Source organism: Medicago sativa, chromosome 3, assembly GCF_051527215.1.
Source record: "Medicago sativa cultivar Bolivia chromosome 3, Bolivia_mono, whole genome shotgun sequence".
Lineage (NCBI taxonomy): Eukaryota > Viridiplantae > Streptophyta > Magnoliopsida > Fabales > Fabaceae > Medicago > Medicago sativa.
The window spans coordinates 10,017,352-10,161,530 of NC_140751.1; the positions used below are offsets into that span (position 1 = coordinate 10,017,352).

Consider the following 144,179-nt stretch of genomic DNA (forward strand, 5'->3'; position numbering starts at 1 on the left):
TTTGTTTCAAGTCACCAAGTTCACCAACGGACGCTTGAGTTTACCTTTTATCTTGTTTCAAGTTACAAGCCCACCAACGGACCGTTTAAGTTTACCTTTCATCATGTCTCAAAGTGTTTAGTTCCAACCAAGGAACAGTTTGAAATCACATTTTATTTTCTCAAAAGTGTCATCCCCCAGTGTGTCTGGTCGAGAGGTGTCATTAGAAAGTTTTGTCCCCGTTAAACTATCGTTTCGAACCAATACGATATCGGACAATCTCTTTCCCCAATGAAACTACATTCCCCAGACGGGGTCGGATCGCTCTCTTCAATAAACTTGGGTATCCCGTTGTGGTTTCTTGTCTCAGTCAAATCATCTTTGTCGTCCTACATTCATAATTACATCACGAGCATTCATAACATCTTAGGTCAAAATTGATGCACTTTTGTATTTAAGTCTCTTCGACCCGTCAAATCAAAGATTCCATCTTCAAATCTCCGGACGAAGAAAACTTAAATAGGGGCATCTGTCATACCCCAATTTTTGACCTAAAGATCCTACATTCATACACCGACACGTGTCTTTTGACCCTAATCAGTCTCTGACTTTTCAGCGGAAATTTCGGCAGAGAGGTATTTTAAAATACCTCATATTTGGTACCGAGTCGGGCCCTCTTCTCTCAATTTATTTATTATTACTTTTATTTTTTATATTTTTTTTGTAGTTAATTAATTTTAAATTTTAGGTTAATTACTCTTTTATTATTATTATTATTATTATTATTATTATTATTATTATTATTATTATTATTATTATTATTATTATTATTATTATTATTATTATTATTATTATTATTATTATTATTATTATTTACTTTGTCCAAAAATATCTGAATGGTCCATAACAGCTCATCCCAACAGTGTCCTGTCCCCTTGTACCAAGCCAAGACAGATTTCTGTCGCTCCTTCAACACACTGGATGTCTCAAACCCTCTCTATAAAGAGGACGCTTCCACACACAAGAAAGGAGGAGATTTTTCCAGAAAAGAACAACACAAACAGAAGTAAAAAACCTGCATCATACAAAAAAAAATTCCAGCAAGAGAATAACAAAGCAACTTCGATCCAAACAACACTAACAACCGAAATTCACAATACAAGAATCAATCATAAACCCATCACAAGCTCAAACATACATAACACATAACATCAAAGTCGTACATCAAAACCCCATTCAAACCAACAAATCGGCCTCAACCAATCAACATCTTCGAATTCGAATCAGACATCAGCCATAGACCAAGTCGAAACCACCCACAATCCAAACCCGAAACCGAACTCAAATAGAAGGAAAAGGTAGTTTTTTTTTTTATTCGTATTTCATAGATCTAGGGCTTTAGGGTTTTGTTTTGAAATTTTTAAGGTCAAAAACGTATAGAGGAGATGGAGTAGAAGAGAAAGCACGAAAAAAATTAAGAAAAGGAGTTACTTTTACCTCTGGCGCGGCGACGCCGCCACTCCGGCCGGCCAACCCCCGCGCTGGATAATTCAAGGTGGCCGGAATCCTCATCGGCAATGAAGAACAGAGGGAGGGGAGAAGAGAGAGTTTATCTCTCTAGAAATGAGTTAGAGAAAGAAAGGTAAGAAAGAGGGAAATGAAAAAAACCAGCACTACACATATATATAATCAGGCCGAACCGGTTCAGCCTTTGAACCGGCCTGAACCGGTCTGCCTCAAGCCCAGCGCCCTTTTCCTGTTTTACAAGCCCAACAACTTCTGTTTCACTCCCTGCACCCCTCATATTACTTCATACACCCCCTGCATCTAATTTTATTTCTTTTTCATGCATTTTAATTTTCTCTTGCATTTTATATTTTCGTTCTCATGCATTTTTATTTTATTTTTGCATTACATCCTATTGTCTACTATTATCATATGCATATTTAAATTTTGTCATTAAATACACATCTCAATCCAAAGTACTCTGGTCCTAAATTAACTGGTAATATTATATTATTCTCCAGAACAATTTGGTCCTTGTCAATTAAATTAATCCAGAGTGCTCTGGTCCTAAATCAACTGTTAATATTATATTTCTGCTTATATAATCGTTCTCCAGAGTATTCTGGTCCGTGTTAAAATAACTTCATATTTCAGCTTAACATTATTTTTCTCATTCTGCTTATATAATTTTCATATCATTATTCAAAATAACAAAAACATTCAAATAGTCAAAAATCACAAAAAATATTTTCATAACAAACCTTGATTTCTCAATCAAGTGATCGTTCATTTCACTTTCTTTCTTAATCAAATTTCAAATCAATTTTAATTTTACTTTAAGTCTATTTTCTTTCAATATCAAAAATACAAACAAATCCCAATTTGCCACTTGGCTTTTCATTTTAAAACCTTTTTTCAAAACTAATAAAAAACACAAAACAAATCAAACGTCAATTTCTACCCCGAACTACGAGGTTTTGATCCTTCACGGGTACGTAGGCAAAGGACGTGCGTCCTTCTAAATCAATAAAAATGTAGATAAATAGGTCTCCTTTTTTTTTCTTTTAATCATTATTCTTAAGTTCTTTCTTTTAAATAAAAATCAAGTTTATAGCACACTATTTAAATAAGACCAAGAGGTTCCCGTAGAGTACTACGGACATAAAGGGTGCTAACACCTTCCCTTTATGTAACTAACCACCCGAACCCTAAATCTTTTCAAAATGTGGGGTGTTTGAACTTTTTTCCCCTTTTCTTAAAAAAATTAAAATGTTCAGTCGTTAAATCAAAAGTGGGTCAAACGCCAATCAAATGGCCTTCGACCGTCCGAAAAATGACGCGACAGAAATGACGACTTCACTGGGGACTAAAAGTAAGAGGGTTGAGCCTAACTTCGCATTATTTAAATTTTGTGCTATAAACTTGCTAAAAAAAACATGTTTTAAATAAAAGATGGAAATTACATGCATATATGTTCTACCTTCTTCATTCTTCTTTCTTTTAACGTGAGTGGTGAGAAAATAAGTCTTATACCCGGGCTTGAGTGAAACATAAGATTAGGACGGGGTAAAATCATAGTGACATACCAAGAGCATTCTTGGACCATGTTTACAAGTGATAACCCTACTCGGTGGAGGCCTCACGGAAGGTAGTAGTCTTGTTAACGTGAGCATTCGTGTTAACGTTATTACTTTCAATGTGAGTGTTCGTCGAAGTCGTGGACCTTAGTAACCCTTAACCCATCTTGGCCTTTTTAGGATGTAGTGCGGTGGCTGAACCAAGAGCATTCTTGACTTTAGTTGTCACGCGATACTACACTCAAACTAGACTCCCTTATGGATGATATTGGAATAGGAGCATTCCTATACACCGATGTATTCATAAGGGTAGTTATAATTTGGGAACTTGGTAGAACCCTTGTTACAAGTGCAAATTAAACCATAGTCCTTACCAAATGGCGTTGTTACCCTTGACTCCAACATTATGGACCTAACCTCACCATGTTTTCACTGTTCTTTTTGCATAATCATGCATACATGCATTCATTCATAAAAAAATTTCTCATCAAAACATCGAAGGACTTAGATAAGTTTTTGTAAACATCAGAGATATTCCACCTTGAAAAGAGGAACACCAAGAAATACAAACTTTAAAAATCTTAATTAAGCTTTTGGCTTTTGTTAAGAACTTCTTCCTTGGTTTCGTTCTTACCTTTTGAAAATAGAACCGATTGCAATATCTTTACAAATTTTCAAAAGAAATAATGTTCATCTGCGATGTTTACAATTCACCTTGACTAATCCTTCGCTAACAAAAAAAAAATTGTACATTTTTTGCATAAGCATTTCATACATCATGTGCATTCATAGTTTCTAGTCCGTGTCTCATATTGTGTCTCTATCTACAAACGGTCAATCCATCAGTTAAGTGGTCCGATGTCTTTATCCAAGTTCGGCTCGCATATGCAAACACTCGTACAAACACAAAAGATGGATCAACTTCAGCAAGAGGTCCATAAGCTTCGGGTGGTACATGGAATGTTTAGATGCAATTGGGTTTTTGCTGATGTTTATTTCTACTACTCATTTGTTCAAATAATATGTTTTGTTTGTTGCTTTATGTTTTTCAAAAAAAAAAATCCTCTCGTCCCACCCAAGACGAAAGTGAACTTGTTTAGGGCCTTTTTGCTTTATGTATTTTCATCATTAATTAAAAAGTCGTTTTGATCCCGACTTTGTTTTTATTTTTATGCTTTTTTCTGGAAAAAATGGTAGCACAAAAAACCAAAAAAATCTCTTTTTCTTTAATCAGTTCAACATACCTGCATAATCATATTGTTTAAATCAATAATCAAATCATGCATTAATGAACCCATTGAATACAATAACCATGTACTCTCTTCCAACTTTGAGTTCTCTGTGTCCGAAGATGAAGAAGAGGAAAATGAAGAGACTCCCGATGAGATCTCTCGCATACCGGGACATCTTAGCCATCAAGGTTGCAAGCAAATATCAAGAAAGATTTGTCCAGAAGATGACTTTCATTTACAAAGATTGGCACGAAATGCTACCGTCTGCACTTCATGAGTATTATACTGTAGTACACCCTTCAACAGGGGCAACCCCCCCTCCATCCCTCAGTATACAACATGAAGGTGGTGCTTCCCGTGGAGGTCGAAGTCCCTACGATAGGAGTTCTGCCAAAGTCCAAACTTGATTGAACTTAAAATGCATGACGACCTTGTACAACTATATCAAAAGAGGTTGAAACAAACTTCCAACAAGAAGGTTCGTCCTTGTGAATTTCAAGAAGGAGACTTTGTACCAAAAAATGTATTATCTTCCCAACCAGACTCCAGGGGCAAGTGGACGCCTAACTATGAAGGCCCATGTGCGATGACTCTTGGTGATGAACACACACGTCCTATGAACGCCGATGCAGGCAAGAAATACTTTGTCAAAAAAAATAAAAGCTTGATAAGTCGCAAACCTGAAAAGGCGATTTAGGCAAAAATGAGCGTCTCGGTGGACTGAAAACCCAAAAGGGCGGTCCAGGCAAAATTAGAGACATGAACAAAAATGATCATCCTGATATATTGAAAAGCCGCAAGGGCGATATATGCAAAATTTAAGGATCATAACAAAGTAACTGCATTAGTCAGCACAGAAAGACCTCCGATTCGAAGCATCTGCAGATCAAAGACTCAGAACAGGGGCATTCAAAGTTGTTAGGGAGTATAACAGTTATTGTAATCAATGTACCCTTTCCATTATATTTACCATTTTCCAAAAAATTTCAAAGATCCATGGAGCCACGCCATTGGCAGGCCACCACTCAATTCATCAAATTTGAACATGTGCCCATTTATTTGGAACTCTCACTTATTCTATTTGCAAAATTTCTTCTATTTTTGATAGCAATACTTGAAGCAATTTTTTTTTTCAAAATACAAAACTTTTTTTACATCTTTTGAAAAGTATAAACAACAAACACACTCTCTGTGAACTCGTGAGTAGGTGAAGCGTGCATCAGCATCCGCCTCGAGAACAGTTACACTGCGGAAGAAAAACACGGCTAAGCACTATGAAGAGGACCTCTTCTTTGAGCATGATGCAGTCACAATCCAAAAATACAAAAAAAAAAAATTCAAAGCTCGCTAAGTTTGAAAACCTGAAAAGGCGACTTAGGCAATAGAGAGCGTCCCGTTGGACTGAAAACCCGAAAGGATGGTCCAGACAAAAAATTTGGGGAACAAAAAAAGGAATATACTCCCGATGGACTACGAACCCAAAAGGGCAGTCCAGGCAAAAGTTAGGGATTTTTCAAAGAAAAGCATGACTGCTGAAGCATACCAATAAAGGAACACTCTGCGCTTGGTCTACAAATGGCGACTTCTTCCAGACTTTTCGTCAACAATGGGCTTTATCCCCATGGGCATCAGCTGCTACCTTGTGCCAGGTTTCACCCCGTCAACGGCTCGATTTATTCACAATAATATCATCTCCAAGGAAGTTTGCCGAGTGTTTGTACTGTGACGTCAACCCACTTTCCATCTTACCTATCTTGTCTCGTTTCATCGAGTTCACATGTCACAATCCAGTCATACACTCGTACATTCATACACTCATACATTCATACACTCATACATTCATACATCCATACATTCATACATTAAATACTTTCATGTATTCATACATTCATGCATACGCAACATATACACAATGTCATTCATACATGGTCGCATTGGTCACCCAGAACTTTGGTTTTGTCCTTTCAGTCAAGTCCTCGTTTATTACGATGCCAAACAACAAGTTTTATGAACAAACGGTTGACAATTACCTTTCTATATTCAAAAGTGTCATCCTAGTGTGTCTGGTCCAGGGATGTCACTAACCAATCAATTTCAAGTGGCTAGTTCCGACAAAAGGGCGATTTGAGTCAAATCAATCAATTTCAAATTCAAAGGTGTCATCCCCAGTATATCTGTTCCAAAGATGTCACTAATCAATCGTTTCAAGCTACCAGTCCACCAACGGACGCTTGAGTTTACCTTTTTACTTTGTTTCAAGTCACCAAGTTCACCAACGGACGCTTGAGTTTACCTTTTCATCTTGTTTCAAGTCACCAAGTTCACCAACGGACGCTTGAGTTTACCTTTTTACTTTGTTTCAAGTCACCAATTCACCAACGGACGCTTGAGTTTACATTTTTATCTTGTTTCAAGTCACAAAGTTCACCAACGGACGCTTGAGTTTACCTTTGTATTTTGTTTCCAAGTTCACCAACGGACGCTTGAGTTTACCTTTTATCTTGTTTCAAGTTACAAGCCCACCAACGGACCGTTTAAGTTTACCTTTCATCATGTCTCAAAGTGTTTAGTTCCAACCAAGGAACAGTTTGAAATCACATTTTATTTTCTCAAAAGTGTCATCCCCCAGTGTGTCTGGTCGAGAGGTGTCATTAGAAAGTTTTATCCCCGTTAAACTATCGTTTCGAACCAATACGATATCGGACAATCTCTTTCCCCAGTGAAACTACATTCCCCAGGCGGGGTCGGATCCCTCTCTTCAATAAACTTGGGTATCTCGTTGTGGTTTCTTGTCTCAGTTAAATCATCTTTGTCGTCCTACATTCATAATTACATCACGAGCATTCATAACATCTTAGGTCAAAATTGGTGCACTTTTGTATTTAAGTCTCTTCGACCCGTCAAATCAAAGATTCCATCTTCAAATCTCTGGACGAAGAAAACTTAAATAGGGGCATCTGTCATACCCCAATTTTTGACCTAAGGATCCTACATTCATACACCGACACGTGTCTTTTGACCCTAATCAGTCTCTGACTTTTCAGCGGAAATTTCGTCAGAGAGGTATTTTAAAATACCTCATATTTGGTACCGAGTCGGGCCCTCTTCTCTCAATTTTTATTTATTATTACTTTTAGTTTTTATATTTTTTTTGTAGTTAATTAATTTTAAATTTTAGGTTAATTACTCTTTTATTATTATTATTATTATTATTATTATTATTATTATTATTATTATTATTATTATTATTATTATTATTATTATTATTATTATTATTATTATTATTATTATTATTATTATTATTATTATTATTACTACTACTACTACTACTACTATTATTATTTCCTTTGTCCAAAAATATCTGAATGGTCCAAAACAGCTCATCCCAACAGTGTCCTGTCCCCTTGTACCAAGCCAAGACAGATTTCTGTCGCTCCTTCAACACACTGGATGTCTCAAACCCTCTCTATAAAGAGGACGCTTCCACACACAAGAAAGGAGGAGATTTTTCTAGAAAAGAACAACACAAACAGAAGTAAAAAACCTGCATCATACAAAAAAAATTTCCAGCAAGAGAATAACAAAGCAACTTCGATCCAAACAACACTAACAACCGAAATTCACAATACAAGAATCAATCATAAACCCATCACAAGCTCAAACATACATAACACATAACATCAAAGCCGTACATCAAAACCCCATTCAAACCAACAAATCGGCTTCAACCAATCAACATCTCCGAATCCAAATCAGACATCAGCCATAGACCAAGTCGAAACCACCCACAATCCAAACCCGAAACCGAACTCAAATAGAAGGGAAAGGTAGTTTTTTTTATTCGTATTTCATAGATCTAGGGCTTTAGGGTTTTGTTTTGAATTTTTTAAGGTCAAAAACGTATAGAGGAGATGGAGTAGAAGAGAAAGCACGGAAAAAAATTAAGAAAAGGAGTTACTTTTACCTCTGGCGCGGCGGCGCCGCCACTCTGGCCGGCCAACCACCACGCCGGATAATTCAAGGTGGCCGGAATCCTCATCGGCAATGAAGAACAGAGGGAGGGGAGAAGAGAGAGTTTATCTCTCTAGAAATGAGTTAGAGAGAGAAAGGTAAGAAAGAGGGAAATGAAAAAAACCAGCACTACACATATATATAATCAGGCCGAACCGGTTCAGCCTTTGAACCGGCCTGAACCGGTCTGCCTCAAGCCCAGCGCCCTTTTCCTGTTTTACAAGCCCAACAACTTCTGTTTCACTCCCTGCACCCCCCATATCACTTCATACACCCCTGCATCTAATTTTATTTCTTTTTCATGCATTTTAATTTTCTCTTGCATTTTATATTTTCGTTCTCATGCATTTTTATTTTATTTTTGCATTACATCCTATTGTCTACTATTATCATATGCATATTTAAATTTTGTCATTAAATACACATCTCAATCCAGAGTACTCTGGTCCTAAATTAACTGTTAATATTATATTATTCTCCAGAACAATCTGATCCTTGTCAATTAAATTAATCCAGAGTGCTCTGGTCCTAAATCAACTGTTAATATTATATTTCTGCTTATATAATCGTTCTCCAGAGTATTCTGGTCCGTGTTAAAATAACTTCATATTTCAGCTTAACATTATTTTTCTCATTCTGCTTATATAATTTTCATATCATTATTCAAAATAACAAAAACATTCAAATAGTCAAAAATCACAAAAAAATATTTTCATAACAAACCTTGATTTCTCAATCAAGTGATCGTTCATTTCACTTTCTTTCTTAATCAAATTTCAAATCAATTTTAATTTTACTTTAAGTCTATTTTCTTTCAATATCAAAAATACAAACAAATCCCAATTTGCCACTTGGCTTTGCATTTTAAAACCTTTTTTCAAAACTAATAAAAAACACTCAAACGTCAATTTCTACCCCGAACTACGAGGTTTTGATCCTTCACGGGTACGTAGGCAAAGGACGTGCGTCCTTCCAAATCAATAAAAATGTAGATAAATAGGTCTCCTTTTTTTTTTTTTAATCATTATTCTTAAGTTCTTTCTTTTAAATAAAAAGCAAGTTTATAGCACACTATTTAAATAAGACCAAGAGGTTCCCGTAGAGTACTACTGACATAAAGGGTGCTAACACCTTCCCTTTATGTAACTAACCCCCCGAACCCTAAATCTTTTCAAAATGTGGGGTGTTTGAACTTTTTTCCCCTTTTCTTAAAAAAATTAAAATGTTCAGTCGTGAAATCAAAAGTGGGTCAAACGCCATTCAAATGGCCTTCGACCGTCCCAAAAATGACGCGACAACTATATATAAAAAAAATAGCATGGTTTAACTCTTTTTGGCTGACTTTTTCTCTCTCCGAAATTACCCTCAACTTTCAATACAAATAACACATATAACAAATAGATAAGAGGAAATTTAAATATTAAAGTAAAAGTGTAACAATCACGATATGAGTATATATATCTTCGATTTTTTTCCTTTATCATTTAAAAAGTGTAACAAATTAGATGAGTATATATATACTTACTTTTTCATTATCTCAATTATACTCTTAACAATTTTTTTTATAATGAAGATTGTTGTGGGTGTCATTAAAGAAAATAAGAATTTCGATTATTTTTTCAATATATTGTATGTGTCTTTGAACTAGATAATCATAGTTAGTTTGATGTGTTATAACTTGAAAGCAACAAATATTTATATATTTTCTCTCAATTTTTTTTTATATTTTTAGTTTTAATCAAAATAAAAATTTCATAAAAAAACACTATTTCATATAAAGGTGACATTGACAATCATTGTTTGGAAGATTTTATTATACTAGTTGTTTTGACTGTGTATACTTGCATGTGTTTTTTTTTTCTCTTCATAATAGTGTAAATTAGTTTTTTACTAACATCCATTAAAATATAATGTCCACCTTAAATATTGTTTAAAAAATAGTTATTCTCAAATTCTTTATGTAACACCCATACTAGACGTATCTAGAAAGTCTAGCACGTGCGTTGAATTTAGTACTGGATACATTAAAATATACAACAATAAAATTTTCAAATGAATGTTTATACAACAAATTGCGTTCGTACATACAATAACATAAACATCTTATCCATACATAGAAAATCACATCCTTGATATCCTTGGCATCTTGTAGCGATACGAGCGCGCACTTGTTGAAACATCCGTCCGCTTCAAGCTTGCATACCAACTTGCTTATCTGAAACAAATAAGGATTGGGATGAGACATAATGTCTCAGTGAGTTCCCCTAAATCCTAGGCTATAGGCAACCACAAAGGGAAACCTACGGTCGCCTCGTGTCTACATTACAACCTGCCGGTTGATTATACGTGTGTGGGGACTTGCATACTTAGACGGTAGTGCATACTAGAGCCGTCATAATCATAACTTAACTTGTTATAGGCTTCACTTCCTATACGTGTCATGGCGGTCGAGGGGGAAACCAAAACCGCATTGCCAAGAATACACTCTATGTATCGAGGCCTAAACATATCATAATCATGGCACGATGCTAAACCGGACGATTAGGGGAAACCTAAGATCGTCATCGGTATCATGTTCTTTACTTACTCGAATCCATGCCTTGTACTTGTCATGTAGCATCTAATGCTCTTATTCTTAAACATAAACTTGCATGGATTCACTCTTGCATAACCATGAACATAACATAATCATAATCATATCATACATAAACGTATCTAAGTTCATTCAATTATGTTAGCGTTGAACAAACAATTATTATCTTGATTCATTTTACGGATAGTCCCAGGTGGAGTAACCCCGAGATCAATCCCATACATGACCGATGTACGTACATCGGACTCCCTCGGTGTCGTGCGGGTCCCTGGCAGCTTAAACCGTTCCCCTTAGGTCGAGAACCTCCCGTATCCCCCTGGCGTGGATAACAAGAGACACGAGCACCTACGTCTTGTTACTCAGTGACATGCGGGTCCCTTACGGCTTAAATCGTTCTCATAATGAGAACCCCTTGTATCCCCCTAATGTGGATATCAAGAGACATGTCACCTACACTTATTAGTCATGGTCTTGTCGTGCATAAGTTAAACATATACATACTTACTTGCTTATTACCTCGGACCCTTGAGTCGATCCGATTAGCGGTAAACTTATACTTGTTCATGTACATACTTAATCGTGGTGGAGTGATTAACTAATCAAACCACATCTTATCATGCTTGCTAAACACTCTTAACATATGCGAAGAGTTTATACTTCGCGTCTTAGCATTCTAGGAGTCTTGCTAACTTGCTAGTTCTCAACGACTATGTCGAGGCTCTAGTCTTCCTCTTGCTTAATAGATAGTTTGCTACCCGTTTCATGACGTGATTTCTCTCGTATGCCATGCCTTACTAACATGCTTAATACTTGCCTCATATCATAAAAATCATGCTTACATTGATAATCATTTAGGACCTTGGTTTGAGGGGTTTACATTCGTTAAAAGACACCACAGAGAAAACTGCGTCGCGAATCCCCACGCCTGCCTGAAGCGAGCAAAACAATGGGATTTCTCCCTGTCTTACTCGCCTAGGCGAGTAGATTTGCTGGGGAGGCGAGTGGTAGCTCGCCGTGGCGAGTTGGGGGCGAGCAGGACCCCCCTTTCGGAGTTCTAGCTCGCCGTGGCGAGTAATAACTCGCTGTGGCGAGTTAGGACAGTCCAGAACACTCAAAAATGGTATTTTTGACCCAAAAACCTCAAACCAAGTGTCTCTAAGTATTTTGGAACATAATTGATCATATGAAACTTGTAAAACATGCATATGACAAGTATTAACATGTATAGCATGCATGGCATAAAAAGAGGCAACTAGTCTAACACTTAAACCCTAGAATTTCTTATTTTTCATCATATACATACATAGCATAATCATAATCCCAAAGGGTGGGAGTTCTATCTATGGAACTCACCTAAAACAAGTTCTTGAAGCATCACTTTGTGCCAAGCCCAAACATGCCAAAACCCTAGCTTTGTCCCTCTTGCTTCCTTGACTTAGACCAATCCATCTTATTGCTCTTTCTTGCAACCCTAGCACCATAATTTCTTGATCTTTGAAGAAAACCTTGCTTGAATCCTCTTCCATCTTACCAAGAACCAAACCCTAGCTCTTGATTCCAACTTCTAATTCTTTCCCTCTTAAATTCTTAACCAAGAAGAAACCTTGCCAATCTCAAAACCAAGTTCCAACCCGCACCCTCAAATAACATCTTCAAACCCTAACTTCATGAATCCTTTCTTAAGAGGAGAAGGAGAGATCAACAAAGAACAAACCTCCCTTGACTTGAAAGATCATGAAGGATAATAACTTAGATTAAGCTTGCCATGGGAGGAAGAAATTTTAGAAAGATTTGATGGAGAAAAGAGAGGTTGGGCGTGAGAAAGAAGAGAGAAGGGAGAGCAAAAACCAAATCCAAAACCTAGAGAGAGAAAGGAAAGAAGAGAATGAGATATTTTGGGGGTAAATCCAAATAAATAACATTTCCACGTGAAATTACCATTTTACCCTTGCCTTGAACGTGTTAAAAACAACTCTGATACTTCTCCCGTAAAAAGCTGACATGTCATAAAATATTTCCATTAACTTACTTTTCCATAATTTAATTCCTCTAACACGGTCAACGGGTAATATACCGATACTGTCAGGCAGGATATTACACTTTAAAATTTACTACCATAACAATTTTTTCACTATTTTTAAGTAACAAGAATTTGAAAATTCTAACAAATAACCATACATGAATTTATCATTAAAATACTAATAATTTATTAATTGATAAACCATTCAAATATCAAATTAAAAATAGAAAAAAAGTGTATTTTAGAAGGATAAAAGAGATATGAATATCGGGGAAGAAGAAAACTAATATAAACAATGATAATAGTCAGATTCCCTCAAAAAAAAAATGATAATAGTCAGATCATTATAAATGCTTGACTTTAATTATCATTATATTTAAAGTCACACATATGGTTAATTGTGATTTGCTTAAAGTGTTACATTTTTTGGTATTTTGTTTCATGTCTGTACGTGGGTTCGACGTCTAGGGTGTTGCAGAGGGTTTCCAATTTTTTATGCCATTTTCTTAAAAACTTAAAATAATGAGAAATGCATGTATAGTTATTTTTATAAAATATTTAGATTATCATGACATTAAAGTAACAATCGATTGTGATAGCATTTAATTTTATTACAATTTACATTATTTATTAAGAGTTAATATTTAAAATCACTTTTAAAAAATGAGGGAAAGATTAAAAATCAAACAAATTAAGGATTAAATTTTATAGGCAAAAAAAAAAAAAAAAGAAGGGCTAAGATCATTATCATGTTTAACTGTATTGTCTAGTTAAATGATTTGTTAGATTCGACTCAAAAAAATATTGTATTGTTTTATAAATTGTTCTAAAACTGATATTTTAGCTCCTTTGTGACCTTATCATCATTTGTAAGTCATGTATAAGCTAATATGATTTGTATAGTAGAGAAAGTCTAAAAGAACTAAAATATGAATTTTATCTACATGTATTAGCCAAAATATAATATAGACCAATTAATAATTTTAGCTCCTCTATTACAGTTTCAACAAGACCAATTATCTATCTAGAACCAATTAATATTGTGTTAGAATTCGAATTGGTTTCTCATATAGAAGGAAAAATATGAATTTTAGCTATATGAAACTAATTAGTTTCATATAAACATAATATCCTAATTTCACAGTTAAGAAGTTGGTAATAAGCCAAACAATGGTTGTTAGGCACCTGTCAAAATGTATGTTTGGTATCATAGCAAGTCTTCCATAATAAGTTAAACCACAATGAGTTCGAGAAAAAAAAGGTAGAATAAATAGGAACAAAATAGACCTAATATATTTTGATGATAACAAACTTTTGTTCAAAAGGTAAACTTATGATACTGTTGTGATACTAATTATTTATATATTATGTTTGAGTATATGCTAGAAAAATAAGATTAGTATTATCAAATAAGTAACATTATTATAAAATAGTTGAAAATTAGTTAGATAAAATTCATATCTTTCCCATCGTTATCAAAATTGTTGGTGCACCTCCCAAGCCCATCATGATACGTTTGTGGTATGTTATCTCCATCTTTTGGTGCACATCGACTTATTATCATTCTATATATTAATCAATTCAAGTACTTCACCATGTCAAACTTTTTTGTAATCTTCTCAATTTTTGAAATTTTCTGAAAAATATCAAAACCAAGAGTACTCAAAAATATATATTAATGAAACACTTATCATATCACAAACATATGGAATTTCTATAAGTATTGATATTTCACTACTTCATTGCTTACATACTATATCTTTTTATTAATAAGTGTTTTGTTGTTATCATAACATGTAAACATCTTTGAGAGTTACATATATAAAGTTTTAGTAAATTAATGTATATATGACATTATTTGAAAGATTATTACAATTGTTATTCCTTTGAAATTGTTAATGTCAGTAATTATTTGTTAGATTTGTTTTTCTCTTTCGTTTGAATTTGAACCCATACCTCAAACTCTTTAACCTTTAGCTCAAATATAACTTGATTAAAAAATTATTCATGAAGAAAAACATAAATTGCAACATCTTAATTTACCAAAAGAAAAAATTATTTTTGGAATTTATCATAGTGAGATCAATTTATTGATAACTTACACATCGATACATATTAATTAAGATTGTACGATTTTGCATCTACGATCATTAGGGTTCATAACAATATATACGCAAGAGATTTTTTTTTTTTAAGAATTAGGGTAATATATATAATTTAGAAAATATATTTGATTGTATTGTTCTTTAAAATTTATAATAATGTAAGTTGCAAGAAAATTCTCTTTTTCACTACAGTTTTCAAGAAGAAAAATCCACTTACATCTTTGTCATACCCCAATTTTTGACCTAAGGTCCCGCATTCATACACCGTTTGATCCTAATTAGTCTTTGACTTTTTAGTGAAAATTCGACAGAAGCTCATATTTGGTTCCGAGTCGGGCCCTCTTCTCTCTTTCTTTTTTTAGTGTTATTGTTTTTTTATTATTTATTATTTACTCTTCAATTTCCATCTTTTATATAATTTTATAGTTTTAATTTTAATTCTAATTTTTTTTTGTTTTTTATCTTTTAATTAGTCAGTTTTCTTTTAATTTTAATCACTTCCATTTTATTATTTTTATTTTTTTAATTGTTCAAGTCTAAAAAATAACAAAGTGTCAATAGGTCAGAAAATAATTGTCCTGGGTCCTTCTTTGTTTTCTCTGCGCCACAATCAACTCCAAGGTTGCAAGAAGTCTGCTCTTTCTTTCCATAAACGCAGAAACGCGTTTCTTTTGTCATTAACCACCATCAAGCCAATTCATGGCCCTTTAATCTATTTCCTTTTAAGAATTTGCATCAGTCTTTAAAAGAAAAGGAGGAAATCAGAACTGAAACACACACCAGCGGTGCCAAAACCCACACATCTGAAACCAATTCATCACAACCTGCAACATAATTTCACAGCCATTTTTCTAAACCTGCAAAACTACACAGCCAATTTTTGAGCAAATCCAGCATAGCCAATCGGTCACCAACAATCAAACCCATCAAAACCGTCCGCAAAACCACAATAATCACAAAGCTTCAAAATCCATCAACCTCAATCCAAACCGTTTCTATCCAGCCGAATCATCAACACCAATCAACAACACCATAATCCAAAACAAACCATAACCCTCACCATAAATCCATACCAAAATCGAATCTGCCACTAACACCCACTAAAAAGGTATACCCATTTTTGGTTTCTTTGGTAGATCTAGAATTAGTATAGTTTTTTTATTTTTTATTTTTTATTTTATTTTTTATTGTTCAAAAAAAACGAAAAAGAAATCGAGAAAGAAAAGGAAAGAGAGGGTAGGAGAGAGAATGAAGATGTGGAAATGACGACAAGGTTATTTATATTACCTAATGATTGTGTGTATGTCGGTGCATGGCCCTAGCATGCACCCACGCCCCTTACCCCGCTGATTTCTAATCCAACGGCCTTCATTGCTCCATCATGTAATTGAATCTAGGCTGTCTGATTTCAATCAGACGGCCCTGATCTGATCTGCAAAAGCCCAGCGCTTCTACATCTGCTTCAGGCCCATTTCTTTTTTTTATTTCTACACCCCAATATCACTGCTTGCCCCCCTGCATTTTATTTCTTTAGTTCCTTCATGCATTTTATTTTCTTTAGCATTTTACTTATTTTCTCATGCATTTTTATTAGTTTAAATTTATTTCTGCATTTTTATTATTTATATATGCATATTTATTTTTCGTAATTCATTTTATTACATAGAAATAGAATGTAATTAGGTCAATTGTACAAATATAAATGAGAAAAGTGTGTGTGTGTATGTGTGTGTGTCTTTTTATTTCTTTTACTGCTTTATATATCAAAAAATGCAAAAAAAAAAAAAGATTAGGTTAGGAGATTTTGTGGTGATCCAACGTCACTACAAAATTCTCACGCTTTTATTTTTATTGCTACGTTAGTTTATTTTATGTTCTATTCAATATTCCAAAACAACAAAAACATTCAAATAACAAAAATCATAAAAATATTTTCATAATAAACCTTGATTTTCAATCAAGTGATTGTTCTTTTTATTTTCTTTCTTAATCAAACTTCAAATAAATCTTAATTCTACTTTAAGTCTATTTTCTTTCCATATAAAAAATACAAACCAATTCTCATTTGCCACTTGGCTTTTTACTTTAAAACCTTTTCAAAACTAATAAAAAAACACAAAACAAATCAAACGTCAATTTCTACTCCGAACTACGTGATTTTGATCCTTCACGGGTACCTAGGCAAAGGACACTCGTCCTCTCAAATCAATAAAATGTAGATAATTAGGTCTTCCTTTTTTAATCATTTCAAAATTCCATTTTTTTAAAAAAAAGCAAGCAAGTTTATAGCACAAAAAGTTAAATAAAATCAAGAGGTTCTCGTAGAGTACTACAAATATTTAGGGTGCTAATACCTTCCCTAAATATTGTTGTTTGTGAAATCTCACCCCTTCTGCTTGAAAATGTTGCTCTTCGTATGGGTAACTTGCAGGTAATCAAGATTAGTTGTAACACCCCGTTTTCCCAACGTAAAAATTTCTTAAATAAAATCAAAGTTTTTCATCATAAAACGGAATGTCACATTTCTTAAAAAACGTAAATGGAATAATAATTTATCCTTCAAAAATAGAACAACATAATCTTTAAAACTTTGCAGCGGAATAGTTTGACAACTTAAATAATCTTTGGCACAAGGGCCTCAATATAAAATTTCATAAAACTTAGTTCAACATCAATTCTTAAACTTCAAAAAGCAATACGTAAAGGAACAGAAAATAGTATCAAAATTCCCATCCCGTTACGTATCAGAGCACCTAAGGACACAGTGAGAGATAGACACCCACGACCGCAGCTAATCTTGGTTACCTGCAAGTTACCCATACGAAGAGCAACATTTTCAAGCAGAAGGGATGAGATTTCTCAAACAATAATATTAAGCTCATAAATCATAAATTACATTTAACAACATAAACATCTTATAATTTAACAACTGTAATTAAATACATAAACATCATCATTTATCTTAGCAAAATATCATCATATAGCATTCACAGTCATCGTCACATATCATCATACTAAAAGACATCACAAAGTAATTCGTTAAAACATCACAACTTAACAACTTGACTTGACAATGCATCTAAACTCGACTATGCAACTCTTAACGTCTCAAACCATCTTTGATCATCATGAAAATGCAAATGCATGTGGTACCAATCTAGGGCATAAGCCCTCGTCGCTATTGAGCAAAAGCTCCTAGGGCATGAGCCCTCGTCTCTGGTTGAGCAAAAGCTCCATCGTCGTGGTTGAGCAAAAGCTCCATCGTCGTGGTTGAGCAAAAGCTCCAGGGCATGAGCCCTCATCTTTAAATGAGTATGCATGGACTCAACATCTTACGTCTTAGAAACTTCATGAACATCTATGACATCTTAACATTTGACAACATAACATCTTAACAACTTGATGACTTCATAACGACTCGACGACTTAACAAACTCTTTGACTTAGACCGACATTTACATCTTAAATAAGATCAACAACAACATATGCAACACTTATAAAGTCACATCATATCAGCATCATAACTTAACAGTATCAAATGATAAACATCAACATCTTAAACATCGCATCAACATAAGCATCATAAATCACACATCTTAAAATAGCACATCTTTATATAGCACATCTTTAAATCACACATCTTCAAATAACACATCTTTATATAACTCATCATCAAATAATTCATCTTTACACATCATCAAATAAATCCCCTCTGAAAATCTCTAAAAAAAGATGTATAAAAAAGTAGAGTATTCCCAAAACTAATCAAATAAATTGATATCAAATGTAAGTAAAATCATTCAAACCCCTTTGAATTGTAACAAGCATCGGCTTTAGCTTCCTAATTATCCAGTAGAAAATCGAATTCATGCACAACTTTATACTCATGAATTTATAACCAATATTGATGAATAGTTTCTTTGAAATTGAATCATTGCATATTTGAATTTCTACTTTTTGAATTGGTTTATTTCATATATCATGAAGAAAATGCTACAGAATACACATACAAACATGATACACTTGAAAGATCCTTCCGTAAATCTAAATATATGTAATATATGCCAATTAAGTAGAATCATGCAAATAGGGTAACAGTGTAACCATAATCTATGTAATCATTACCATAAATCTAAATATTATAGCTCTAATGTCTAATTCAGCCACATGTACACACTTATGAGATCAATGTACGTAATTATTGCTTTACGTCTTATACGCTCCAGCTAGATAGCAGTACTAGAATACATGTAATTGATGAATACAAGTACAACATATTAACCTAAAAAGTTTTGTAGATAATACATATGAATTTATGAAACGACCATATTTTAGTATGTACATTGTCGTACTATTGTATAAAAGAGTCACAGATTCACTCGTACGTAAATAGAACAAAATCAATTTAACCATACGACCAAACACGTTTTAATCATACGAATATAATTATGAATCAAAACTCTAATCATCACCTAATCATCAATTCTCGCTCAAACCCTAATTCTCAAAACTCATCCTAAACACGTTAGATGCAACCTAATGATCTACAAACTTAATATTAGTGAAAGATAGTCTCACCCTTACCTTAGATAGTTTTTCTGAAATCAAAAGCAGCGTTTTTCATTCCTAGGGTTCTCTCTCTCTGAGTTCTCCTCTTTCTCATCTTTCTCCAAAAAGCGGTTTAACGTAAAAACTCTTTCTAACCTAAGCTTCCTTATTTATAATACTACTCACTCTTCCTAAATCTATTTAGGCCCAATAACTTATTCTTCTTTCTATTCTAACCTCTAATTCTACTTACACTAATAATTCTCATATTCTAATAAATAATAGAATAATGTCACTTAATAAAATACTAGCACCCCACATATTTAAAATGAATCACATAAATAGATTCTAACTTAATAAAAATAATTAAATAAAAGGAGGGCGTTACATTAGTTGCGGTTGTGAGTGGACTCTCTCACCAATGTGTCTTAGGTGCTCTGATACATAACGGGATGGGAATTTTGTTGTTGCTTTCTGTTCCTTACGTATTATTTTTGAAGTTTTCAAGAATTATTGTTGAACTAAGATTCTATGAGATTTTATGTTGAGGCCATTGTGACAAAGATTATTTAAGATGTTGAATTATTCCGCTGCAAAGTTTTAAATATTACGTTTTTGGATTTTGAAGGATTAATATTTATTTATTCCGTTAATGATTTGATGAAAAGAAATGTGACATTCCGTTTGTGTTGAGAAACTCTGATTTATTTTACGAAATTTTTATGTTGGAAAACAGGGTGTTACAAATTACATGTTTTGACGAAGAAAGTATACGTCGAACTCTTTTGAGAGTGTATGATCAGACATTGTATGACTGAGGCCAGAGATGGTATATTTTAGTCACAATGATTGGTACGTAATCTCTAAATTTCGAGGACGAAATTTCTTTTAAGGGAGGTAGAGTGTAATATCCCACTCATCAGCTAATGGAATATTACCAGTCGAACGTGCCAGAGGATTAATGTTATGGAAAGTAAGTATGACGGAAAATGTTTATTACCTGATGTCAGCTAAATGCGAGTTAAGTATCAGTGTCGGATAAAACACGTTTAAGATGAAGGGCATTTATGTATTTTCACGCAAAAGGGGTATATAAGTGATTTTTGGGCCAAATCTTCATAATTTTGTGTCGTTTCTCTCTCTAGGTTTTGGAGAAAAGAATTCTCTCCTCCTTCTCTCTAAACTCCACGCCCTCCTTCTCTTCCTCAATCCTTCGCAAAACTCTTTCCAAATCAAAAGATATGTTGTACAAGTTTCCCTCAAGATTTTATGGTACTTGGAAGCTTGGATTGGGTTGATATCACTACTCCTCCTCCTCACCAAGAGAAGTTCATGAAATTAGGGTTTGGTCTTTGGTTAAGTTGGAGCTTGAACATGTACATGTTATGGTTTCTTCATGATCAAGAAGCAACTTTGAACTTGGGTTAAGTTTGATTTTCCACTTTCTTCCTCATGTCATAAGATTGAAGAGTTAAGGTTTGAATGATGCTAAGAGAAGATTATGCTTGGAAGCTTGGGAATCAAGTGAACATCTTGGAAGCTTCATGGTCAAGAATCAAAGAGAAAGATGATTTGAAGTTCGATTGATGAGCTAAAGCTAAGGATCATGGGTGAATCAAGAGCTAGGGTTTGGTTTGCTTGAGCTTGGAACTTGGAGCAATCACAAGAATCATGTTAGGTGAGTTCTATAGATAGCTTTCCTACCCTTTGGGACTATGTGTTTAATCTTGTAAGGAAATATGAATTTTTCTAGGGTTCTAAGTATTGAGATTAGTTCCCCTTTTCATGTCATGCTTTCTAAACATGTGAATACTTGCTATATGAATGTTTTTCAAGTATTCTATGATCCATAGAGTTAAGATATGCTTTGGGTCACTTGGTTTTGAGGTTTTTGGGCTAGAAATGTCATTTTTACAAGTTCTGATCTGTCATAACTCGCCGGGGCGAGCAAGTACTCGCCATGGAGAGTTAAAACCCACAGAAAGCATGTTTTACTCGCCTCCAACTCGCCTAGGCGAGCAAACAGCACCAAAACGTGTTGTTGGCTCGTTTCAGGCAGTTTTGGCACTTTTCGGGTCGGTTTTCTTTGTGCTGTTTTTTATGAAAGTAAACCCCTCAAACCAAGGTCCTATTTGATAATCTTTTAAAAGGTTTTCTTGAGAATGAAGCAAGTATTTAACATAATTAGTAATGCATGGCATACGAGAGAATGATATGATATAAGTCGGGTAGCTAACTAATCTTTAAGGAATGGAATGAATGTAGAGCCTCGACATAGTTCGTCGAGAACTAGAATGCAAAGCATGAGTCCTAAGTATGCCAAGACGCGAAGTGTTTAGTGTATTCTCTTTGCACATGAGTAAGATTGACCATGCAAGCATGTTAAGCCGTGAATAGATAAGCTAAACCCTTCACTACGAATAAGTATGACTATGTAGGTAGTTTACCACTAAACGGGTAGATCACTGACCCGTGGTAAACGAGTAAGCATGTATAGGTTTAACTCTTCATGTATATATGATTAAGACTATGATGTATGTGTAGTTTAGCACACATAGGATCGTTTGTTCTGATGATGTTGATGATTTAAAATCTTGGATTATAATTTTTTTAAGATTTTAAATTGATTCTTCTCGATGTTAATTTCGGTCGACTAGTTTAGTTTTTTTTAAAAAGATTACTGAAAAATGTGTGAACAACTCATCATTTTTGGACCAAAATATATAGATTGGGGTTAATACTGCAACAAATGCAAAAACTGTGAGATCTAAAAACAAATTGAACTTGAGAGTTTCAAAGAAAGACTTGGAAGAAACACAACAAAATATCTATGAAGTTTCGTGTGGAGGAGAATGATGTTCATTTTTCTATCAACTGATTGAGCATTCTATAATACGCGTTTTTCCACCCACCACACAAAAGCATGGCACCTTCCCACCACTTGCAAGGAAATACAATGGTAATTTAGGAGGAATCTCAATTCAATAAAGAGTTTTTTTTTTTTTTTGGTTTAGTAGTCTAGTGGCAGTTGCTCACATAATTAAATGTGGAGAAGTGGGGTGTCCGGGGTTCGAACCCCGGCCCCTGCATAAATTATGCAATGTTCCTGGCAACTGAGTTAAGCTCACGGCGACAATTATGCATAAAGAGTTTAATTACCATAATTTGTTAGTGTACAATTATTTTACACATTCATTCAATAACGTGTTGCCACATCAATTAACAATACGACAATATGTGTTTCATTACTTATTAATTGGTACGACAATAATATAAGACACTAAAAAATATATCATATTTTGGTCTTATTTGCAAAAGTCTTTTGACTGTGGTACATATCACAAATTTATAATCAGAAACAATGAAATTTATTTAAATATATACTGATTTATATGTAAAAAAACTTAATATATAATAGTACTTATTTTGTATATCTTTTGTATATAGTGATATTCAATTTTATTTAAAATGAAATTTTTATCATTACAATTTTATAATAACAAATTCTCGTGTTTGACACGAGCTCACATTAATTCTTGGTATATCATTTTTAATCTAGTTATTCCCATATAATTATCATCACATATTTGTCAAGTATGATGGTTAGTTAAGTATGACAAATAAGAATAGGTGAACACAACGGTATCGCTCAGTATGTACTCATCGTTTAACTATGCATTTTTTTTGTTTGTTTGAAGGACTCATTTAATTATGCAATGTCATGTCACACTTTCTGCAAGAGGTTTGCATTGAAACTAAAATGAATCTTTCAATTATATTTTTAGTTTGCAGTGAAACACTCAGTAAACTTACATGATAAAGATGAGCATTTGAAACATTAAATGGATATATCTTAGCACACTATGCTACCCAGTAATCTGGCAAATGAGTAGCATAAGTTTAAGCATTATAAATAGATTAATCATGCTTTGTCAAAATTGCCATATAAACCTTCAATTATATTTTTATTTTGCAGTGAAACACTCATGATGAGGAGAGAATAAACATTCCTAGCAGAGTACGTAGAATTTAACATCTGTTAACTTTGCTTGATTTCCAACCTTCAATTATATGTAAAATGAACATGGAACTAAATAAAGTTTGATTGATTTCATATTCATTACACATCCAAATATAAATCTTGTGCACTAAACTTCTTATATAAGTATCTTAATTGAGGACTCTTCTATTTTTTTTCCCATACATCAAAACTTCTCAATTAAGTATAACCTAAGAATTCTGAGAGCATTTTCCATTGTATACGACATGAGTATGTCGTATAGAAATTCTGCAATTGAATGTGCATTATCAATCCCCTGGCTTCCTTCAGTTCTTGTCTCAATGGTTTTGAGTACTATGCCATTCAACTGCATTTTTAAAAATAAAATATAATTCATGATTCAAAAGAGCATTATAAAACAGATTTTAATACAATTTAATTGAAAGAAGCCCTAATAAGTTACAACCTTCTGATACACAGTTGGATTTAGAATGTGAGATGAAATCTCCAAATCATGAGTTGCTTGCACAAGTGCATCATCTAAGTTCTATTGTCAAGAAATATCAAGATTGGATTAGAAACAATTACAGGCAAGAAAATTAAAGTTCTGTTATATACTAATCCCTCCGGTCTCAAAAATAAGCAAAAGTAAATCAAATGAAGTTAATGTATTTAGACCAAATACTTCAACTTTAGCTTACCAATTTTTGCTTATATTTGAGACCGTAGTAGTATCTGTCAAGACCGTTTGTTTACACTTTAACTTGCTAAATATATAAGCTTCTGTTTCCTGTTGAAAAATAATATGGTACTGATTTTAATAAAATTTTCTAAACAAGCTTTTACAAAATACAGCACTGTTAAACGTATAAAATTGCTAAACATGTTTTTTGGTTGCTCTAAAATATTCAATGTCCTACCTCTGTACATAAAGTTCTCAAGTCCTGAAAAAGTATCATTCTCTTCAATAGACATCCTCGTTCAGAAATTCTTCCACGAATTGTGTCCCTTTTTGAAGGTTCATATACTGATATAAGCAAGCTTCAAAACTATATCAGATATGAACCATGAAAAACATGAATGTCGAATGAAATATATTGTAAAGGAACTCAACAATGTAAACTGTTTATATAAATAGATAGAATGGGTAAAAACTTGATACTGAAAATGAAAGGGATTTGTTATGTGATTTATGTTAATGCAAAACAGAAATTAGAGATGCAAAACAAATGATTTTTGGGAAAAAATTCATGCCGTGTTTTCCCTTGAATATGAAATTGTATATTAAAAAGAATTCATAAATGAAAGTTGGACAACGTTTGACAGAATATAAAAATATAGGTGTGGTGCACTTGCCTACAATGACATCTCATTTCTGCTGCTGAAAATTGTCAATCCTCACTGAAGGGATACGACGAAGTTTATGCCAACGTTCTCCTCCCTCCATTTGATACTTCTTCTTAATCAATGGACAAAGGGAAATGTCCAAAGTAGAAAGGGAGTTGGGTAGACCCTCCTCTGGCAATCGCTCAAGACAAGGGCAGTTGTAAATATCTAGAAATTTGAGAGATTTAAGATGGAGAAAACCCTTGTTGTTCATTTTTCTTAGCTTAGAAGAGTTAGACAACCAAAGACTGTCAAGATTTGGTGGCAGCAGACTCTCCTCTGGGAAGGACTCCACATTTTCAAAGTCATCGCTAACTCTAAACTCTATCAGAGAATTGAGTTGGAACAAACCCCAATCCTCTCTTGAAGCAATTAGTTTTGGACAGTTGAATATTTCAAGCCTCCTCAAGTTGGAAGGCAAACCGCCCCTATGAAACGATTCCAGCTCTGGACAATTGAACAACCTGAGAGAATGAAGATTGATGAACAAGTTTAGTGCAAAGGGGAAGGAGGAGGAGAGCCAGCCTTCTATATAAAGTTTGCGGAGAGAATCATAGCAGCGCAAATCCAAAGAGGGCAATTCTTTAAAGCCACTAACATCCAACTCCAATTCATCAAGAAAGGTGTTGTTGAATAAATTTTGATTCATGGAGAACTCAATGTACCGATTTCCACGAAGGACAAACCTTTTCAAGCTAAGTGGCAATTCATTTACCAAAATTTTATCACATCCTACTAGCTCTAAGTCTCTGATATTATCAACCTTGGGAATTGATGCTTCCAACCATTCACAATTACTAATCTCCAATTTTTGTAAAGAAGGAAGGAGTTGAGGCAAAGCCGTTTTCAATTTGGGACAACTCTTTATGGAAAGCTCTTTAAGCAAAGGAAACCCTTCGAGACAAAACCATTCCTCTCAATTGTTCATACATGCAAATTCCAAAACTTCAAGGGACCTGAACGAAACATTTGTTGAACTATTTCCATAAAACTCTTCGCTGATGATCTTTATTCCGTTACAGTCTGAAATAGAAAGCTCCTTGAGAGAGGGTAGCTGCCCAAGTGGTGGCAAATGGGAACATGATCCACACCAATACAGTTTAAGAGATATTAAGTTGGGTAAATTACAAGCCCTTAGCCAATTTGGAAAGCTAGTGTCTCTGTAGCATTCAATGGTTAGCCTCTTCAGGATGCTATTTGGTTGAAGAGCCTCAAAAACATCCAATTCTCTTCCATTGTTTATGAATTTGAAACTCCATTTCATATACAATTCTTCTACATATTTCTTATCTTTCAAATTTGCTTCTGCAGCATCCGCAGGATTAATGACATTTTCCAACCCAGATATACAAAGTTTCCCTCGAAGATGAATCAATTTTCCCAAATCCTTAATATCCGACCCACTCTTCTTTCCCACGACAAAATCAGTCAGCGTTAGAAGATGGTTTAGCCTCTCTATCTGTTTTGGCATCATCTTCATGTCAGTTCCTTCCAGATAGAGATGACGTAAATTGGCAAGTATGAAAAAATCTAAAGGGAGCTCAGTCAATGGACAACTTCGCAATATCAATGTCTGTAAATTATATAGATTACAAATGGATTCAGGCAACCTTTTTATCCCTGTGTAAGACAAGTCTAGATAGAGCAAAAGCTTCAAATTGCTTATCTCATGAGCTAGCTCGGAGAGGTCACATCCATTGAATGATATCATCCGTAAATATTTTAGTCTTGAATACAGATCACGTTGTACAATATTGGATTTAGAAATTGGCCCTAAAATCATATGACCAAAAGTCTCATACCTCATCATATATTGCCAAAATTTTTGTTGTACCATCAGACCACGTAAACACTCAATCTTACAAATATTCTCTAAATTTTTTCTAGTATCTTTTGAATCAAGAGAGCACCAAATGTGACGTGTTCTTTGAGGGATATCTTGCACTATATCACCCTCAATTAGAAAACAAAATTCTCCTGACACTGATTTTGCTAAATCATTGACAAGACCGTGCATTACCATACCACTAGAATGTGAATTCACAGATTGTTGGAAAAATGAAATGGACTCAAGGTCATCGAAGAATTCATAACCCAACTCTTCTTCACTTATGTCTCTTCTTGAACACTTCAGTAACCTTCTGCCATCCAAAGCTTGACAATCTCTTCTTTTTCAAACACATAACCCTTGGGAAACATGGAACAATATGCAAAACAACACTTCAGATTGAAAGGAAGATTGTGATAACTCAATCTCAATAACGGGTTAATTTCATCATCACCCTTCGATACATGCCACATATCAGTCTCCAATATGTTAAAGTCAAACCATTCACCTTGTGAAAATTTTCTTTGAAAGAGATTCCCTAATGTTTTCACGGCTAAAGGTAACTCTCCACACTTTTATACAACCTTCTTTCCAATTGATTTAAGATTTGGATATTCAAAATCATTCCTTCCTCAAAAAGCATGATTAACAAATAACTCTAGCAATCACTCTCTGTCAATTGCTTTAAATGAAGTTGATGGTCGGATTTCACGATTAATGCAACATGCTTGTCACGTATTGTCACAAATCTTAATTCCTAAAGATCTATGGTTTGAAACAAAATTTGATTTCTAATGTTGATGAAATACTTATCTGTAAAATTATGATTGAATTGAGAAACAATAAGATGAAAATATATCTAAGTATAACTATATTACCAATTATGCGAGAAAGCTATTACATTCCATTTCCCGCACCTTTTTATATGTTTTTTGACAAGATTACACTAGAACGGAACGCAATGCAAATACACTCACTCAAAGCTAAGCCAGAGCATCTCAAAACGGAGAGCTCCAGGCTGAAAGTTAACATTTTGTCTTGCTGCTCCTAGTTTCCTCGATCCATGATCATTAGGCATATTCCATCATAACGCCCCATTACATTGCCCGTTTAAAGGTTTTCCAACAAAACCGGGAAGCCAAAACTCAGCTGCAAATTTAAACTTTGAACTGTCTTCTTAACATGTTAATCTTGTAGTTTCAGCATCAGTATGGTACCAAAGTAACCAAATTGAGAAAGACTTCTCATGGGAAAAAATTATATACAACCTCGAATATTCAGGGCACTGCAAAATAAGAAGTATGTTAGAAAGGATATGGATCGTTGGTTCATCATAGATATAATCTTACAGAACAATACAAAAGTGTATACATAAAGTAATCTTTGCACAATTACCTGAACAGTCTTAATTTGGTTTTAAGGTATTCAGCAGAGGTTGAATATTTGGCAACCTACAATATAGAATGAATTCTAAGTACACAAACCAAATTATGATAAGTAGGGACTACCCTTTTTATTGACCAAAGAACAAAGTGATCATTTTGAAAATATATTTAAAGTCTTTATTGCAGAGTAGGTCATTAGAAATAGAATGGTTCTCACTTTCACCATATCAGTGGTTGATGAAGCTCAGATGGGATTTGAGCTCCCAGAATGCCAAAGAGAGCTCAAGTCCAATAAGTCTTCTTCTTCTTCTCCTGCCAACTGATAGACTCTGCTCAGATTTCTTCTCTTGATAGCCAGGATCTGCAAAGAGAGTCAAACATTTTCCTGGTGTCTATAAATCTCTCAATTCCTCAAAAACATCTTTGTGAAGACCTATCATGGCATGAGAAGCTGAATGGTTAGGAAGCTCAAACCAGCAGGGGCCATCTTTCAATCTGCAAAAAGCAATGCACATGGGTCACAGAACTTTCACAGAGTGGCTCGAGAGAGATATGACCGATGCATATATCTGATAAATGGTACGCGAAAACAACAACCAAAACTAGTGGTAAATACACTGAACAGGAATCAAGTCTAAATGGATGTAATTGAATAGAGAGAATTAAGTGTGGCCGAAGAATGTTGTGAGCACTTACCATTGGTATAAAGCAGTGAGCATGTCTGATACAAATTACGCCTTTCAATGTGCAAGATCATCTCCCAGGCTTCCTTCATAACTTGATATAAAGCTATCTCAATGGTTTTGATAATTATACCATCCTGCTGCATTTTTCAAAGTAAAATGTATTTCATGATTCAAATGAGCACATATTAAAAAGCTTTTAAAGCAACTTTATTTGAAAGAAACCTTTATAAGTCGCAACCTTCTAATGCTCAACAACAGGATTTAGAATGTGAAATGAAATCACCAAATGCTCTTTCAATAAATTTGTGTGAAGACATTTTTGTTACAAGCATATCACTTGTAAACTTGGTAAGCGTGTCGTTTTCTGTTTCCTGTAAAAAAAAAAAATTTGTTAGTATTTTCTGGTTGATTTAAAAATTTATACAAATTTTTAGTATTTTCTGTTGCTAGTTTAATGTCTCCTACCTTTGTGCATAAATCTCTCAATTCCTCAAAAACATTATTGTTTTCATAAGACATCATCACATTCTTTTCTCAAGGCCCGTGATTTCTGCACTGACACACAATAAAAAACAGATAATTTACGTTAAAGAGACCAAAAAAGGGTCCTACAATGTGATTCAGATTGTCACTATTCTTCAAAAAAGTACAAAATAAAGATTCAGATATTCACCAATAGTCAAGTATCCATATGTAGGACCCATAACTTAGTGCTTGTTTGGGATTGAGTTTGGAAGCAAAAAAGCAAGTTTGGGGGATTTCCAAAGCAAAAATTGCCGTGATTTTTAAAAGCTAGCAATTGGAGCTTTTGAGTTAAAGTGGATTGCTACCGTACTTTTATGAAAACGTGGGTAGAAAAACTTGGTACCAAACAGGCTCTTAGTCTTCCTAGCACTATGTGGCGATGGGATTAACATATATAAATTCGTTAATCTCCACATAAGGGATGCGACTAGTTGTAAATACAGATAAAGGACTAAGAAACAAGCAAGGCATGACATCATTTGTAGCAAAACTAAGAAAATTTATCATAAAGAGAAAGCAACAAGCATCATAATTCACAAAACAATGATATTCATCAAATGCAATTAGCGAGAACAGAGAAAACAGAAATTTACATTACATGTGATAAAAACCCGTACGAAAACCAATTTGATTTGTGAACTTCCACAATGATAAAAAAAATAAAAGTCGGCGACATACCAAATAACCTCGGAAAGAGGTTCCTCAAAAACCAATGTACCTTGTTTGTAATGCTTGAACACAGACCGTTTAAATACATAACATAATAGACACCAGTTTAATATGCTCCATGAAAATTTGTTGCAGACAACTTTGTAAAACAGTTAGTGAAAAATGTTTCATTATAATGCTTGAATACAAAATGTAATTCACATGCAGTAATTGAAAAGGAATTGGGCAAAGACATAGATAGAATCCAAACCACCTTAGGGGCAAAGGAACAAAGTTTCATCATTCAACTTTTAACAGAAAATTACATATCAATCATGTTGTAGTAAATACCAGCTTTGGCGAAAGAAATCAAAAACACGTCATTATATCCAAATACCTCTGATTAGGGAAGACTTTCTTTAAACTGTAACCTGAAGCAAATCTTGTTGAAGCCATGAAATGTGGAAATGTGGCTATAGCAGCATGCTGTGAAGACCATTTTTGTATTAAAGTTTAAACTTATTAAACATAGAGTGTTCTGTAAAAAAAAAAAAATGGCAGTTAGTATCTTTTGGTTGCTTGAAAAAATTCATACTAATTGTTAGTATTTTCTGGCTTCAGAACTGAAATTAGAGAATCTATATTAGGCATATGACATGAATATATCATATCTAAATGAGAAAATTGTCAACGAAGTGGTTAATGAGCTCCCCATAAGGACTAATGGTTCGGAAAAATGAGAACAACTGTTTGAAGAAAAATCACAATTTTGAATATGGTAGTGGAGAATGTGATTAACCAGAATAGGGGAAACACATTCGTACAAAGTCCGTCAATTACTAGTTTCAATCACAACAATAAAAAAATTAAAAATAACCGGTTAAAAGAAAAATAGAATATGGTAATTTACTTGAAGAGGAAGAAGATGTGCTGGAAACTCCATTGATGTAAAAGCTATACATATATATATATATATCTGAGTAGAAATTGAATCACCACACTCCAATTTAGCCTGGGAATAAAAAGTTGAAGTCAGAAAATAAGAATATAAAATTAAGAAAATAAATTCTAGATGCAATTGTTTGGTTAAGAATATATGTTTGTACCTTCGGAACCAAAAAGGTTTGACCAAACGTGGGACCCATAACTTGGTTTTGCTAGCACTAATGTGGTGGTGGGATTAGCATCTCAATACTGCCAAATTCCGTCAATTATCACATTCGGGATGTGACTAATTGTATGCCAACGCTCTCCTCCCCCCTTTTCATACTTCTCCTTTATTATTGGACAATCTTTAATCGACAACCAAGAAAGAGAGTTGGGTAGAGCCTCCTTCTCTGGCAAGCTCTCAAGACTAGGGCAGTTGGAAATAGATAGATAACTGAGAGATTTGAGGTGGAGAAAACCCTTGTTGTTCATTATTCTTAGCTTTGAACAATTAAACAAAGGAAGAAACTCAAGAGTTGGTGGCAACAGATTCTCCTCTGGGAAGGACTCCACGTTTTCAAACTCATAATCACCAACAGTGAAATGTTTCAAGGAATTGAGTTGGAAAAAACCCCACTCCTCTCTCGAACCAATCAGTTTTGGACAATTCTCTATATAAAGGAAACTCAAGTTGGAAGGCAAACCACCCATTGGAAATGATTCCAGCTCTGGACAATCGTACAGATGAAGAGATTGAAGTTTGGTGAACAAGTGTAGTGAAAAAGGCAAGGAGGACGAGCCCCATCCTGTTATTGAAAGTTGATGAAGAGAATTATAGCAACGTAAATCCAAAGAAGGACATTTTACAGAGCCACTCCAATCCAACTCCAACGCTTCAAGAAAGGGAAAATTGATTAAACTTTGGTCCACGGAGAACTCGGTGTACCGATTTCGCAGAAGGAGTAACTTTTTCAGGCTAGTCGGCAATTCATTTACCAAAATTCTACCACATCTCTGTATATCTAACTCTATAATATTATCACTCTTGGGAATTGATGCCTCCAACTTGTTGCAATTATAAATATTCAGTTTTTGTAAAGAAGGAACATGTTGAGGCAGAGCTCTTTTCAAATTGGGACAGTTTATTATATAAAGCTCTTTAAGCAAAGGAAACCCTTCAAGACACAACCACTCCTCCCAATTGTTCATCTTCTCAAATTCCAAAACATTAAGGGACAAGAAAGGAACATTTGTTAAATTGTTACCATAAATCTCTTCACCAATGATCTTTATTCCATCACAGTCTGAAATAGAAAGCTTCTGGAGAAAGGGGAGCGTCCCAAGTGGTGGCAACAAAGAACATAATCCACAACCCTTTAGTTTAAGAGATACTAAGTTGGGTAAATGACAACCCCTTAGCCAATTTGGAAAGCTATTACCTTTGTATTGTGAGATGGTAAGCCTCTTCAAGTTGCTATTTGATTGAAGAGCCTCCAAGACAGACACATTGCATTCAATTGTTGAGCCATCCATTTCTTTTCTTGTACCATTAAACATCAAATGTAATTCTTCTAAATGCTTCTTATCTTTTAAATTGGCTGTCGCAGCATCTGCAGGATCAATCACATTACCCAACCCTTTAATAAGAATTGTTCCATGAAGATGGTTTAGTTTTGCCAACTCTTTAAGATCAGATCCATTATGCTCTTCCACAATAAAATATGACAGGGTTTGAAGATTGTTTTGTTTTCCCATATGCTTTGGCATCTTCTTTATTCTAGTGCCTCTATAATCACTTGGGAGTTCAAGATGACGTAAATTGATGAGTTTGGAAAAATTTGATGGGAGCTCTGTCAATTCATCACAGCCTTCCAGCAAGAGCGTTTGCAAATTATACAACATACAAATGCTATCAGGTAAGCTTCTAATCTCAGTGTATGAAAGGTCTAGATAACGCAAAAGTTTTAAATTGCTTATCTCATCCACTAGCTCTGAGAGACCACACCATCTAAATGATAACAACCTCAAACATTTTAGTCTTGAAAACAGATCATGTTGCACACTGTTGCTTATCGACAGACTCTTATAGTCTTTTAGTATCAGACTTCGTAGTCCCTTCAGCTCACATATTGGCTCTAGTAATTTATCAACAAAATTTGATTGAAGAGAGAACCGAATATGACGCGTCCTTTCAAGGCTACCTTCCACCATAGCACCCTTTATTTGCTTACAAAATTCTCCTGACACTGATTTGGATAAATCATTGACAAGATCATGCATGAAATAGGTGTTCCGATGTGATATTTGGAAAAACGAAATTGACTCAAGATCACTGAAAATTTCATTACCTAACTCTTCTTCTCTTTTGTCTCTTCCGCAACACTTCAACAAACCTTCTGCCATCCAAAGCCTGATCAATCCATCTTTTTTAAATTCATAACCCTTGGGAAAAATGGAACAATAGGCAAAACAACGCTTCCGATTGGAAGGGAGATTGTGGTAACTCAATCTCAGCACTGGGTTAATTTTGTTGTCCCCATCTAATAATTGCCACATATCAGTCTCCAATATCTCAGACCATTCATGTTGAGAAAATTTTCTTCGCAATAGTTGCCCCAATGTTTTTACAGCTAAAGGCAACCCTCCACACTTGTCCACTATTTTCCTGCCAATTGCTTCAAGGGTTGGATATTGACACACACTTTTTCCTTGAAAAGCATGTATCACAAATAAACTCCAACAATGGCTTGTTTTCAATTGCTGTAAATCAAATAACTCGGTGGATTTTAAAACATGATATGCTACCTCCTTTTCACGTGTTGTCACGATAATCTTACTTCCAGAAGATCCATGGTTAAAGGGAAGAAGTAACAGTTCCCAACATTCTGCATCCCCATTCCAGATATCATCTAAAACAAGCAAGTATTTCTTCCCCATTAGCATGTGTTGGAGTTGATGTTGGAGTAGATTCAAGTCTTCACCATCTGCCGAAGAATTAAATGACTTAAGAATTGCTTTGGTGAGTCCAACAACATCAAAAGATTCTGAAACATAGACCCATGCTTTAAGTTCAAAATGCTCCTCTATCTTGTTGTCGTTGTACACAAGCTTAGCAAGGGTGGTTTTCCCCATCCCTCCTAAACCGACTATGCTGATTATTGGAACCCGGTTGCCACTGTCATTGCCTGCAAGTAAAAACTTGATTAACTTGTCCTTATCATCATCTCTACCATATATGCTTGACTCATCCATGAGAGCTGTAGATGACAATCTTTTTGAAGGTTTCCAACTGACTAAGCCTTCATTACTAGCACAAGGACCTTCTCCCAATCCCAACTCTTTCTTTGGCTTTGCAAGAAGTTCTAGTTTATCTAGTTGTTCATTAAGTCTAGATTCAAATGGATTTGTAGTTAAAGCTGAAACCAAGCCCAATAAATTGGTGGTAAGTGGTTCAGATTCAGCTTTCAGCTTATTTATCATTTCATCCGTAGAAATCTCATCTAACAGTTGGTCTGCTTCATAAAGAACATGTTTAAGTTCATCAAGCCAGTTCTTCACATATATGCTTTGGTACTGCTTTATCTCCGCTTCATCCAGTACTAAGTTGATAGAATTGAGTGCAATATTAAGTTCTTTCACAAGGTCGTCAACATTATTACAACCGAAGTAGTCTCTGATATCAACCGAAGCCAACTTCTCAATAATCACTTGAAAGGAAGACTGAAGAAATGCCCCAGCTACCAATTCTGCCATGATATGTTGAGCTTGACGCACAAGTCCTAAAGCCTCTGCAAGATAAATGAGTTCTTTCTGTCAAGTAAAACTGAATGAAACAAGAATTATATATATGCATAATAATATATATCTCTCGTTTTGATTTCTCATACAATGAAACAAGAACCACTCATACAATGCTTCTGATTATGAAACAATGGTTATTTTTCGTTTTTAAAAAAAGGCTTAAAATGCATTTTTAGTCCCTTTATTCTAAAAAAAATGAAGTTTTGGTCGAGGAAGTGAAAATGACTATATTTTTTCAAATTTCTTTTTTTGAGAATAGGAACACCAAAAGTACATTCAAGCCAAAAAAAAATAGAGATTGGAATGTGAATTGTAACATGAATCGGCTTTGGCGCCTTAAAGTACCAGCAAAACTCCAACACTTTTTATGGCTTTGTTTTCATAATGCTCTCCCTATTAATGCCCGTCGGCATCATTGCAACATGGTAGCTTCTCCAAACTGCACCCATTGCTCTTCACCCATAGAGGATATTCTTCATTGTCTACGTGATTGCCCGCACTCTAGAGAGCTTTGGCTCCGCTTGAATATGGGGCGCTATAATAATTTTTTCTCTGAATTTGATGTCAAGGTTTGGCTTCATGAGATGACAAAGGGTACTTCTGCTATTTTGTTTATTACAGGAGTATGGTATGCTTGGTGTTGGAGAAACAATACCATTTTTGAGGATCAACATTGGCGTATTCAAGATGTGGTGCGAAAGACCTTTTTGTTACATGATGAATGCATTTCTTACTATCCCAATCTTGGTTTGGACCCACACTCACACTGAAACTCAATATTGATGGTAGCTTTTTAGAAGATTTTGGTTGTTTAGGAGCTGGTGGTATTGTTCGCAACCACGATGGAAATTGGATAGCTGGTTTCTCTCACTATGAAGCTGGAGGTGATGCGTTATTAGCTGAGTTACGTGCTATCCAGATAGATCTTGATTTTTGTACTATAAAAGGCTATTTCAACATTATTTGTGAGAGTGATTGTTTGGAAGCCGTTGACCTAATTACTGCTGGTCGTGATCATACCTTACACACTTATGCTACTGACATCCTTCATATTAGAGATGGTTTACAAGGAAATGGAAATACAACATTAATGCATGTTCTTAGGGAACAAAATATGTGTGCAGATTTTATGGCTAAGGAAGGATCACATGCAAGGTGCTCTGTTCGCTGGAACTGTCCTCCGCCTGGCATAGAATCTCTCATTCTGAGGGATAAGCTTGGAACCTAATTTTGTCTCTTTCTTTTTTTCTTTTTCTTTTTTCCTTGTTACTTTGTAACACTACCAAAAAAAAGCTAAAAAAAAAACCAACGAGGAAGCGAAAATGATTTTATTATTGGTAGTTAATTGCCATTTTGCAAGTTTTGATATGAAATTTATATTTTGTCGGTTACAAATAGGGGAGAACTTTTGTTTTAATTGTATTAATAAGTATGTATGTTTTCATTTAGTTACCTCAACAATGAATATTTAGTTACTCCAAATAAAAATTAGTAAAAATATGAAAGTCAAAAGATTGTCACGTGGTTCATTAATTTATTTCGTCATAATTTGATACTACCCATCTCTATAACAACATAAAAGAATTTTATTTTTTTTTAAAAATAAAACAAAGAATTTTGTTAGCAACGAGTTTCTTACAAATGACTTAATACAAAATCAGTAATAAACAAATTTGACTGCTTGAAGTTTAGTTGAACTCAACCTTTTTAAAAAAGTATTGTCATTTTTTATTCTCTTGGTATTATTTTAATTTATATTTATATAAGTAAAATAATCCTTAAATTTTAAAATAGAAGACTTTTATTTTTGAAGAAAAAAATGTAATAGACTTTTAAAAGGTTAGGCTACATGCCTTTCAGACTTCAGACCACTATCTACATCATATCATAATTAAAGAGAACTTCAAAACTGACTAAGTAACTATTTTAGATTGGATTGAAATTTTTTTTTTAATAAAGATTGGATTGAAATTTTAATACGTAAAGATAACTTATATTTAATTAAATTGATAAGAAAAAAACGAATTCAAAAAACAATTGATGTATTAAACCAAAATATATATTATATGATATATATAATAAAACACAATAATAAAAACAGATAGTTAGGTGGTCAATTTTTGAAGGATGCTTTTCTGCAAATGATTTTTAATTAAGGAACGAATGAGTTTTTTTGGACAAAAAGGAACAAATGAGTTTTTTTTTTGAAGGAAAAAAGGAACAAATGAGTTGAAAGTTAAAATTTTACCGACACTTTTTTTTTTTTACTAAAACATTTTACCGACACTTATTATTTAAATTATAGAAATTATAGAATTTAAGTTTTCAGCTAGATTTTTAAGTAACTCATCTGCAGATACACGTGATACAGGTAATGTTCATAAGATAGTATATTTTTTTTGTTATGATACACATAATATTAATAAGATAGTATAATTGAAAAATAATAATTAATTAACATAACATAAAAAATTGAAAGTAACACAGTTTGAGATTACCTGAAAGTATGAGAACAAATAAACTATGATCTTTGTCCAAAAAAAAACACCAAACTGAGATCTGTGAAGTGAAGAGTGTGTATAAAAATTAGAGAAAGCTTTAGAAGCAATATAAAATATGTCAAATATAAAATATATATGTTGAAAGGAGAAATTACTTGAAAGTGTGTGTGGAACAAACAAAGTGAAGAACTTGATAAATCTCCCAAAGAAAGACTTAGAGGAAGCACAGAGAGATATCAACGATGAAGTTGCGGCGCCGTCTCCGGTACGCGAGCTGAATGGGTCTCGGACGGTACATGATGTTTGGAGAATCAATGGCAGCCATAGGATTATTGCCCTGAATGAGTGGTTATGATTGAAATTCAAAGTTACCTGTTAAATTTTATTGTGGGCCCTGTTTATTATCTTATATACAATTGGTTACTAATAAAAACTAGAATTTCAAATAACAATACAATGAAGGGTGTTTTTGGAAATGTAACAAAAACATTTACAATCCTTCTCAACGTGAACCATGGTGAGTCGACTCAAATTAACAGCCAAAATCATCTCTTTCCTTTCTCATAGATATTGAATCTCTACCCCTTCATGTTACTTTGTCCAAACTTTCAAAATTAACCTCACCATCACCCTCTAAATCCAAACTATTCTCCTTCAATCTCGTTCTTTTCCACCCATGTTCCATTTGAGATTGTTTCAAATCTAAGTTTTTTCATTTCTGCGATTCTTTATATCGGTGTTTTTTTTTTTTATCTGTTCTTTCCCTCCTCTAAATCGAAAAAATAAAGATGTAAATGTGTTTTTATTTTAAAGAACCCTAAAAAATAAAATATGTGATTGGATTGTGGATTTGTAAAATAAGCTTGTGCTTTCTTCATGCCTTTCAATTCTGATCAAAACTACGAAAAAAATCGTTGAATTTCATTGAGTAACAAGTGAGGTCCGGTCCGGTCGGGTCGGAACGCGGGGCAAAAAAACCCGTTTTACAATATACGGGCGAAGAAGATGAAATTAGAAAGAAAAAAAAAAGTGACCGCAGCATGGATCGATTGAACAAGCAAGTGACGACCACATACACAACAAGTCATAACATAACCAACTACACCAAGCATTCAATTGTTTAAATCTTGAATTTTCATTCTATATAATGAATGTTAACTATTTTGAATTGTGAGCAAATAATAAATGATTTGATTCATTTAATTTTACGTTTCTAAGTAAAGCAAGTCTTACATAGACACAAAGCTAAATAAAATTTATATGAACACACATACATCAAGGATAAAATTAAAAAAAAAATGATGTTAAATAATCCGACAAACTATCTCTACGTAAACCTAGTCAACTAGGAACTTAACTTGTACGACGACTGAAACGAGGCTAGGTCACAAACGATAAGAAAAAAAATCTATCTATCAAACCGTTGAATATGCCCATAATAGACTAAGAAGGATATAGGCACAGAAATTTCTCAATTCGAAATCTCGGAAATAAGTTGATCTGACGAACTATCTGAAGGTGAGAAAAACACAAGAAGGGGGTTGAATTGTGTTTTTGGAAAGTTCTTCGTTTCTCCTAAAACTGAACACACTGATCAGAAGCTAAGTGAAACAACTTCTGAAGTGATAATCAGAATCTACACGCAGCGGAATAAAACAGAGAGAGAAGAAGAACGACACAAAGCAATTATACTGGTTCCTTCCACAATCCGGAAGTAGTCCAGTCCCCCTTGCACTTCCAAGGAGATTTCACTAAGAGTAATATCTGATTACAATTGCTCAAGCACACCTGCAAGAGACTTCCTTTGCTCAAGCACACTTTGCAAGAGTCTTCCTATGCTCAAGAACACAATCAAGAGACTTCCCTGCTCAAGCACAACTGCAAGAGACTTCTAACTAAACAAAATTACACAGAAAATTGTTTAAGGTTGAACACTTGATATACAATCAGAGGTGCTCACAATACAAATTAGATACAGACTCAATAACTTAAGAATTTCTAAAATGCAACTTTGAAACACAGAAATTCTAAGTGAATGCAGAACAATTTCAGTAGAGGTTTGGCACTTGTAATAATGTTGTGAGTCTTTCGTTCAGCATTACCAAAACTCTAAGTCTCCACTCCTTTATATAGAGGTGTGAAAGAGACGTTATGAAATTGCCAGCACATCAAAGAGTCGTTGTTGAAGCTTGATCTTTCACCAATGATCTTTTGCCTGATTTGGTTTTTGTCTTATGAAGAACCAATTTGAAATCCATTCCTTATCCAAAGGAACATCCATGCAGGCGAAGCCGTATTCTGGAGCTGTTTTCTTGTCTTGTAGCGTAGACGCAAAACAGAGTAGTGGAGAAGGTGGTTGTACAGTTCGTACAATAGTACAATGTCAACGATTTCGTCCAAATTGCAAGCACATGCCTTCAAACACCTTTGAAATGACCGTTGCAAAATTCCACTAATCTTTTGTTGTGTTTTCGAATCCAATAGACAGCTTTTTGCAGTGATGATTCTTCAATCCTTGAATCCTTGAAAATTCATTTGATCTTCAGCATCTGGTGAAATGACTTCTGATGAGGCAGCTTCTGATAATGCAGCTTCTGATGATGCAGCTTCTGATGATACAGCTTCTGATCACGCAGCTTCTGATGATGTGGCTTCTGGACCACTTGTCTTCAGGAGCACTGTTCTTCAGGAGCACTATTCTTCAAGAGCACTTTACTAACTTCAGGAGCGACTTTGCTTCAGGAGCGCTTTTTCTCTTCAGGAGCGAGTTGCCTTCAGAAGCACTAAGCTTCAATTTTGTTGATTCTTTTTGCTCTTTATTTGCTCATTCAGATCCAATAAATGATGTAACTTTTTAATTATGGTCCTGTACACTTGAACAAATATTAGCTAGTCCAATTTACAATTTTTAATACCTTGTTATCATCAAAACTCTTTAAGGTTCATTGTTAAACACATTTTGTTCCAACAATCTCCCCCTTTTTGATGATGACAAACAATATTATTTAAAATTGATCAATTGTTGTTAATCTAATTAACAAGTTGACTTTGGGGTTCTGAGTTTTGTAAGCTCAGAATCTGAGGTTTGTAAGCTCAAACTCCCCCTGAGTCTGATAGTCTTTAAGGTGAGGTTTGTAAGCTCCCCCTAAGTTCTATCCAAGTTAATTAAATTCATTTTGCACACAATAATATCATGACTTAAAAAAAAATTGAAGGAATTGACTTATAGATAAGAAGAATGGTTCAATTAATTTTAATTGAAATTTGATACTCCCCTTTTTGATACACCATTTTAAGGTAAAACAAAAGGATAGAAATTTTCAAATAATATTAATGGGGCTCAGAGCCTTTAAATACTATCACATATACTCCCCCTTTTGTCATTAGCAAAAAGAAATTAACAAAAAGAAGAGATGAGAAAAACATAAGATAAAAGGTTCAGAGCATAATAAATATCTATATAACTTAAAGCATATTGACCATCTTCAAAAATAGCATAAACAGAGCATAGCAAACAATATTATCAGAGCAAATACTTAGGGTGCTGTTTTGTATTTAAATTAGTTAGGGGGCTGTAACCGCAAGTTTTGGAAAGATAGGGGGCCAAAAGTGCAATTAAGCCTTTCAAATAACAATACAATGAAGGGTGTTTTTGGAAATGTTGCAAAAACATTTACAATCCTTCTCAACGTGAACCATGGTGAGTTGACTCAAATTAACAGCCAAAATCATCTCTTTCCTTTCTCATAGATATTGAATCTCTACCCCTTCATGTTAATTTGTCCAAACTTTCAAAATTAACCTCACCATCACCCTCTAAATCCACACTATTCTCCTTCAATCTCGTTCTTTTCCACCCATGTTCCATTTGAGATTGTTTCAAATCTAAGTTTTTTCATTTCTGCGATTCTTTATATCAATGTTTTTTTTTATCTGTTCTTTCCCTCCTCTGAATCGAAAAAATAAAGATGTAAATGTGTTTTTATTTTAAAGAACCCTAAAAAATAAAATATGTGATTGGATTGTGGATTTGTAAAATAAGCTTGTGATTTCTTCATGCCTTTCAATTCCGATCAAAACTACGAAAAAATCGTTGAATTTCATTGAGTAACAAGTGAGGTCCGGTCGGGTCGGAACGCGGGGCAAAAAAACCCGTTTTACAATATACGGGCGAAGAAGATGAAATTAGAAAAAAAAAAAAAAAAAGTGACCACAGCATGGATCGAGATCGAACAAGCAAGTGACGACCACATACACAACAAGTCATAACATAACCAACTACACCAAGCATTCAATTGTTTAAATCTTGAATTTTCATTCTATATAATGAATGTTAACTATTTTGAATTGTGAGCAAATAATAAATGATTTGATTCATTTAATTTTACGTTTCTAAGTAAAGCAAGTCTTACATAGACACAAAGCTAAATAAAATTTATATGAACACACATACATCAAGGATAAAATTAAAAAAAATGATGTTGAATAATCCGACAAACTATCTCTACGTAAACCTAGTCAACTAGGAACTTCACTTGTACGACGACTGAAACCAGGCTAAGTCACAAACGATAAGAAAAAAAATCTATCAAACCGTTGAATATGCCCATAATAGACTAAGAAGGATATAGGCACTGAAATTTCTCAATTCGAAATCTCAGAAATAAGTTGATCTGACGAACTATCCACTCAGAAACCTAGTTAACTTATGAACTACACTTATCCGGCGACTGAAACATGACTAGAATTTGAACGACAACAAATACAATGTATCAGACCGTTGAATATGACCTTAATAGACTAAGAAGGATATAGGAACTGAATTTTTCATATCGGGTTCCCGGAGATAAGTCGATGTGACAAACTATCCCCTTAGAAACCTAGTCAACTTATGAACTACACTTGTGTGGCGACTGAAACGTGTCTAGAATTTGAACGGCAACAAATACAATCTATCAGACTGTTGAATATGATCTTAATAGACTAAGAAGGAGAAAGAAACTTGAATTTCTCATATTGGATTCCCGGAGGTAAGTCGATCTGATGAACCATCCCCTTTGAAACCTAACTTATGAACTACACTTCTCTGGCGATTGAAACGTGTATAGAATTTGAACGGAAATAAATACAATCTATCAGACCGTTGAATATGACCTTAATATACTAACAAAGAGAAAGAAACTGGAATTTATCAGATCGAATTCCCGTAGGCAAGTCGATCTGACGAACAATCCCCTCAAAAACATATTCAACTTATGAACTTGTCCGGCTAATTCTCTGCTCTGTCACTCATCAATATCCTATGTCTCTCTTCATCTTCATTTAAATTATCACTGTTTGAGTAGATATAACCTGCCAAACCTGCCATGATTTGACTTTTTCTTCACTCATCAATAGTATTTTTTTAATACCGCCAAATGGTCTATAAAATTTTTGATATATATTTTTTTTAAATTTACACATTAAGTAGCATTAATTAAATTAAATTTAAAACATTTCACCAATATGATTTTAACAAGAGTCAAAAATTATTTAATAAATCTTTATCACTACACTTGAGAAGAACATGTAATATACCAACACGTTATTTTTTTTTTTGTTTTTTTATTACTTTTCATAACGATCGAGACTCGTCGTATTCTACCAGAAATTAGTAGGGTATCATTGAAAAAAAGTAATTAATAGTACATTAAAAAGTGATAATGACATTCATTTTAAAATAAATTATTTTTGATAAAGTGACATTCATCTTAAAACGGAGGGAGTAATATAGACGAGATTTATAATATTTTTAATAATTTCATCCTAAGATAAAAAATATATTTGATAAAATAAAATAAAAATTACACTAATGTTGGATGCATTCAATATTTGTCATGGAAAAGTGTTATAGCACAAACATAATTAAATTATGTTGTCCCATTAGAAACCTAGTCAACATGAAAGGACGTTACGCCGGAGATCAAAACGGACCCAACCGATTAACAGTATCAAATATAATCAACCAGACCGTTGAATATGACCTTATAGGAATAAGAACGAAGCATGAACTGAAATTTCTAAAAACGGAATCTTCGGTGTAAGTCGATCTGACAAACTATCCTATTAGAAACCTAGTCAACTTGGAAGGATGTTATTCTGAACTCGGAAGGACGTTATTCCGACGATCAAAATGAACCTAACCGACTAACAGTAACAAATATAATCAATAACACCGTTGAATATGACCTTGCTGGAATAAGAACGAAGCAGAAACTGAAATTTCGAAAATCGGAATCTTCGGTGTAATTTTCTTATGAGAACTTCGATTCCAATGACAACTATTATTACAAGAACTTCTATTCTTATGAGAACTTCGATTCCTTCTGACATGTATTCTTATAAGAACCTCTATTCTCACCAGAACTTCGGTTCTGATGACAACTATTCAAGTTTTAGTCCCTATAAAAATTTTCATCAATTTTTTGTCACTTGAAAATTTTCTACCGCCACTTATGGTCATTGTTTTTGGATCAAATCATGTGTATACTTCACATGTTTGAATGAATTTTTATAGAAATGTCTAAAAAATTCTAACAATATTCTCTAATAAAAAATTAAATTTTTTAACAAGATATGAATTAAATAGGTGGTAAAAACTTAAAAATTCGTATCTAGTTAATCACTTGTTAAATATAAATAAACTTTTGCAAGAGAGATTTCTGTCACGTACTAAACACGAGCACAAAAGCTTAGCTCAGTTGGTAAAGACAATGAAAAATATATGCAAAGGTCCGAGGTTCGAATCTCGGACACCACTAAAAAAAAAACACGACCACAAAAAAATAATACAAAATTTCGAAGAAAACACATGATTTCACATGATTCAATCGCAACCTATATGTTAAATACAAAATTTCGAAGAAAACACATGATTTCACATGATTCAATCGCAACCTATATGTTAATTTATGTTATTTCTTTTGTACTTGTTTTGCTTAGAGTTGCTTCTTGGATTATTGTTAATTAATGATCAATTGATTTTGCAATTTAGATTTGCTTTTATTTCCATTATATTATTTGTTTGTTAGTGGTTTGTGATTTCTTATCGTGCATTGCATTTTATATAGTTCGAAATAATGCAATGCATCAATGTTTCATCACTTGTTTTTCTATGATTCTAATTAAGATTTAGATGTTTTGTGCAGCTGCTATAATTATTTTTGCTTCAAATCTTGCAAATGAAATTTTATAAGGCATATGGTACTTTGTTAAGGTTAGGATACCATTGACAGATATCATGATAGTCACAATGGGCATATAAGGAATTCCAAAGTTATAGGAATTATGTTAAAACTAAATTGATATTTTGATACTCTTTATCAGATAGAGAATTTTATTTACTCAATTGGAAAACATTCTTTATTTTGGTGTGTGGCCTTTTCATTAAGATGTACCACACGTCTCTTGATAATCATAAATTTAAAAGGCTTTTTATTTTTCATGACAGAGGATGGGAAAACAGAGAATGTGATTTAAAGTTCCACAAACTCATTTGATATGTTCATTGATTAGAAGCACAACTTCTGGTTTTATTTGGCAAACAGAAAACGCCCGCTTGCAAAGTATTGTATTTAATGTCGATACTAAATAAGTCCTCTGATCTGATTTCAGATTCATGAACTATTTTTGCAATTGAAATTCTATTTTCTTTTTCTAGTTATGATTAGATTATATGAACTAATCTGGAACATATATATTTATATGAATTATTTGGCATATATATTTAAGTAGATAGTAATGTAGTTCAAACAGGAGGAACCATTTGGCCGTACACTTTGCCTTTAGTAATGTGTTGCTAATTTTGAATTCTTTAAGCCTTATCATAGATCTGTTTTGTGCATTGGTGCTCACCATCCATCCTTTTCTGCGACTAGGTCCTATTAGTCGTAGCCTGATCCAGCCATTTTACTTTAACTTGACTTCGCACAGCCAGATGATTAAATTTCTCACCTTCACTGATTGTCGAAATCGGCATGCAACATGGTATGTGCTTTCCAAATTGGCCTTGTGCAACGGCTAGAGACATCTTCTAAATCAAAAGATTAATTTTCTGCTGCTCAAGTACTCATTAGGACACTCAACTCCCTGCAGTCCTATCACAACATTTTTATCCTCCACAGCGAATTAACGAAAGATGTTCCTATCAATTCCGGTTTACTCTCTGCTACGACAATATCGAATCAGTTGCTGTAAAAAACTGCCACGCAGATGACCCCTACAAAATGTTTACCACTTCCATTCCACATCATTGCAAAAACTTGAGATTGTGCATACTATTATCAAGTTAGACATGTTATAATTGCATAACGTGTTAATGACAAGTTATAATTGCTTATTAAGAACGAAAATTAAGTTAGAAGCAAACTTAAATGAACTCATGATAAAGATAATAAGTTACAATTTACATGAAGATAAAAGAAGAACTTGCATACTATTATCAACTCCACAAGAGTTTGTTACTAGTATTTTTCAACACAGTGCTATAGTTGATTGCAACTAAATTTTTTGAGCGGCACAATTAATTGGTTGTTCTCTATAGAAATGTGTTGGGAAACTCCACGCTTTATTGTTTCTTTTGATTTGGCAAAGGAGTCTTTTCAAAAGATTTCACCTCCTAGTATTGGAGGGGTAGATGTGTGTGACTTATCGCAATCTTTGGGTGTTTTGAGGGATTGCTTATGTGTGACTTTTGGTGATGATATTTGGATTATGAAAGAATATGGAAATAAAGAGTCCTGGACTAAGCTATTCACTGTCCCATACATGCCAAGGTAATATATCTTTTTGAGGATGATCAATTACTACTAAAGTTTAAAGGGGATTTTGACTTGACTTTGATTCTTTAAGACTCCTCGAGTGGTACTTTGAAGCCTACCAGTTTTCCAGAAGTCCCAGAAGTCTGCGTTGAGAGTTTAATATAACCTTGTTCTTTATATTTTGAGATGTAGATGTGGTGATATGTCACTTGAGCTATGTTAGTTTTTTATTATGTTATTATTTTAAACTTGTTTTAGTTACGGGTTACATGTTGAATTCTTGTTAATTAATGGTCAATTCATTATTTGATAGAGTTTTATATATCTAAATATTTGGAAAACATTCTAGATTATGTTCTGTGACCTTTTCTGTTTAAAATGCATTTTCCTTATCTAAGGTAGCTATATATGTGACTGAAGGGTTTACTAGTCAGCATACTATGCACTACTCAGATTTCATTTAACTCATTTTGAATAATTTACTTTTAAATGTCTGCTACAAGCTTATTATTGCATTTCAAAGAAATTTTAGATATGCTACATGTCTTTATAAACATGTCTCTGTAGTTGGAGCTACTTCCTATTAATACACAAACAGATATGATCCATTCACAACTCGCCTTTGCCTAGTCCGGAACATATTTCATTATGGAGGTTGAAAAACTTAACAACGGAACTCCTTCTCCCTTTTCATCTAAGAATCGATGCCCTTAAGATTACATGAGAGAAAGTCTAAAGTTTAGTCAAAAATGGAATTCTAAAGGTATCTAAGTTCTGCCAAATTTAAAAAACTTAATGACACTGATCTTGAGAAAACATATTCCTCTACCTCCTCTTTGTTCCTTTTCAATAATTTCCTCTACACCACAATCACTTACCTCAACAACTTGTTGTAGCAAAAGATCGTTTTCCACAAAAAAATGGAATGACTTCGAAGATTGTTCCAACACAAACATATCAGAATCTATGTGGAAGAGACTAAATTTTATTTGGACTATATCTGGCAAAACAAAAATAGCTTAGTTCTCCCAAAGCTTAATTGCATGGATAACATGTACTATGTAACATGTATTATTTTCAACTGAAATTTATTATTTTCAACTCTACATTTCCCATTTTTCTCCTCCTTCCATACTACATTATCAAAAGATTCTCTAAAAAGTCATTTTCCCATTATATAATTCTCTCCTTCAACCCAAAGCACACTCCCATTTTCCTTCTACCAACCTCCTTACATCTAAGACTTTCGCGTCATTGTTGATTGTCAAGGGAAAATAACCTTAATTCGTAACCATTGGTTACGAATTTTGTAGTCAAATATGTCAATAGATGTAACTATATTTGTTGGAGTGAAGGAGACATTAAAAAATGTTGGTGTTGTGACCACAACAGCGTTTGTAGACCCATCTTTAAGACCTTGATTTGAACAAAAACTAAGAAAACAATACTACAGAAAGTTTTGAAACAAATTATGAAACTTTATAACTACAAAAAATACAATATCCTCATTCTAATTATTTGACACGTTATCATAATTATTTGACACATCATTCTAATTATTTCGAAAGTATAAAAAAAATATTAAAAGTATTGAAACAATTTATGTTAAAATTAATTTAGGCATTAAATGTTTCTTCAGAAAAAGAATTACAGATTAATTATAAAATTAAATAAAATATTTAATGGACATTATGAAAGTAATATACATAGTTTGTTGAGATATTTTTGTCAAATTTAAAAATATTTAAGTTTTAAAAAAATAGCATCAAATTCAAATTGCATTGCGGATTTCATTTTTTAGAATGTAAAATAAATTATTGAGAATAAATGTAAAAGTGACATCATTTTTTAGGTATGGGAGAGACGGTGTTCTAATACGAGCATCAAATTCCACATCTTATTTCTAAAATAAGAGCATCAAATTCAAATTGCATTGCGGATTTCCAATTCGGATTGGACAAGGTTAGTTTTGGATTTTTAGGTATGGGAGAGATGGTGTGGTCTGAATGAGAGATGGATAAGTTAAATATCTTGGGGGGTTTGACAATGCCTTTAGACTATGGGTGGTGATGGTTCGATTGGTGAGTTAGGCCCCAAATTTCAACATGGTATCAGAGCCTGTCCAAGATCTACCGTTGGAATTCTTTATTGCCACGCTTCATGTCCATTGGGTCTGAGCGTGAGGGTGTGTGTTGGAAACCTGCCCCGAGCACTCCTCACCTTACAAGCTGGTTTTATAGGGAAGAATGTTTAACAGATAAGTTGTCATGTGAAGTCCATGATGCCAAGCTGGGAAAGCGAAACGCAAAACAAGAACCATTAATTAACATGATTCGCACTATGCTAGCTCGTTCTTTTGTTCCCCTGTCATTTTGGCATCATGCACTTCACATGACAACTATTCTGTTAAGCATTCTTCCTTGTAAAACACTTCAAAATAAATCACCAACACAACTCTGATACCATGTAAGATAATAGAATTGTTTGTCTTTCTCATTCATGTGAATAGAATATATACAACTATTGTGTAACGTTTAGTCAATTAACTAATTATGATACAACATAATTACAGGAAACTAGTTATAGTCAATTATGACAGAATATTCCTATCAGGTAACACCTAATTAGTAACTACAATTAAAAGGATAGGGGGAGTTTGTAAGATTTATCTAAACGGAGAATATGCCGATATTGCTAGACTGACATCATCATTCATATTTGAACTCGAGACCTTAGAATCGTGTGTGAGTTTAGGTGGTGCTTGTCATTTCGTTTATGTAAAGAAAAGAAAAATGAATGAAGGAATTAATTATTTTTTATTTCAAAAAGGTTACACGAGATAACTTAAAACAAACATATTCTACTTGATAAAAAGAATAATCTTGATCCTTCAAAAAAAAAAAAATCTTGATACTAACCTACTTTGGGCCTTAAAAAAAAAAAGAATTATTTTTCTTTCTTTTTTTTTTTGACAAAAAATATATTTTTCTTTTTCAAGATAAGCAAACAACACTTCGGAAATATTGTTACTAAACGCTAACCCTCTATATATTGCAATTGTTAGGGTTCCAACTCTGCATAAACCCACAATCGGAGATGGCATCTACCACGGAGGAAATAACTTCCATCAACAACCAGCTCTCGGTTGTACCACCTTCACTTCAGAAGTTGCCGCTTCCCGCTCTTCCTTTCGATGTCATTCCAGAAGTTCTGTGCAGGCTACCTGTGAAACTCTTGCTTCAACTCCGATGTGTCTGCAAGTCGTGGAATTCTCTAATATCTGATCCTAAATTTGCTAAAAAACAGTTTCATGTGTCGACCACTCGGAACCTCCACTTCTTACTCTACACCCATCGCTCGGGCAAGTACATTCTCACATCTTACCCAATCGACTCTATTTTCACAGACATAACATCTAACTTCATACAGTTTGAGTATTCTCCTAACAGTTTCGATGGAGATTATCCTTGGTTCAATCATTATAACTTCATTGGCTCTTGCGACGGCATCCTATGTATTGCAGATGATTATAAAGGCTTGGTTATACTGTGGAACCCTTCTATTAGAAAATTCAAGGAGTTGTCACTTTTTCAAAAGCCAAATGTGATTACTCATGTTCACATGTCGTTTGGCTTCGGTTATGATTCTTCAAAGGATAATTACAAGGTTGTGGTTGTTATTGACTACGTTATGCCAGACCCTACTATTAGCGAGAATAATTGGGTCAACAAAATTGAAGTAAAGGTTCATACTTTGGGTACTGGTATTTGGAGAAGCATTCAGGAGTATTCTTTTGGCGGTGTTCCCGTTCCTGTCATGGAGCGATCCGGGAAATTTGTCAGTGGCACGATTAATTGGTTGTTCACCAAAGAATCATTCTGGAAATGTCCATGCTTTATAGTTTCTTTTGATTTGGCGAATGAGTCGTATCAAAAGATTTTACCCCCTAATTTTGGAGGGGTAGATGTGTGTGACTTATCAGCTTTGGGTGTTTTGAGGGATTGCTTGTGCGTGACTTCTGGTGATGATGTATGGATTATGAAGGAATATGGAAACCAAGAGTCTTGGACTAAATTGTTTACTGTTCCTTACGAGCGGGAACTTACTACTTCTCATGTACGTGCCAAGGCAGTATATATTTTTGAGGATGATCAAGTGTTGTTGAAGTTCATAGGGGATGACTTGCCTTTAATTCTTTACGATCCCAAGAGAGATACTTTGAAGTCTACTAATTTCCAAAATGTTCCGGAAGTATGCGTTGAAAGTTTAATATCACCTTATTCTCTATGTTAGAACGTCGATGTGGTGCTATGTCACTTGAGCATGAGATTCAAATGCAAACTTTATGTTAATTTCTGTTTAAGTTATTTTATTTTATTTTTATCAAAGTTTATGTTATGCATTGTGTACTTGTTTTGATGACGGGTTATTTACTGGTTAGTGTTAATTAATGGTCCATTGATTTCGCATCTTAAGAAATTGCTGTTATTTTCATTTATATTATTTGCTTGTTAGAGATTTTTGTTCTCTCATTATGCATTACATTTCATGTAGATCACAATCATACATTGTGTTATATGACAGAATTTTATTTACCCAAATGGAATACCTTCTAAATTATGTTGTGTTGATTTCTTTTTTGTTTCAAATGCATTTTCCTTTGGATGTGCCAGACAAATTTCACTTGTTTGATGATATTAACATTGGATGCAACCTTAAATATACATATGAGATGTGTGTTGATTGATAGGATCAATGTAACTGAAAGGTTTCTTCTTTTAATTTTTCCACATACAAGTACATATATTAATTTAAATCTGCGTTCCTGTCATATTTTCCTTTGGATGTGCCAGACAAATTTCACTTGTTTGATGATATTAACATTGGATGCAACCTTAAATATACATATGAGATGTGTGTTGATTGATAGGATCAATGTAACTGAAAGGTTTCTTCTTTTAATTTTTCCACATACAAGTACATATATTAATTTAAATCTGCGTTCCTGTCATTTGAAGTAAGAATAAAAAGGCCTTTAACATTGGGAAAGAATGTTGCATGCTGCTATTTGTCACTAAAAATGGAATAGCATGTAGAATTTCCCAAGACCATTTTTTAATTCACAGTATGATTCTTGATAATGATAAAAATTGCAGTCAAATAATTAATATTTACATATGATTCATATATGTAATCTGTTAAAACAACAATATGGCATAACTCTTCTTGTACCTATTAACCAATCTGCACTCAGCACCAATTTCCAAGCCTTTACCGCCAATTAACCAAACATGTTCCCATCAACTCCGTTTTTTCTCTGCTACGACTAAATCATATCTAATCAGTTTCTGTCAAATCCTACCACACAGATGACCCCTACGTAATACTTACCGCATCGATTCCACATCCATATAAAACTTCTTACCGCTTCGATTCCACATCCATATAAAACTTAAGTTTGTGCAAAAATCATTGCAGTCTTACATATTTGGTCAGATCACATTAGCATGTTCATGAATTACAGTATGATTCCCAAACACGCAATGGAATTATCATCGACTGATACGTTTAGGTTTCACTGAATTCATGGACAGAGGGCCTCCTATGAAAATAATGATATAAGAAGGAAATTGTGTGATTTATAGATGATTTCAATTGTTCCCTTACATCAGTTATATAGTAAATGCAGTAAACAACAAAGGATAATATCTAACAAGAATATTCCTTTCTAATAAGGTTAATCATAAGATAATGATAAGTCTACAGCTGTTAAACGCTTCGTTAGTGTCACTAAAGAGGTATGTGGTTTGATCTTTGTTGTGTCTTAAGATTGAAGTAAATGTAAATAACTTTGTAACCGCTATTTGAGTCTAAAGCTCTTCCTGCTTTCAACTTGGGCGCGTCACTAAATTTCTATTATAAACAAATAAATAAAAATAGGTCAACTTATAACAAAATTATGAAATAGTACCTATGGATTTAAATCTATAAAATAACCTGATATACACAAACACATGATAGCTTCAAACAAAGACACACTCAGCTTCGGAAATTTTGTTACTGAAATTGCATAGAGCGGCATGAAATATTATATTCATTAGGGTTTAGGCTAAAGCCACAATCGGAGATGGAGCAAACATCACCTCAACTTCCTACGCTTCCTTTCGACTTCAGGCCAGAAATTTTGTGTAGGCTACCGGTTAAGCTCCTCCTCCAACTCCGATGTGTGTGCAAGTCATGGAATCATCTAATCTCTCCCAATTTCGTCAAGAAGCACCTACATCTGTCAACCACGCGTCGCCTGCACTTCTTGCTACACCTACGACTAACACATGTATATACTCAAATCTTATCCCCTCAATTCCGTTTTAATTAACCAACATAACCGCTGACTTTACACAGTTCGTGGAAACACTGCTGCTCACTTATTTGGCTACTGCAATTGCAACGGCATCCTGTGTATTACAGATTGTTCCATAGGCTTAGTTACATTGTGGAACCCTTACATTAGAAAATTCAAGGAATTGCCCCTTTATAAAAAGAAGACTGCGTTTTCTCATTATAGGATGACAATTGGCTTCGGTTATGATTCTTTTATGGATAAATACAAGGTGGTTGTTGATTAATGGTCAATTCATTATTTGATAGAGAGTTTTATCTAAATATTTGGAAAACATTCTATATTATGTTCTGTGACCTTTTCTGTTTAAAATGCATTTTCCTTATCTAAGGTAAGCTATATATGTGACTGAAGGGTTTACTAGTCAGCATACTCAGATTTCATATTACTCATTTTGAATTTGTCAGACATTCTGTTTTATCTATTTTTGAATAATTTATTTTTTAATGTTTGCTACAAGCCTATTATTGCATTTCAAAGAAATTTTAGATATGATACATACATGTCTTCTTAAACATAACTCTGTCGTTGGAACTACTTCCTATTAATACACAACCAGATGTGATCCATTCACAACTAAATCTTTTATATCTTGATCCGTGTTGACATCAATGATAGCACGAGTAGATTGTCGACGGAGAAGTATGGTCTGACAGGTTGGTTGGGGTATGTGCAAACACTGCAACACTCAAGTTAATGAATGATTGAGGAGAGTGCTAGGTAATGGAATAACATGTCCCTTTCCTGGAGAGGCAGATTTATATTTATAGGCGTAATGTGTAGAGTTTTCTAGCGGAAATTATACAAGTGTTAATGGATCCGTGAATTAGGCCATCACTTGAGGTAGTCCGGATTGCGCCTTTGCCTAGTCCGGAACATATTTCATAACGACAGAACTCTTTCTCCCTTTGCCTCAGTCCTTTCTATGATACTAATAGTCTTTCTCAGAAACCTGTAATATGTAAGAATTAAAAACCAACAATTCAATAAAGAGCTTATAGCATCTGAATAAGCTATTTTGATAGCTATAGATAAAATAAAGTCAAATCATTTTCTTATAAGCTATAAGTTGTTTTCATATACTATCCTAGAGAGCTTATGCAAATAAGCTGAAATGAATCAGTATATAAGCTCAAATAAATCAACTGAAACAAACTCTAAAACAAACATTCCTCTATTGATAAGCTTTCTTATAGTAGTATTTAGGTTATCTTCACAATATCATTGATCTCCATTCTGATTCAAATATATTCTTCTAAGAATCGACGCCCTTAAGATTCCATGAGAGAAAGTCTTAAGTTTAGTCAACAATGGAATTCTAAAGTATCTATGTTCTGCCAAATTTAAAGAACATAAGGACACTAATCTTGAGAAAACATATTCCTCTACACCACAATCATTTACCTCGACGACTTGTTACAAAAGATCGTTTGCCACAAAATAATGGAAGGACTTGGAAGATTGTTCCAACACGAACATATCAGAATCTAGCAAAACAAAAATGGCTTACTATGTACGTAACGTATTATTTTCTTCAACTAAAATTTATTATTTTCAACTCTATATTTTCCATTTTTCTCCTCCTTCCATACTACTTTATCATCTGTATCTTCTCTAAAATTCACCGTATCCAATTCTATCAAAAGATTCTAGAATAAGTCATTTTCCCATTTTCCTTCAACCAACCTCCATACATCTAAGACTTTCGCATCATTGTTGAAAATAACCTTAATTTGTAACCAATGGTTACGAATTTTGTAGTCAAATATGTCCATAGATGTAACTATAGTTGTTGCACTGAAAGAGACATTAAAAAATGGTGGTGTTGCGACCACAATAGCGTTTGTAAACCCATCAAGACCTTGAATTGAACAAAAACTAAGAAAACAATAATTTTTCCTAGGTTTAGTTAGCAATAACAGTCATCATCTTATTTTACACAGCCATGTCCGAAATATACGAAACAGTTACATTATTATTATTATACACGTTTTTTACTACACCATATCTTATGACCAATTTTACTTGTTCGTCTCTATTTTTCGTCGTTATTTCAGCTATTACTTGTTCGTCGTTATAGGAACTAAGTTTAACACTGATCTCCTTCCGTCAGAAAACCTGTGAGGTTGAATTCTCTCCTCCAACTTTATATCTTTTTAGTCAAATATGAAGGTAAAAAAAATGTAAACAACTATATATCTTTTTTTTCTATTTAAAACATAAAACAAACATACTCTAATGCAGAGCCTCTTCTAATCTGTTTATTTTTACCTTTTTAATAATAAGATATTAACTCTTTAAAAAAAATAAAATAAGATGTTAATCTTATTCCGGCTTCTATCTATTATCTAATTATGAAACTTACGAAAAATAGAGAATAAATTAATGTTGTATATTTGAAAAACTAAAGTTTGTTTTTCTAAACAAAGAAACAAAGTTTGTTTCTTGTTATCTTCAAATTTAAACAAAATTTTGTTAGTTATAATAATGGTTTTATGAAGAGTTAATTCCATAAATAAGATGAGTAGTAATTTTTAAAAATTTCAAGTTAAAAGTAAAAGAACATATATGAGAGAAAAAAACAAAAGACTTCATAAATGTTCAAAAGGAAGAAAGAGTGGAAGACTCACTGAAAACTGGCTTAAAACAATTAGAGAGATATGCACAATATTTAGAATTTTTTCTTGGTTATCTTGAACTTTTAAGAATAATTGAACTTTTAAAACTACAATTAAATAAGAATAAAATTTTCTTGCAAATGCAACAATTAAAAAGGATTGAGGTAGTATCTCTAATAGTTCCATAAACAATACTCCAGTTGACTCACTTTTCGTGTTTTTGAGCTTTGCACAAGTTTTAAGAAAATAACTAATTGTGTTGATTTCATTAGTAAAATATTTATTAAAATACTCTTATTAATAGTTAGTAGAGTAGTTAGGTGGGTTGAAATACAATAAATAAAAGTATGTTATTGAAGAAAAAACTGAAGTGTTGATACTCTAGAAGGACAAATAATATGAGATATAAATATTGCAAAGTTACCTTAAGGGAAGATTTTGTTATATGTTTTATATATATATATCAAAATATAGACTTACCATTTAAAGTTTGTTTCTCCAAAAACCAACTCGCAAACACACCACAAAAACACATGTTAGAATTTACCTTTGAGTATAAGATTGTGTTTGATCTCGCAAAAGTTATGTATTAGATAGAACAAGATTTAACAACATAAGGTAGAACAATTTTTTTTTATCATATACGATGTTTGATGGACAAAAGATTATTTTAGTATTTTTGAAAAATATAAAAATATTATAAGATGATACCTTTTGTTGTGAATTCAATGAAAATCACACCAATAAAATACTTATGTGTGGAGCAAAATAATCAAGCAACCAAAACAAAGTGTATGGCAGTTATAAACACAAGCCAAAAGTAGAAAACAGCGAGAGAAAGAAAGAAAGATCCTTATGCTAGCCCTAGAGAGAGTGAGAGACAAGATACTTGGTTGTCGCTACGACAACTTGCTACTTCTGTTAACAAACCATATGGCTTATGATGGGTGATTTTAATGAAATTGCTTATCCTGATGAGAAGAAAGGAGGTGCACCAGCAGATCTCAGAAAATGCCACAATTTCAATAGTTGGATCAATGAGTGTAATCTTCTCGAAGTCACTACCGCAGGGACGCGTTTTACTTGGAGAGGTCCTAAGTGGAATGGGATGGATAGAGTTTTCAAAAAACTTGATCGTGTCCTCTGTAATGTTGATTGGAGAATTAAGTATCATGAAGGTTTTGCTAAGGTTCTTCCAAGGGTTCAATCAGATCATCATCCCATTATTATTCTAACAGAGGGGGAAGCTACTAATAACAAAAATCGTCCTTTCCGTTTTGAGGCTGCATGGACTTCACATGTTGAGTTTAATGATTTTTTGAGTTCCAAGTGGGAGAAAGAGATAGATATTGTTCAAAGCCTCAACAATCTTACAACTCATCTCAAAAAATGGAACAAAGAAACCTTTGGCGACATCTTTAAAAGAAAGAAAGAGATTTTGAGTAGACTTAATGGTATTCAAAATAGCTCCAACTATGGTTATAGCACTTTTCTTGAGAATTTGGAAAAAGAGTTGCAAAATCAACTTGCTGTCACCCTTTATCAGGAAGAGTGTCTTTGGTTTCAAAAATCTAGGAGTCAATGGATTAGTGATGGAGATCGCAATACTAAGTATTATCATTCCAAAACCATTGTCCGGAGAAGACATAATAAAATCATTTCTCTTCGAAAGGAGGTAAGAACTTGGGTCGAGGAGCCAGAAAGTCTCAGAGAGTTGGTCCGTAATTTCTATATCAACCTTTTTAAAGAGGATAAAGATGTTCGTGATCCGGTTGTTTCTTGGACTACTTACCCAACGAACATGGAAGCTCATCACAATGCTTTAAGTGCTATTGTCCGGTCTGTTGAATGTAAGAAAGCTCTTTTTGACATGGGGCCTCTGAAATCTCCTGGAGAAGATGGTTACCCTGCTTTATTTTTTCAACAGTGTTGGGACACTGTGGGTGACTCTCTTTTTCAGTATGTTAAACAGGTTTGGGTTAATCCTTCTCTAATTTATTCGATTAATAATACTTTGCTTGTGTTAATTCCAAAAGTTGACAAACCTGAATATGTTTCTCAATTTCGTCCTATAGCTTTGTGTAATGTTGTTTATAAAATTATTACTAAAGTTATTGTGAATAGAATTAAGCCTATGTTAGATAAGATTATCTCTCCCTATCAGTCCAGCTTTATTCCAGGGCGTACCATACACCATAACATTATAGTGGCTCAAGAAATGGTGCATTCTATGGCTAGGATGAAAGGTAATAAGATGTTTATGTCCATTAAAATTGATCTTGAAAAGGCTTATGATCGTCTTAATTGGAATTTTGTGAAAAACTGTCTCAACGAATGTAAGTTTCCCTCTGATTTAATTAATATTATTCAACATTTCATTTCTTCTCCCTCTTTCAAAATTTTATGGAATGGCGAGAAAACAGATATGTTTACTCCTTCGAGAGGTATTAGGCAAGGAGATCCTTTGTCTCCTTATCTTTTTGTCATTTGTATGGAGCGGTTATCTCATATTATTGCAGATCAGGTTGATGCCCAATATTGGAAACCCATGCGTGCAGGTAGGTCTGGCCCTCAAATATCTCATCTTCTTTTTGCTGATGATCTTCTTTTGTTTGCAGAGGCTTCTATTGAGCAAGCACATTGTATTATGCATTGTCTTGACCTTTTCTGCCAAGCTTCAGGGCAAAAGATCAATAGCCAGAAAACTGAGATCTACTTCTCTAAAAATGTCGATCAACAACTCAAGGAGGACATTTTACAACATACAGGTTATAAACATGTCAATAATATGGGTAGATATTTGGGGGCAAACATCAGTTCAGGTAGAGCTACTAGGGGAAAGTTTCAAAACGTCATTGACAAAATTCAAAACAGACTAAGTGGTTGGAAGCAACAATGCTTGAGTTTTGCCGGTAGACTTACTTTATCTAAATCAGTTTTGAGCTCTATACCATATTATCATATGCAGTATGCTAAGCTCCCTAAAATCCTTTGTAACGAGATGGAAAAAATTCAAAGGAGCTTTTTATGGGGAGACACTGACCAATCTCGCAAACCCCATCTTGTGGGATGGGACATTTGTTGTCTTCCTAAGAATGAGGGTGGCCTAGGCATTAAGAGACCCCATCATATCAATGACGCTTTTCTTATGAAGATGCTTTGGAATCTAATCACCAAGCCTGATGACCTATGGTGTAAAGTTCTATATAGTAAGTATGGAAGGAATAAAGATCTTAGGGTAGCCGTAGATTCTAAATCTTATGATTCTCCTTTGTGGAAAGCTTTAACAGGTATTTGGGAACAATTTCAGCAAAATATTGTGTGGCAGCTGGGCGATGGTAACAATATTAATTTTTGGATGGATAAATGGACTCCTAGTGGAACTTCTCTTATGTCCATCACTAATCAAACTTTTATTGACACAACTCTCCATGTGAAGGACGTGGTAACCCCCTCAGGAGAGTGGGATTTTAATTTCCTTAATTCTAACTTACCGTCTACCTTTGCTTTACAGGTTCTTGCTATCCCTGCACCTAAAGACACTGATGGACTTGACAATATTGGTTGGGGAGGAACCAACACTAAGGATTTCACAATTCAAAGTGCCTATGATTCTCAAAATTCTAGAGCTCAACCCATTCAGGGAGATTGGAAGGCCTTGTGGAGTTGGAAAGGACCACATAGAATTCAAACTTTTATGTGGATGGCGGCTCATGAGCGGTTGCTCACTAATTACCGTAGGAGTAAATGGGGTGTTGGAGCTTCTCCCATATGCTCTGGATGTGACAAAGATGTTGAAACCACTATTCATGTGTTAAGGGATTGCCCATTATCAACCCAAATATGGATAAGGTTAGTCCCTTCGAATCAAATATCTAATTTTTTTTCTTCTTTTGATTGCAGGGACTGGATCTTCAAGAATATCAATCATCAATTGCATGATATTCAGCATAAAAAATGGAGCACAATTTTTATGGTGGCTTGCTGGCAGATATGGATATGGAGGAACAAAGCTATTTTTGAGGATGATTTTCAACGTCCAACTGACCACACTTACATGATTCTCAAGATGGTTGAAAATATAGACAAATACACGCAACATCCTCTTAATGTTTGCCAATGTGACACTATTTTCGTTGGTTGGAAAAGACCTCAGGAGGGGTGGGTTAAACTTAATTGTGATGGAGCATACAAAGATTCGTCAGGTCTTGCTGGTTGTGGTGGACTCTTTCGAAGCTCAGATGGCAGATGGATTAAAGGCTACTCACAAAAAATTGGAACCTGTGATGCTCTCTGTGCTGAAATGTGGGGAATGTACTTGGGAATGCAGCTTGCTTGGAGACAAGGTTTCCACAATCTTCAAGTGGAAAGTGACTCAAAAACTTTGGTTGACATGATCACAAGGAAAGTTAAAATTAATGGGAACCCACCCACCTTGATTCGCCGCATACAAGACCTTTTAAAGTTGAACTGGCAGGTGCATTTCAATCATACCTGGCGGGAGGGAAATAAAAGTGCTGATTGGATGGCTAATTTTAGCTTCTCTTTGGACTCTTTTAACATTCATGTTATGGAGACTCCTCCTAGTGGGATCTTAAGTCTCATTTGTGATGACATTTCTGGGGCTTGCATGCCTAGGAATATTCGTGTAACTCTTTAGTGTTTTTTCGTTTTTGGGCGTAACCCTCTTTTTCTACCAAAAAAAAAGAAAGAAAGGGAGAACACACGAAATTTGTTTACCCAGTTCGGTCCAAAACTGACCTAGTCTGGGGGAGAAAGCAGCACTCCGTTCCACTATAATGATGGGTAACTTTACAAAAGAGCTATCAATGGGTTAAAGAATAAGTCTCCCGCCTAATTCTACCCAAAGTCTCAATCTCTTCCAGTGACCAAGAGACTGAATCCTAATAATGTTTCCCAAAATGAATCAACCCCAACCCTAGTGTTTGGTGCCAAGAGCAAACTCTACACAAACGTTAGTTTTCTTGTTGACTTCTAAACCATTGTTTCAGTCCCCTTTATCTCAAGGTTTACTTTGATACAAGGTCTATATTTATAGAGAAATATAACTCATAAATTTGGAACGAATATCACACTGAAGATACGTTTTTTCTTTTTCCTTCAGTGAAAAAATATTTGCATCAAAAATATAATATTCCCTTTCAAAATATATTTGCATCAAATCGTCCTTCATACGGTACACAAATATATATATTGTCCATAAATATATTTTCAACACAAAATATATTTGAAACAAATCTTTTATATTTTTAGCAACAATATTCTTCATCTATCAAATTTTGAGTCATACTACAACACATTTAAACAAAAGATATTCTACTTAATAAAAAACATTATTAAGTGAGCTAAGCTCACGAAGGCATACTACAACACCTTTAAACAAAAGATATTCTACTTAATAAAAAACATTAGGTTGTATAGTTAGCGAAAAACTTTTTACCTTAAAAAAAATATAAAAAAAATAACTATTTAACCTCTTAAAAATTGTTTACGGAAATCGAACAGAGTCACAAAACGTTTTGGAACGTCTCTATATATTGCATTCATTAGGTTTAAGGTTTTATGGGTTCTTCAGGTGGAGAGAGTCACGATCACAACAGCTCCGTGGATATGACATCCATCAACAATCAGCTCTCGGTTGTACCACCTTCCCCCAATCACCGCCGTTATAACGATTCACTTCCAACTCTTCCTTACGACGTCATTCCAGAAATCCTATGTAGGCTACCGGTAAAGTTCATCCTTCGATTCCGATGTGTTTGCAAGTCATGGAATTTTCTAATATCCGATCCAAAATTCGTCAAGAAACAACTCCGTGCGTCCATAGCTCGGAACCTCTACTTCCTAAACTACAGCCGTTGGTCACAAAAGTACATTCTCACATCTTACCCACTCGAATCTATTTTCAAAAACATAACCTCTAACTTCATACAATCTGAGTATAACCTTCCTAATGAAGTTCGGAGTTATGGAAAACTTTATGGCATCATTGGCTCTTGCAACGGCATTGTGTGTATTGCAGACAATCACAACGACTTAGTTATATTGTGGAACCCTTCCACAAAAAAAATCAAGCAGTTGCCCCTTTATGAAAAGCTGAGTGGTCATACTCTCAAGGCGTTTGGCTTCGGCTATGATTCCTTAAATGATAATTACAAGGTGGTTGTTGTTCATGATAAGGATTACAGTTTTATTAACAAAAATCAAGTAAAGGTTCATACTTTGGGTACTGGTATTTGGAGAAGTATTCATGAGTATCCTTTTGGCGGTGTTCCTGTTCCAGTTATGAAGGGGGAATTTGTGAGTGGCACAATTAATTGGTTGTTCTCTAAAGAATCATCGGAATGTCCACGCTTTATTGTTTCTTTTGATTTGGCGAAGGAGTCATATCAAAAGATTTCACCTCCTGATTTGGGAGGGGTGGATGTGTGTAACTTGTCGGCTTTGAGTGTTTTGAGGGATTGCTTGTGTGTGACGACTTATGGTAATGATGTTTGGATTATGAAGGAATATGGAAATAAAGAGTCTTGGACTAAATTGTTCACTATTCCTTACATGAGAGATCCTTCTAAACCCGAGGTCTTTGCGAAGGCATTGTATGCTTTTGAGGATGATCAAGTGTTGCTGAAGTTTATGAATGATTTTGACTTGAATTTGGTTCTTTACAATCCCAGGAGAGGTACCTTGAAGGCTATTAACTTCAAATATACTCCAGAAGTCTGTGGTGAAAGTTTAATATCACCATGTTCTCTTTGCTAGGATGTAGATGTGGTGTTATGTCACTTAAACATAAGATTCAATCGCAACCTATATGTTAATTTCTGTTTATATTATTTATTTTGTACTCGTTTTGGTTGCATGTAATGTTACTCCATGGATTATTAATTAATGGACGAATGATTTTGCAGCTTCAGAAATTTCTGTCATTTTCATTTATATTATTTGTTTATTAGAGGTTTTTGTTCTCTCATCATACATTACATTTAATATAATGTGCTATATGGTTCTCTCATCTCACAATTATGCATTGTGCTATATGGTTCTTCGTTTGATTTTCTATAATTCAAATTATGATTTAGATGTTTTTAAAAGGCAGTCTAATTTTTATTTTTTGCAATGTATGCTCAAGGATGCATAAATTTTATAATGTTTGCGACAAATCTTGCACAAAAGATTATGAATTAAGATATCACGATTGTTATAACGGACAATATAAAGAATGACGAAGTTATAGGAATGTCGAGCCAAATGAATTACATATACTGAACTGGTTTTCTATCAACTAAGATAGTGTAGTGTCTCAAGAGTTAACTATTGCATTTTAATCATTATTAACTTGCTAGATTTGCTTATTTTTCTGTTTTTGTTTTGTTGAATAACAAGCTAGCTTATTGCATTTCAAAGACATAAGATATACTACATGATTTGTTAACCGTAAATCTGTAGTGGAACTTATTATAACACCCAAACAACTTGCTAATTAGGTCTAACTAATTGAAAAGAGTAGTTGTAAGCTTAATTTTGCAAAAGTGGCATGAAGATAGAATATTTATCATCAAACAAAGATTACAACCATGTGTATCAAACTTCTTGTTGATGCTGTGCTCTGGTGCTTTTGGATTCCCTGGAAGGTGTTGGCGGTTTTTCTGCCATCGCTGTTATGTGTTTTTTGTCATCTTGTTTTCAGGTTTCGTTTCCACTTAGCAGCGTTCAAGTGCTGAACCCACAGACCTAAGCCTTATCCTGACACAACAATTAACTACTCCCCAATACTAAGTAATTGACTAAAAGTAGCAGACCAGTTCTAACTTACACTGTGACAATGTGTAATTACAACCTGTAGCTTTAGCTTTCAACCAATTCCAAGCCATCATTTTGACATTATGTAAGTGCTATGGAAAATAATAGTAATTTGGAGCTATGATCCGAAATTACTTTGATTGAAGCTTGTTCGAGCATGTATCCACTTATAGCAATTCATATGATTTATGGACAGAGCTTGAACCATTGATTCAAAAGAAGACGCCCAGAAATAATGCACACCTTCTTAGACGACTGGTGAAGTTGGAGTACTCATACGGTCAAAACATATCGAACATCTAAATACTTTCAAAGGTAGTTTAAATCAATTGACAAAAATAGAAATGAAGATTGATGACCAGATGCAAACCCTTCTGCGCTAGAAGGAAAGCTTAGCATGGATTCATTAACTCATTGTTTGTTAAATGAAGATCAATACAAAGGCAAAGACACTTGAAAAATCAATTTGAAGGCAACATCATTGATAACAGAGAAAGGAGCAAAACGGGGATTATTAAACCATGGAGTAAAACCGAGATCGAACCTGCAAGAGGAGCAGAATACAAGCTGGCTATAAAATGTCCCTGACTTACGGTCCGCATGTCGCAATTTCTAAATGATGATAAACAACTAAGATGAGATTAACTAAACATGCAATTAAGTACATTATGAAACATCTAATATAATACATTACCAACGGGAACTAATATAATTATATATTTCCGCCATCACCAACAGGCCAAATGCAGTACTCGTCAGTATGAGAACTAATAGCTTTCTCATGATAGAGTACAATATCCGAGAGTGATTTAACCTGCAAGATTGCATATGGAGGAGTTTGCAATCTGACAGAAATAATTTACTTTACTTACATATTGCAGGTTGCAATTTCGCATGGTATAATGAAAGAAGAGGAGTCCATCACACTGAAAAAAAGATTAGACAGAGTGATTTGTAATCCATCTTGGCTCAATGAATGAGCATTTGTGTCCTCAACACTTACCAAACTCAAACACAAAATAACAGGTACCTTCTAACTTTAAGTTTTTGAAAATGTGGTCTTACAAAAATGACTGCTCCAATTTATAAAATAAGGTTGGAGCTCCCAATTTTTTTGTTCACCTATGTTTGTATAAAGTCAGAAACTTAAATTACTCAAATGTGAACGAAAAATTTGCAATAAAAATGGTTTTGGAAATATACACAATGAAGGTGCTTTTTCTCCTGCAAAGCTTGATACCTTACAACAAGAAATAAATGCAAATGGTTCCAATGATACTCTGATGCAACAAGAGAAGCTAGAAAAGATAGATTTAGAGAAGGATCTGAACATGGAAGAAGACTTTTGGCAAGAAAAAGCAAGGGTTAAATGGCACTATCATGGGGATAGAAACACCGCTTTCTTTCACAAAACTGCTCAAATCAAACAAACTTATAGGAAGATTACTTCTCTGAAGATTGAAGATACAACTATCACTGATCCTAACCAAATTGCAAATCATGCAGTTTCTCATTTTACATCTCTTTTCACTTGTAGTAATGAAGTACGAGATAATGTTGGTTACTCACTTTAATGCCATCCATAAATGAAATTAGAAATATTGTTTTCTCAATGAACAAAGAGGTGCTCCTGGGCCAGATGGTTTTGGAACATTTTTCTTTCCAACATACTGGAAGATAATCAAAGAAGGTGTTTCTGAAATTGTTCTTGAATTTTTTTTCATCAAAATGGATCCTGCCAAATTTGAATGCAAACAATGTAGTGTTGATTCCAAAAACTCCAAATGCAGATACAATAAACCAATTCAGACCAATAACTATTGCTAACTTCAAATTCAAGATTATTTCTAAAATACTTTTTGATTTTAACAATTTCCTGAAATTCTTTAATTACAAACCTCTTTAATACCGACTGAACAACACTACTCAGGGACTTCCTACTCAAAGCATCTACAACAATATTTTTCTTTCCAAGGTGATATAAGTCTGTGCAATCCAAAAATTTCAAGAGTGCCCCATCCACTAAATCACTACGTTGAAAGATATACTTAAGACTCTCTTGGTCAGTATTACAACTCTCAACGGTCTTGCCACATAGATGATGCCTCCTAATCTAAATTCACAACTTCCATATTCAAATCACGTGTTGGATAGTTTTGAACATGTCTCTCTTTACTCTTCGAACAGACAAGAATATCATCAATGAATTGTATTCAAAATGATCCACGAATGGTTTAAAACCTGATTCATCAAATTCATAAAAGTTGGTGGAACATCAGTAAGCCCATAAGGTATAACCAGAATTTCACAATACTCGTAGCATGTGCGAAAAGTTGTCTTTGGTGTATGTTCCCTCTTAAATCTTCTTTTAGTGATCCCCATACCTCAAATAAATCGTAGAAAAACACTAAGTTCCTTGAAGTTGATCAAACAACTCATCAATGCAGGGTAAATGATATTTACTCTTTACTGCCATCTTATTCAGTTGTCTATAAACCACACATAATCACATGGGTCCATCTTTCTTTCTTAGAAATAATATCAGTACTCCCCAGGAAAAAGAATTTGGGAGAATAAGGCTCTTGTTGAGAAAATCTTGTAATTGTTCCCTTAACACATAAAGTTTTGCTAGGCCATTTGATAAAGAGGTATGGATGTTGCTGAGTGTTAGGAAACAAGTCTATAGAGAATTCAATCTCTATCAGGTTGCAATCCAACAAATTGTTCAGGACAAACATTAGGAAACCCACACATTTTTTTAACTCTTTATAATTCTTCTTTACTCGCTTGTATATCCATAATGAAACCAATTTTCCTTTACAACATATTTTCAATAACTTATTATTACATCTGAGGTTAAATTATATGGTACCCGACCACATTTTTTCAAAAGGAGTAAAACAATTACCCTGAGTCTCAACTATCACTACCTTGTTATAACAGTCTAAGTTATTGGTGTTATTGCATGATGACTAGGTGATGGTTGTGTTGTAGCAGCGAAGAACAATCCCTCCTAATATGACATACTTGACCGCGTTGAAAGCATATTTTACCATCTTTGAGACAAAATATTTCCAGAGTCGAATCAACCAACGTAGAATCAAAATTACTGTAAGGAAAAATGGATTATCTATATGCCCCTTGATTTATTTTACAACTTTGCATTGTGCTAAAAAGTTTGCCTACTAGAATCATCCATTTGTGATATTGATATTTGTTGTTCCTAATGACCAAATATAACTGCACCACAATGTTAAGAATAATCACTTTAATCATTCAACTCGTTTTTTACGAGAATCTGGTTTACTACCTATCTCAAGCATATGTTGCCTAATCTGAAGTGTCAACCTTGAAACCTATACAATTAGATCCAACCACAAATTGAATTAAGTATTCCCTTAATTTTCTAATCAACCACTTGAAATGCATATCTTCAATGATAGGTTGAGGATCTTGCCTTGAATCTCTATAAAACAGGTTTAGTACTATGAAATTCATATATCCTCAGTCTGTTCTAATCTTTCACACACGCGAGGTAATCTATCCTCAACACTTTCTCAAAGTAAACAATCAAGAGATCACAGTTCATTCTAACAGAGGTGATCCCCTTATTTTCCACATATAAATGTATCAAACTAGTCATATACTACACCTTCCAACTTAAATTAAGTCAACTACCATATCCTTATATTTAAGCATTCTAATGCCCTTCATAACCTTTTGACATCGTATTACAGTGGATCCTCGCATACTAGACTTAGAAAAGGTAAGGGTTTAACTTCATGCACTACTAGAAATTCTTGCTTTACCTGCGGATTTTCCTATGGAAAATAATCCGCAGGACTTCCTGAGGAATTTCCTGTGGTACTTATTGCTCTGGACATGTTTCCTGCGGTTCCCAACACCGCATGAAAATCCGCAGATAGATTTGCTGCGGTTTTTCCTGCGAAAGTGTTTTTCTTTTCCTTTTTCATTTTCTGTCATGAATCCTTAGGAAATTCCGCTGGTATTCTTACATATGTAGATAGATTTGTCGCCTGTTGCTCACCCTAACTAACTTTTCTTGACCGTCAAGCTTTATTTGTCTTAGAGTATCCTAAAGCTAATGGACAATATTCGTGTTCCTTTAGGAATCTCGACACTAACTACTTCTACAACCAAGTCACGTTAGTGCTAACAGAATAAATCTATCGAGTCAAACTGAGTAGTTCATGAACTTTAAACAAATCAAACTCGAGACAAAAAATTTCATATCGAATTTGAATCAAGATTTAAGCAGTATCAAATTCTATTGAGTCGACTCGTGCTCAGAAGAGTTCCACTCATCGACTCATATCCATTCATACTTCCATATTACTTTGATATAAATTTAATATGAGTGAACATATCATATACTATTACAGTTGATAATATTCTTAGGGTGAATGCATTATTATAATATGTCTCGTGAGCTTAGCTCAGTTGGTAGGACAATGCATTATTATATGCAGAGGCCGGGGTTCGAACCCCGTACACCCCACTTGTTCACCTTATAAGGTGAATTCTAGCCACTAGGCTATCTGACCAAAAAATAAAAAAATATTCTTAAGAACCTTAAAAATAGGAATTATAATAGGTGTTACACATGAATTTATTCTTATCCTCATGAGAACTTTATTCCCACTCTTTTCTTTGCATTTTTTTTCTATTCCCAAGAACATTTTCTACCCGAGAATAAAATTTAGTATACTTGCAACAAATATACACATGTATATTTCTATCATTTTATTCACGAATCTACAAAGATAACTTGAAACAAACGCATATGACAGTTTTTTCTTTTTTCGTATCTATTTTCTGTCCTTATTTCAACTTTTTCTTGTACATGCAATCAACATGATTATAAAAAAAATTAAACACACTACAATTAAAATGGGTTAATTAAGTTAATGGTCTCTATAAATATTCAAAATTTGTTTTTAGTTCCTACAAAATAAAATCACACTTTTTAGTTTTTATTACATTTTCCTTTAGCATTTTAGGGACAAAAAATGTTCATGGAAAATTTTAACAGGGACTAAAAATGTTGATGATGGAAAATTTTACAGGGACTAAAAATGCTGACAGAAAATTTTACAGTGACTAAAAAATGTATCTTATTTTATACGAACTAAAATGAAATTTTGAATATTTACAAAGATCATTGTTTAATTAGCACAAATGATAGGGGAAGTTCGTAGGATTTATCTCAACTAAAATAACACGCCTGTTATAAAAGTAAGGAAATAAGAAGAAAAAAAAGAGAATGAGAGGATGATAGAGAAGAGAGAGAAATATTATACTATTATCTTGTAGTGTATAATTAGGTTACATATGAACTCTAATTATAGGGAAATACAACGACATGAGGAACAAACATCAATGACTTGGGGAACAAGCACAGTATGACCCAATAAACTAATAGTATAATCCAATAACCCAATTGCTATATGGACATCCACTTATAATATTCATAACGATGACGATATTGCTAGACTGACATTGTCATTCATATTTTAACACATACCATAAAGTTGTTTGTGAGTTTAGGTGGTGCTTGTCACTTCGTCTAAGAAAACAAAAATGAAAGTGGGAATTAATAAAATAATAATCTTTGATACTAACCCACTTTATAACTTTAAAACAAACACTTCGGTTCCAACTCTGATTCGGAAATATTTTTTGTTTTCTTTCTTCTTTTGTTTTGGTAGATTGTTTTCTTTCTAGATAAGCAAACAAATACTTCGGAAATATTGTTACGAAACGCTACTACTTAGGAAAGTTTCTATGTATTGCATTCGTTAGGTTTCCAACTCGCTTAAACCTACAATCGGAGATGGCATTTACCAGAGAGGAAATAACCAACCAAATCTCAGTTGTACTATCTTCACTTCAGGTGCTGCCGCTTCCCGTTCTTCCTTTCGATGTCATTCCAGAAATTCTGTGTAGGCTACCGGTGAAACTCTTGCTTCAACTCCGATGTGTCTGCAAGTCGTGGAAATCTTTAATATCTGATCCTAAATTCGCTAAAAAGCAGTTTCGAGTGTCGACCACTCGGAACCTCCACTTCTTACTCTACACCCACAACTCGGGCAAGTACATTCTCACATCTTACCCAATCGACTCTATTTTCACAAACATAACCTCTAACTTCACACAATTTGAGTATTCTCCTAACAATTTCAATGGAGATTATCCTCGGTTAAATTATTATAACTTCATTGACTCTTGCGACGGCATCCTTTGTATTGCAGATGGTTATAAAGGCTTGGTTATACTGTGGAACCCTTCTATTCGAAAATTCAAGGAGTTAACACTTTTTCAAAAGCCAAACGTGTGTACTCATATTCACATGTCGTTTGGCTTCGGTTATGATTCTTCAAAGGATAATTACAAGGTGGTTGTTGTCCTTGACTACATTATGCCCGATAGTTTTCTTCTTGGTCAGAATAATTGGGTCTACAAAACTGAAGTAAAGGTTCATACTTTGGGTACTGGTATTTGGAGAAGCATTCAGGAGGTTCCTTTTGGCGGTTTTCCTGTTCCTCTCATGTGGAGATCTGGGAAATTTGTGAGTGGCACGATTAATTGGCTGTTCACTAAAGAATTGTTCCAGGTAAGTTCATGGTTTATTGTTTCTTTTGATTTGGCGAATGAGTCGTATCAAAAGATTTTACCCCCTAATTTTGGAGGGGTAGATGTGTGTGACTTGTCAGCTTTGGGTGTTTTGAGGGATTGCTTGTGTGCGACGACTTCCAGTGATGAAATTTGGATTATGAAGGAATATGGAAACCAAGAGTCTTGGACTAAATTGTTTACTATTCCTTACAAGCGGGAACTTACTAAATCTTATGTACGTGCCAAGGCGGTATATATTTTTGAGGATAATCAAGTGTTGTTGAAGTTCATAGGGGATGACTTGCCTTTAATTCTTTATGATCCCAGAAGTCGTACTTTGAAGTCTACTAATTTCCTAAATGTTCCAGAAGTCTGTGTTGAAAGTTTAATATCACCTTGTTCTCTATGCTAGGACGTCGATGTGGTGCTATGTCACTTGAGCATGAGATTCAAATGCAAATTTATGTTGGTTTCTGTTTAGTGTTAATTCATGGTCCATTGATTCCGCATCTTAAAAAATTGCTGTTATTTTCATTTATATTATTTGCTTGTTAGAGATTTTTGTTCTCTCATTCTGCATTACATTTCAGATAGATCACAATCATACATTGTGTTATATGACAGAATTTTTTTTATCCAAATGGAATACCTTCTAAATTATGTTGTGTTGATTTTATTTTTTGTTTCAAATGCATTTTCCCTTGTAAGTGCCAGACAAATTTTCATTTGTTTGATGACATTAACGTTGGATGCAATTTTAAATATACATGTGAGATTTGTGTTGGTTGATAGGATTAATCAATTCATAAAAGAGAAGAAAAGAGAAGAAATAATAAGGATCAATGTAACTGAAAGGTTTCTTCTTTTAATTTTTCCACAAACAAGTACATATATTATACAAATAATTTAAATCTGCGTTCCTGTCATTTGAAATAAGAATAAAAAGATGTCTTTAACTTTGGGAAAGAATGTTGCATGCTTCTATTTGTCACTAAAATTGGAAGCACTATCCTTAACATTTAGAATTTCCCAAGACCATTTTTTAAATCACAGTATGTAAACAATTAATATTTACATAAGATTCATATATTTAATCTGTTAAAACAACAATATGGCATAACTCTTCTTGTACCTATTAACCAATCTGCACACAGCACCAATTTGCATGCCTCTACCGCCAATTAACCAATCTGTAGGTTGCAATTTCAACTGGTCTAATGAAAGATGACTAGTCCATCACTGTGAAAAAGATTTGACCCATCTTGGATCAATGAATGTGCATTTGTGTCCTGCTCAACACTTAAAAAACTCAAATCTGTGACCACTTCCCGGTTATTTTTTACTTCCAGACACAATATCAGGTACGCTTCTACCTTTAAGTTTTTGAAAATGTGGTCATACAACAATGAATGCTCCAATTTTATAAAATAAGTTTGGAGCTCCCAAATATTTTGTTCACCTATGTTTGGCATAAAGTCAGAAACTTAAATTACTCAAATGTGAACTAAAAATTTGGAATAATAATTTTTTTTGGATATATATACAATGAAGTTGTTTTTTTTTCTCGATACCATACAGCAAGAAATAAATGCATATGGCTCCAATGATACTCCGATGCAACAAGAGAAGCTGGCAAAGATAGATTTAGAGAAGGATCTAAACATGGAAGAAGATTTGTGGCAAGAAAAAGCAAGGGTTAAATGGCACTATGATGGGGATAGAAACAATGCTTTCTTTCACAAAACTGCTCAAATCAAACAAGCTTATAAGAAGATTGCTTCTCTGAAGAATGAAGATACAACTATCACTCATCCTAACCAAGTTGAAAATCATTTAGTTTCTCATTTTACATCTCCTTTCATTAGTAGTAATGAAGTACAAGACAATGGTGGTTACTGACAACATCAACAATTTGCTCTAACTTTAAGGCCATCAAGAAATGAAATTAAAAATGTTGTTTTCTCAACGAACAAAGAGGTGCTCCTGGGCCAGATGGTTTTGGAACATTTTTCTTTCAAACATACTGGAAGATAATCAAAGAAGGTGTTTCAGAAATTGTTCTTGAATTTTTTTTTTTCAAGATGGATATTGCCAAATTTGAATGCAAACAATGTAGTGTTGCTTTCAAAAACTTCAAATGCATCTACAACAATATTTTTCTTTACAAGGTGCTATAAGTCTGCAATCCAAAAATTTCAAGACAGCCCCATCCACTTCTTTGCCTTAAATTTAAATCACTATGTTGGAAGATATACTTAAAACTCTCTTGGTCAGTTTAACTCTCAAGGGTCTTTGTAACACCCTTGAACCCCACCATTAATATTTAATATAAATACAACAATTAATTCATATTATGCCTCTAAATCATAATAGCAGAATTCATAGCTTCCCATATTCAAATCACGTGTAGGATAGTTTGGAACATGTCTCTCTTTACTCTTGGAATAGCCAAGAATATCATCAATGAATAGTATGAAAATGATCTAAGAATGGTTTAAAACCCGATTCATCGAATTCATAAAAGTTGTTGGAGCATCAGTAAGCCCAGAAGGTATAACCAGAATTTCACAATACTCGTAACATGTGCGAAAAGTTGTCTTTGGTGTATGTTCCCTCTTAAATCTTCATTTAGTGATACCCATACCTCAAATAAACCGTAGAAAAACACTAAGTTCCTAGAAGTTGATCAAACAACACATCAATGCAGGGTAAATGATATTTACTCTTTACTGCCATCTTATTCAATTGTCTATAAACCACACATAATTGCATGGGTCCATCTTTCTTTCTTAGCAATAATATTAGTGCTCCCTAGGGAAAAGAATTTGGGTAAATAAGGCTCTTGCTGAGAAAATCTTGCAGCTGCTCCCTTGACACATAAAGTTTTGCTAGGCCATTTGATAGAGGTATGGATGTTGGCTGAGTGTTAAGAAACAAGACTATAGAGAATTCGATCTCCCTATCAGGTTGCAATCTAAGAAATTCTTCAGGACAAACATTAGGAAACCCACAAGTTTTTGTAACTCTATAATTCTTCCTTACTCACTTGTATATCCATAATCAAACCAATTTTCCTTGACAAAATATTTTCAATAACTTATTATTACATCTGAGGTTAAATAATATGGTACCCGACCACATTTTTTCAAAAGGAGTAAAACGATTACCTTGAGTCTCAACTATCACTACCTTGTTATAACAGTCTAAGGTGACATGCTGGAAGGACAATCAATTCACACTCAAAATCATATCAAAATATATACCAAGTTATTGCATGATGACTAGGTGATGGCTGTGTTGGAGCAGCCAAGAACAATCCCTCCTAATATGACATACTTGACCGCGTTGAAAGCATATTTTACCATCGTTGAAACAAAATACTTCCAGAGCCGTATTAACCAATGTAGAATCAAAATTACTCTAAGGAAAAAAGGATTAAAAAGTTTGTCTACTAGAATCATCCCTTTGTGATATTGATATTTGTTGTTCCAAATGACCAAATATAACTGCATCACAACGTTAAGAATAATCACTATAATCATTCAACTCGTTTCTTGAGAGAATCCGTGGCTCAGAAACCAAGAGAGAATCCACTCTCTAATTCTCAAATGAGAAAACTCAAGTTTTTATATATTTCAAATTTTTGTGAATACATGAAGGAAATGGCCTTATTTATAGCAATCCTAGAGGCCATGGTAGTTGAAATAGTAATGGAAACATAATCTAGTAAATGTCAAACATGGTGGCTTGTTGGCCTTATTGTCAATAGTAGGGTGGTGGAGTTGGAAAACTAGCATGATAGGATGGTGGCTACAAAGTCCATGCCATACTGTCCCGGGTTGAACATAACTCGCCCTCGAGTTTAAAAGTTTCTTCTTCATCCTTACGGCAACAATTATAACATTTTCCCAAGGTGGCTTAGGAACCAGACGAAGTAGACATGACTTTGTTTTATCCTTGAATGGTTCCTTTGTGAGTGAAAGTCCAAGTAGCTTGAATACTTCTTCTCCATCATCGAATTCATTGACCGGTAGAGGTGCCAACTTGATTTCAATCACATCTTTCACAAAAAAGCAAGTATTGACATAACCATCGTATAATGCGCGACGATCATATTGACAAGGCCTCCCAAGATTAATGTGGCAAGTATCCATTGGAATAACATCATACCATACATTTTCTTTATAATTGTTGTCGTTGATGTCATTAGAAGCCATGTCTGTGAAATGGGTGTTGAAGATATCATGGCCTAGCAATAGTTCTTCTTTGGCGGTTGTTGTTTGCAAGCTTTTTCTAACCTCCAAAGATTCATCATATTCAACAGGAAGATATTCTTCGTCATATACTAGTTCTTCATGCTCCTCTTTTTCCAATGCATCATGAATGTCATCGGGACCATATTCATCATATATTGGATCTCCTTTTCCCTTTTCTTCAAACACTTCACATAAGTCGTATATTGGTTCTCCCATCGAATCTTCTTCAAACAATTCATGAATGTCTTCCTTTTCTTCTTCAAACATCTTGTTTATTTCTCCATTAACGATGGTGATTACTTTACGATTGACATAATCTAAGGCTATGTGTCCATACCCTTGACACATGAAACATTTAGGTATCTCAGTATTTCTCTCTATGAATGTATTATGTTGGGGTTTGAATGAGGAAATAGGTTTATGGGTTTGTGGTTTTTGAGAATCGATATGATTTTTGGTGGTGGAAAGAGGTCGGTTGGAAGATTTTTTAGGCAATTGTTTTTTATTAAAATTGGCTTGATAATAATGAGAAGGTAAATACTTACGAGTTAGTTTCCGACGCATTTTGTCTCACGTCTTGATCTTACTTTTTCCTTCACACTTACGTCTCCTTTTAAGATTTTCCCACCAAATTGAAGCATGCTTCTTTAATTTGACAGCAATGATCTTGACTTTCTTTTCTTCAAGTATCTCTTTATACTCAAACACTCGTTCAACAGTTTGGAGCCAATCAACGAACTCATCTAGATGTAGCTTTCCTTCAAAATCAGGAATATCTACCTTGATGTCGTTGTCTCTGAATGATTGTCTTTGTGGACGACGACTTCTTAATGATGATGATTCGCTACTTGATTCATCAACGCCTGATTACATGTGTTGGGCTTCCAATTGTGCTTGTTGTGCATTTACAGTTTCTTGTAACTGTTGGATTTGTCTTCTCATTTCTTCCATTTGAATATCTCTAAGGGTTTGATCGTTTTTTCTTGGAGGCATTTTTTTTTTTTGAAGGGCAAAATGAGTAAAAGTACTAAAAGATAGAATAATTCTTTTCTGATGTGGAAGATCAGATTAAACTGCAACCACAGAGCATAATAGGAATTGTCTATTATAATAGCACTATAAAAAGGATTTCTTGGAAAATCACAATTTTCAACAGGGGTAAAATTGTAATTTCAGAAAGAACAGGGGCACTTTTGCAATTTCAAAAAATGCAGGGGCAATTTTGCAATTTTTGAAAGTTGAAGGGTAATTTTGTAATTTTTGAATATTTTGGGGCTGTTTTGTAATTACGAAAAGTATTGGGCAAGTATGTAATTTCAGGAAATTTGGTGACTGGTTGATGACGTGGAACTTGGGTGACACGTGGCGCGGATGTGGTGCTGACTTGTCGATGACTGGACAGGTCAGGGGTGATGTGTTAGGATGACACGTGGCAGAATGTTATTGGTTGGAAGTGACACCTGGCAGAATGTTTCGTTCGTTCCACACAACCCAGGTACAAAGGAGCCATATTAGTTGCAAAAACAAACGGTTAGCTTTACCACCACTTGTCATATGTGTAAACTGCACCAAATGATCGGAAATATTATGAGAATTCACCCCATGAATCCAATCCATTCGCGTACCTTCTGCCATAACGAAGCAAAAGTTGAACAAGATAAAAACATATGTTGATAACTTAGGGGATATTTATCTATTTAATGATAACTTAAGGGAGGTTGGTGTCTATTTTAAAACTAGAGGGGATGTTTGTGTCATTTAAAGAAAACATAGGGGAGATGAGTGTAATTTTGTCTTCTTTTTTTTTTATTCTAACTACTTAAAAAAAAATTATATTAATGAAACGGTGCATTTCAATAGTGTTTCTATCATTTCTCCATAAAAAAAAGTATGGGAAAAGTTAACTAGTGCCCCCAAGGCACAAGTTAAGGAGACTAATATAAAAAATTTGCATTGAGAAATTTTGAAAGTGAAATGTTTCACTTTATAAAAGTCAAAAAGTTGTTGTTTATAAAAAAATTATTTTTAACTTTCTTAACCAGTGTCCCGGGGACACGGGTTAACATGACTCATTTTATACTTCTGACTAAAAATAGTACAGATCTATAACTATTTATAACTAAAAAAAATTCATAGGGGAAGTTATATAAAACATATATATAAAATCATAGGGGAAGTCATAGGGAGCATCTATCTCAATTAACAATGATGTGCCGATATTGTTATATAAACACACTTTTTCTTACAACAATACTCAGACAACTGCACTACTCAACGTATAAATATTGTGAGCAGTACTTTTTTTTGTCGTTTAAAAAAAAATTAAATATAGAGGATAATTTTTATAACACTGGTTACAAAACTTTTTAAGGCTCGATACTTCCCTCGTAATGATTACGTCGATGCGAAAATAGGCCATAATCCTAGTTTTGTATGGCGAAGCATTTTTAGTGCGAGGAGAATTGTCCGCTCAGGAGCTGGATAGAAAATTGGAAATGGTATGGACATTCCAATTTTTGAGGCGCCATGGTTAAGGAATGGGGGATGCATTTCACGGGTTGGACAATCGAGTGATGTCCTTCAGCAATCAAAGTTAATTCTTTGATTGATCATAATAATAGTACTTGGAACTATCCTTTGAGTAGCTATTACTTTGATCAAAATGTAGTGCAAGACATTATTAGAACTCCTATTTTTAGGCAGGTGGAGGAAGACCAAATTAATTTGGAGATTAGAGAAGAATGGGCAGTATTCGGTCAAAAGTGTGTATCGTTTGTGTATGGAAAATATAGCAGACAATTCACACTTGTACCGGGTAAGAAATTGGGGTAATATTTGGAATCTTAAAGTCCCATCGAAAGTGAAGAATTTAATATGGAGGATTTGTTGGGGCTATCTACCGACGCGAGCAAGATTGTTGGACAAAGGGGTGAACTGTACTTCGTTCTGTGATGTGTGTGACGAAAGCTATGAAGACACAACTCATCTGTTTTTCGACTGCCCGAGAGCGAGAAATGTGTGGCAGCATAGTTTGTTATTGAGTAAAGTGGTTTCAGTAATGCAAAATAGTAATACCGCGGCTGAAATTATTTTTACTTTGTTACAAGAGCTGCCACAAGGCCAAGCGGAACAGTTTGCAACTTTATTGTGGCGTGTTTGGAAAAGTCGTAATTTGCGAGTTTGGGAGAATGTTACAGATACTTGGCAGGTTATAGTTGAGCGCGCAAAGCAATTACTGCAAAATTGAAACATTGCAAATGAGCGGGACGACTGGAGGTTCAGCTGTGACTGGAGGTTCACCTGTGACACATGCTGCTACTGTCATGACAGAATTTGCAGCAACAGCAGCGCTGCCAGTACAGCACAAATGGATAAAACCGCGCCAAGGAAGGCTAAAATGCGCGTCATTTTCGGAATCGATGAATTGCGTTGGATATGGGCTGTGCATTAGAGATGAGGAAGGGAATTTTATCAAAGCTAAAACGTTGTGGTCGAATCCCGTTTTCTATTCGGATGTAGGAGAAGCGATGGGACTTTACCATGCTCTTCAATGGGTACGAGAATTACATCTTTCGAACGTAGATTTTGAGATGGACGCCAAGAAAGTTGTGGATTATTTCAATAAGGGCAAGAATGACATATCTGAGTTTGGAACTATTATGGACGAATGTAGGAAAAATTGAAATGATTATTGTGAAAACTCTAAGGTGGAGTTTAGGATCGGAAGCGAATGTGGTCGCTCATACTCTTGCTCGAGAGCCCACTTCCTTAGCTAGTCCCCATGTCTTTGATGATGTACTTTTTTGTATTTCGACTTTGATTTTTAATGAAAAGCTATCAACTATTTTCTCTCAAAAAAAACTCCATTAACTACAAGAATATAAGTCGTTAACAAATTTATTAACTTGAATTTCATTAATCTCTTTGACTATTTTATTAACCACAAAAATACAAGTTAATAACCAATTACTTTACATAGTTTAAAGAAAAAAACAATATTACATATACTTATTTATATGTAAAATAAGTGGTTAATGTTTTGCATTTTGATGATGAGTGTATTTGTCACATATTGTTGTCAAAAGAATATGTTCAAATAGCATTTTTTTTTCTCCATTTATTTATAAGTTCTAAACAAAGACACTCGTGATATTAACCTTCTTTGGGCCTCTAAAACTTTGCACACAGTATTTTGATACGTATCAATATATTGCATTTTTTAATATTACCCCTAAACCTTTTTGTTTCTTAACAAAACAAAAAAACCCTAAGCCTAAAGCTTTTCTTTTTATATTTCAGAAAGAAAAAAAGGTTTAGGGTTAGAGCCTTAATCAAATATGGCTTCTTCGGGTAGAAAGAGGCGTGATCAAAACAGCTTTGTTCACGCCGCTTCCAACTCTTCCTTCCGATGTCATTCCAGAAATCCTATGTAGGCTGCCGGTCAAGTTCCTCCTTCGGTTCCGATGGGTTAGCAAGTCGTGGAAGTCTCTAATATCTGATCCCAAATTCATTAAGAAGCAACTCTGTGTCTCCACCACTCGGAACGTCCACTTCCTAGACTATACTCATGAGTCAGGCAGGTACATCCTCACATCATACCCACTCGACTCTATTTTCACAAACATAACCTCGAACTTCACACGATGTACACGATCTGAGTATTATTCGAACCATTTTGATGGAGATTGCTTTTATGGCAGTTTTTATTGCTTCATTGGCTCTTGCAATGGCATTGTGTGTTTTGCAGACGATCATAAAGGCTTAGTTATATTGTGGAACCCTTCCACAAGAAAATTCAAGGAGTTACCCCTTTTTGAAAAGCCATGCTTGTTTTATCAGACTCATCTCATGACTTTTGGCTTTGGCTATGATTCTTCAAAGAATAATTACAAGGTGGCTGTTGTTCTTTACTACGAAGGTGCTCTTGGTGGTGAGGAAGCTCAAGTAAAGGTTCATACTTTGGGTACTAATATTTGGAGAACCATCCAGAAGTATCCTTTTAGCGGTGTTTATGTTCCCGTTATGAAGGGGGAATTTGTGAGTGGCAAAATTAATTGGTTGTTCTCTAAAGAATCAGAATGGGCATATCCACGCTTTATTGTTTCTTTTGATTTGGCAAAGGAGTCTTTTCAAAAGATTTCACCTCCTAATTTGGGAGGGACGGATGTGTGTGACTTGTCAGCTTTGGGTGTTTTGAGGGATTGCTTGTGTGTGACGACTTCCGGTGGTGATATTTGGATTATGAAGGAATATGGAAATAAAGAGTCATGGACTAAATTGTTCAATATTCCTTACATGAGAGATCCTTCTAATTCTCGTGTCTTTGCCAAGTCAGTAAATATCTTTGAGGATGACCAAATGCTGTTGAAGTTTCTAGGGGATGAACAATCGTATGACTCTACATTGGTTCTTTACGATCCCAGGAGCGGTACTTTGAAGGATACTAATTTTAATAAAATTCCAGAAGTCTGTGTTGAAAGTTTGATGTCACCTTGTTCTCTATGCTAGGATGTAGATGTGGTGCTATGTCACTTAAGCATGAGATTCAAGTGCAAACTTTATATTATTTTTTGTTTATGTTATTTATTTGTACTTGTTTTGGTTACATGTTCTTGGATTATTAACTAATGGTCTGACTCTACTTTGGATTATTTATTTTCATTTATATTACTTGTTTGTTAGAGGTTTTTGTTCTCTAATCATACATTACATTTGATATAGTTCACTGTATGCATTGTGCTATATGGTTCTTCGTTTGATTTTCTGTGATTCTAATTATGATTTTGATGTTTTTCAATTTTTTATTTTTTGGAATGTATGATCAAGGATGCACAAATTTTATAATGTTTGCTACAAATCTTGCACAATACATTATGTGTTGAGATTTCGCGATGGTCACAATAGGTATATAATGAATGACGAAGTTATAATTACTTATAACTGAACTTGTTTTCATTTTTCCTACTCATCAATTATGCTAAAATGTTTCTATCAGTTAAGCTAAAACGTTGCTAAATTATCTTCCTATTCTGTTTTTGTTTTGTTGAATAATATACTTTATGTTTGCTAGAAGCCTATTGCACTTGAAAGACATGATATACACTAAATGTTCACTGTAGTGTGAACTTATTATGATACACAATCAACTTACTAATTAGATCCAACAAATTGAAGAAGAGTAGTTGTGATATTTATGCGGAAAGTCGCATGAAGATAGAACGAACATTGGTATAAATGTACATTTCTTGGTTACAGTTTAAGAGGGTACATCGAACAAAGATTACAACCATGCGTATTAAACTTATTAATATGACAACATATAATTATGCAAATACTGATTTGGGATAAAATACACAAACAGAACTGATGTCGACCTTGGTGATGGCAAGACTAAGGTGTTGATGACGAAGTACCATCTCTGACAGATTGGTTGGGGGTACCTGCAAGCACTCATGTCTGAGGTAATGAACACAATGTGTAGAGTTTTCTTATGGGATTACTACAAGTTTGAATGGACCCGAGAATTGGTTCTTTGTTTGGTTCTGATAGGCCTCGGCTCAGTCCGAAACATATTTCTTTATGGAGGCTGGAAAAACCTGCTCAACATCAAAGTTCACTCTCCCATTCCACATCAAACAACGAATCTAAAATAAAGATTCCTTTTATTTTTACATCACAATAGTTTTAGCCAGCCAATAACCAATTGATCTTTCTAAAAGTCATGTCACACTATCAGACAACAAGTGCAGGGAAAGAATCAGTGACTTCGGCTGATGGCGTTTCTATGAAACCAATAGTCTTTCTTGGAAACCTGTTGTAATATGTAAGAATTGAGAACCACAAATACAGGAATGAGAATAAATATGTTGCACTGTCGATGGAAAAAACCTACACTGTCAGTCAACCATAAACCATCATTTGTATGATTTTTTAGTTAAATATGATGAAAGTCAAATTCTTCAAATGATCGAACGATTATGATTGATTGACGATGTAAAAATATTTACACTGTCCGTTGTTGCATAGGAATGTTACAATTAAAAAAACTTATGTTCGGATTAAATTACATACCTCTATTGAAAAGATTTCTTATAGTGGTATTAAGGTCACCTTCCAAGTAACATTGATCTCCATTCTCATTCAAACAAATTCTTCTGAGAATCGATGCCCTTAAGATTCCATGTGAAAAAGTCTCCATTGCAGGACACTCAACCACATATAATTTATTCAACAATGGAAATCTGAAGTTGTGATTTCCACTACAAAAGCATCTAAGTTCTTGCAAGTTCAAAAATTTTAAGGTTACTAATCTTGAGAAAACAAGTCCAAGTTCTTCCTCTACCTCTCCTTGATCCTTCGCGATAATTTCTTCTACGCCACAATCACTTATCTCAAGGACTTGTAGTTGCAAAAGATCTTTAGCCACAGAAAATGGAAATACATGTTTTAGGCTTTCGCATTTTGTAGCTTTTACCATAGACAGGTTTTGAAACTTGATTTTTCCTTGAGGATCCTTATTCCACAGATACTTTAGATTTGGTAAATGTCCTAAAGATAAATTTCTCAGTGGAATTTCAAGCTCTTCTTCACTTATGGCATCTACTTCATATATAACTTCTACTGCAAGACAGTGCCATAAATTCAATGATTCTATGTTTTGTAATTTGTTTAGCACATGACTTGGGAAAACACTCAAAAGCTGGTCACATGACATGATTTCCAATTTTTTCAATTTGCAAAAGGAAGTTTCATTGAGCTGGTTTGGCCATATTGACTTCAAGTTGTCCATGTGAGAAATCACTAATGTCTCTAAGTTGGGGAATATTGGAACCTATATCATAAAGTTGATTAGAATAAACATACTTCAGAGTAAGAATTCACAGTTGAACAATAAGCAGTTACAAACAACATAATTAAGCCCTTTTAGCATAAGTGTTTATTGTGTAAGTGCTTATGTATAAGCTATTTTTGTAACTAAATATAAAATAAAGTCAAACTTTTTTCATAAGCTATCCTAAAGAGCTTATGGAAATAAGCTGAAAATATAGCTTATAGACATGTTTTAAGTTTTTTTCGTAAGCTCTCACGAACACTTTCATAAGTGTTTATGCCAATAGACAAGCTCAAATAAATCAAATATGTCGATCCAACTGACCCTCAGTCTAACAACTAACAAAGAAAAACTAGAAAAATTATAAACAAAGGAAATCATGAAGCAATTTGAAACGCTTACCGTTTCAACAGGATGAGATTTTCTTATATGGAGATGGTGATGCGTAGTTTCCTCACGGACAAATATCTTATCTACCAATTTGCATGAACTAATTAAAAGATGTTGAAGTTTAACCAATTTTTCAGCCACTGCGAATGAGAAAAGATGTTTCAAACTTTCACAACCATCTACAGTCAAATTGGTCAAATTTTGAAAGCAAGAATCTGCTGAAAGTTTGTCATCCCATATCTTCTGTACATTGATTGAGTAAAGCTTCAATGTCTCCAAACTTGGAAATTCAACCTGTCAACGGTTACGAAAGTTTCATCATCACTAACAGAATAAACTGTCACTACATTTTTGAATTGTTGAATTAGAGGGAACAAAGGCAGACGGTGAAACCGTGTGTTTTAACTAGATGATTAACGCAGTTAAAATATGTGGTTAATTATGTTCATTGGATAGTTCATGACTATAACAAGGTTTCGTAACATAAAAACATCCATTTGATCTTTACAAGAACAATATGTCATGCTTGTACCTTATCATTCAGAAGTTGACTGGAGAAATCATTGTTGTTTTCACTATCCTTATTGCATGACTCTGGAGAGAGACTAACAAGGGAAGGTAAAGATTCAAGCGTAAGTGAACGCATTTTCGGGAGCGAGATCTTGTCAGTTTCTCCTTCATTCTCTTGTATTTTCTCGGCTATGATATAGTTCATATATCTACATTCAGAAATCTCAATTTCAACAAGTTCTGTTAAGTGTTGAACCATTGAATGCAAGAAAACAGACTCCATCAGATCACAGTTTTTCACTTTAATAACTTGTAGTTTTGCAAAAGCCTGTGCTGGAAGTGGATCACTGCATATTCTCTCCAATTTCATCATATTTTGAATGATCAAAGATTCCAAGTTGGGAAAAGAATGATCATGAACAGACCATATGGTTGATCCAATAATGCTTTCCATTTCATCACAAGTTTTTATATTGAGATGCTTCAATTGTGAAAATCCTTCATCATTCAATTCATACAGTACTTCCTTTACACCTGTTGAAGTTATGAGATTTTAGAAAATAATAAGAAATATTATTTTAGTGAAATATGCTTGATACTAACTTGACACAAAAGCCTAAATACAAAATACTTAGACTCAGTACTAAATCAAGAGCAAATAATAATATGTAGTATAAAATTCAATCCTAAGAGAGACTCTGAAATAATATACAAGATATTTTAAATGTTATAGCACTTACCCTTCAGTTCTGCTAAATACAAATCTTCAGCGCGAGTCATCAACATTTTGATGCCATAATCCATTAGAATTCTTGAATCCATTCTCAAATTGAGCTTAAGAACTCTTGAACTTTTGTTGTTCACAGATTCCTCCTCAGAAAATTTCCATCCATCTCCAATCAAAATCTTGTAACTTTCTAGTCTTCCAAAGGAAAGCATGTCTCTTGGAAAGATTGTTGCATCATTTATGTGCATGTTCAAAGTTGATAGTTGATGCAAATTTTTCAACTCGCTTAGAATTGAAGTATTGTTTTGGCTTTCAATTTCTTTAACCTTAACCTCCCATTGAATGTTAGAGTCCCACATATAGAGTTCTTCTAAGCTTGTCAGGCTTGATAACAGATTCCGAGGTACTATTTCTAGTGTCGAGCAATCGGACAAATCTAGTAACCTAAGATTAGTCAAGTGCTCTATTTCAGGAGGTATCACTCTAAGCTCGGATTTCTCGATATTAAGAATCTCTAAACTTGTGATTTCTCCGACAATAGAAATGTCTTCCAGAATGCATTGATAAAGACTGAGTGCTTGGAGGTTTGTCAAAAGAGCAAGAGAAGAAGGAAGTGATGGAGTACAATTCACACCTCCTAAACTTAGTACCTTTAGTTCTTTCGTTTGGTCAAAGAAATTATCATGAATTTTCAAATGGTTACCTTGAGAGTTGAGTTTGAGTATCTTCAGGTTGGGACATTCTAACCTCTCAGGAAGTTCACTGATCAAACACCAATCCAAAAAAATATGATGACAATTTTCCAAAAACTCTTTTCTTGGCCATTCTTTCAATGTAGCGTTTCTCTCCACCGTAAAGAATGGCTTGAGTTTCGATGCAATGGAGGCAGCCACATTGCGAACGACATCAAGCGCCACAACCGGATCTCTTTCGTCTTCGAGCAACAAACAAGCATCTCTCAAGTTGTCTATCAATTTGTGAAGTCTGTTTCTTCCGTCTGCCAACGTATCGACGTGTTTATGCAAACCTAAACACCAACCATACACCAAGAAATCTTTTTTGTTGTAACCATTTCCCATTGAACCTAAAAGAAGGAAGAATGTTTTGAGTTCTTGACTTTCTAAACTTTCATAACTTAGTTCAATAGCTGAATGCACCTTAGAGTAAAAACATCCATCAAAGTCAAAATTTGTTAACTGCTCAAGTGCATCCTTCCAAGCATATAAATCCTTGTTCTTCAATGCTTCCACCAAATTAACAATCAAAAGTGGCAAACCAGCGCAGTTTTTGGCTACTTTCATTGCTACCGGCTGAATACTAAGATCTTTAACAGCATTCTCTCCCCTCTTCTCAAACAAATTCCAACTCTCATCCTCGGACAAAACTTCAAGTCTATAAACCTTCTTTACACCAAAGTTAGTAGTCAACACATTAAGATCTCTGGAAGTTACAATTACCTTGCAACCTTCCTGATCGTCACCAAAAGGAACACCAACTTCAGTTAAGCTAAGCTTTCCCCAAATATCATCGAGTATCACAAGAATCTTGATCTCCTGCCTAATCCTTTGGCGTAACCGACTCGCTCGTCCCACCTCAGTCAGCTCATCGAACTTTAGCCCTAACCCATCAGCTATTTCGGATCGAATCGTTCTCACATCAGGAGAATTTGTCACTGTAGCCATCACTACCACATCGAATAAACCATCTTTCTCGGCTTTCCATGCTAGTTCCTTCACCAATGCAGTTTTACCCACACCAGCCATTCCATACAAACCAATCATGTGAACACTGGAATCCTCTTTTAAGACGTGAAGAATTTCATTCAACACTGTTGTTCTGGATTCCAATTCCACATAACCTCTAGCACTAGGACTGAAGTTGCATTTCAATGCACAACGGTAAGATATCCGATCAAATTTTTCCTGTTTGATTTCACAAAGAAGATCCACCAAGGTTTTTGCGCTCTGACTCTTCGTGTACTTTGAGTACACATCCATGCACCCAACCCTTCCTTCGTCTTCACCTCGGAGGAATGCTTGTGCCTTTTCAATGGCTGCTTGCACTCTAAAAAACCAGTCACGCACCGTGTCTTCAATCTCTTCCCCGTTTCTTTTGGCAGCTTCAACAGTGTGCCTCATTTCTTTCTCCTCCCTCTGCAGCTTCTGAATCTCAGTCTCGAGTTCAATGAGGTAACTGTTGTACATCAATACATATGTAAATTGTCGAATGAAAGGTAAAGCCACGTTTGACGCTACGCTAGCTAGAAGATCCATCCTTGTCAGGCTTCTTGATTGATCTGCAAAAAATTAAACCAAAGCTTTGAACCACAGGTGATTCTTGATATTGAGAAAAATTGCAGTCAAATATGTATAATTGTGGTCACAGTTATGTCAAAAATGTCAACAGTGCGGCCACAATCGCGTTTGTGAACCGTCTTCTAAAACTTTGAATTGAACACAACTAAGAAAACAATATTTTCTATTCCTGAAACAATAGAACAAAAATAAGAGAGTTACAGTATTATAAGTGTGTTTCAATTTTCAATACACTACTACTACTACTAGAAAAAATTGAAATAGCGACGGAATTTTTAAGACCAGAAAAGGCAAAAACCGTCTCTAATTTTGCGGCTAATTGTTAGAGACGCTAAATCTAGTGACCAATTATGTTTTTTCCGTATCTAACTTCCCGTCGTTATTTCAACTTTTTCTACTTTCCAATCAATAAAAGGAGTGTTGACTTTCCAAATAATAGTTACAAACTTACAACTCTACACTTCATACTCTCTGAGTTTTGAATAATGTGGAACTACAATGTTTGCATGTTATCATTATGAAAAAAATGATACCAACCAGATTTATGCAATAATTAAGTTTAATTAAGCAAGAACTAAGTTGGAATATTCATATTAAACCAAGAATTTTAACATAAGGTTTGATTTGAGATGCATATGAAAATTATACATACCAATATGCAGTAAGAGTAGATGATTCTTGATTTAGGCACCAACAATATAAGCATGCATCAGCTAATGCCAAGAATTCAGTTGACTTAGAATATTGATTAGAAATAGAATAGAACACATTGAATAAGCTATGTACTGTGTTATTTATCTTATCTTATAATCCCCATACTCTTGTTTTTAACCTATAGTTCTAGTAGATATTTTTGTTTACCATTTGAAAATGACAATGATTAGTAGTCCTTTATTCAATTGTTCTCCATATAAAATTCCACACGTGAAACTCGCTTGTACCATTTCATGATCTCTTTTTCCTTGACAGCTTGTTTCACCAGTTATATAATACTAATGCCACATGGTTGCACGTTTGGGATGATACTCATAAAAAGACTTTTGTGTTACAATTATTGAAGTAATAAATATACAATTTCTTATACAAAAATTGCTATCTCCATTCTTTTTTAACCGTCATATTTTAGCTTTTTACACATATCAAGATAATTAATAAATTGTCACTTTTTTTTAAGGATAAATTTTGTATTTTTAATATCATTATTGATCATTTTACAATCTTTTCCTCAATCATTTACTATCTTATTTCATACTACCTCCGTCCCGGTATAATTGACCTACTTTGGTTTTTCACACAGATTAAGAAAAGTGTATAAATAAAGGGGGAAGTGGAATATATTGTATTGGGAATGATAAAAGTAGTATTATTTTGTGTTATATTGTATTGGGAATTATGAAAGTTGTATTGAAAATTGAAATGAGTCAGTTATTTTGGGACACTTTTTTTTAGAAAATGGGTCAGTTATTCCGGGACGGAGGGAGTAGTATTTTTCTCTTTGTAATAAATAATTTGGACCAATATTTAAGATTGCATTCACCGTTTAAAACCACAAGTAAATATGGATAAAATTTTCTTGCAAATACAACAACTAAAATGGAATGAAGGGAGGATCACTTTTGATTCCGTAAACAATACTCCATTCGACACACTTTACGCGTTCCATATGAGCTTTGCACAATTTTTAAGATAACGCCTAGTTCTGTTGATTTCAATGATGGAATATATACTACTAAAATACTCTTATTAGTAGTGGTTAGTAGACTTAGAGTGGTTAGTGGAGTAGTTACGTGAGTTAAAATACTCTTATAATTTACGGTATGTTTTTAAGAAGAAAAAATGATATAAATATTGCAAAGTTACTTTAAGGAAAAACTTTGGAGAGCAAAATATAGACTTACCCCTTCAAAGATTTTCCTCCAAAAATCAACTCACAAACACACCTTAAGAACACATTTAGAATTTTCCTTTGAATATAAAGGTACTAACATAACAGCATAAGATAAAACAACACAAGGTAGGACATAACAAGACAAACTTTTATTGTATTGAATAATTTTTTGTCTTATATCATGTTTGGTGGACAAAAAGTTATTCTAGTATTTGGGACAAAGTATACTTGAACCAAAAAGTTGTGTTGTGGTTTAGTGAAGGATAAAAAATTTAATTTTTGTCATTTTCCGTCTCCCTCGATTTATTTTGTATTTAGTTTTACAATCAGTAGAATTGTATTGTCATGTAGTATCCTTTATTTATTTTTTCCCTCAAAAAAAATGTAGTATCCTTTATTTATTTTTTTAACATAGGAAAATGTCATACACAACCTAAAACAAAGAAATAATTATGGCAGATGTTTTTAATAACTACTTGAGGCAGCTGACATCTGATAGGAGCAGTGTAAGAATCCCAGTTTCGAGGACTGGTACCTCCTAAGAATGAAGTTGAGAAAAGGGAAATTGATATTGCTTACTCTTAATTTAGTTCATACATCATTATATAGCAGAATGTAAATAACAGAATGCAATAAAAGTGGATCTACACTAGGCCTAACAAATCCTATGTTGCCAAGTGTCTATTCTAGAAGCTGCCATGCTCTTCTTCAGGTGTGATAATCTGTCAGGTACTTAGGTGCATTAGTCTTCCTTTTGGGCCTCACCTCAACTTGGGCCTCTGAGTCCTCTGTCCTAACATTCCCTTCCCCATCAAGAAGCACCTTGTCCTCAAGGTGATACACTTCTTTCAGCTGTTCCCAATCTTCCCATGAAGTGTCATCAGGGCTGAGACCGTCCCACTGAACCAGTACTTGCATTCGAGGCTCTGAACCCTTGCTCCAGCGAGTGCTAATGATAGTTAAAGGAGTTATAACCGGCTGACTGTCAACTGCGGTTGGTGGGAGAGTAGCAGCAAGTGTGTTTGTACCCAAGGCAGCATTGAAAGGCTTCAAAATAGAGCAATGAAAGACAGGGTGTATGCGAGATGCAGCTGGAAGATTCACCCTGTATGCAGCTTGACCAATACGCTCAGTAACTTGAAAAGGACCATAGTAACGCTTGGCCAGCTTTGAGTGTGGGGAATCCTTTGCAGTTGCTTGTCTATGTGGACGCAGACGAACCATGACCCAATCTCCAATATCATACTGAACATCACGCCTGTGTGCATCTGCAAATCTCTTCATATCCGCTTGAGCTTTGAGTAGCTTCTGTTTCATCTCAGCAACCATAGAGTCACGCGTGTGAAGGAACTCATCAACTGCCTCCACACGAGATGTGCCTTCCAAATATAAGGGAATACTAGGAGGGGGTTTACCAAAAGTGATCTCAAAAGGTGTCTTACCCGTGCCTGAATGTTGAGACGTATTATAAGACCATTCAGCCCATAGCAGGAATTTGCCCCAAGAAGTTGGTTTCTTGTGCGCAAAGGCGCGTAAGTACTGCTCAACAATTCGGTTTAGCACTTCGGTTTGCCCATCGCTTTGTGGGTGATACGCTGAGCTCATTCGTAACTTAGTACCACTAAGTTTGAACAATTCTTGCCAGAAACGGCTGATAAAGAGCGGATCACGGTCAGATACAAGACTACGCGGCATACCATGAAGTTTTCCGGAGATTTCCATGAACAAGGTTGCTACCTTGTGAGCGGTGTAGTGCGGTTGGAGCAGTCCCAAGTGAATGCCTTTGGAAAAACGATCTACTATCACTAAAATGGTGTTGTTGCCCTGATATGGAGGTAATCCCACAATAAAGTCAAGTGATAAATCTTCCCAAGGTTTGTTAGGAATAGGTAGAGGACAAAGTAACCCAGCTGCTTTCTTAGCTTCATATTTAGTGTGCTGACAGTCCACACAAGATGAGATAAAGCGGTGCACATCCTCTCTCATTCCGTGCCAATTGAAGTTTTCGCTGAGACGAGCCAGTGTCTTAGTGATACCCATGTGTCCTCCGGTAAGAGAGTTATGGAATTCTTCAAGTAAGGTGTGAATGAAAGTGCAAGTCTTGGGTAACCAGATTTTACCTTTGTGAAAAATCAGTCCCTGTTTCACGTAAAAATCTGGAAACTCATCTGGAGAAGCTTGGATTGCGACCCTTTTGGTGCTGAATTCCGTATTGGAGTGTAATTCCTGTTTCAGTTGTTGCAGGAATGTGAAGTGCGGCACTGAGAGACTGAAAACAGTGGCAGGTTCAGTTTCTGGTATGCGGGACAGTGAGTCAGCTACCACGTTGGTCTTACCGGAGCGATATTGGATGGAGTAATCGTACCCAATGAGACGAGCGAGATATGTTTGTTGTTCCGGGGTCTGAACAATCTGAGACATGAGTTCCTTCAGGCTTCTATGATCAGTGAGGATGACAAAAGGGTGTCCCAATAAGTACTGACGCCACTTCTTTACTGCTGAAGTGATGGCGAAGAGTTCTCGCACGTAGGTGGATGAATGCAGCATCTTTGGGCAGAAAGGCTTGCTGAAAAAAGCAATGGGGTGGTTCTTTTGTGACAACACCGCGCCCATCCCTACTCCAGATGCATCTGTCTCAACTGTAAATGGTAGTTCAAAATCTGGTAAGGCCAGTACTGGTGCCTCACTGACAGCACGTTTGAGGGTTTCAAATGCTATCTTAGACTCATCGTTCCAACCGAATTGATCCCTCTTGAGCATATGGGTAAGAGGCATAGCTATTGTGGCATATCCTTTGATGAAGCGACGATAAAACCCAGTCAGGCCAAGGAATCCACGCAACGCTTTAACTGAATGAGGTAGAGGCCATTGAAGGATGGCCTGTACTTTGGCTTGGACTGGTTCTACACCTTGGGATGAGACAATGTGACCCAAATATTCAATTTGCTGTTGTCCAAATAAACACTTGGATTTCTTTAAGAAAAATTGTCCATCAGCTAGTGTCTGTAAGGTCTGCTGCAGATGTACTAAGTGTTCCTCAAATGACGAACTGTAGATGAGTATGTCGTCGAAAAACACAATTATAAACTTGCGCATAAATCGTTGGAAAAGTTTATTCATGGTGGCCTGAAAGGAGGAAGGGGCATTGCACAACCCGAAAGGCATGACCCTAAACTCGTAGTGGCCGTGGTGTGTTCGAAATGCAGTTTTCGCAATATCCTCTTCATGCATCAGAATCTGGTGATATCCCTGCAGTAAATCCAGTTTAGAGAACCAACGAGCGCCACCCAATTCATCTAATAATTCATCGACCGTCGGGATTGGGAACCGGTCTTTGATTGTGGAAGCATTCAATGCTCTGTAATCTACACAGAACCGCCAAGTGCTGTCCTTCTTTTTGACTAGCAAAACTGGAGAAGAGAAGGGGCTCGTACTAGGACGGATGACCCCACTCTGTAGCATCGTTGCAACCTGTTTCTCAATCTCCTGTTTCTGAAAATAAGGATAGCGATAAGGACGTACATTCACCGGTTGAGCTTGCGGGAGCAAATGAATTCTGTGTGTAATATCTCGTGCTGGTGGTAATGATGAAGGTGTGTTGAACAAGAAGGAGAACTGTTCCAAAACGGGTTCAATTTCCGAGGGGGCATTTTGGTGTGAAGGAAGCTCCAGGGGCAACACCTGAATATGAAAGAAGGATTGAATGGAATCCGTCTGGATCATGCGTTCCATTTGGTGAGCAGAGATGAGATGAAGACCACCATCAGTTTCACCCTTCAATTGGACGATAGACCCAGATTGAATAAACTTCATAGTAAGGTCATTGTAATCGGTCAGAATGGGTCCAAGGGATTTCATCCATTGTACGCCAAATACCAAGTCTGCGCCACTGATGGGTAACACCTGAAGATCTACTGAAAAATTGTGACCCTGAATATGAACTTGAACATTGGGACAAATTTGGTTGCAGTCGATAATGTTACCATTCCCTACCATCACCTTCAAACAACGAGTGGGTTGGGTTTTGAGACCCAATGATTTTACCAGCCTCTCCTGAATGAAGTTGTGGGTACTGCCTCCATCTATGAGTATCATGACCCGTTGTTGGGCTACCCGACCTGCCAAGCGTAACGTTTCTGGAGCTAAGTGACCCGATAACGCGTGGAAGCTGATTTGGGCTTGGGTTACATCTGGGTCATTGGTGGGTTCGGGTTGCGGGTCGGGTTGGAGTTGTATTTCTGTCGGATCTATGTCCATGTCATCGTCGGCGATAAGCAAGAAAAAACGCGACGAACACTTATGACCCGGACTGAACTTCTCATCACAGTTGAAACACAGACCCTTCTCTCTGCGAATCGCCATTTCCGTCGGAGAGAGACGTTTGAAGTGTGGTGATGGTTGTTTTGGTGGTGTGGGAAGGAGAGCTGGGGAGGGTTTGATGGTCGATGAGCTTTGTGTAAAAGGTGAAGAGTAGGTGTTACCTTTGGGACGGAAAGAACGGCGAGCGTCTGATAGTTTCTCTTCCTGCAGTCGTGCTAACGCCGCTGCTTGAATGAGGGAGAGAGGTTGTAGAGCTTGTACCTCTCGACGAATGTCCGGTGAAAGCCCTGAAATGAAACAGCTGAGAAGAAACGTTGGTTGAAGTCCAACGATGCGGTTGGCGAGGGTTTCGAAAGCAGCAAGATACTCATTGACGGACCCTTTTTGTGTCAATTTGAACAATGCCCCCTTTGGGTCTTCATATTGAGATGGTGCAAAGCGGATCTCGATCGCATGAAGTAACGCCGACCAAGATGTGAGTTGGCCGTTGCGAGCCATCCATTGATACCAACCGAGAGCCGGTCCCTCCATGTAAAACGAAGCGATGGTGAGACGTTCCGGTTCCGGCGTGGCGTGGTACTCGAAAAATTGAGAGATCTTGAAGATCCAACCCAAAGGATCGGTGCCGTCGAAGCGCGGAACATCAAGTTTCATACGATGGTTGCGATGTGATTCTGGAGTGGGTTGAGGTTGGTCATAGTGACTGGAGGTGAATGATTGTTCTTGGGTAGTGTTGAGGGATCCGAGCTTAGCTAAGATCTCATCGATCTTGGAAGCCATGGATGCTTGTGATTGAGCTAGAGAGGATTGATTTGCTGTTAGGGTGGTTTGATTGGCGGTGAGGGTTGCAATGGCTTCGTCAATTTGGTCGCTGGAGGAGGAGGAAGAGTTGCGGGTGGGTGCCATGGTCACAGCTCAATGAAAGCACCAAGTTGATAGGAGCAGTGTAAGAATCCCAGTTTCGAGGACTGGTACCTCCTAAGAATGAAGTTGAGAAAAGGGAAATTGATATTGCTTACTCTTAATTTAGTTCATACATCATTATATAGCAGAATGTAAATAACAGAATGCAATAAAAGTGGATCTACACTAGGCCTAACAAATCCTATGTTGCCAAGTGTCTATTCTAGAAGCTGCCATGCTCTTCTTCAGGTGTGATAATCTGTCAGGTACTTAGGTGCATTAGTCTTCCTTTTGGGCCTCACCTCAACTTGGGCCTCTGAGTCCTCTGTCCTAACAACATCCCACACCACAAGTCATCTCCACGCTCCTACAATCTCTTTCTATGAGTTATGAGTTGTTCTTGACACGAAATCAAAAAATAATTTGGATAATTATTGCAATTCAAATATAGATAATAATGTATCACAATTTATTTTATTTTATTTTGTTTATCTATCACAATTTATTAATCATATAGTGAATACAAATATTTGTGATTTTGAAAGTTATTAACCACGATTTTATGTCTATATTTAAATATAAATTATGGAAAATGGATATAATAATGGTAGCATCTTTCAACGTACAATTTTTAATACACTCTTTTATTGGTTAAAATTAATATAAATCACACTATATTTATACGTGATCCACATAATGTGGGGATTGGCATGGATAAAACAAAAACATATATTTTTATTTTTAGTTTAAAAATCTAATGTGTCTTGGTGGCCTTACCTGGCTCTGTGAGTTGGCTCTATGCGGAGGGGTTGTGACAAAGATTGAGATCTACTTTCTTAAATATTTTCAAAATGGGATCCCACCAATATCTCATTTCCGTTTATCTCTTTAATAAATTGTGTTATCCAATTCTACATCTTGACCCCACTAAGTGACATGGTAGCTGCAGCAAGAGACATCAATGGAGTGGGGCAAAGAATACTATCCAACTTTATGTTCTTGCCACCTATACAGCTCTTTCCCTATCTCCATTCAGTCTTCAGTCTCCATCTCCGAAAATCCATAGTGAGACCACAATAGTAACAAATTAATACGATATGTAATTTATTAGGTATAGTGTATTTTCCTACTTCTTCTTTTTTTGGTACAAAGTGTATTTTCCTTCTAATAAAAAGTAATTGTTAACTAAAATCTAAAATCAATTGTAGACAACTTGAGCAACAAAAAATAATTCGCATTCAGTTATGTAAGTTTTCAACGAAGGAGTTATGTGAGAGATCTCGTCATTAAAATGTAATTATATATTTAGTTGTGAAAGCCAATAAATTTAGCGTGAGATCATCAACATTACCCCATTCATGTTGAATTCCAATGAGAAAATCTAAATTCGGATCAAATGGTACAACTACCCCCGACATGTTTTTTTGTGTGAACTTGGTATCTATGCGCACAAGACTAATCGCTCGAGCTGGATAAGACCACGATAGATAGCAAAGTTCTCCCTAAGGACCCCTGCATATTCTGAATCTTTATTAAATTTATTATTCGCACCATTTCATTTAAAAGTGTCAGACAACAAACCAATTTCAAATGTTAATTGCATTTCGATAGCATCTAATCGAACATAATTAATTGAGTATTTCATTTCATTTTTTCTGATACAAGTACAAATATTCATATTGCCACTCTTCATTAAGAGAACCAATTTCAATTGATGTTATACAAAAATTCAAGATGATTTCCTTCCTGTCTTTTTAAATAAAATAATATGCCTTTAATTTGACCTAATGTGAAGAATGTTGCATGCATGCAGCTATCTTTGTCACTAAAATGGATGCTAGCATCCACTATTCTAATGTTACTTATCCTTAGCATGTAAATCTGTGAAATCCTCTTAGCCAACTGCATCTAAATCAGCATCAGCATCAGTCTCATCTATGAGTCCATCTTCAACTTCAGCATCTGCTTCCAATTGACCTGCTTCCTGACCGATATCAGTATCTGAGCCATTCTTCTGAAGTTCATCAGAAGTTGAGGTTCCACCAGGAAGAGCAGCAGCATCAAATTCCATAGGTGTTGCTGTGCTATCTGCTCTAATGCCTTCACCATCTATCTCAGTTGAAGGTGTAGCAGTCTATTCCACAACAAAAAATAATGACAAAGTGATTTCAGGGAATCAATTTAACATTGAATTCATTATTACAAATCAAATATAATAAAGAGGAGAACAAAGACAATGGAGAGAAGTAGAACGAAACAGATAGATGCATGCAAATTACAGTCTAATGATACTCTCCATCCATTTCATATTAAGTGTCACATTTGGAATATTTGTTTGTCTCAAATTATGTCATTTTAGAACATCAATGAACCATTAATTACCTTTTTCCACTAATATATCATTTTTTTATTGTATCTCAACGGCTTAACACTCACCCAAGAACACTTGGATGAGATGGTAAGGGAACTCTTCCAGCTTAACCAGAGGTCCCGGGTTCGAATTCAGCCCTGAGAATGCTGCAGTGTTAAATCTCGAGGGAGATCTTTGCCACCCATTGCGGTCTTACCCGGCTCAAGGGATTACTCTTTGCAGTTGTGCGTAGAGGATACCCGGTTCATTCGAAGAAAAAAAAAACTACTAACTACTACTACCTTTGTTGTCCATAAATATATGCCTCGTTTCAAATTACTATATACATTTTTTTTAAAAAAATATACCCCTTATTAATACAACTAATTTGTCTAGGCAGATGAAAAATCAGAGTTGGTCACATCTATACAAAACAAGGTATTTTAGTGACATTGATTCACAAAATCAACATATTAAGTACGCCATCTACTAATCTAAACATATTAAGTAGTATATTAGGACAGGTAGTATATTAATAAGGATACTTTATTAAATGAAGCTCATTTGATCATAGAAATTAGTATACTCAATGATTTTTCTAGGAAGTGTGTGTAACATTAAACGACACTTAATATGACACATGCGCAATATTAGAGTAACAATGTAGTATATGTTATCTGTGTATTTTGGCGTATGCCATTCGTGTAGCCTTATATCTGTATATAGGAAGTGTTAGTTGGTAACAGGGTTCTGTTACCATTCAGTTACATAAGAAGGCAGTCATGCTTCTCTTATAGTTCTATCATGTACATTCAATTGAAGGTTAGCAATCATCATATTCATAATCACAGTTCAGAATTCTCCAAATTATCTCTCTACACTTTACTTTCCTTGATTTTCTCTTATTTGCAAACCTAAAGTACATCTAAGTCTAACCTAACTACTGCACTCACTTGAAGGTGCATAATGTATTGGGCAATAAAACATAGACACTCCAAAATTAAAGTCATGCACATGATGGATATGTACCCAAACATTGTATGGATTTGGTACTTATGGGTGCATACCTAAGAAAAATAATTTTCAAGCAAAAAAGTTTGGATGCATCATACACATAAGTACTGTTTGGGTGCATATCAGTGCCCTACAGTTTGGTAAATAAAAAAGTATTATTGTGTAACAAAAGAAATTAAAAACTAAGTTTTTCTCATTTCTTTTGTCGATCACATTGATACTTTCATCATTACCTTGTGAATTACTTTCCTATTTTTAACTTTGTAAATATACTTTCCATGTCTATAAATATCACCTTTCCTAATTTCTTTGGTATATTTCTTCCTATTTTGATTTGTAATATAGTAAATTAGGAAAGCTTCTAGATAGTTATTAGATATAGTCGACATCTATAATCAAGGTATTTATTTTGCAAGAAATCATGCAAGTTAGCCTTATTGATCAAATCATTAAGTACCAATTCTTTTATTTATTTTTTTTTGAAGAACATTAAGTACCAATTCTATCTCCTATTCAGATAATTTAAATCCATTTTTCCTCTCAAATCTACATCTCTAAACTATTTGATCTTGTTTATAAAAGAGTAATGCTATTTCACGCAAGAGTTTTCTTACCGAAAGATTCATGAATTGATGTTAATCAATTAAATCTTGTCCTTTACTACAACCAACTATACTCAGTCCCTTCTTTAGATTATTTGACACCTCCTCTCATCGGTTTCTTCGTCATTTCATGTTTGTTAGGGCTTGAGATAATTAAAATACAGCTGGAGTGGATATATATATATATATATATATATATATATATATATATATATATATATATATATATATATAAGCAGAAATAATAGGGATGACGGCGAAATTAATTATGTAAATGAAGCCTATAAATAGAAGGGAGTTCGGAGTTGGTTAGAAACTCAAAAGATTTGCAAAGGAGGGCATTGTAATCTTCTGGCAACACTCACAAGAGGGAATTAATGATGTAAATGAAAATCACTGGTTTAGTACGCAAAATCTTCAAACAATCTTAAAAACCAGTTATAAACAGTTATTAACGGTCCATGTTTGGACCGAGGCCCACGTTAGAGGGATCCTAAAATTTTATTTTATTATATATTTTAAAATAAATTTATTTTAACATACTCACACCTTAAATTTGTTATAAATCCCGTATCCGTGCAATGTAATTTGGGCTGTCTAGTTTACCATACTTTGTGTGTCGCCGTGTTTCTGTGTGAGCGAGTGTATTTTAATCTCTTTTTCTCACAGGTTACGAGAAGTCCAAGGACCAGCTGAAAGCATGAGTGAAGGGTGAGGGCCTGTTCTCTCCAAGAAAGTTAGATACTAGTAGGCTAATTGGCCATAGGAATACCCAAGTTTCAAATTCATAAAGAAAATTGCATCTTATTTGCGCGGCGCGCGAAAACCAAAGGATTGGAATATATTAATGCATTAACCTCTTGTGATAAGATTACATTGTTAGCTCCAGTTCAAATATAATCATAGAAATAGAAACACAGGATAAAACAACAATCAGTCAAAAAGCCTTTTCCCGCAAAAGAACATAAACTAAAAATCCTCTCAACAATTTACGGCTTCTTGTGATTGATAGAAACCAAAGAACAAAAACCAGGCAACCAGCAACAATGGGAACCACTAAAAAATTATTCTCTTGAGAAGATGTAATTAAAAAAGAAATATGGGAAGTTGGATCTGAATCAAGAAACCTGATTTTCTTCAACTTGATTAGCAGCTTTTTTTGCCTCTTCCTTTTTACCACGTTTACTTCTGTCATTTGGTTTAGCTTGGTATTTAGATTGGACATCAGACGGCAAAAGTTCTAGTGGTACAACCCCTTCAATTCCATATTCAGTAAACTGCAACAATATATACATATAAAACTCAATTAATCCGAAAAAGTTAAGCAGACAATAAATGTAGATTAAAAGTTAAGTTTACCTTAGAAAAACCCTCCAAGTCCTGCCGTGCTGAAAGACGAAGACCTTTCCAACAATAAACCTAAGTCAAAAGGAAAGATAGATAAATAAAAATGTACACTCTACAGTAGAATGTTGAATATTAGACGATAAAATTGACCCTTTAAGATGATTTTATTTTGGTAAAATATATTGGTTTTGACTTAATAGAGGAAGGAATACTTTATGGCAAGTTGCTATATATGCAGATGTTTTTTAATGATGGTTGCAATGAAATGGCCATATTATCAACGAACTTTTCTTCTTTTCGTCTCACTATAGCGTAAGATAGCTGTTTTGATGCCTTGTTCTCAGTTTATTTGTATGTCTTTACTAAGTGTTAACTGAAAAGAAGCTGAAGATCTCCTTTATATCATTGTTATGTTTCCACATTGTTCTTTTTTTTCCTTGTTTTCCTAGAGATCATTCCTTATCCTATTTATTTATATTATTCTTTTGTTCAAATAAAAAGTATTCTTGCATCAATTCATTTTTCAAAGATAGATTACTTGCTCCTCCATTGAGAGTTTAGTTATAAATCTCAGTCTGGCTACATAATAGATGATAGGCAACTTGAAGAAGAAAGTGGTAGATGGGTACAGAACAGAGGACGTGAATCAGTATAATGCAAATGAGTGTAGGGGTAGCTGGATTTGAATAGAAAATGTAGGAAGTGGCTGGCAAATGCTGGTGCTTGATTCATCCAAACAGAAAAGAAGAGACGTGTTTTTGCCTGTGAGAACTGAACAAGGGCTTCAAACCCCTTTTTCTAAGCAAAAATGAAGACATCCCCTTTAATCCCCAAAAAATTACAGCAGTAACATTCTCGAGGGAAACATAAGCTTATAGATGGGCTACAAAGTTACGGTTGCAACTCTACAATTTCAGCCATTGTAGTGGCTGCAACACTGAAGTGAAATGTAACATGATGCAGAAAAATAGCAGCCAGAGGTTGCAACGCAATACTTTGTTGCAATGGTGCCACAATAACACACTGTAGATAACTATGCTTGAGAGATTCTTAATCTAAATTGTTGTCCCCTGTAATTTAACAAATATCACAGCCCTCTCCTAAGAGATGAATATGTATATATTTGTCTAATTTACCCTCAAGCATCTCTAACGAAAGAAAAGTGTATTTTGCCTTTTTCTTTTTCGCAATTGAATTTTACATTTTTTTAAGTAGTAGCAGCAATGAAAATGCTCTTCCTTAAATGTCGGTATTGCCACCGCAAAGACCACTATTGGCAATACGGACCCTGGAGCATTAGGTTATAACCTAGTATGCATTTTATAGGTTTCTGTCTTTTCCTTAAATTTGTTTGAGGGTGGGTTTATCTTTTTAGCTTCTCATTGCTATTCTGTCCATGGCTGTTTCAAGAGAATTTCCACCTTCGGAATGTTCTTTTTCTGTTTTTCCTTCATTTCCTAAAATAAAATTTCTACTTCTACTACCCAAAATATTAAGCAGGGCATTACCCGATTATTCTTGTGGTGGTATTCAGCTTCTATTCCAGCAGAAGGATCCATCTGTAGTTTCATAAATGCAAAGAATTTCAATATTTAAATTAAATGAAAAAAAGGTTACAACTTGGATGATGGGAAAAAATCATAATAACCAAGCCTGCAATATTAGGAAAGGAAAAAAAAACCAATATGTCCATCGCTGTTAATAAGGAAAACTTACATCTTCAGCCAACGGTTTCCAGTACTCCAGAATTGAAGGTGTTTGAACACGTTGAGGATCAGTTAAAGCATTCTGGAAATTCAAGAAATTTGGTGTAAATCAGTAATTAAGTAAAGTCAAACAATATTATGATGACCAATAGAATGGAAATGAAGAAATATTTTTTAACCAAAGAAAAAAATAATCAATATAAGTAGAATATTATATTGTAAGCTGAGGACTGCTCAAGCCTTATATGTAATACTTAGGCCATATATCTAATCAGTATGTGATCCTCACACCCAGCACAATGATGGTGCTGGAGGACAGAAGGCAGTCCAAAATTTCCGCAATTAAGGTGGCTAAGAGAAGACCACAATTAAGGAGCGACCCAATCCAAGGGTTTGTAAGTAGCGATCGGAGGAACCACAACTGTCTATTTTTTTCTAAACTAATTTTCCTTTATTATTTTCATTGACGGTTATATTGAGTATTGACATAATAATGAATTATCATAAAAATAGGAAAGATTTATATACGTTGTGAAGCATATGGGGTTTGACTAAGCAACTCAAAAGTCTAAACCTACAACCAGAGCACTTTGATGTTAAACATGCCACTATCTACACATACTTCTAAGTTCTAACCCTAGTGTTCAGCATCCACAAGAGTCAACTTCTACAGAACTAGACCTAGCATATTTAGTACAAGCCACAAGTTCTGTAAATAAAAATATACCGGATTTTGATCTGCCCACTTCCACAACTGAGACAGTTCTTTGTTACCCAATCTCCATCTTGGCTTACTGAAAATTAAGAGACAGAACAGCGTAAGCAGACAATCTGAGCATGGTGAATAGGACCCATATAAATAGTAGCATAAGAATAGAAAGAAATCTACAATGGTTTATGATTAAACACTAATTTTGTTCTATAAAGCACGAAGCCCCTCATGCACCTATGGTTTTGCCTAGTTGTATTGTGTATGCTTGTAACATCAACTTGGAATTGATTTTTGTTGTTCTGATCTACTTCATTTTTTTACTTAGTTAACTACTTTTTAAATTGAACAAATATGCCTTCTACGTTTCTAGCGTTTAAGTTTCAAATAAGTTCATTATTGGAGACATCACATGTTACAAAAGCAAATAATTGTGTTGTTTCAAAACTGGTTTCACATTGCACCCTCCCCACCAAAGAAAAGGAACTCAATAGAGGAAGAGACTTGGTGACCTACAGGCTACAGTGAAATGTGAAACCGTAAACACACACATCCATCACTGTTTATATATTCACATATAAGTTCATTATTGTTTACGGTTTATATAAATTCATGTGGATTCCATGGAAAACACTTCAATTAATTTCAAAGGTAACATTGATGGATGTGTGTGTTTACGGTTTTACCCCTTTAATCGACAAGAAATATCACAATGTAATATAAACACATTATGAAGGGTATTACCATGAAGAGGAGCACTAGCAATACTCGCACTAAACTATCTTTCCAATACTCACTCTCTTATTGGGTGAAATTCATGTGGATCCCATCATATTGGGAGTGGACCCCACATGAAGTGTTGAGACTCACGTGATTTTCACTGAATAAGAGAGTGAGTTTTGCAAAGTGAGTGTTAGAGTGGGTGTTGCTAGCACTAAACTTATCATGAATCCATTAATTTTACATGACACTCATTTTGAGACATGAAACAAGGGGTAGGTATTTTTTTTTTACTTCACAGGATCAAAACAAGGTTAGTACTTCTTTCACGCAACTGACAACATCAAAAGAAGGCCATCAATTGCGGCAGTGTAAATTGCATGTCAGTAGAAATGAATTTGAATGAATCAATAACTTCTATTCAAATTGAGAAGTAATTCTCTATTTAGAGCAACATCAATGCAAAACGACAGCAATACAATTGCTGAACATATGAATTCAGAAACAAAGACCTTGAAGAAAGGAGGGTTTCATTATTCTCATTCTTGGAGATTACGAGCGATTTATAATCCTATAAACTAAAGCCATTATTATTACACGATAAATAATTTGTTAAACAAAAAGCATACCGTTTCTTCGACCCATCTTGTACCACTTTCTTCTCTGTAGGTTGTTTTTCATATGGTGGGCAGCCGTCACGTTTCCACCACACCTAGAAAATACATGAAAGGCATTTATACAACTAGTAAATATATTATTGATGTTAAGGATAACTGGGAATCACATGTTTATATGCAAGAGAACAAACGGAGGAAGTGCTGGAAGATGCTCACCCAATTCTTTTCTCGTTCTAATATATGCTCAATTTTGTGAAGGAACTCTTTGCCTTTGGGTGGAGTCAGTTCAATAAGTTTTTTAACACGTTCTTCACATGATGTGATCTCATCTTTCTGAATTACAAAAGGAAATGAGTTACATGTGAACAATACATTTTCAATCAAAAAAGCAGCTACTATAACCTTAGAAAACGCTAAAATAAGGTCCTTTCTCAGATGACGGGAAAGTAAAGACAAAAATAACAAAGGAGGTGTTTGACGGTGTACATAATACAACCTGATATCCAACAAAATGGAGGATACTGCCATAAAAATAAACTTACCAAAACTAATAGGGGCATACTGCAGCTAAATATTGCTTTTAGGGAAAACAAAAGATCATGTGTTGTCAATTGCAGAAAAACCATATTACATTCTGTCCCTATTGATTGAGAGTCGTATTTGCGGCTAGCAGTTTGTTCAAATTCTGCTACACTGCGATGTTATAGTGGTACTATAGCGGTTTGTTAAAATTCCAGTACACTATAGAGCTACTATTTGAAAACACTAAAAAGAACTGTTTGTTGAGCACAATGTATTAAATGGGAATCTTGGATTCCCATCTCCCATTTGGGAATGTTTTGCTAGGAAACAAAATACTTTTATAAAAATCCTGTCAATGTTAGTTTCCTCGGAATACTTTTTAGAACACATTCATATCAAACATGCAAATTAATATTTTTTTTTTAATATTTTTAAAAATTTCCCTAACAAACACCCCTAAGAGAAACAGTAGAAATCATTTCATGTAAGCCAATAATTGCAATTAACAAATATTAGGTGCTAAGGAAGGCATGTAATGTTTTCATAACTAAGAGTATGAAAATTAGGTACAAGCCAATGTAGCTGTGTTACCTAAAGAGTTCAAAGAAGGCGGTACTAACCATGGTTTCAGATGGCAGATCCTTGTCACTTTTTCCAGGGGCCTAAAAGCAAATGACGGAGAAACCACCGGCTAATATTAGATAAAAAACTAAATACTATTTCTACATCACATAGAAATTAGTCTTCATAAAATTATTACCTTCAAATAATTAAACAATATGAGACACTGCACAAGAACATGGCGTCGAAAACTTGGATCCTTCAACTATCAAGAATTCAACCGATAACAAGAAACAAACAAGAGAGAATACTGAGTCAGGCCTTGAATATCTTCGCAGAAAAAAATAATGACACATTTTTAGCAGTAAGCATTAAGACTTGGCCAAACTGCTCACCTCTAGACCCATTAATTTACTGCTTGTGAGATATTTTATACTAAAGTTAACTGCCTCTTCTTCCAAATTATTAGCATCTCCCTCTTCGTCACTTAAAGGTTGTGCTTCAAATGTATTCAGTACAACCTTCAATCCAACAAAAATTCTTATGTAAAAAGAAAAGAACAGAAGCAGTTTGATAATTGAGAAAAAAATGCATGCATGCAGACAAAAAATTATAAAATAAAAGATTACCAACAAGCTGGAGGTGAACTTTTTCCACTTAAATGTAGAGTGAATTATAGGAGCAGGGTTGGAAAAATATTCCTGCATCAAGTTAACAGAGACTGATTAAAATATTTGTTTTAGGTTCTTTTATTGAAAGAAAATAAAAAACTGTCCTGCAGTATGTAGTCGAAGTTGTAAAATTTCTGCTTTAACATGTAGAAGTAGAACCATTTATGACAAATTCTATATTGAAAATCGTATCAAATAGCAAGGCAAGCCTCAAGTTGAGAAAAAGGAATAGACTTCCCTATCAGGAACTAAAATTTCAATGAAAACTTACCTGTAAGCCCCAAAAAGTTTCATAAAAATTGAAATCAATGCATATGCCTGGAAAGCATGGAAAATAAATTATTAGCTGGAGAAAAAAAATATAAACTTCAATTAATAACTTGTATTTATAAGAATGAATTAAGAATGGCAATCAAGCAAGCTAAGACAATATGCAAGGACGTACCTTCTACAGGTTCTTTCTCATATTTTGTTTCATTTGATGTGTTAAAAACTCCCTTGATATTTAAGGCTGCAAAAGTTTATCAAAAACAGCAAAGTGACGAGGCGCTCAATAAAATGAAATTTAAAATATCAGTTAAGATAAACTTCACAGAACTGTACCAGATCGCTCTGATAATGGAAAGAAATGAGCCAGAAACATGAGAATTCTTCCGCAAAAGACCACATCATTTGCCTACAACATCCATACAAACACATTGAATTATGGCAATCATGGGAAGAATAATTTATCCTACATAACTCTAACTTAATACTCATTCAATATTACAATGCTGAAGAGAAGTTTATCATATAGCTCGACCTAGACAGTTAAAGGGAGGAAAGAGAGAGACATTTAGGGATGGAGGAAAACAGGAAAGACAAATGAGCACTCAAAGTTTAAACAAATCCAAACGCACGAAGCAGGAATATTATAGATTTGTATTTAGAGACAGTAATCAGCTTTAAAGCTTTAAGTATAATAGGACATAAACCATGCTCAATGTACCTTTGAAAGACGGCGAAGTAGTTGATTACAGGTTCTCAGCATCACAAGTTTTCCTCGAGCAAAAAGTTCTTGCTGTGTGTCATGCGAACGTATAAGTTCCACATAAGTACAGGTCAGTTATACAATACCCCTGCTCTAAATCATTAATTAGAGAAGCACAAAGAATTACAAACAAATGAGGAATGTACCTTTCCCAATATATCTTGTTTACTCTCTATATAGCCAAAAATATCCTTGCAGTTTTTCATTGTAGACATTTCTGTCAAATCTTCCAACAACTGAAAAATCATTCCACCTTCAATGTGTTCCTTCTCACACAGATATAGCACTATATCTGAAAAACGAAAAAAACAACATACAAACATAAATATAAAAGAATAGCAAGAAGAATTTACAGTTAAGATGTTTAGGATTTAACTGTATCTCATTAAAGCATTGCTAAATGGTGCACAGACCAAGAAGACGAGGAATGTGGCCTTGGGTAGTTTCATTAGCATCAATTGATTGCCCGTATTGCATTACTTCCTCCCCACACTGTACTGCTGCCGACTGAACCAGAGTGTGAACATATTAATACAGGCCATAAAGAGACATAAACAATGAAACAATAAAACAAAGAGGGGAAAAGAAACAGCATTAGATAAGTTTATATTTGAAACGGTTTTTCTGAAAATGCTTAGTTTACAGTTCACTTTATACAAGTCATCTAAGCATCTTGAAAAAACTGCTTACTTTACCATTTGATAAACTATAAACTACATGTGAATTCAAAATAAATAAGAGTAAAATGAAAACACTTCAAAATATGCAAGTCAATGGTAAGTAAATACATGCACTAGCAAGAAAACAAACAGAGTGTGTCATAAAAAACATGCATCCCAGATGAAAAACATGTCTAATTTTACTGAGAAAGAAAATAAGCATTGAAATTTGAATGCCAAAATAGTTAAACCGACATTACAGTATAGTAACAAGGAAACTGCTATACTAATGAGTAATGATTGCATTGTTCCCAAAGTAAAGGGTATAACCAAATAAGTATCATTCCATAACCATTGTATTAGCATAAGAAAATGTATAAGGTCAGTATTATGCATCAAAGCTGTACTTGCAGTGAGTACAATACTGAAACTAGAGTTTAGTATCTGATTAGGTCATGCCTTAAGAATGGTGTCAAAGGGGTTATTTATAGCCTGATTAGGCCTCTTATTCTGTGACTTAATCCCTAAGTCACACGAGATAAGGAGAAACATGTGTATCCCCCTAAATCCGGATATTCCGTCCGAATATTTGGCCCCAAGGTTCGGGCATGATGGTTTCGGGGGATAAGGAAAGGGACGTGCCCTTGCGTAGGCGTAGGCGGCATCCTTGTATAGGGCCAGTGGGTCCTTACATGAATATTGGCGGTCCAAAAGCCATTCTTCTAAGTGATTAGTAAAATATTGTGTCTAGATCTCTCTCACATCTCCTAAGAACTCTCGTGTTCTTTAACATAGAATTATAGCAATATTGTCTACCTTTAAACTAAGGATTTGGCTCATGACCAAATCTTTAACAGAAAAAATAAAATAAATTTAGTATCTTAATCATGCATAAAAGACACACCAAAGAAAAGAAAGAAATATAAAACTCCATTGGATTTTTCAAAAGAAATTTTATAGAATCCAATTAGATTAGCATTCTATATTCGACTAGCACATCAGGTGTAATCTATGAACAAGGGTAGCAGTTAAACATACCACGAATTCCTGAAGTAGCAGCCGTAGAATGTTCTCTAGGGATTGGTTCTCATCTTGGGCTAATTTTGTTTGTCTCTGTTAATCATAAATCAATTAAATTAACCACAACCTTTAACATTGTCATTATCAAAGTTACTAGAAAAGGGAACCTCGGGACATGAATCATGAATGAACAATTTAAGTCAAAAGACAACCATATTATATTTTTAACAAGTTATAGATACCCCATAACCAAAACCCATTTGAAATTTAAGAGTCTCTCGCCTTTTTCCTCATTGTTCCCTAAATACAAATCTCTTCCATTTTGACAAAAATCCAGAATATCACTCCATCCCAAAGAAAATAAAAATACGTCAACAGAATGATATGCATGACAGAGGGCGTGTATGGATTGCCTTATTTGAGTTTATCTGCTGGCATAAACAATTGTTAGACTGTTTGGCAGAGCTTATAGAAACAACTGATGGCATGTCCATAAGTTGGTTGTAGCTTATTTCAATTAAGTCTCCAAGACAGCATATGAAAACAATTTATAACTTATATGAAAACAGTTTGACTTTTATTTATTTTTGGTATATCTTATCCATAAGCACTTATATGATAAGCTCTTATGCTATAGGTGTTTAATGAAGATGTTAATCCAATCAGGGCCCAAATCAACCCCCCGCACCCTCACTAAGGGTCCGTTTGGATTAGCTTATTTTAGAGCTTACATAAAACAGCTTATGCAAATAAATAAGTTTTTATGTATTATTTATAAGTTTTTAAGGTAGTTTATGAAAAAACAGCTTGTGAAGATACAATTTTCATTAGTGAGAGCTTATAAATTAAAATAAAAGCTTATTTATTTACATAAGCTATTTTTCATAAGCTCAAAATAAGCTCAATCCAAACGGGGCCTAAATCTACTACATCCATAGTTTGGAAATTAGTTCAGCATTGTTCATTATAAATCTGTACTACAATTATACTGGAATGGAGTTAGAGGCAGTTTAGATAAACTTCTCCATCAACACTTACAAACTTATATGAATATTTTTGTATGAATTTTAATGGGGAATCTTCGATGAACTAGAGGCTAATCCAAACTGACTCAAAAGAATTTCAAAATATACCTGAGGCTTTATTACTTCTTGAACAGTCTGCAAAGCAAAACTTTCAGGTGGCCCAGGTTGCAATATGGCCCGTTTAAATACCTCCTGCAAATAACAATAAACCAAACAACACACAACCAGTGAATTCAACAATCGAACAATGGGAAAAAAGCTTATCTAGGGCCTCTTTGTATTGACTTATTCAAGCTTATCTACTGGCATAGGTAATTGTGTGAATGTTTGACAAAACTTATGAAAACAGCTTATGACATGCTCATAAGTTGCTTTCAGCAGCTCTCAAGGATAACGTAGTGTATATTTGGTTCCACCTTTTGGAGGTGACAAAACTGGTTATAGAGGTGTAGAATTGATTTTGACAGGTTAGGTTCTTCTAAAGTATAATCGATTCTACTTGAATCTAGAAATTGTAGCTTCTGATTCTAGAATTGATTTTTACACTCAAATTTGCTGCTCAACTCACTTTTACATCAATATATCCAAACATAAATCACTTTACATTCAACTCACCTTTAGCCAGAATCAATTCATTTGCAAAACCAAACATACACTTGTAAAAACAGCTTATACGAAAACAATTCGACTTTTTTTATCTTTTGCTATAGTAGAAATAACTTATAATAAGCGCTTACAGATGATAAACGTTTATACTATCAGTAGTAAATTAAGTTGTTTATCCAAACAGGGCCTTATTTTGATACTATAAGCTTAAGCACTAGTAAACAAATAATCTACTTCCCTATATAAACCCAGAACCTGTAACCAATCAAAAATAAACAAATAAATAAACAAACGCATTATTTAAGCAATATAAACAAATGGGTATAAGGGATTATATAAAAATTGAAACTTTGTGACAATGTTTCACAGAAAAATTGAATTGTGAAAAGGAACAAAAGAGAAAACGGAACTTACCATTATGGAGTTTGAATTGAACACAAACCCTTATTCTATTGAACTTCAAAGCGTTGAATAATTGTTAAAAGAATTGATTTTTTTGAAGAAATCGTGATTATGTGCAGAAAGAGAGTGATATGTTTTGAGTAAAAACACTAAACACGAAAACGCTGCGTTTAACTGTATGCTGTTTTTTTTTTTTTTTTTTTTGATAGGGTGTTTATTTCTATTAAAATAATTCAACTAGCAGTATTAGTATATCGTGTAAATATTTTTTAAAAGATCGAAATAATAAAAAAAAAACATTATAAATAAATATATATATATATATATATATATATATATATATATTCTGTAATTTAAAAAAGAAAACTCTTCATTTTTCTGTAAATCGTCAGTTCAAACACACTATAAAGATTTGTGTTCTATATGAGCTACGTGTCGAAGTGTATTTATTTGTATGTCATTTATTTTATTTTATTTTGTATTAAATGGGGCCTAAGCAAAAAAGAAAAAACAACTACATTAAAACTACCTTTAAAAACTTTAAGGAAAAAAAAAACTGCCCATAAAAAAAATACTACAACAAAACTAAACGAGGGAGAACCACACCCATATAAGCATCTGATAAATGGAGAACCACACCCCTATAATCATATGATAAAACTTGAGACACCCTTGGAGGAGGTTTTTCAACTTCATCAAACTGTTCCAAGCAATACGGTAGTAAGTTATCATGTCCATAGAGATTGTTGTTTCGCCTGACATTTTGCTAAACTTATAATTAAAGTAGTAAAATGGAGGGAGTTTGCAAGTTCGATTTGATTGCGCAAAGCGGGTTGATTTGATTGCAAAAATAATAAAAGGGTGTTGATTTAGATTACTAACTTTGATTAGGATTCTTCAAATCTCCTCCACCTCTTCGTTAGACTTATTGCAAATATGTCTATCAATTATGAACTAAGGATTATATAAAAGTGGTTAACTTCGTGGGATAGATCCCTCCAGATGTCATGTTGTTCTTCATCACGCCAAAGGTCATATGTGCACTACAATGAAGGATTGTTACTTCTCTAGGCTTTCGTACACATTGATATTGTTATTAAGTTGAGGACTTACATTCTCACAGGTAATAAAACGAGATAAATGTTGAAATTCCTAAACTGTCACATAAAGTAACCACATTGCATACGAATCTTAGAACATAGTCATGTGCCCTAAAGTTCTCTAATAAATTAAAGATATTAAAATAAAATATTAAAGCAAGACTTCAATCTTAAACTCTGATATAAGTTCATCTGCAAACTAGGTATGTCACACTCCTTAGTGCAAGAAAGCATTAATGCACGAAATATATGAAAATTAAATATAAACTAGGATCATAGCTGAACAGACGATTTGTATTAATAAAATTCAACAAATAAATAGAGGTTCATCTTAGAACCCTAACCAAAAGGTTTTTAGTTACACATGGTAACAAAATACATAATCAAAAAAAAAAAAAAAACATACTCTGGAACAAAAAGTGGAGGTCGTGTGGACTCGTCTAGAACCACCAAATTCTGAATGAATATTTATGTGTGGAAGGAGCTCTATTTATACGCATATTTTTAGCTGAGTTTGCATTGAAATTATGGGCTTTTCCCCCACAACCTACAGGAAAAAAACAACAAAATGCTATTTTTTTTTACAGAACAACACACGTGTGGTTGAGTGCAGAGCACATGTCAGCTGATAAAGAGAAAATGCTCTCTGTCCCATGCGCTTAGGTAGTGTGAGGCACGCGTAGGGCCTCACAACCTTAGGTGTGGATTTCACCTTTTTTTTATTGTTCTTTGATTGTTTTCCTTCTCCGACTTGTTCTGAGGACTTAGGAAAGAATTTTCCCAATTTGTAATGTCTTCAAAGCTTTATTGAACCTTGATAATCTTTATTTCATATCTTTCAAAACGTCCAAGAGGTATTTTGATTGCTGAATTGCATGATTTGTTAATAAAAGACTCAAAACACCTATGAAATTGTCTAGTTTACGAAATTAACATAGTTACATGACTCAATTGAAAACAATACAAAATGTTTCTCAAGCCATGGGAAACTTCTTTAAAATCCTTTATAATGACTCAATTTATCTACAAAACTAACTCAAAATCCTTTATAATGACTTGTTATCACAACCTCAAACTTAAATTTGTTGCTTGTCCTCAAGTATCGAAAATAGCTAAGATTAAAATTTGTTTAATTTTTTTTTTTAAAAAGTATACCTTTCCGGAGAGGGTTCTCAGATTATCATTCATTCAACATCCAACCTTGACTAATTTACCACTTTCATGCAAGCATGACAGACTTAGAGAAGATTGTTCATACTCTCCACCATATTCTTTTCTAATATGTCATCCTAAAGCCAGTAATATTATTTTCTAATGTATTATCATAAGACATTAGAGATAGTCATGGTTATTTGTCCATTCCAGTCGACATGTTAATGCACCATGCTATGGACTTGAATAAACTCTAAATAGACATTCAAAGTCATCAATATCACACACACTTTAGAGGTCTTTCAAGATTATAACGTGACATTGTTTTTAGGTGGGATATATTTAAAAAAGTAAGCTAACTAACAACTTGCAGTTAGATTATAAGCTACGAATCCCTAAATTGTGAAGTACTGTCAATATTCCTTCTTTGTACCAAAACAACATGGGTATTCGTAGAACTACTTATTCAAATTTTTCTAGAGACCAACTTTTTGGCTTCTATTTTTTTTTTTTGTAGACCATTTTTGTGGTTTTGTCTACAATTTTCTTTCTTTTTCATTTTTTTTTTTATAACCAAGTTCTATTAGTACCTCACCCCAAACTTAAGATGTTAGTAATTTTAAAGAATAACATAAACTTAGTTTCAAACCATACCAAGTTCCTTAGATTCTATCTAACTCCAAGGTAAATAGATAAACATTGTAGGTTCAAACTTATGATATGATTTGTCAACAAAAACAACAAAAAATAATTGCATGGAGGCTCAAAGTTTTTTTTTTTTTGGTCAAGGGAGGCTCAAAGTTTTAATAATAATAATAATAATAATAATAATAATAATAATAATAATAATAATAATAATAATAATAATAATAGTAGTAGTCGCTTAAAAAGTGTTAAAGTATCAAACAAGTGTCTCATGTGTATGATAATATGACCGATAGTCCGTAGAGGATGGCCGCCACACATAGTGAAAGAATTATAGTAAAAAAGGGAAAATATTTGGCATAAATTCTCACTGATTATGCTTTAGAGAAAACATATGGTTATTATGATGTGTATCTTCTACGGTACGCCCCAGTAATTATCGTAATCTTTAACTTTAGGGGTAAAACTAGCTTTTTGTTGTGATGGTAATGATGATTTCTAAGACAGAAACAACTTTTGAAAATTTTGAAAGGGAAAGGTTATATAATTGATGCAAATTAATCAAACATAGTATGAGTAGCAAACAATAAGTGACTAACCTGACTAAAATTAAAAATTGAATGAAACCAAATAAATACTACTGAGTTGCCTCTCATTCAGCTCTTGTTTAACGTTATTAGCTTCACACCTTCACCATTGTTTGAGTGACTTATATGAAAGAAAAAATATGTCATCCTTCTTTTTCCTCTTGTTTGGTTAGGAACTCCATTAATTTGGCATAGAGAAGTCAATGTTTCAATTTTCCTTCGGTAAGCTATCATAATTTGTGCCCTCCCTTCAATGAGATTCTTGTTGCAAACAAGTCTTACTTTGAATCTACAATGTCATGTAGTTTGATGGAAAATAAGAGTGGCATTTGATGGCTTCACTTGAACTCTTACCGTCTTTCTTAACATCGATGACGACATCAAGTTAATGCTTTCAACAAGACCAGACAAAATTTCTTTTATAGATAACTTCTCAATTGAGTTGAAACTTCTTGGTTCATTTTTCTTTGGAGGTAACCGTCTTTGAAAGATGATATTACAACTTCCCGTTAGGGCAGACTCTTCACTCTTCAAATTCCGCTTTTTGGAAAAAAATTCTTTCATATATTTTGAGTAAGAAGGCATTTTCTCATCTTTAAGCAAAGAGATGTTGATTTGTAAACTAGTGATCACTTCCATAATTATTTTTTAGGAAAATGACTATCATGCTCTTCATCCTTTTCCATGGAACAACTTATCCCTCTTTAATTTATTTGTGCATCTTGGATCCTTCATCTTCTGTGGAACCTTCTTTTGTAGAACCGACTACAAATTTTCGTGAGCATCACAAATGTATTTTCTTTTGGTTCCCTTTTTGTTGAGAAGAAAATTTCATGAATTTTTGAAATTAGGGTTTTGTTCTAACATATTGATGAACGGAATGATGATTAAAATTTTTGCTATGAGCTTCAAGAATTCTTCTTGTTGTTGATCCTTTCTTTCTTTTCGTTCGAGTAGGATTAGACTATTGTTGAGGTTTCTTTAGTCAATAGCTGGACTATTTTTCTTCAGTAACAATGGTAAGATTCAGATCACCCCATAGGATAGGTATTGTTATAATGACTGAATTAGTTTGTAGTAAAGTAATCCACACATTGTTACCTGAAACAACCATAAACAAAATAATACCCAAGTATCATTGTGCTATCTAAAAGTGACAGAAAATAATTACTTTTGGATTTTTAAAATTTTGACAAAAAATAAACAACCAGAAAAAATAAAAATAAGGTGTCAAGTAAAGTGAACCAGCAAAAAATGAACAATTCTTCCTTCAAAAAGAAAATAACAATTTTTTTTGCTATTTTGGAAATATTTGACTAAAAAATAGAATTAACCAAAATAAAACAAAAAACAAAAATAAATCTTTTTAGAATAGAACCAAAACAAATATAAAACAAAGATATGACTAAAAAAATATAACACAATAAAGTGACTAAAAAAAACCAATAAAACTGAAGCAAATCTTTTTATTGAGGGTTTGTAACAAACAAACAAAGAAAAGATACTACTAGAAAATTAAAACTACTAACTAAAAGGAAATTAAATGTTTTTATTTGTTTTCTGAAATATGAGAAACAAAAATAAAATCTAATATCATAGAAATAAAAACAAATCAAACTATTAGAAATAAAATCCAAATCTCCCTATAAATATCGCTCAGTTGGTAGGGACAATGCATTATTATATGCAGTTGGTTCGAACCCCGACACTCTACTTATTCACTTTAAAAAGTGAATTCTAGCCATAGAGATTGTTATTTCGACTAGGAAATTTGCCAAACTTATAATTAAAGCAATGAAATGGGGAAGTTTGCAAGTTTGATTTGATTGCGTAAAGTGAATTAATTTGATTGGAGAAATAATAAAAGGGTGTTAATTCAGATTATCAACGACGATTAGGATTCTTCAAATTTATTCCTCTTCGTTGGTTTTAATGCAAATACATCAATCAATTATGAACTAAGGATTATATAAAAGTGTTTAATTTCATAGGACACAATCCGTCCAAATGTCATGTTGCTCCTAATCACCCTAAAGGGCATACACGCTCTACGTACGTTAAAGGTTCGTCACTCCTCTAGGCTTTCGTACACATTGATATTGCTAAGCGAGAGAAATGTTGAAATTCCTAAATTGTCACACAAAGGAACCACATGAATCTTAGAACCGAACCACATACCTTAAAGTTATCTAATAAATAAAAGACATTAGAATAAAATTCATATGTTATGATTTTGATTAAAGCAAGAATGCAATCTAAACCCTAATATAAGTTCAATCCACGGGCTAAGTATGTCACACTCTCTACTGAAAGAACTATTTGAAAATTAAATATAAACTCATATCGTATTCCCTCCGTCTCACAATAATTGTCTCTTTACCATTTTTTATTTTTCTCAAAATAATTGTCACTTTAGAATACCAATGTAACATTTATTATTTTTTTCCCATTATTATACCCTTATTTATTGAATTTCATCCAACTTAACTACTCCACTGATTACAATTAATAAGGGTGTTTTAGTAAATGATACTAATTTTACCATCAAAATCAACACAACTAATCATTTCCTTAATAATCGTGCATAAACCTTAAACGACTAATATTAAGAGACAGAGGGAGTAATTGAATAAACGAATTGCATTAATAAAATCCAACAAATAAAAAGAGGTTCATTTTAGAATCCTAATAAAAAAAGGTCTTTAGTTACTCATGGTAGCGGACAAAGAGCATATGTCTCATGCGCCTGAGGTGTGTGAGGCACACGCGGGGTGCGTGGCCTCAACCGTAGGTGCAAATTTGCCCTTTTTTTGTTGTTCTTTGAGTTTTTTCCTTCTCCGACTTGTTCCTAGGACAAAATTTCTGCAACTTGTTATGTATTCAAAGCCTTATTGTACCTTGGTAATCTTCACCTATATCTTCCAAAACTTCCATAAGATATCTTTCTTTCCAAATTACATGATTTGTCAATAAAAGACGGCTATGAAATTGTCTAGTTTATGGAAGAAACATAAATACACGACTCAATTGAAAACAATAAAAAAAAATCTTAAAACCATGAGTGGCTTCTCTAAAATCCTCTATAGTGACTCAAATTATCTACTAAACTGACTCCAATTTTATTACAAAAATTAAAACCATTAAATAATAGATTAACGCAAGATATCATACTAATAAAAAAAATAAGTATATTAATTAAATATATGTCCCTTCAAACAAAAAATATATGTACGAGGTTTGGTTTAACCCTTTGGTTCCTAGGGTAATGGAGCCTGATGATTCGAAATTCGGCCGGGAATTAAGTAAAGTCTGATCAATAACCGTTCTATCCAGGAGGAATCGAAATCTGGTTCTTCTGAGCAAAATTAGATTTGATCCGAGCAATTTTCACAAAAGGATGTAACAAATCAAATTATATTTGACTTGAGACATGAGAGTGTGATCATCTCAAGACATCAAGTTTGAATCTCCGGTATCAATTTCAAAAGATTATTTTGGATTCTTCAAAATATATTATGTTTTGTGCAGTTCTTAACTTCTTTTTGTGCAGTTCTTACTTTTAACGAAAAAAATAGGAAGATTCATATTTTATTTTCAGGTATGTATCTTCTATAGATTTAATTTTTATTTCCGATATGTTCCAAAAAGAAAATTACGATATGATATAATCAACTCAACCCTTTCAAGATATATTAACAACATTGCTTAAAAAAAGATACATTAACATTATTTACTAAAACATAATTTAGCTTCTTCAAAAAAAAAAAACATTATTTACTAAAACAAAAAGATATATCAATATTATATATCTCCAAAACAAATATTGAAATCTGAAACAAAAAAGATATATTAACATTATATATCTCAACAACATTTAAATCACCTTTCTTTCTTGAAGCACAATTATCTCGAAATTTGTTATTCAAAAAGAACAGAATTTTTATCTCTTATAGAGTTATATTTAAACCTAATCCTTGCACCACATTGATCAAAAGTCATAGCCGAAATATAGTATTTGTTATTGAACAAAACTATAAGCCAAAACAAACCAACACAAGCCATGAATCGAAGTTTCCAAAACTGCACCATGAAACAAAGAAGTTCCTTTGATTACAAGATGAAAAGAAAAGTTGATGATGTCTTTCACTCGACGAGCTTTACTCCTGGTGAGCTTGAAGTTGCTGGTATTCTTCTTTCAATGCAAAAAATTGAAGACGAGAAGAGAAGAACGTATAACAACAATGCTCATCCAGCGCCACAAATCAATATTCCTAATGTTGTTATGGAAAACATATACAACCCTCCAGATATACCGACGATTCCTGGTGTAACAAACAATGATATTCTTTTTTGTTGCAAGCCTTTTGAAAAGAAACTATACACTTCTGATTTGAAACCAGGTCAGAGTAGATTACTATTGAACAAGAATCATGTGGAAACATATTTCTTGCCCTTGTTGAAAAAAGGAGAAGAAGATGTTCGAGAAGGAATAAACGTCGTTGTTTATGACTTGCAAGGCAACACATTCAACTTGGTGTTTAAGTATTGGAGTGAAAAAGTTTATGTCCTCACCGGTGTAGCGTGGATAGAATTCTTGAAAACACATCAATTGAAAGCGATTGAAGATCATGTTACGGTGTGGATGTTTCGCCATTCACAAACTAATGAGTTGTGTTTTGCTCTTAGTGTGAGAAGAGTGCAAACTTAAAAGGTATGAAAATTTTATGAATTATGGTAGTCTTTATTTTAATTTTTTAATTTGATAAGCTTGTAATCTATGTTTTCAGTTTTGATTTATATGCAGGATCACTTATAAGCCATTATTAATCAAGGAGTTAATTACGATGGAGATGAAAGGAAGATTTTCACAATTATTTTTTTTGAGGAAAGATTTTCACAATTATGTTTGAGTTAGTTTTAAGAGTACTTCTTTATTCTTTCAAAAAAAAAAGAGTACTTCTTTATTTTCTGTTGCAGTTAGTTATTAGTAACAAACTCTTGTAGAGTTTGATAACAATGTGTTTTTGTTTCATGATTATTTTGATGCAATTCAACTTATTTCTTTTATCGTGAGTTTTTTTACTTGAAGGAATTTTATCGTGAGTATTTATTCTGCTTAATTATAACTTGAATTTTGTTTTTAATATGCACATTTTTTTAGAGTATTTTTAATTAATATTTTTTATTTTTTTAGAGGGTTTTTATAAGCGCTTATAACTTGTTATTAAGAGCCTGTTTGTTATATATTTATTCTGTTTGTTATATATTTGTTACATCTTTTTTATAAACAAAAATCTAAAAATAGCTTCTCAAAAAATAAATTTTAATATAAGAGAAATAAAATAAGTGTCAAAAGTTGAAGTTATTTTGTACAAAAAAAAATATTTTATATAGTTTGTATAATAAAAACTAAATTATTTGAAAAAAATGATTTTCGACTAAACCCTAAAAAAAGATTTTTATTATGATAAACATCGCAAAATAGATTCTAATTTTTTTATAAAAGGCCAGTTTGTTATTGATTAAAATAAAAGTGATTTTGACATAAAATAATTTAGAGATTATATTGTAGAGATTTTACGAAAATTTAAAATCTATTTTGTGTTTGTTTACCCTAATAAAAAAAATTTTTAAAAAAAAAAATAACTTAGTTTGTTTGGATACATACAACTATATAAAAGTGATATTTTGTTACAAAATTAATTAGTCAATCTCTTGACTCATATTTTCTCTCTCCTAAAAAAAATCTATTTTTTGAGAATCTACTTTTAACAACTTCTCATTGGATGTTGTTTTTAGATTATTATTTTTTTTAAAACTGTAACAAACGGATGAATGCTCTAAAAAGTGATTATTATTTTTTTAAAAAGTGGTTTTTTCTTAAAAAAAAACTATGAAAACTTTTATTTTAATTCGTAACAAATGGACTCTAACCCTAACATGTTGTTTACTCAAAAAACATGCCGCATCTGAAACAGTTTGTATGAGTATTAATCTACAAAAGTACATTGACAATTTAGAATTTTGTTGGTTTTTGCCTCAAGTAGCTTTATGATTGAAATTCAACATAAGAAATAAATAAGTGGGAAATATATAGTTCGAACTTTGATAGCTCATAACAATATATACTTGCGGGGACTTGTCGTTTTAATCTATGATAGGTTATAACAATATATCAACCTCCCCCTAAAAAAACAACTTATCAATTTCGTCAAAAATAAAATAAAGTGCATGGATGAATTTTATTGATATGCTGTGTAAAGTAGTCGTTAGCACATGTTAGGAATGTTGGGAAGAAAGAATTTAAAGCGTGTATTAGTAAGTTGGTGTACATTGTCTTCTCTTTCAGCTACAGTTCAGCAGTTAACAGCGTAATCCCTGTGATAGGTCCGCAAGTGCACATAAATATTGGTTTCAGTATAAAAGATCTCGAATTCCATTGATGCCAATGTCAAGTATCGTTATCTATTGTCACATTGTTTATCTAAGGCGGTGCTAATTAGAGCCCGTTTGTTATAGCTTTTTTAAGAAAAAAAATCACTTTTTAAAAAAAAATAATCACTTTTAAGAGTTTTGCATCCGTTTGTTACAGATTTTTTTAAAAGAATCAGAATCTAAAAGTAATCTAAAAACAGCTTCAAATGAGAAGCTGTTAAGAGCAGCATCTCAAAAAATAGATTTTTTTTAGAGGAGAGAGAAAATATGATTTAAAAGATTGAACTAATTTTGTAACAAAAAATCCCTTTTATATAGTTGTATCCAAACAAACTAGATTATTTGTTTAAAAAAAATGATTTTTATTACGGTAAACAAATGCAAAATAGATTCTGATTTTTCACAAAAAATCTCTAAAATATAATCTCTAAATTAGGGCCCGTTTGTTACGGATTAAAATAAAAGTGATTTTGATATAAAATAATTTAGAGATTATATTTTAGAGATTATATGAAAAATCAGAATCTATATATTTTGCGTTTGTTTACTTTAATAAAAATCACTTTTTTTAAACAAATAATCTAGTTTGTTTGGATACAACTATATAAAAAGGATTTTTTTGTTACAAAATTAGTTCAATCTTTTAAATTATGAGCCCGTTTGTTATAGCTTTTTTAAGAAAAAAATCACTTATTTTTAAAAAATAATCACTTTTAAGAGTATTGTATCTGTTTGTTACAGATTTTAAAAAAAATCAGAATCTAAAAATAATCTAAAAACAGCTTCAAATGAGAAGCTGTTAGGAGCAGCTTAAAATAAAATAGATTTTTTTTAGAGGAGAGAGAAAATATAATTTAAAAGATTGAACTAATTTTGTAACAAAAAAATCCTTTTTATATAGTTGTATCCAAACAAACTAGATTATTTGTTTAAAAAAAGTGATTTTTATTAAAGTAAACAAACGCAAAATAGATTCTGATTTTTCATATAATCTCTAAAATATAATCTCTAAATTATTTTATATCAAAATCACTTTTATTTTAATCCGTAACAAACAGGCCCTATATTTTCTCTCTCCTCTAAAAAAAAATCTATTTTATTTTAAGCTGCTCCTAACAGCTTCTTATTTGAAGCTGTTTTTAGATTATTTTTAGATTCTGATTTTTTTTAAAATCTGTAACAAACGGATACAATACTCTTAAAAGTGATTATTTTTTAAAAATAAGTGATTTTTTTTCTTAAAAAAGCTATAACAAAATCACTTTTATTTTAATCCGTAACAAACGGGCCCTTAGTTTGATTGTGAAATTTGGAAATTAACTTGTTTTAATTATTTTTATGACGAGAGACCGGAATATACTTCGTGTCGATCGTGAATACTTGTTAAGTTATATTTTATTATTATAACATCAAAATATTTTCGCGCGTAAAAGGATTAATCTAAAGAGGCCGCTCCGCTTTCGCGTGTACGACACTGAATTTCAACTTTGTAATCTATTCAACCTCTTTCGCGCGTATGCATTACAACTTCAAAATTATGTTTGAAAAATAATCAATTTTTGCGTGGAAAGTTATTTTAAGTAGAAATTTAATTTAAAGGTTCTGTTTACTAACGCATAGTCGGAACCGTATTTTAAACTCACAGAAGCCCGCTTTCGCGTGTCCGGCTACAAGTTTAAAATAACTTTTGAAAATTAGTAATTTCTAAATTAATTAAAGAAAACGCTCTCACTGTATTTTAAAATCAATTCCTGAATCTTCTACAGACAGATATAGGTTTCACTCTTTCAAGATGAAATAAGTATCAGATTATTCCAGTTTTCACGGTAAAAATTCATCCTTAAAAATCAAAATTTTCAGACTTAAATATAATTTCTTTTCAAATTTCTAACCATGCAACTTAACAGAATACCGTTGATAGGACGTTCATCAACATTATTCCAAACTCTGTAAAAATTACTCAAACATAGTAATAATAATAAATAGATTTTTATTTATACCATTCATCATCATTGAAACAGAGAATTAAAATAAACAAAAACGTGAATCAATAGGAGCAAAGTGATGGATACTCTAAAATAAAAAGAAGGAAGCCACGGGAGGAGTGTTAAAAGCAAGCACCATTGAATGGAATAGTCACTCGTAAACGGTGGCATTTAGCCTGGGAATGGACACTTTTTTCCCACCATGGGAAAGTTCCATTTCCCAGGACAGGTGGCGGTGTACCCGGTTTAGGAATAAAAAAATTAAAAATTAAAATAGTTTTTTAATCCTTTTTTTATTTTTTCAGTTTATCTCTTCCATTTACTAAAAACAAATACAGTACTATTATTTTCTCTCACTGTACTCCTTCCTCTGCATTTTCTCTCACTGTACTCCTTCTTCCTCTGCATAGAAACCCACAAAACTCATCATCCACCTCCATAACCATGGCATCCCGACGAGATTCCGAGCACCACCACCAACAACGATAGCACAAGTTGATTCCCTTCCAACATTCAATCTCCACCATCTTTAACACCATGCCATCTCTTGCAGCCAAAAAACTTCTTTTCTTTTGGATTCATTAATTTGCTGGACTTTCATGGTTACACAGCATTAACAAACACTTTTTAATTATCAGCGGTGGTCGGAGCATCACCATCGCCGCTGCCGCAAGGAGAAGGCGGAGCTTGACCTTGCTGAAATTTTGACTGATGCAGTCCGAGAGAAAAGAAAACATTTGCTTTTAATTCACGGGGTTGAATCCGGATTCAGAGTTGGGGTTTTCTAGATTCGACGTTGGATCCTTTCTTGGGTTGGTGTTTTTTTCCAGATTGTTTTGTTTTTTAGATTTGGATTTTGGGGTTTTGTTTTTCAAGGATGAATCTGGAGTTATTTGTTGTTGATGCAAAAAAAGAGTGTGGTTGATTGATATGTGGCAAAAGAGATATGAATTTAGGGAGAAGAAAAGAATCAAATATGAAGAGGTTTGTTATCAAAAATCTGAAGAGGTTTGATGAAGGAGATGAGGACGAATAATAGTTTTTTTTTTTTTTTAAGGAATGACAATGAATGAGTTTTGATAAAAAAATAAATAAATAAAACAAACAAATGCTAAATTATTATTTAATTAATTGGTGGGGCCGGAATTATTTTTATACAATGACCAACAATAAGTTGCAACAATTACCACTTCTTCCATCTCAGCCATCCAATTAAAATACTATTAAATCTATGGCTGTAAATGACACTTTCCCATCATGGGAAAAAAGAGTTTATTCCCATACTAAACGTCACCCTCGTAAACCGCAGCAACAGGAGGAAATAGAACACCAGCAACAATTGAATTTGGAATTGGTAATTGAAATAAACTAGTATAGTGACCCGTGCCAAGCACGGGAAATAAAAAACTTTTTTGATCAAATGTATAGATTTTATATTATGTTATCTTAAAATTATAAATGAAATAAACTAGTATAGTGACCCGTGCCAAGCACGGGAAATAGAAAACTTTTTTGATCAAATGTATAGATTTTATATTATGTTATCTTAAAATTATAAATGTGGTTATAATTTAAATTTGATATGGAAAAAAATATCATCTTAATGTTGTTAATTTTGTATATATTTTGAAATATCTAAACATTGCACATAACGATTAAAGTATTTGGATTTATACTTATACTAATTATTTGTAGTATAAGATGTACTCATTGTTAAACTTAGCATATGTAATATTTATGCAAAAATACGCCGACGTACTATATATTATTATTTGTTGACATAATATATTTTATTAATCATAAAAACTAAAAAGATTATATTTTTTTTATATAATAGTCAGTGTCAGATGTATACCCATAGCCTGTGAATGCAAACGTTAAATTTTTTATGGGTGTGTCTAAATATAGTTTGGGCTACAGAAACGTCGATTGTTATTTGTTTTTATTTTTTACAAAACCAATGGTCTAATGTAAATTTGTATTTTGGGGTAACAACGATGTAAAAAAAAAGTTCTGCGTACTGTTATAGCTGAAAAGTGCATCAATTAAAAGTCAATGGCAGGAGGATCTGCTTATATAGAAATTGCATGTCCTGTAATGACCAATACGTAGACATGGCAACGGGGCGGACCGGGGGCAGGTTTGAGAATCCCCGTCCCCGCCCCCGCTTCCATGCACCCGTACCCGCCCCCAAACCATATCAGGGGTAAAAATTGAACATCCAACCCCGCCCTCAACTCCCGGCTCCGCCCCCAACCCCACCTGCGAAAACTTTATTTTTTATAAAATATTTAAAAAATGCATATTTTTTCATTTTTTCATAGCAACAAAAACACAATAATTATATTAATAATTATTTATCTAATAAACAAAATTGATTACAAGGGCTTCAAACCCCTTTTTCTAAACAAAATTGATGACATCCCCTTTTATCCCCAAACAATTACAGCAGTAACATTCTCGAGGGAAACATAGGCTTATAGATTGGCTACAAAATTATGGTTGCAACTCCACAATTTCAGCCATTGTAGTGGCTGCAACACTGAAATGTAACATGATGCAGAAAAATAGCAGCCAGAGGTTGCAACGCAATACTTTGTTGCAATGGTGCTACTATAATACACTGTAGATAACTATGCTTGAGAGATTCTTAAACTAAATGGTTGTCCACTGTAATTTAACAAATATCACACCCCTCTCCTAAGAGATGAATATGTATATATTTGTCTAATTTACCCTCTAGCATTCCAAAGGAAAGAAAGGTGTATTTTGCCTTTTTCTTTTTCGCAATTGAATTTTACATTTTTTGAAGGAAGTAGTAGCAGCAATGAAGATGCTCTTCCTCAAAAGTCAGTATTGTCACCGCAAAGACTACTATTGGCAATACGGACCCTGGAGCATTAGGTTGTAACCTAGCATGCATTTTGTAGGGTTTCTGTCTTTTCCAAGGTAGTCAAAATCGAGATCCTAGACAAGATCGGAGAGGGGTCACAAGATCGTGAATCGATGGATCGTAACACGGATCGTAAGATCCTACCAGATTCATAAATTGACATATGTATGGCAATAAATTCATGTAAATGCATAAAAAATAAATGTGTACTTGCTAATTACATAATATAACCTTCTCAAAAAGAAAAAAATTTAAATAATATAACATTCCCCAAATATAAAATATTTTCTTATTATTTATTTATTTTTGACCAAAAACATTTTTTTTATTATTCATATTATTTTTTTTATGTGTATGGTTTTTTTAAATCACATGATTGGTTATTAACTAATTATTGAAAATGCCCTTCAAAAAAAATTAATTATTGAAAACAAACTGAAAATATGTTGTAACAAAAAAAAAACTGAAAATATGTTAACAAAAGAAAAGACAGCGTATAAAAAAACAAAAGGCAAAGCGAAAAAAAAAAAAGAAGGAAATGTCAGTGTGTAACAAAAAAAATAAAGAAACGACTGCGTTTCACATGTTTCATTACTGACATCGTCGTTTTAATGAACCGGGTCGTGGATCCGACCCGCGAGAGCAACATCTCTGCGTAACAAGAACAGAAGCGCCGGACACGCACGATTCCACTGTATTTGCGACTTTTCGCGGCGATCTTGGCCGCGCCCACCAAATTCCGATTCCAACCATGTTTCAACACGGGAAGGGGTGGCAAGATCGCAAAGTCGTACGATCCTACGAGTTGGATCGCGACTTTAACCACCTTGGTCTTTTCCTTAAATTTGTTTGAGGGTGGGTTTATCTTTTTAGCTTCTCATTGCTATTCTGTCCATGGCTGTTTCAAGAGAATTTCCACCTTCGGAATGTTCTTTTTCTGTTTTTCCTTCATTTCCTAAAATTAAATTTCAACTTCTACTACCCAAAATATTAAGCAGGGCATTACCCGATTATTCTTGTGGTGGTATTCAGCTTCTATTCCAGCAGAAGGATCCATCTGTAGTTTCATAAATGCAAAGAATTTCAATATTTAAATTAAATGAAAAAAAGGTTACAACTTGGATGATGGGAAAAAATCATAATAACCAAGCCTGCAATGTTAGGAAAGGAAAAAAAAAACCAATATGTCCATCGCTGTTAATAAGGAAAACTTACATCTTCAGCCAACGGTTTCCAGTACTCCAGAATTGAAGGTGTTTGAACACGTTGAGGATCAGTTAAAGCATTCTGGAAATTCAAGAAATTTGGTGTAAATCAGTAATTAAGTAAAGTCAAACAATATTATGATGACCAATAGAATGGAAATGAAGAAATATTTTTTAACCAAAGAAAAAAATAATCAATATAAGTAGAATATTATATTGTAAGCTGAGGACTGCTCAAGCCTTGTATGTAATACTTAGGCCATATATCTAATCAGTATGTGATCCTCACACCCAGCACAATGATGGTGCTGGAGGACAGAAGGCAGTCCAAAATTTCCGCAATTAAGGTGGCTAGGAGAAGACCACAGTTAAGGAGCGACCCAATCCAAGGGTTTGTAAGTATCGATTGGAGGAACCACAACTGTCTATTTTTTTCTAAACTAATTTTCCTTTATTATTTTCATTGACGGTTATATTGACATAATAATGAATTATCATAAAAATAGGAAAGATTTATATACGTTGTGAAGCATATGGGGTTTGACTAAGCAACTCAAAAGTCTAAACCTACAACCAGAGCACTTTGATGTTAAACATGCCACTATCTACACATACTTCTAAGTTCTAACCCTAGTGTTCAGCATCCACAAGAGTCAACTTCTACAGAACTAGACCTAGCATATTTAGTACAAGCCACAAGTTCTGTAAATAAAAATATACCGGATTTTGATCTGCCCACTTCCACAACTGAGACAGTTCTTTGTTACCCAATCTCCATCTTGGCTTACTGAAAATTAAGAGACAGAACAGCGTAAGCAGACAATCTGAGCATGGTGAATAGGACCCATATAAATAGTAGCATAAGAATAGAAGAAAGAAATCTACAATGGTTTATGATTAAACACTAATTTTGTTCTATAAAGCACGAAGCCCCTCATGCACCTATGGTTTTGCCTAGTTGTATTGTGTATGCTTGTAACATCAACTTGGAATTGATTTTTGTTGTTCTGATCTACTTCATTTTTTTACTTAGTTAACTACTTTTTAAATTGAACAAATATGCCTTCTACGTTTCTAGCGTTTAAGTTTCAAATAAGTTCATTATTGGAGACATCACATGTTACAAAAGCAAATAATTGTGTTGTTTCAAAACTGATTTCACATTGCACCCTCCCCACCAAAGAAAAGGAACTCAATAGAGGAAGAGACTTGGTGACCTACAGGCTACAGTGAAATGTGAAACCGTAAACACACACATCCATCACTGTTTATATATTCACATATAAGTTCATTATTGTTTACGGTTTATATAAATTCATGTGGATTCCATGGAAAACACTTCAATTAATTTCAAAGTTAACATTGATGGATGTGTGTGTTTACGGTTTTACCCCTTTAATCGACAAGAAATATCACAATGTAATATAAACACATTATGAAGGGTATTACCATGAAGAGGAGCACTAGCAATACTCGCACTAAACTATCTTTCCAATACTCACTCTCTTATTGGGTGAAATTCATGTGGATCCCATCATATTGGGAGTGGACCCCACATGAAGTGTTGAGACTCACGTGATTTTCACTGAATAAGAGAGTGAGTTTTGCAAAGTGAGTGTTAGAGTGGGTGTTGCTAGCACTAAACTTATCATGAATCCATTAATTTTACATGACACTCATTTTGAGACATGTGTTGAGATATTGATATTTATTATATTTAATATAGTATGATCTGTTAGTATCATTAGGAGTTATGATAGGATTGCATTCCTATTTAGTATTTAGATCACATCTCATGTATACATAGTTGGTTTTCATTCCTTTCAATATTATGTGAAATATTCATATTCAAAAACATGAAACAAGGGGTAGGTATTTTTTTTTTACTTCACAGGATCAAAACAAGGTTAGTACTTCTTTCACGCAACTGACAACATCAAAAGAAGGCCATCAATTGCGGCAGTGTAAATTGCATGTCAGTAGAAATGAATTTGAATGAATCAATAACTTCTATTCAAATTGAGAAGTAATTCTCTATTTAGAGCAACATCAATGCAAAACGACAGCAATACAATTGCTGAACATATGAATTCAGAAACAAAGACCTTGAAGAAAGGAGGGTTTCATTATTCTCATTCTTGGAGATTACGAGCGATTTATAATCCTATAAACTAAAGCCATTATTATTACACGATAAATAATTTGTTAAACAAAAAGCATACCGTTTCTTCGACCCATCTTGTACCGCTTTCTTCTCTGTAGGTTGTTTTTCATATGGTGGGCAGCCGTCACGTTTCCACCACACCTAGAAAATACATGAAAGGCATTTATACAACTAGTAAATATATTATTGATGTTAAGGATAACTGGGAATCACATGTTTATATGCAAGAGAACAAACGGAGGAAGTGCTGGAAGATGCTCACCCAATTCTTTTCTCGTTCTAATATATGCTCAATTTTGTGAAGGAACTCTTTGCCTTTGGGTGGAGTCAGTTCAATAAGTTTTTTAACACGTTCTTCACATGATGTGATCTCATCTTTCTGAATTACAAAAGGAAATGAGTTACATGTGAACAATACATTTTCAATCAAAAAAGCAGCTACTATAACCTTAGAAAACGCTAAAATAAGGTCCTTTCTCAGATGACGGGAAAGTAAACACAAAAATAACAAAGGAGGTGTTTGACGGTGTACATAATACAACCTGATATCTAACAAAATGGAGGATACTGCCATAAAAATAAACTTACCAAAACTAATAGGGGCATACTGCAGCTAAATATTGCTTTTAGGGAAAACAAAAGATCATGTGTTGTCAATTGCAGAAAAACCATATTACATTCTGTCCCTATTGATTGAGAGTCGTATTTGCGGCTAGCAGTTTGTTCAAATTCTGCTACACTGCGATGTTATAGTGGTACTATAGCGGTTTGTTAAAATTCCAGTACACTATAGAGCTACTATTTGAAAACACTAAAAAGAACTGTTTGTTGAGCACAATGTATTAAATGGGAATCTTGGATTCCCATCTCCCATTTGGGAATGTTTTGCTAGGAAACAAAATACTTTTATAAAAATCCTGTCAATGTTAGTTTCCTCGGAATACTTTTTAGAACACATTCATATCAAACATGCAAATTAATATTTTTTTTTTAATATTTTTAAAAATTTCCCTATCAACCACCCCTAAGAGAAACAGTAGAAATCATTTCATGTAAGCCAATAATTGCAATTAACAAATATTAGATGCTAAGGAAGGCATGTAATGTTTTCATAACTAAGAGTATGAAAATTAGGTACAAGCCAATGTAGCTGTGATACCTAAAGAGTTCAAAGAAGGCGGTACTAACCATGGTTTCAGATGGCAGATCCTTGTCACTTTTTCCAGGGGCCTAAAAGCAAATGACGGAGAAACCACCGGCTAATATTAGATAAAAAACTAAATACTATTTCTACATCACATAGAAATTAGTCTTCATAAAATTATTACCTTCAAATAATTAAACAATATGAGACACTGCACAAGAACATGGCGTCGAAAACTTGGATCCTTCAACTATCAAGAATTCAACCGATAACAAGAAACAAACAAGAGAGAATACTGAGTCAGGCCTTGAATATCTTCGCAGAAAAAAATGATGACACATTTTTAGCAGTAAGCATTAAGACTTGGCCAAACTGCTCACCTCTAGACCCATTAATTTACTGCTTGTGAGATATTTTATACTAAAGTTAACTGCCTCTTCTTCCAAATTATTAGCATCTCCCTCTTCGTCACTTAAAGGTTGTGCTTCAAATGTATTCAGTACAACCTTCAATCCAACAAAAATTCTTATGTAAAAAGAAAAGAACAGAAGCAGTTTGATAATTGAGAAAAAAATGCATGCATGCAGACAAAAAATTATAAAATAAAAGATTACCAACAAGCTGGAGGTGAACTTTTTCCACTTAAATGTAGAGTGAATTATAGGAGCAGGGTTGGAAAAATATTCCTGCATCAAGTTAACAGAGACTGATTAAAATATTTGTTTTAGGTTCTTTTATTGAAAGAAAATAAAAAACTGTCCTGCAGTATGTAGTCGAAGTTGTAAAATTTCTGCTTTAACATGTAGAAGTAGAACCATTTATGACAAATTCTATATTGAAAATCGTATCAAATAGCAAGGCAAGCCTCAAGTTGAGAAAAAGGAATAGACTTCCCTATCAGGAACTAAAATTTCAATGAAAACTTACCTGTAAGCCCCAAAAAGTTTCATAAAAATTGAAATCAATGCATATGCCTGGAAAGCATGGAAAATAAATTATTAGCTGGAGAAAAAAATATAAACTTCAATTAATAACTTGTATTTATAAGAATGAATTAAGAATGGCAATCAAGCAAGCTAAGACAATATGCAAGGACGTACCTTCTACAGGTTCTTTCTCATATTTTGTTTCATTTGATGTGTTAAAAACTCCCTTGATATTTAAGGCTGCAAAAGTTTATCAAAAACAGCAAAGTGACGAGGCGCTCAATAAAATGAAATTTAAAATATCAGTTAAGATAAACTTCACAGAACTGTACCAGATCGCTCTGATAATGGAAAGAAATGAGCCAGAAACATGAGAATTCTTCCGCAAAAGACCACATCATTTGCCTACAACATCCATACAAACACATTGAATTATGGCAATCATGGGAAGAATAATTTATCCTACATAACTCTAACTTAATACTCATTCAATACTACAATGCTGAAGAGAAGTTTATCATATAGCTCGACCTAGACAGTTAAAGGGAGGAAAGAGAGAGACATTTAGGGATGGAGGAAAACAGGAAAGACAAATGAGCACTCAAAGTTTAAACAAATCCAAACGCACGAAGCAGGAATATTATAGATTTGTATTTAGAGACAGTAATCAGCTTTAAAGCTTTAAGTATAATAGGACATAAACCATGCTCAATGTACCTTTGAAAGACGGCGAAGTAGTTGATTACAGGTTCTCAGCATCACAAGTTTTCCTCGAGCAAAAAGTTCTTGCTGTGTGTCATGCGAACGTATAAGTTCCACATAAGTACAGGTCAGTTATACAATACCCCTGCTCTAAATCATTAATTAGAGAAGCACAAAGAATTACAAACAAATGAGGAATGTACCTTTCCCAATATATCTTGTTTACTCTCTATATAGCCAAAAATATCCTTGCAGTTTTTCATTGTAGACATTTCTGTCAAATCTTCCAACAACTGAAAAATCATTCCACCTTCAATGTGTTCCTTCTCACACAGATATAGCACTATATCTGAAAAACGAAAAAACAACATACAAACATAAGTATAAAAGAATAGCAAGAAGAATTTACAGTGAAGATGTTTAGGATTTAACTGTATCTCATTAAAGCATTGCTAAATGGTGCACAGACCAAGAAGACGAGGAATGTGGCCTTGGGTAGTTTCATTAGCATCAATTGATTGCCCGTATTGCATTACTTCCTCCCCACACTGTACTGCTGCCGACTGAACCAGAGTGTGAACATATTAATACAGGCCATAAAGAGACATAAACATGAAACAATAAAACAAAGAGGGGAAAAGAAACAGCATTAGATAAGTTTATATTTGAAACGGTTTTTCTGAAAATGCTTTTCTTAGTTTACAGTTCACTTTATACAAGTCATCTAAGCATCTTGAAAAACTGCTTACTTTACCATTTGATAAACTATAAACTACATGTGAATTCAAAATAAATAAGAGTAAAATGAAAACACTTCAAAATATGCAAGTCAATGGTAAGTAAATACATGCACTAGCAAGAAAACAAACAGAGTGTGCATAAAAAACATGCATCCCAGATGAAAAACATGTCTAACTTTACTGAGAAAGAAAATAAGCATTGAAATTTGAATGCCAAAATAGTAAAACCGACATTACAGTATAGTAACAAGGAAACTGCTATACTAATGAGTAATGATTGCATTGTTCCCAAAGTAAAGGGTATAACCAAATAAGTATCATTCCATAACCATTGTATTAGCATAAGAAAATGTATAAGGTCAGTATTATGCATCAAAGCTGTACTTGCGGTGAGTACAATACTGAAACTAGGGTTTAGTATCTGATTAGGTCATATGCCTTAAGAATGGTCTCAAGGGGGTTATTTATAGCCTGATTAGGCCTCTTATTCTGTGACTTAATCCCTAAGTCACACGAGATAAGGAGAAACATGTGTATCCCCCTAAATCCGGATATTCCGTCCGAATATTTGGCCCCAAGGTTCGGGCATGATGGTTTCGGGGGATAAGGAAAGGGACGTGCCCTTGCGTAGGCGTAGGCGGCATCCTTGTATAGGGCCAGTGGGTCCTTACATGAATATTGGCGGTCCAAAAGCCATTCTTCTAAGTGATTAGTAAAATATTGTGTCTAGATCTCTCTCACGTCTCCTAAGAACTCTCGTGTTCTTTAACATAGAATTATAGCAATATTGTCTACCAATTATAGCAATATTGTCTACCTTTAAACTAAGGATTTGGCTCATGACCAAATCTTTAACAGAAAAAATAAAATAAATTTAGTATCTTAATCATGCATAAAAGACACACCAAAGAAAAGAAAGAAATATAAAACTCCATTGAATTTTTCAAAAGAAATTTTATAGAATCCAATTAGGTTAGCATTCTATATTCGACTAGCACATAAGGTGTAATCTATGAACAAGGGTAGCAGTTAAACATACCACGAATTCCTGAAGTAGCAGCCGTAGAATGTTCTCTAGGGATTGGTTCTCATCTTGGGCTAATTTTGTTTGTCTCTGTTAATCATAAATCAATTAAATTAACCACAACCTTTAACATTGTCATTATCAAAGTTACTAGAAAAGGGAACCTCGGGACATGAATCATGAATGAACAATTTAAGTCAAAAGACAACCATATTATATTTTTAACAAGTTATAGATACCCCATAACCAAAACCCATTTGAAATTTAAGAGTCTCGCCTTTTTCCTCATTGTTCCCTAAATACAAATCTCTTCCATTTTGACAAAAATCCAGAATATCACTCCATCCCAAAGAAAATAAAAATACGTCAACAGAATGATATGCATGACAGAGGGCGTGTATGGATTGCCTTATTTGAGTTTATCTGCTGGCATAAACAATTGTTAGACTGTTTGGCAGAGCTTATAGAAACAACTGATGGCATGTCCATAAGTTGGTTGTAGCTTATTTCAATTAAGTCTCCAAGACAGCATATGAAAACAATTTATAACTTATATGAAAACAGTTTGACTTTTATTTATTTTTGGTATATCTTATCCATAAGCACTTATATGATAAGCTCTTATGCTATAGGTGTTTAATGAAGATGTTAATCCAATCAGGGCCCAAATCAACCCCCCGCACCCTCACTAAGGGTCCGTTTGGATTAGCTTATTTTAGAGCTTATATAAAACAGCTTATGCAAATAAATAAGTTTTTATGTATTATTTATAAGTTTTTAAGGTAGTTTATGAAAAAACAGCTTGTGAAGATACAATTTTCATTAGTGAGAGCTTATAAATTAAAATAAAAGCTTATTTATTTACATAAGCTATTTTTCATAAGCTCAAAATAAGCTCAATCCAAACGGGGCCTAAATCTACTACATCCATAGTTTGGAAATTAGTTCAGCATTGTTCATTATAAATCTGTACTACAATTATACTGGAATGGAGTTAGAGGCAGTTTAGATAAACTTCTCCATCAACACTTACAAACTTATATGAATATTTTTGTATGAATTTTAATGGGGAATCTTCGATGAACTAGAGGCTAATCCAAACTGACTCAAAAGAATTTCAAAATATACCTGAGGCTTTATTACTTCTTGAACAGTCTGCAAAGCAAAACTTTCAGGTGGCCCAGGTTGTAATATGGCCCGTTTAAATACCTCCTGCAAATAACAATAAACCAAACAACACACAACCAGTGAATTCAACAATCAAACAATGGGAAAAAAGCATTATCTAGGGCCTCTTTGTATTGACTTATTTGATCTTATCTACTACCATAAGTACTTGTGTGAATGTTTGAGAACTTATGAGAACAGCTTATTATGACATGTTCCTAAGTTGCTTTCAGCAGCTCTCATGGATAACGTAGTGTATATTTGGTTCCACTTGGAGGAAACAAAATTGGTTATAGAGGTGTAGAATTGATTTTGACATGTTTGGTTCCTCTAAAGTATAATTGATTCTACTTAAATTTAGAAATTGTAGCTTCTGATTCTAGAATTGATTTTAACACTCAAATTTATTGTTCAACTCACTTTTACATCAATGTGCCCAAGCATAAATCACTCTACCTTCAACTCAATTTTAGCCAGAATCAATTCATTTGCAAAACCAAACATACACTTGTAGAAACAGCTTATAGGAAAACAATTCGACTTTACTTTACCTTTTGCTTTAGAAATAACTTATCATAAGCGCTTATATATGATAAGTGTTTATACTATAAGCAGTGAGTTAAGCTGTTTATCCAAACAGGACCTTATTTTGATACTATAAGCTTAAGCTCTAATAAACAAATAATCTACTTCCCTATATAAACCCAGAACCTATAACCATTCAAAACAATTAAATAAATAAACGCATTATTTAAGCAATATAAACAAATGGGTATAAGGGATTATATAAAAATTGAAACTTTGTGACAATGTTTCACAGAAAAATTGAATTGTGAAAAGGAACAAAAGAGAAAACGGAACTTACCATTATGGAGTTTGAATTGAACACAAACCCTTATTCTATTGAACTTCAAAGCGTTGAATAATTGTTAAAAGAATTGATTTTTTTGAAGAAATCGTGATTATGTGCAGAAAGAGAGTGATATGTTTTGAGTAAAAACACTAAACACGAAAACGCTGCGTTTAACTGTATGCTGTTTTTTTTTTTTTTTTTTTTGATAGGGTGTTTATTTCTATTAAAATAATTCAACTAGCAGTATATCGTGTAAATATTTTTTAAAAGATCGAAATAATAAAAAAAAACATTATAAATAAATAAATAAATATATATTCTGTAATTTAAAAAAGAAAACTCTTCATTTTTCTGTAAATCGTCAGTTCAAACACACTCTAAAGATTCGTGTTCTATATGAGCTACGTGTCAAAGTGTATTTATTTGTATGTCATTTATTTTATTTTGTATTAAACGAGGCCTAAGCAAAAAAGAAAAAACAACTACATTAAAACTACCTTTAAAAACTTTGAGGAAAAAAAAACTGCCCATAAAAAAATTACTACAACAAAACTAAACGAGGGAAAACCACACCCATATAAGCATCTGATAAAGGGAGAACCACACCCCTATAATCATATGATAAAACTTGAGACACCCTTGGAGGAGGGTGTTGAAAGAAATTTTTCAACTTCATCAAACTGTTCCAAGCAATACAGTAGTAAGTTATCATGTCCATAGAGATTGTTGTTTCGCCTGACATTTTGCTAAACTTATAATTAAAGTAGTAAAATGGAGGGAGTTTGCAAGTTCGATTTGATTGCGCAAAGTGTGGGTTGATTTGATTGCAAAAATAATAAAAGGGTGTTGATTTAGATTACTAACTTTGATTAGGATTCTTCAAATCTCCTCCACCTCTTCGTTAGACTTATTGCAAATTTGTCTATCAATTATGAACTAAGGATTATATAAAAGTGGTTAACTTCGTGGGATAGATCCCTCCAGATGTCATGTTGTTCTTCATCACGCCAAAGGTCATACGTGCACTACAATGAAGGATTGTTACTTCTCTAGGCTTTCGTACACATTGATATTGTTATTAAGTTGAGGACTTACATTTTCACAGGTAATGAAACGAGATAAATGTTGAAATTCCTAAACTGTCACATAAAGTAACCACATTGCATACGAATCTTAGAACATAGTCATGTGCCCTGAAGTTCTCTAATAAATTAAAGATATTAAAATAAAATATTAAAGCAAGACTTCAATCTTAAACTCTGATATAAGTTCATCTGCAAACTAGGTATGTCACACTCCTTAGTGCAAGAAAGCATTAATGCACGAAATATATGAAAATTAAATATAAACTAGGATCATAGCTGAACAGACGATTTGTATTAATAAAATTCAACAAATAAATAGAGGTTCATCTTAGAACCCTAACCAAAAGGTTTTTAGTTACTCATGGTAACAAAATACATAATCAAAGAGAAATAAAACATACTCTAGAACAAAAAGTGGAGGACGTGTGAGACTCGTCTAGAACCACCAAATTCTGAATGAATATTTATGTGTGGAAGGAGCTCTATTTATACGCATATTTTTAGCTGAGTTTGCATTGAAATTATGGGCTTTTCCCCCACAACCTACAGGAAAAAACAACAAAATGCTATTTTTTTTACAGAACAACACACGTGTGGTTATGTGCAGAGCACATGTCAGCTGATAAAGAGAAAATGCTCTATGTCCCATGCGCTTAGGTAGTGTGAGGCACACGTAGGGCCTCACAACCTTAGGTTGGATTTCGTCTTTTTTTTATTGTTCTTTGAGTGTTTTCCTTCTCCGACTTGTTCTGAGGACTTAGGAAAGAATTTTCCCAATTTGTAATGTCTTCAAAGCTTTATTGAACCTTGATAATCTTTATTTCATATCTTTCAAAACTTCCAAGAGGTATTTTGATTGCTGAATTGCATGATTTGTTAATAAAAGACTCAAAACACCTATGAAATTGTCTAGTTTACGAAATTAACATAGTTACATGACTCAATTGAAAACAATACAAAATGTTTCTCAAGCCATGGGAAACTTCTTTAAAATCCTTTATAATGACTCAATTTATCTACAAAACTAACTCAAAATCCTTTATAATGACTTGTTATCACAACCTCAAACTTAAATTTGTTGCTTGTCTTCAAGTAACGAAAATAGCTAAGATTAAAATTTGTTTAATTTTTTTAAAAAAAAAGTATACCTTTCCGGAGAGGGTTCTCAGATTATCATTCATTCAACATCCAACCTTGACTAATTTACCACTTTCATGCAAGCATGACAGACTTAGAGAAGATTGTTCATACTCTCCACCATATTCTTTTCTAATATATCATCCTAAAGCCAGTAATATTATTTTCTAATGTATTATCATAAGACATTAGAGATAGTCATGGTTATTTGTCCATTCCAATCGACATGTTAATGCACCATGCTATGGACTTGAATAAACTCTAAACAGACATTCAAAGTCATCAATATCACACACACTTTAGAGGTCTTTCAAGATTATAACGTTACATTATTTTTAGGTGGGATATATTTAAAAAAGTAAGCTAACTAACAACTTGCAGTTAGATTATAAGCTACGAATCCCTAAATTGTGAACTACTGTCAATATTCCTTCTTTGTACCAAAACAACATGGGTATTCGTAGAACTACTTATTCAAATTTTTCTAGAGACCAACTTTTGGCTTCTATTTTTTTTTTTTTGTGTAGACCATTTTTGTGGTTTTGTCTACAATTTTCTTTCTTTTTCATTTTTTTTATAACCAAGTTCTATTAGTACCTCACCCCAAACTTAAGATGTTAGTAATTTTAAAGAATAACATAAACTTAGTTTCAAACCATACCAAGTTCCTAAGATTCTATCTAACTCCAAGGTAAATAGATAAACATTGTAGGTTCAAACTTATGATATGATTTGTCAACAAAAACAACAAAAAATAATTGCATGGAGGCTCAAAGTTTTTTTTTTTTGGTCAAGGGAGGCTCAAAGTTTTAATAATAATAATAATAATAATAATAATAATAATAATAATAATAATAATAATAATAATAATAATAATAATAATAATAATAATAGTTGCTTAAAAAGTGTTAAAGTATCAAACAAGTGTCTCATGTGTATGATAATATGACCGATAGTCCGTAGAGGATGGCCGCAAGTTTCAGCAAAATAACATTCAAACATGGATACACACATAGTGAAAGAATTATAGTAAAAAAGGGAAAATATTTGGCATAAATTCTCACTGATTATGCTTTAGAGAAAACATATGGTGATTATGATGTGTATCTTCTACGGTAAGCCCCAGTAATTACCGTAATCTTTAACTGTAGGGGTAAAACTAGCTTTTTGTTGTGATGGTAATAATGATTTCTAAGACAGAAACAACTTTTGAAAATTTTGAAAGGGAAAGGTTATATAATTCATGCAAATTAATCAAACATAGTATGAGTAGCAAACAATAAGTGACTAACTTGACTAAAATTAAAAATTGAATGAAACCAAATAAATACTACTGAGTTGCCTCTCATTCAGCTCTTGTTTAACGTTATTAGCTTCACACCTTCACCATTGTTTGAGTGACTTATATGAAAGAAAAAATATGTCATCCTTCTTTTTCCTCTTGTTTGGTTAGGAACTCCATTAATTTGGCATAGAGAAGTCAATGTTTCAATTTTCCTTCGGTAAGCTATCATAATTTGTGCCCTCCCTTCCTACTGAACAATGAGATTCTTGTTGCAAACAAGTCTTACTTTGAATCTATAATGTCATGTAGTTTGATGGAAAATAAGAGTGGCATTTGATGGCTTCACTTGAACTCTTACCGTCTTTCTTAACATCGATGACGACATCAAGTTAATGCTTTCAACAAGACCAGACAAAATTTCTTTTATAGATAACTTCTCAATTGAGTTGAAACTTCCTGGTTCATTTTTCTTTGGAGGTAACCGTCTTTGAAAGATGACATTACAACTTCCCGTTAGGGCAGACTCTTCACTCTTCAAATTCCGCTTTTTGGAAAAAAATTTCTTTCATATATTTTGAGTAAGAAGGCATTTTCTCATCTTTAAGCAAAGAGATGTTGATTTGTAAACTAGTGATCACTTCCATAATTATTTTTTAGGAAAATGACTATCATGCTCTTCATCCTTTTCCATGGAACAACTTATCCCTCTTTAATTTATTTGTGCATCTTGGATCCTTCATCTTCTGTGGAACCTTCTTTTGTAGAACCGACTACAAATTTTCGTGAGCATCACAAATGTATTTTCTTTTGGTTCCCTTTTTGTTGAGAAGAAAATTTCATGAATTTTTGAAATTAGGGTTTTGTTCTAACATATTGATGAACGGAATGATGATTAAAATTTTTGCTATGAGCTTCAAGAATTCTTCTTGTTGTTGATCCTTTCTTTCTTTTCGTTCTTGTTGAGGTTTCTTTAGTCAATAGCTGGACTATTTTTCTTCAGTAACAATGGTAAGATTCAGATCACCCCATAGGATAGGTATTGTTATAATGACTGAATTAGTTTGTAGTAAAGTAATCCACACATTGTTACCTGAAACAACCATAAACAAAATAATACCCAAGTATCATTGTGCTATCTAAAAGTGACAGAAAATAATTACTTTTGGATTTTTAAAATTTTGACAAAAAATAAACAACCAGAAAAAATAAAAATAAGGTGTCAAGTAAAGTGAACCAGCAAAAAATGAACAATTCTTCCTTCAAAAAGAAAATAACAATTCTTTTTGCTATTTTGGAAATATTTGACTAAAAAATAGAATTAACCAAAATAAAACAAAAAACAAAAATAAATCTTTTTAGAATAGAACCAAAACAAATATAAAACAAAGATATGACTAAAAAAATATAACACAATAAAGTAACTAAAAAAAACCAATAAAACTGAAGCAAATTTTTTATTGAGGGTTTGTAACAAACAAATAAAGAAAAGATACTACTAGAAAATTAAAACTACTAACTAAAAGGAAATTAAATGTTTTTATTTGTTTTCTGAAATATGAGAAACAAAAATAAAATCTAATATCATAGAAATAAAAACAAATCAAACTATTAGAAATAAAATCCAAATCTCCCTATAAACATCGCTCAGTTGGTAGGGACAATGCATTATTATATGCAGTTGGTTCGAACCCCGACACTCTACTTATTCACTTTAAAAAGTGAATTCTAGCCATAGAGATTGTTATTTCGACTAGGAAATTTGCCAAACTTATAATTAAAGCAATGAAATGGGGAAGTTTCCAAGTTTGATTTGATTGCGTAAAGTGAATTAATTTGATTGGAGAAATAATAAAAGGGTGTTAATTCAGATTATCAACGACGATTAGGATTCTTCAAATTTATACCTCTTCGTTGGTTTTAATGCAAATACATCAATCAATTATGAACTAAGGATTATATAAAAGTGTTTAATTTCATAGGACACAATCCGTCCAAATGTCATGTTGCTCCTAATCACCCTAAAGGGCATACACGCTCTACGTACGTTAAAGGTTCGTCACTCCTCTAGGCTTTCGTACACATTGATATTGCTAAGCGAGAGAAATGTTGAAATTCCTAAATTGTCACATAAAGGAACCACATGAATCTTAGAACCGAACCACATACCTTAAAGTTATCTAATAAATAAAAGACATTAGAATAAAATTCATATGTTATGATTTTGATTAAAGCAAGAATGCAATCTAAACCCTAATATAAGTTCAATCCACGGGCTAAGTATGTCACACTCTCTACTGAAAGAACTATTTGAAAATTAAATATAAACTCATATCGTATTCCCTCCGTCTCACAATAATTGTCTCTTTACCATTTTTTATTTTTCTCAAAATAATTGTCACTTTAGAATACCAATGCAACATTTATTATTTTTTTCCCATTATTATACCCTTATTTATTGAATTTCATCCAACTTAACTACTCCACTGATTACAATTAATAAGGGTGTTTTAGTAAATGGTACTAATTTTACCATCAAAATCAACACAACTAATCATTTCCTTAATAATCGTGCATAAATCTTAAACGACTAATATTAAGAGACGGAGGGAGTAATTGAATAAACGAATTGCATTAATAAAATCCAACAAATAAAAAGAGGTTCATTTTAGAATCCTAATAAAAAAAGGTCTTTAGTTACTCATGGTAGAGGACAAAGAGCATATGTCTCATGCGCCTGAGGTGTGTGAGGCACACGCGGGGTGCGTGGCCTCAACCGTAGGTGCAGATTTTCCCTTTTTTTGTTGTTCTTTGAGTTTTTTCCTTCTCCGACTTGTTCCTGGGACAAAATTTCTGCAACTTGTTATGTATTCAAAGCCTTATTGTACCTTGGTAATCTTCACCTATATCTTCCAAAACTTCCATAAGATATCTTTCTTTCCAAATTACATGATTTGTCAATAAAAGACGGCTATGAAATTGTCTAGTTTATGGAAGAAACATAAATACACGACTCAATTGAAAACAATAAAAAAAAATCTTAAAACCATGAGTAGCTTCTCTAAAATCCTCTATAGTGACTCAAATTACCTACTAAACTGACTCCAATTTTATTACAAAAATTAAAACCATTAAATAATAGATTAACGCAAGATATCATACTAATAAAAAAAAAGTATTAATTAAATATATGTCCCTTCAAACAAAAAATATATGTACGAGGTTTGGTTTAACCCTTTGGTTCCTAGGGTAATGGAGCCTGATGATTCGAAATTCGGCCGGGAATTAAGTAAAGTCTGATCAATAACCGTTCTATCCAGGAGGAATCGAAATCTGGTTCTTCTGAGCAAAATTAGATTTGATCCGAGCAATTTTCACAAAAGGATGCAACAAATCAAATTATATTCGGCTTGAGACATGAGAGTGTGATCATCTCAAGACATCAAGTTTGAATCCCCGGTATCAATTTCAAAAGATTATTTTGGATTCTTCAAAATATATTATGTTTTGTGCAGTTCTTAACTTCTTTTTGTGCAGTTCTTACTTTTAACGAAAAAAATAGGAAGATTCATATTTTATTTTCAGGTATGTATCTTCTATAGATTTAATTTTTATTTCCGATATGTTCCAAAAAGAAAATTACGATATGATATAATCAACTCAACCCTTTCAAGATATATTAACAACATTGCTTAAAAAAAGATACATTAACATTATTTACTAAAACATAATTTAGCTTCTTCAAAAAAAAAAACATTATTTACTAAAACAAAAAGATATATCAATATTATATATCTCCAAAACAAATATTGAAATCTGAAACAAAAAAGATATATTAACATTATATATCTCAACAACATTTAAATCACCTTTCTTTCTTGAAGCACAATTATCTCGAAATTTGTTATTCAAAAAGAACAGAATTTTTATCTCTTATAGAGTTATATTTAAACCTAATCCTTGCACCACATTGATCAAAAGTCATAGCCGAAATATAGTATTTGTTATTGAACAAAACTATAAGCCAAAACAAACCAACACAAGCCATGAATCGAAGTTTCCAAAACTGCACCATGAAACAAAGAAGTTCCTTTGATTACAAGATGAAAAGAAAAGTTGATGATGTCTTTCACTCGACGAGCTTTACTCCTGGTGAGCTTGAAGTTGCTGGTATTCTTCTTTCAATGCAAAAAATTGAAGACGAGAAGAGAAGAACGTATAACAACAATGCTCATCCAGCGCCACAAATCAATATTCCTAATGTTGTTATGGAAAACATATACAACCCTTCAGATATACCGACGATTCCTGGTGTAACAAACAATGATATTCTTTTTTGTTGCAAGCCTTTTGAAAAGAAACTATACACTTCTGATTTGAAACCAGGTCAGAGTAGATTACTATTGAACAAGAATCATGTGGAAACATATTTCTTGCCCTTGTTGAAAAAAGGAGAAGATGTTCGAGAAGGAATAAACGTCGTTGTTTATGACTTGCAAGGCAACACATTCAACTTGGTGTTTAAGTATTGGAGTGAAAAAGTTTATGTCCTCACCGGTGTAGCGTGGATAGAATTCTTGAAAACACATCAATTGAAAGCGATTGAAGATCATGTTACGGTGTGGATGTTTCGCCATTCACAAACTAATGAGTTGTGTTTTGCTCTTAGTGTGAGAAGAGTGCAAACTTAAAAGGTATGAAAATTTTATGAATTATTGTAGTCTTTATTTTAATTTTTTAATTTGATAAGCTTGTAATCTATGTTTTCAGTTTTGATTTATATGCAGGATCACTTATAAGCCATTATTAATCAAGGAGTTAATTACGATGGAGATGAAAGGAAGATTTTCACAATTATTTTTTTTGAGGAAAGATTTTCACAATTATGTTTGAGTTAGTTTTAAGAGTACTTCTTTATTCTTTCAAAAAAAAAAAAAAAGAGTACTTCTTTATTTTCTGTTGCAGTTAGTTATTAGTAACAAACTCTTGTAGAGTTTGATAACAATGTGTTTTTGTTTCATGATTATTTTGATGCAATTCAACTTATTTCTTTTATCGTGAGTTTTTTTACTTGAAGGAATTTTATCGTGAGTATTTATTCTGCTTAATTATAACTTGAATTTTGTTTTTAATATGCACATTTTTTTAGAGTATTTTTAATTAATATTTTTTATTTTTTTAGAGGGTTTTTATAAGCGCTTATAACTTGTTATTAAGAGCCTGTTTGTTGTATATTTATTCTGTTTGTTATATATTTGTTACATCTTTTTTATAAACAAAAATCTAAAAATAGCTTCTCAAAAAATAAATTTTAATATAAGAGAAATAAAATAAGTGTCAAAAGTTGAAGTTATTTTGTACCAAAAAAAATATTTTATATAGTTTGTATAATAAAAAACTAAATTATTTGAAAAAAAATGATTTTCGACTAAACCCTAAACCCTAAAAAAAGATTTTTATTATGATAAACATCGCAAAATAGATTCTAATTTTTTTATAAAAGGCCAGTTTGTTATTGATTAAAATAAAAGTGATTTTGACATAAAATAATTTAGAGATTATATTGTAGAGATTTTACGAAAATTTAAAATCTATTTTGTGTTTGTTTACCCTAATAAATTTTTTTTTTTAAAAAAAAATAACTTAGTTTGTTTGGATACATACAACTATATAAAAGTGATATTTTGTTACAAAATTAATTAGTTCAATCTCTTGACTCATATTTTCTCTCTCCTAAAAAAAATCTATTTTTTGAGAATCTACTTTTAACAACTTCTCATTGGATGTTGTTTTTAGATTATTATTTTTTTTAAAACTGTAACAAACGGATGAATGCTCTAAAAAGTGATTATTATTTTTTTAAAAAGTGGTTTTTTCTTAAAAAAAAACTATGAAAACTTTTATTTTAATTCGTAACAAATGGACTCTAACCCTAACATGTTGTTTACTCAAAAAACATGCCGCATCTGAAACAGTTTGTATGAGTATTAATCTACAAAAGTACATTGACAATTTAGAATTTTGTTGGTTTTTGCCTCAAGTAGCTTTATGATTGAAATTCAACATAAGAAATAAATAAGTGGGAAATATATAGTTCGAACTTTGATAGCTCATAACAATATATACTTGCGGGGACTTGTCGTTTTAATCTATGATAGGTTATAACAATATATCAACCTCCCCCTAAAAAAACAACTTATCAATTTCGTCAAAAATAAAATAAAGTGCATGGATGAATTTTATTGATATGCTGTGTAAAGTAGTCGTTAGCACATGTTAGGAATGTTGGGAAGAAAGAATTTAAAGCGTGTATTAGTAAGTTGGTGTACATTGTCTTCTCTTTCAGCTACAGTTCAGCAGTTAACAGCGTAATCCCTGTGATAGGTCCGCAAGTGCACATAAATATTGGTTTCAGTATAAAAGATCTCGAATTCCATTGATGCCAATGTCAAGTATCGTTATCTATTGTCACATTGTTTATCTAAGGCGGTGCTAATTAGAGCCCGTTTGTTATAGCTTTTTTAAGAAAAAAAATCACTTTTTAAAAAAAATAATCACTTTTAAGAGTTTTGCATCCGTTTGTTACATATTTTTTTAAAAAAATCAGAATCTAAAAGTAATCTAAAAACAGCTTCAAATGAGAAGCTGTTAAGAACAGCTTCTCAAAAAATAGATTTTTTTTAGAGGAGAGAGAAAATATGATTTAAAAGATTGAACTAATTATGTAACAAAAAATCCCTTTTATATAGTTGTATCCAAACAAACTAGATTATTTGTTTAAAAAAAATGATTTTTATTACGGTAAACAAATGCAAAATAGATTCTGATTTTTCACAAAAAATCTCTAAAATATAATCTCTAAATTATTTTATGTCAAAATCACTTTTATTTTAATCCGTAACAAACGGGCCCTTAGTTTGATTGTGAAATTTGGAAATTAACTTGTTTTAATTATTTTTATGACGAGAGACCGGAATATAATTCGTGTCGATCGTGAATACTTGTTAAGTTATATTTTATTATTATAACATCAAAATATTTTCGCGCGTAAAAGGATTAATCTAAAGAGGCCGCTCCGCTTTCGCGTGTACGACACTGAATTTCAACTTTGTAATCTATTCAACCTCTTTCGCGCGTATGCATTACAACTTCAAAATTATGTTTGAAAAATAATCAATTTTTGCGTGAAAAGTTATTTTAAGTAGAAATTTAATTTAAAGGTTCTGTTTACTAACGCATAGTCGGAACCGTATTTTAAACTCACAGAAGCCCGCTTTCGCGTGTCCGGCTACAAGTTTAAAATAACTTTTGAAAATTAGTAATTTCTAAATTAATTAAAGAAAACGCTCTCACTGTATTTTAAAATCAATTCCTGAATCTTCTACAGACAGATATAGGTTTCACTCTTTCAAGATGAAATAAGTATCAGATTATTCCAGTTTTCACGGTAAAAATTCATCCTTAAAAATCAAAATTTTCAGACTTAAATATAATTTCTTTTCAAATTTCTAACCATGCAACTTAACAGAATACCGTTGATAGGACGTTCATCAACATTATTCCAAACTCTGTAAAAATTACTCAAACATAGTAATAATAATAAATAGATTTTTATTTATACCATTCATCATCATTGAAACAGAGAATTAAAATAAACAAAAACGTGAATCAATAGGAGCAAAGTGATGGATACTCTAAAATAAAAAGAAGGAAGCCACGGG

At 33.6% G+C, this 144,179-nt stretch overlaps 8 protein-coding genes, 1 long non-coding RNA gene and 2 pseudogenes across 22 annotated transcripts; 5 read left to right on the forward strand and 6 right to left on the reverse strand.

Annotated features, from left to right (window-relative positions):
- Nucleotides 1-23,661: 23,661 nt before the first annotated feature.
- On the reverse strand, nt 23,662-24,616 carry LOC146935579 (uncharacterized). The gene is made up of 3 exons (XR_015030279.1): nt 24,492-24,616; nt 24,038-24,118; nt 23,662-23,938 (listed from the first exon to the last, which is right to left on the reverse strand). It is a non-coding gene; the product is annotated as an uncharacterized LOC146935579 (long non-coding RNA).
- Nucleotides 24,617-24,814: 198 nt separating this feature from the next.
- On the reverse strand, nt 24,815-30,972 carry LOC146935580 (putative disease resistance protein At3g14460; annotated as a pseudogene).
- On the reverse strand, nt 27,642-37,527 carry LOC146935581 (putative disease resistance RPP13-like protein 1). 12 transcript variants are annotated; one of them, XM_085750742.1, is made up of 12 exons: nt 37,414-37,527; nt 37,256-37,316; nt 33,305-34,744; nt 31,136-33,202; nt 30,940-31,041; nt 30,427-30,567; nt 29,322-29,406; nt 29,095-29,227; nt 28,867-28,993; nt 28,388-28,665; nt 28,181-28,236; nt 27,642-28,070 (listed from the first exon to the last, which is right to left on the reverse strand). In XM_085750742.1, the coding sequence occupies exons 3-4, from the start codon at nt 34,707-34,709 to the stop codon at nt 31,218-31,220; spliced, it is 3,390 nt and encodes a 1,129-aa protein (XP_085606868.1). In that variant the 5' UTR covers nt 34,710-34,744; nt 37,256-37,316; nt 37,414-37,527; the 3' UTR covers nt 27,642-28,070; nt 28,181-28,236; nt 28,388-28,665; nt 28,867-28,993; nt 29,095-29,227; nt 29,322-29,406; nt 30,427-30,567; nt 30,940-31,041; nt 31,136-31,217. The 12 variants fall into 12 exon arrangements, with proteins under 12 accessions (XP_085606868.1, XP_085606869.1, XP_085606859.1 ...); XM_085750743.1 differs by having other exon boundaries at nt 29,322-29,411; XM_085750733.1 differs by having other exon boundaries at nt 28,867-28,990; nt 31,136-34,744.
- LOC146935582 (uncharacterized) lies at nt 35,180-35,985 on the forward strand. Its single transcript, XM_085749068.1, has 2 exons — nt 35,180-35,385; nt 35,547-35,985. The coding sequence occupies exons 1-2, from the start codon at nt 35,180-35,182 to the stop codon at nt 35,983-35,985; spliced, it is 645 nt and encodes a 214-aa protein (XP_085605194.1).
- Nucleotides 37,528-49,137: 11,610 nt separating the features above from the next.
- LOC146935583 (F-box/kelch-repeat protein At3g23880-like) lies at nt 49,138-50,554 on the forward strand. Its single transcript, XM_085750744.1, has one exon. It carries the CDS (start codon nt 49,153-49,155, stop codon nt 50,347-50,349), a length of 1,197 nt encoding a protein of 398 aa, XP_085606870.1. The 5' UTR covers nt 49,138-49,152; the 3' UTR covers nt 50,350-50,554.
- Nucleotides 50,555-60,657: 10,103 nt separating this feature from the next.
- LOC146935584 (F-box/kelch-repeat protein At3g23880-like) lies at nt 60,658-62,012 on the forward strand. The gene has a single exon (XM_085750745.1). The coding sequence runs from the start codon at nt 60,658-60,660 to the stop codon at nt 61,852-61,854; it is 1,197 nt and encodes a 398-aa protein (XP_085606871.1). The 3' UTR covers nt 61,855-62,012.
- A 6,737-nt stretch (nt 62,013-68,749) lies between these two features.
- LOC146935585 (F-box/kelch-repeat protein At3g23880-like) lies at nt 68,750-70,033 on the forward strand. The gene has a single exon (XM_085749069.1). The coding sequence runs from the start codon at nt 68,750-68,752 to the stop codon at nt 69,941-69,943; it is 1,194 nt and encodes a 397-aa protein (XP_085605195.1). The 3' UTR covers nt 69,944-70,033.
- An 8,091-nt stretch (nt 70,034-78,124) lies between these two features.
- Nucleotides 78,125-79,486, forward strand: LOC146935586 (F-box/kelch-repeat protein At3g23880-like; annotated as a pseudogene).
- A 511-nt stretch (nt 79,487-79,997) lies between these two features.
- Nucleotides 79,998-86,361, reverse strand: LOC146935587 (disease resistance protein RPS2-like). The gene is made up of 6 exons (XM_085750746.1): nt 86,213-86,361; nt 83,259-85,541; nt 82,541-83,052; nt 82,021-82,302; nt 80,859-81,618; nt 79,998-80,598 (listed from the first exon to the last, which is right to left on the reverse strand). Exons 2-6 carry the CDS (start codon nt 85,516-85,518, stop codon nt 80,570-80,572), a joined length of 3,843 nt encoding a protein of 1,280 aa, XP_085606872.1. The 5' UTR covers nt 85,519-85,541; nt 86,213-86,361; the 3' UTR covers nt 79,998-80,569.
- A 7,925-nt stretch (nt 86,362-94,286) lies between these two features.
- On the reverse strand, nt 94,287-108,358 carry LOC146935588 (THO complex subunit 1-like). 2 transcript variants are annotated; one of them, XM_085750749.1, is made up of 21 exons: nt 108,245-108,358; nt 107,333-107,416; nt 106,218-106,292; nt 104,934-105,027; nt 104,667-104,812; nt 104,479-104,550; nt 104,094-104,166; nt 103,936-104,001; nt 103,762-103,808; nt 103,449-103,520; nt 103,215-103,340; nt 103,019-103,084; nt 102,879-102,920; nt 101,953-102,069; nt 101,749-101,831; nt 100,418-100,484; nt 99,701-99,772; nt 99,493-99,543; nt 97,997-98,056; nt 97,765-97,914; nt 94,287-94,805 (listed from the first exon to the last, which is right to left on the reverse strand). In XM_085750749.1, the coding sequence occupies exons 1-21, from the start codon at nt 108,245-108,247 to the stop codon at nt 94,566-94,568; spliced, it is 1,806 nt and encodes a 601-aa protein (XP_085606875.1). In that variant the 5' UTR covers nt 108,248-108,358; the 3' UTR covers nt 94,287-94,565. The 2 variants fall into 2 exon arrangements, with proteins under 2 accessions (XP_085606875.1, XP_085606876.1); XM_085750750.1 differs by having other exon boundaries at nt 104,897-105,027.
- A 15,586-nt stretch (nt 108,359-123,944) lies between these two features.
- LOC146935589 (THO complex subunit 1-like) lies at nt 123,945-133,096 on the reverse strand. Of its 2 annotated transcripts, none has more exons than XM_085750752.1 (18): nt 132,967-133,096; nt 132,063-132,146; nt 130,950-131,024; nt 129,603-129,733; nt 129,374-129,519; nt 129,186-129,257; nt 128,801-128,873; nt 128,643-128,708; nt 128,470-128,516; nt 128,157-128,228; nt 127,923-128,048; nt 127,727-127,792; nt 127,587-127,628; nt 126,661-126,777; nt 126,457-126,539; nt 124,955-125,021; nt 124,245-124,316; nt 123,945-124,086 (listed from the first exon to the last, which is right to left on the reverse strand). In XM_085750752.1, the coding sequence occupies exons 4-18, from the start codon at nt 129,679-129,681 to the stop codon at nt 123,991-123,993; spliced, it is 1,224 nt and encodes a 407-aa protein (XP_085606878.1). In that variant the 5' UTR covers nt 129,682-129,733; nt 130,950-131,024; nt 132,063-132,146; nt 132,967-133,096; the 3' UTR covers nt 123,945-123,990. The 2 variants fall into 2 exon arrangements, with proteins under 2 accessions (XP_085606878.1, XP_085606877.1); XM_085750751.1 differs by having other exon boundaries at nt 123,946-124,086; nt 129,640-129,733.
- Nucleotides 133,097-144,179: the final 11,083 nt, after the last annotated feature.

Excerpts from the sequence above, each read along its gene's own strand:
- LOC146935588 (XM_085750749.1), bottom strand. Across the intron at positions 103,521-103,761 it reads AAACTTTTTGGGGCTTACAG|GAATATTTTTCCAACCCTGC; the intron begins GTAAGTTTTCAT and ends AACTTGATGCAG. Across the intron at positions 97,915-97,996 it reads ACTTGGAGGGTTTTTCTAAG|TTTACTGAATATGGAATTGA; the intron begins GTAAACTTAACT and ends ATATTGTTGCAG.
- LOC146935584 (XM_085750745.1), top strand. The coding sequence starts at position 60,658 with ATGGGTTCTTCAGGTGGAGAGAGTCACGATCACAACAGCTCCGTGGAT.
- LOC146935582 (XM_085749068.1), top strand. The coding sequence starts at position 35,180 with ATGGTAGCTTCTCCAAACTGCACCCATTGCTCTTCACCCATAGAGGAT. Across the intron at positions 35,386-35,546 it reads TTGTTTATTACAGGAGTATG|CTTTTTAGAAGATTTTGGTT; the intron begins GTATGCTTGGTG and ends TATTGATGGTAG.
- LOC146935587 (XM_085750746.1), bottom strand. The coding sequence starts at position 85,518 with ATGGATCTTCTAGCTAGCGTAGCGTCAAACGTGGCTTTACCTTTCATT. Across the intron at positions 82,303-82,540 it reads GTCAACTTCTGAATGATAAG|GTTGAATTTCCAAGTTTGGA; the intron begins GTACAAGCATGA and ends AACCGTTGACAG. Across the intron at positions 81,619-82,020 it reads AATCTCATCCTGTTGAAACG|GTTCCAATATTCCCCAACTT; the intron begins GTAAGCGTTTCA and ends TTTATGATATAG.
- LOC146935589 (XM_085750751.1), bottom strand. Across the intron at positions 129,520-129,639 it reads CCACATTCCTCGTCTTCTTG|ATATAGTGCTATATCTGTGT; the intron begins GTCTGTGCACCA and ends TTCGTTTTTCAG. Across the intron at positions 128,709-128,800 it reads TCCATTATCAGAGCGATCTG|CCTTAAATATCAAGGGAGTT; the intron begins GTACAGTTCTGT and ends AAACTTTTGCAG.
- LOC146935581 (XM_085750740.1), bottom strand. The coding sequence starts at position 34,709 with ATGGCAGAATTGGTAGCTGGGGCATTTCTTCAGTCTTCCTTTCAAGTG.
- LOC146935585 (XM_085749069.1), top strand. The coding sequence starts at position 68,750 with ATGGCATTTACCAGAGAGGAAATAACCAACCAAATCTCAGTTGTACTA.
- LOC146935583 (XM_085750744.1), top strand. The coding sequence starts at position 49,153 with ATGGCATCTACCACGGAGGAAATAACTTCCATCAACAACCAGCTCTCG.